The 133,349-nt window shown below is 47.9% G+C and overlaps 2 protein-coding genes across 2 annotated transcripts; both read left to right on the forward strand.

Annotated features, from left to right (window-relative positions):
* Positions 1-37,109: 37,109 nt before the first annotated feature.
* Positions 37,110-98,956, forward strand: RAB40C (RAB40C, member RAS oncogene family). The gene is made up of 7 exons (XM_065412315.1): positions 37,110-37,173; positions 39,020-39,392; positions 74,064-74,124; positions 78,703-78,763; positions 95,118-95,195; positions 96,390-96,612; positions 98,592-98,956. The coding sequence occupies exons 2-7, from the start codon at positions 39,239-39,241 to the stop codon at positions 98,870-98,872; spliced, it is 858 nt and encodes a 285-aa protein (XP_065268387.1). The 5' UTR covers positions 37,110-37,173; positions 39,020-39,238; the 3' UTR covers positions 98,873-98,956.
* Positions 98,957-121,968: 23,012 nt separating this feature from the next.
* Positions 121,969-128,141, forward strand: WFIKKN1 (WAP, follistatin/kazal, immunoglobulin, kunitz and netrin domain containing 1). Its single transcript, XM_065412331.1, has 2 exons — positions 121,969-122,214; positions 126,648-128,141. Exons 1-2 carry the CDS (start codon positions 121,969-121,971, stop codon positions 128,139-128,141), a joined length of 1,740 nt encoding a protein of 579 aa, XP_065268403.1.
* Positions 128,142-133,349: the final 5,208 nt, after the last annotated feature.

Genomic DNA, 133,349 nt, shown 5'->3' on the forward strand with positions numbered 1-133,349 from the left:
GCTGCATTACATTGGTGGTGAAGCTATTCCTATGGACTAAATCCTGCCTCTTCTCCTTTGCGGCCAAAAGTTCTGCCTTCAGAGGAACCAGCATGGGAAAGCAGGGTAGGATTTCTGGTGTCTACGCTGCAGAGCTCTTCTCTACATTCCTGTGTAGCTGCATACAGGGAGGAATGGGGTAGGGTTGGCGGAGCCACTACCATGGCTCCACTAGCTGTCGTCCTCTGCAGGAGTCCAGCAGGAAGGGAGACTATTGCAGCTTTAGGGCTGCAGTAGTTGTCACAGAACATATCTACTGGCACTCTATAGCCAGGGCAGTGGTGGGTGAGGGATCTTTTGTCCCATCCCTTAAACCAAGGGGTTTAACAATCTGGCCCTTAGCGATTAAATAACCCTTCAGATTTGCCTCCTTGCTCTGTGAGTTTAAGGGCCAGATTTTAATGCCCTTACCTTCAGAAATACCTTACACTTCTTGTATTTAATCCCATTGAAACACCTGTATCATGCCACTGGCAATCTGTAGGTTCCTACTTGGAGTTGAAGACAAACTGAATCAGGTAATTCCATAACTGCTTACTGCAGGGTTCCTTACACCTCCACCTAATCTGATATCCTATCTCTGACAATGGCCAGTAATAGCTGCTTCAAGGGAGGTGCAAGGAACCCTGCAGTAGGCAATTATAGGTTAACCTGCCCCCAGGGAAAGTTTTTTCCTACCCTTTTACCCACCTGGACAGCCTTAATGTCTTCACTGGTGGGAGGGCAGAATCTGAAGACAAGAGGATGGCCCAGCCACTGGAACTTTTCTGCTTGCAATTCTTTGATGCACAAATGCAAAAAGAATCCAGTGTGCTCTCCAAAAGCTCAGCTGGTCCTGCAGGGCTGACAACACTGCACAGATGAAACTGAATATGCACCGGAAGAAGATTTGAATTAAGGTGCCATTTTTTCAAACATAGTCACTTTTCACACTAGAACCACACTTTACACTGCATCTATCAGCAGCTCTGTCACTAGGGCTTTGCCTCTTCAGCACCTCCCACTTTTGCAAGCCTTCTTCCAAATCTTGGATCTAGCTGGTTAAGTCTGATTCTTGTCTGAGATCAGAAAAAAGTTTGGCCTTCTAAGGATCACTTGTCTACTGTAGTTAATAGATTATACCACCCCCCCTTTCAGAGCTTGTGACCCTTCTTTTTGGCAAGTGCCAAATTTGCTAGATGCTCCAGTGTTAAATTAGTTCTAAAAAGACTCTGACATTGATTTAAGAGTTGTTAATTATCAGTAGACCTGGCAAATACCCTCCTGATCAACCTAACGCACTGACCCTTCTGAGACACACAGGGTTACCCTGGTTTGAGCAAGACAACTTGGAAATGAAAACCACTTCTGGTCATGATCCCTGCCTGGGTTCTCCTCACTGGGATTCAGGTTGCTACTGACACCCCTAGTGCTCTCTGCCTTTGGTGGGACTTGAGCCTATGGAACCCCTATTTTCTCTGCCTGGTGTTCACCATGTACCTCCTTTCGGTTGCTAGTGTGGGAAAGCCATTTGTCAAACCTTTTTTGGTTATGAACAGAGACACATTACAACAAAGCAACATTTGTCCGGCTCAGGGCTTCTCAACCCCACTACAGCCACTCTGTTTATAAGCATTCTTCTGTGCTGGGATCAGCATCCTCTTCTACTCTAGCACGGGCTGTGTCCCAGCACTAATATTTCTTTGACTGAGAGAAAGAGCTGCTTGTACTGTTGGGCTGATTTAAACACCAAGAGCGTGCTGTTGTTGAAAGGAAATAGCCCTGTCAGTTCTCCTGCACAAAAGGCCTGGCTTGTGGTTTTTGGGGTTTTCCCCTAATGCAGTCCTGCAGTTGGACTCAAGCCTTGTTATGCAGGCCTAGCCACTGTATACAACTGAGATCCATATACTGAATGCTTTCATTGCATGCCACATCATCTCCAGTGATGGCAATACAGGTTCTAGATAACAGGAAACAGATCAGTGCTGATATGTTAACCCCTGTTCCACAGCCCCAGCGCACACACATCTCTTGCTAAAACCAATATGAATACAGCTCACAGGACAGCCCTTAAGGTAGCTACTGTAATTCTATACTAGATAGGAATGTACACTGTATTAAAGTGACTTTTCAAAGCCTTTAGAAATAACCTATAAGACTCACACCACCCTACTCACTGGGACTGAAGTGGGTGTCTCTATGAGAGAGTTGCCATTTTATTGATACATCTCAGCAGGGGGAAAACACCTGAGGAGCCAGGTTATTGGATATTTCCTGATGAGTGGTGGCTGAGGAGCTGCCTGCCAGCTCTGATGTGGATTAGAAAGACAGAGGGAACCATTGTCTGCCCTGATGACACCACACCCCATCCCATTAAAGCCAATGGGGTTGCATGGCATGTAAATTGGTGCAAGGGCTGTGATTCCTACTGGGATGTATGACCAAGGAGGAAGGAGTCTTGAAGCTTGTTGTATGGCGAGTTAGAGAAATCTCCAGTGGTGTAACTAAATCAGTGTAGTTATACGGTGTAGCTACTTAACATAGACACGCAGCACCAATGTAAAGTGGGGTGCAATGGGGTATACAGACCGCACTCAGGCTGGAAAGGGTTAATGAACTGCCAGGAGAACAATCAGCCCCGCCCGCTACACCTGTAGTGGGTGTCAGGCCTGTAGGAAGGGGATCGAAAGGGGAGAGCTCACTCAGTTGTGGCTGGCAGGAAAGAGAGACCAGCTGCTCTCATTTGGGGAGAGAAGCCTGGCTGGAGCCAGGACTCAGTAGGACTGTGCTGATTAGAGCCTCCCTGGCAGGCAGGCCTGATGCTGGACTATTTGGGTTTGTCAGGGATCTGCTGATAATTAAACCAGGCAGCAGAGGGTATCTCACCTGAGGGGAATGGTGAGATCTGTAAGCTGAGCCTGGGGGCAAGTTGGATGAATAACCTCAGATGGGCTGAGAACTAAGTCCACCTGGGATATAGGTGCCTTTATTTCATGTTTGTTTTGAGACTGTGACCTTGGGCTCTGCTACCTCAGAAGGGGAGGAGGCTGAACATTCATAGTGACTCAAGCCAGAGCACTGAGCCTTAAACCACCAGAGTGGGTTGGAAACCCTGTCAGGGAAACTGAGGCAGGGCGGCTGCAGAACCATGCTTGACCTCAAGGATGCGCATAGGGCTGGTGACCTAACAGCATGGGGCTCACACCAGTAATTTACCAGATTAAGTCTCAGTAATGTTGCTGCAATGTATCTAGGTTGGGGTTTGCACCAGCATAGTTACATCAATGTAGGTACTAGTGTCAATGTCTCTAAGGTAGAGTGGGCCTTAGGGACCAAAGGAGGAGCTAGCCCCTCTGTCTGCAGTGGTAGATCCAGGCTGCTCAAAGGAGTTGAGAGGTCAGAAGTTTTCCTTTAGTTTAATGAGCAACTTTAAAGCAGCTTCCTGCTGTGTCCTCATAGAGACAGTGAGCTGTTTTCTTCCACCCTACACTGCATAATTGTCCTATTGTGCTTCCACCTTCCCGCTTGACTATCTTTAAAACACTTTTAATTACTTAGTGATTTACTCTTTTCTATGGTTAGACCTAGTTTTTGGAACATCGTGTATGTTACATTGGATTAGAGATGGACCTGAACCAGAACCTCCAATCAGGAATCGTGTCTTTTTCTCCCCTTCCAAATCTGCCTCTCTGGTTTTGGGTCTGCATCAGACCCAAAGAAAGAGACCTGTTCTCTGGATCTGGTAACAATGTGATCCAAGATGACAGAAGCCTCACAAAAACAGCTGATCTCATGCAATTTTGATTTCTCATATGTATCTAGATGCTTATAATGCATCCACCAACATGGTATTTGATTGCATATTTCCACCATTTTGCATTGAAATCTCAGAAGAGGAGCTTGGAAGAGGTTAGCTTCCCTGAATCTCAGCCCTGGTTCAGTCTTGAACCTGATCTCCAAAGCTTCATCCATCCAGGTCCTAACTGAATGAAGAATCCATAGAATGCTCGTGTATGTGATTATAACTGCTGGAGGCTACAAAAGATGAACCTCTACAGTTATCAGCAGTTATGATGTAGGTCAGAAAGCGCGCTGCCCATGTGAGTCCTGACCGTATCTATTCTGTGAGGCAACAAACCCAGTCAATGGGTGTGCGTTTGTGTGTTTGGGGACCTATGTATCTCTGCTGTGGTTTTGTAATGTACTCAAAGAAACACATGATGTTATGAAACTGTGTGAAGATTTCCCAGTGACTGTTGTTGTGACGGTGTACCCCATAAGGCTTTATGGGGAGGGGGTGCTTATAAATGTATGTATGACATAACTGGAATATGTTTTGTGCTGCCTGTGCCAGGTAACATATCTCCGTAAAGGTTATGGTCTACTATATCTATTCATCCTATTTGTACATATATATATCATTTTCTACTTGAGGTTAAGAATATGGGCTGTATGCTTGCTTGGTTTCTAAGTAAGCTTTGGGAGGCATTTGGTCAGCTTCTTTAGGAAGGAATTCGCCAGGTTAAGTACCTGATCAGGAAACACTTGGGGAACAATGCATCTTGGAATGCTCCAATCCACATAAGAAGTCTTCCTGGAGACATGCAAGATACCATGTGGACAATGGCGTCGGCCTGTAAAGACTGAGTCATGCAGGGGCATGTGACTTGCCCAGGTGTCTCCAAAACTCCATCTTGGAGCTGGACTTTGCATAGGAGGGAGGAGGGGGGTCTCCTCCCACAAGAGAGAGCCTATTTATACCTGGGGGAGACCCCTCCATTTTGTCTTCAGCTGGCTAAAGAAGGAGCCTCTCCACCCCCCCAGGATACTTAAAAGAAACAAACAAAAGACAGACTACAGGGGTTGTGAGAGATTGCTGGACCCAGGCTAAAGGGAGAGTAGCCTGTAAAAGGGAGCATTCTGGAACTGGTGAGGAACTTATCTGTATTTAGTTTGATTAGGCATAGATTTGCGCATTTTATTTTATTTTGCTTGTGACTTACTTTGTTCTGTCTGTTACTACTTTGAACCACTTAGATCCTACTGTCTGTATTTAATAAAATCACTTTTTATTTAGTAATTTACTCAGAGTATGTATTAATACCTGGGGGAGCAAACAACTGTGCATATCTCTCTATCAGTGTTATAGAGGGCGAACAATTTATGAGTTTGCCCTGCATAAGCTTTATGCAGGGTAAAACGGATTTATCTGGGTTTAGACCCCATTGGGAGTTGGGCATCTAAGTGCTAAAGACAAGCACACTCCTGTGAGCTGGTTTTGGGTAAACTTGCAGCTTTAGGACAACTGATTCGGACCCTTGTTCTGTGTTGGAGCCAGACAGGAGTGTCTGACTCAGCGAGACGGGGTGCTGGAGTCCTGAGCTGGCAGGGAAAACAGAAGCAGGGGTAGTCTTTGCACATTGGGTGGCAGCTCCCAAGGGGGTTTCTGTGATCTAACCCGTCACAGTGGCGTAGTCGGCAGGATCTGTGCACAGCTGATTGCTTTGAGATACTGGTAGTGATTTTAAGTGAGTTTTAAGTGTGGTGGCTGAAGAAGAGACAAAGTAGTTACTGGTTTGTTATTTTCTGTTTGCTTATTTCGGGAAAGGGAAGTAGGGACAGAAAAGGAAGCAAAATAAGTAAGACGGAAGATCAGAAGAAACTAAAACTGCACAGGGTACAAATTGCCCAGAAAAGCTGAACGCTGGGCACTGTGAAAGTCTTGGTTAACTAAGAATCCCCTGAGCTAAGTGCATCTCAGTTTCAGTGAACTGCAGAGGGGTTGTGGCCCAGCCCAAGAAAGCAGGAAAATGAGTACTAGTGATCTCAGTTTCAGTGAACTGCAGAGGGATTGCAGCCCAGCACAAGCAAGCAGGACAATGAGTACTAGTGACGCTGCTAATAAACTAAAGCTGGCCAGGCTGGTAGCAAAAGAGAAAGAAAATGAACATAAGAGACAGTTGAAACTAAGACAATTAGAAATTAGTGCCAGGGAGGCAGAACATGCCAGGGAAGAGGCTGCCCACAAGAGAGCTATGGAGGCAGAGGCAGCCGCCCACAAGAGAGCTATGGAGCTGGCGGCAGCGAGGGCGGAGGCAGAGGCAGCTGCCCAGGAGAGGGCTATGGAGGCCCAGAGGGAGGCCCAGAAACATGAACTGACTGTTATGGAGTCGAGGAGACAAAACCCTCCCCCTGCTGGCTCCACTTCCCCAAAAATCCACAAATGGGAGCAACTATGTCCACAGTATGACGAGTCCAGCGATATCGCCGAATATTTCATCACCTTTGAGAGACTGTGCACCCTCCATGCCATCCCTGAAGATCAGAAGATGACCACATTGATAGCAAAATTGTCTGGCAGAGCTCTGGACATATTCAATAAGATGCCCATTGATGATGCTTCAAACTATGGTAAATTTAAGGAACTGGTTTTGAAACAGTTTCAGGTTACACCTGAAACCTACAGGGTTAAATTCAGGAGCCTTAAGAGGGGATCTGGATTAAGTAATGTGGCTTATGCCAATGAAATGAGAGATTTGGTAAATAAATGGGTGCGGGGGAGAGGCATTACCAGCTTTGAAGGGATGTGTGATCTGGTTACTCAGGAACACTTCCTGAATATGTGCAGTGATGAGGTAAAACAGTATTTGTGGGACAAAAAGGTAAATGCAGTGGGTGAATTAGCTGAGTATGCTGACTCTTATGAGCAAGCACAAGCTGCAATCAAACATAAACCACTGGCGGAGGGGTATAGGGTTGTGGGAAAGCAGAATCACCGTTTTACCCCTGGGTCTGGGGAAAAGGAGGCTGGGCGGTCACCTCCCCATTCCCCTGGTACTCGTCCCAAATTTCCTGTGCAAGGAGAGGAGCCCAAGAGGTGCTATCATTGTAAGTCCACTGAGCACCTGAGGAATAAATGTCCCTTGCTGAGTGGAAACAGGCAACAAGTAACACATGAAGCTGTGGCTTCTCAGAGCCAGTCTGTGGCCTCTTTCCACACAGGATTTGTAAAGCTTGCTTCCACACAACCAAGCAATGAACATATGCATGCTGTTAAATTAAATGGTCAAATGCTTCTTGGATTAAGGGACACGGGTGCTGAGATTTCTGTGGTCAGGAGGGACCTGATCCAGGAAAAGGATTTGTTGCCAGGTAAAATGGCAGAATTAGAGCTGGTAGGGGGTTACAAAGTCCTTGCACCTTTAGCTAAAGTACACATGCAAACTCAGGATTTGCAGGCTGAGCTGACTGTTGCAACGGTGGCACACAATTTCGCACCGTTTCTACTGGGGAATGATTTCTTTAGTGTGGCAGAATCTGTCCCAGGGTTGGTTAGCAGTGAGAAGGAATCTTGTGCTAAAAGCCCCAGAGGGGGGGGTGAAGTCACAGGAACTGCTGGGGGAATAGGAAAGTGTCTCTTAGATTCCTCTACAGCAGTAAAGGATGCAGCTTCGGGGGCAGGGCTGGTTGTAGCCAGTTCCTATAGCCCTGGGGCTCCCGGGAAGTTCAAGAGGGAGGAGCTGGATAAAGCTAGCTCCTGTCCCGTAATCATCTCCCCGGGGGAGGGGGATGTACCACCTTGTAGCAAGGAGGCCACCACAGCTGCTGACTGCCAGAAAGTCGCAGGTCAGCAGGGGGCCGGGCCTGCCCTGGGGTGCACAGAGGCGTGTGTCCCACAGGTGGAAGTTGGGGTCCTGGGGACCGCTGCGGTGGGAACAGGCCCCAAGGACTCTGTAGCTGGGTGCCAGCCCAACCCGAGTGAAAGGGGGGGGGATTTTGCTGGCCAGTAAGAGGTCGGTTGTGGCTGGTAGCTGCGAGTCCACAGCTGGGGCAGGATCACCTTCCCTTTTGGGGGACACAAGAGTGTCGGACCCAGAGGGGAGCCCAAAGAGGGAAGCCCAAATGGAAGGTCAGGGGGGGCCAGAGAGTCCACCCACCTTTTGTAGGGAGGGGCTTTCCCAGGAGGAGGGTGAAAAGTCCGCATTCAAAAGGCCAGTCCCCTCTCCTGTGGATCAGGTTTTAAGGGAAACCTGGGGGTCAGGTCTCCGGGATGAGGGGGTCCATCCAGCTGACCTCTTGGAAACAGAAAGTGGGGTGCCCAAAGGGGTCCAGAGCACCCCAGGGAAAGATGTTGTTCTTGCTACACTTGCAAGAGATAAAACTCTCCCTCCAAGACAGGGGGGGGGGAAATCTCTGCATGGGAGGAACTTCACAAGGGAGTGGGGCCCAGCCCAGAGAAACTCCAGAGGGAGGGGCCAAGGGCAAGCATGGTCGTAGTACACCCTTTCCGGGCCAAAGACCCAAGCACATGCCCGAACTAGAAGTCTTCCCCAAAGAGGCAGAAGAATCTGCATCAGAGTGTCTACCAGAGGGCACAGAGAACTGGGAAAATGCAATAGGGGCTAAACAAGTCAAATTGAGTGAACGGAGCCTGTCCACCGTAGATTTGCTGTTAACCTTGTGTCTTTTGCTAATTCACCTATGGGATAAAATAAAAGAATTCACACTAGTGGTAAACCCTTTAAAGATGTGGAACATACCTAATTTGTGGAAGAAGCTGTTATACATGCTGGGGATGGTAACAAAACAGCCCCACCAGCATGTTACTTTACAGCCCATACCTGTAAAAAGCAGCAAAAGCCTAACAGGCCCATGCTGCTGTGTAGAAGGGGAAACTGAGGCACACCGCCTCATGGTATTGGTGGCTAGATGCCAAGACACCTCCACTTTAACGAATATTGCTGCCTGCATTCTGTTAGCAATACTACATCCCTACCTGTTTGCAAGCATCTGGGGACCAGGAACCCCAAAACGGGCTAGAACCCCTAAAAGTGACATCATATGGTTTCAAGGTACTGAAAGGGAGTGTGACCAAAAACAAACAGAAATTTTCCAGGTACTGCCTCCGCCATGGACAGTGTCCAAGTCTCTGGCAGTAAGTTCAGGGGGAGGGTGTGACGGTGTACCCCATAAGGCTTTATGGGGAGGGGGTGCTTATAAATGTATGTATGACATAACTGGAATATGTTTTGTGCTGCCTGTGCCAGGTAACATATCTCCGTAAAGGTTATGGTCTACTATATCTATTCATCCTATTTGTACATATATATATCATTTTCTACTTGAGGTTAAGAATATGGGCTGTATGCTTGCTTGGTTTCTAAGTAAGCTTTGGGAGGCATTTGGTCAGCTTCTTTAGGAAGGAATTCGCCAGGTTAAGTACCTGATCAGGAAACACTTGGGGAACAATGCATCTTGGAATGCTCCAATCCACATAAGAAGTCTTCCTGGAGACATGCAAGATACCATGTGGACAATGGCGTCGGCCTGTAAAGACTGAGTCATGCAGGGGCATGTGACTTGCCCAGGTGTCTCCAAAACTCCATCTTGGAGCTGGACTTTGCATAGGAGGGAGGAGGGGGGTCTCCTCCCACAAGAGAGAGCCTATTTATACCTGGGGGAGACCCCTCCATTTTGTCTTCAGCTGGCTAAAGAAGGAGCCTCTCCACCCCCCCAGGATACTTAAAAGAAACTAAAACAAAAGACAGACTACAGGGGTTGTGAGAGATTGCTGGACCCAGGCTAAAGGGAGAGTAGCCTGTAAAAGGGAGCATTCTGGAACTGGTGAGGAACTTATCTGTATTTAGTTTGATTAGGTATAGATTTGCGCATTTTATTTTATTTTGCTTGTGACTTACTTTGTTCTGTCTGTTACTACTTTGAACCACTTAGATCCTACTGTCTGTATTTAATAAAATCACTTTTTATTTAGTAATTTACTCAGAGTATGTATTAATACCTGGGGGAGCAAACAACTGTGCATATCTCTCTATCGGTGTTATAGAGGGCGAACAATTTATGAGTTTGCCCTGCATAAGCTTTATGCAGGGTAAAACGGATTTATCTGGGTTTAGACCCCATTGGGAGTTGGGCATCTAAGTGCTAAAGACAAGCACACTCCTGTGAGCTGGTTTTGGGTAAACTTGCAGCTTTAGGACAACTGATTCGGACCCTTGTTCTGTGTTGGAGCCAGACAGGAGTGTCTGACTCAGCGAGATGGGGTGCTGGAGTCCTGAGCTGGCAGGGAAAACAGAAGCAGGGGTAGTCTTTGCACATTGGGTGGCAGCTCCCAAGGGGGTTTCTGTGATCTAACCCGTCACAGTTGTATTTAAACCTCCAGTGTTTAAATCTTTCTTAACAAGAAGATACCAAAAAGGGTTGCACAAACACTTGGAGCTTATTCTGAAATGCTGCCGTGTGTGTGTCTGAGAGAGAGAGAGGGAGCTATTTTAAAAGTGTCAGTCAGTTTTGCGTTTAATGGACATGTGCTGCCAAGCACAAACAAAATGTGCACATACAAACGAGACTGGTGTTTGTTTTAAAATGCCACTGTTATGCCACTTAAAGCCGAGACTTCCTTCCCATCGTGATCCTGTTTTAAAATGCAGCAGACTGGCTTAATAGTTCAATGAGCAAGTCCTGGCCTAATAAATGTAATTGACTAGTGCTCACTGGAATAAAGTTTGTCACAACAAGAATCCCTGGCATGGTGGTGAGGATCTTAGCTTGACTGACTGTACTGCCATGGTGGATTCACATACAGCTGGGGCTGAGAGAGGATGTATAATAGAACTGCTTTGTACCAATGTCCTTTGATTTTGAAAGCCTGATGTTTTGTGTTTGCATTATATGACCTAGTGGTAGGGATCTTTGTACTCCTGGCAATCATTTCTTAAATTAGCTATTTTAATCAGAACGTACAACTTATTTTGATTACATTAAAATAAAGATGTTTTTAGAAAAAGTATTTACTCGTTGGTCCTGACTGTGATGCTGTGGTGGGCGTGGGATGATTGGTAGCCCCTAAGTTCTGCATCTGTAACTGTTCAAGGTAAGGCAGATGAGAGGTGAGCCTTGCAGAGCCTGGCATCTGGACTCTGGTCATCTTTGTGATTGGACTGCCGTTCTTGGTCCTGAGCATCAGGAACCGACTTGCTCTGCGTCCACTGTCCATGATACAGATGGTGATCTGGCTGCTGAATTGCTTAAACCTTCAGGATTTGTGTGTCGCATAAAGGTGACTCACTCCCTAAACGCTGCACTTGCTGTCACCGAAATCAATGGCAAAATCCTCACCAACTTCCATGAGAGCAGGATCAGACTCTATAATGCTTTATTCCTTTCAATGGGTGCTCTTGAGCCTACTGGTAACTCAGTGCTTAGTGGAGAGGATTGTGTTGCCTTTGTCATGCTGCTTTTTCTCTCCATGGTGTTAGAGCTCCTAAAAAAATTGGAACTCTTGTTTCCCTGCTAATTTGAGACACTTGCAAAACACTGATTTGCTTCCTTGTGGCTATATGATGCCAAAGCCGTCCTGCCTTCTCTTGATTCCTTTCTGAGTGCACCATCCACACCAGTGATGGCAGCAGGAACCAGCACTGATTGGGTAATTGTTTGGGTGAAGGGAGAAGGATCATGACTGCTCCACTCACATAATGGTTTTATTGGGTGGGGCCCATTTAAATAATGTTGGCTTTGTTCTAACTGTCACGTCAACCCTCCTCAACCGGGTCTGTGTCCTGGGGACCATGATCTGAGGGTTACCTGGATGATTTCAGAAGGGTTTGCACACGATTCTGATTGGAGCTGAGTCTGTGGGAGTTCCAAGGCCTCAGCACCACTCTGGATCAGGCCCTGAATGTCTTGTGGCTGCGGAGTGGTGCTATGGGAATTCTGCTAATATCTAGCATTGTTTCAGGCCCACTGACTGTCAAGTGTAACCAGTTGACTGCATTGATGTGACACTTCTCACTCCACAGGTACAGTCTCTGCTGGGATTTCCCTGTGCTTTTATTGAACTCTGAGGCTGATGTCTCTTTCCCAACACACTGTAGTGAGCTTCTTAAATAACTAAATCTCTCTGGGGCACATCCCCAGCTGGTGAAAACTGATGCAGCTCCAAGTCAATGGAGCAACACTGATTTATGCTAGCTTAGGATCTGGCCATCTTATTCTTTCTCTTGCACCAACCCCCTAGGAAACAAGTGATTGCGTGAGTTCCCACAATTCATGGAATTGGGGTTGGTCCTTGAGGTAAAAATGTTTGGGTGTCCCTGTGACATTACCCAGGGTACAATCTGGACTGTTGAACAGCTGTGTCCCCTCAGTTCTCCAACCTGGGGTGCCTTTTACACTGCTTCACCATGAGAGCAACCACTCTTGGCCTGCTCTCACACAGCCTCCAGCATGTAAATTACTCCCAGCTGAGTTATAGGAGTGCTTTTAGCTAGCCACACCTGAATTATATTGCAGAGTGACACCAGCAAATTCCCAGTTCCAGACTTGTCCACAGAAATGTGCGTCTTGTACTGTTCAGCTCTTTCCTTCTGGACAATACAAGCTCATAGGAAGTCCATCATTTTATTAATAGAAGATGATATGCACAAATCTTGTTATACCAAATGAAGTTTCCCAAACACAAACACACACTGGTTTAGATAAAGCAATAAAACAAAATCTATCTTTCTGTCATTAATATACTTAAGTGATTACAAGTAATGAGGCATAAAAGTCAGAATTCGTTACAAAGAAATAAAAGGTAAGCCACAAACTAATACCTAACTTAAGAAGCTAAGTGAACTTAAAGCAAAAAGGTTTCTCTCACCACATGCTCACAGCAATCTGGCTGGATTCCTCTCAGCCAGAACCCCTCCTCTAGTTCAATGATGCTTCCTTTTCTTTCAAGGGTTGTTGATGCCATGAGTAGAGATGAGGGGAGAGAGGTGATTTGGGGCCTCTGTTCCTCATTTTTATGTTTTTCCTTTTGTTTGAGAATCATCTCCAGCAGGGGTTCAGGACACAAGGTCTGGGGCCGGGAACTTCCAGCTGTGTCTTTGCAAGATGTAAATTTATCACTCAGACCCTTTTTCCTGGCAAAGAATGGCCACTTAACCAGCTGATAGTCTATTTGATTTTTTGACACCTGGCTGAGGCATCAATTTGCCTTTTTTCTCTGAGGAACTGGTTTGCGTCTGCTTTTCTAAACTTGGAGCATGTCTCAGTAACTTTATATGATAGAATCTTAATATTGCCAAACGCATTTTACCAGGACAATAATATTCAACACATTATGAGTTTTAAAATGATACCTCACAAGGCATACTTTGTATACAGATCCATTATAGTTTTGTAAAAAGGGTGAACATAGTCCCCACTGTAGATAAAGGCAGGATTGCTGCATTGTAGTGTGTGGGAAGAAGACCTCTAGGAGAACTCTACACTGGTTTAAACAATCCCTTCCCATTCTCCAGCTCCTCCATTCAGATCCCAGCACTATTTTGGCTTCGGATCAGACAACGGCAGCTTAATTTGGTAAATGACCTTTCTTTTCTCCTCTGAAATTCCGACACATGCGCCTGCATGCGCTCTGATTTCACTTCAATCCCTCTCCCGCCTTCCCCACCCCTCATGTTTCAACGAGAGTTTTATATGCAGTCTTTAATCTACAATCCCACAGGTCCCCGGAGAAGGTTATTGGCAACAGTGGGAGGGGAAAAAATAGCAGCAGCAATGCCGGGTGAACTCAGCAGGACATCTGCTGTTTAATTTTTCTTTTGTACATGTTGTGATGAGCTGTTGACGTTCAGGAAGTATGGGTGGATGGTGGACATTTTTGGCTGCTGCTATTCAGATAGCAGAAGAAAAGAAACAGTATTAACTATGAGCCATGGAACCACCACCAAAACACTGCCTTTTGCAGAATGATTGGAGAAAGATGGGTAGCTGGCTAGATTTTTGACCATCTCCTTGTACATGAAATGCTGGATGAGGCCATCTGCCAAAGCTGGTCTCTTCTATTTGAATCTCTTCATAGAGCTGGGTTTCATTTTCATTGACATAAAATCTGCCTCCTGGGAAAAAATTATTTTATTTAAACAAAATTGGCCCAGGTCCTCAAAGGTATTTAGGCACCTAACCCTCATTGAAATCAAACTTTGAGGATCTGAGTAAAAACCCTTCCCAGACTAGGCCCAGCCATAAGAACTAGAATTTCCATGGAGCACATCAGCAGTTGAGCTGCACCGAGAATTTAAGTGCCCGCTTCATGAGGCATACATCAAAATCAAAGCAGCTTTTGATTCATTTGACAGGTCAGTACTTTGGCTTGCAGTGAATGGAGTTGGTTTTCCAAATGTTCTGCTAAATCTAGTGCACTGTCTTCACACCAGCACCAGTTCAAGAGTGTGCATTGGTTCATGGCTTTTGGTGCATTTCTGCATACCCTCAGGTGTGCATCAGGAATGAATTCTTGCCCCAGCGCTATTCCGTTGAGCTATCAATTGGATATTAGGACTTGCCGCTCCACATGTCAGAATCAAGGTGGGTCAAGAAGAGTTTACCAACCAAGACTATGCCAATGATGCTTTCCTGCTTGTGGAGAAATCAGGGAATTTCAGCCTGCCTTCCAAGGTCTCCAAGACACCATCTGCACTATGTGGTTGAACGTCTCATGGCAGAAGACCAAGGTCCAGAACCTTGGAGCTGGGCCACAAGAACCCTAGTGCAGGTGGGGTTGAGTACCGAGGAGAGAACGGATAAGTTCATCTACCTAGGCTGCAAGCAGAGTTCAAGCAGTTGCCACAGACTGGACATTCTTCAACAAATAGGTCTTGCTGCCTCCTGCATGAAGCCCATGTCTTGTTTGTGGACGCAAAAACATCTTTGCAGTGAGACAAAGTTTAGGGTCTATCAAACCTATGTGCTACCTGTATTGCTATATGGGTCAGAAATCTGGACCCTCTTACAGGCAGACTTGGAGCAGCTGGAGGCATTCCATATGCACTGTCAGTGACAAATCCTCAGCGTAAAGTGCTTTGACTGTGCGAAATGTCACAGTCTCGCAGAGATCTGGCCTTCCTTCAATCACTCATTATATTCAAAAGCGGCGGTGCAAGCTCCTCAGCGATGTCACCAAGATGGACAAAAACCACCCCAGCGCACCTTACCCCTAAACTTTCCATCAACGTGAGAAAGGGGGCATCCCTTGATCCTACCTGGCACCACCCATGCTCCCCCCTCCCCCCCCCCCCCCCCCCCGCCACCCGAGATTCGTGGATTCACAGGATAGAGCCAGATTTGTGAACGTCACTACGTGATGCCTGGACTTGACGCCCTCAACCATGGTCATTTTGGCTGGTGCAAGGGTACTCAGCAAACTGTGTGTGTTTGATGATGACAACAGTGTTTGGGATGTGGGGCTGGCTGGTTTGCACTGATAAGTGGGCAGGAGTCTGCTGCCTGCTCTCCCTTCCCCCTCCAGTGTTCTGCCATCTTATAGCGTGTGGCAAGTGTACGTGCCTTGAAGAGAGGTCAATTCTAGCATTGAGGAATCCACTTCTGATCTCACCAGAGGCCATTTCCAGTCTGCCTGATCTTCCTGCCTCCCTATTTCACTGCAACTGAGACCCTGCTCAACCTCAGCCTTACTGCACCCTGAACAAAGACAGGGAGTGCGCCACATATCTGCAGGCTAACTCCTGTTTAATCCTTTGCTGCACCCACCTCCCGCAAGTGGTAGCAATGGGAGAGGGGTAACTGCTGTCAAGCTACCATATGGCAATTGGAATGTGTGGGGTTTAAATGTCTGGTTGAAATACAGTCCCTCTTCATTAGAGGGAGAGACTTTAAATATTCCTCAACTGAGTGATGTGAAGCAGTGGGTCTCAGTTGAGGGATTACTTACTAGGAAGGGAGTGTGACCTAATGAGCTGGATACTGGACTAGGAGGCTGGAGCCCTGGACTCTGTTCCTGGCTTTGCCACTGTCATACTATGTCATTTTGCTTCCCCATGCCTCAGTTTCCCCACTTGTAAAATGGGGAGAATGATACTCCCCCCAGCTTGTCGGCTGCTTTGAAATCTGTAGAGAAAAAGCACTCTGTAAAGTGCCAAGTGTTATTCGAGTACCTACTTGTTCTAGATTAACATCTCTGCAGCACGCACCCCTGTGTCTCTAGACCTTCAGTGGACAGACCATGTCATCCCACTGCTTTCTCTTCCCGGGATTTATTTTAACTAAGTGCATTAGTCTGCATCTCCCCTGGAGGTACCAACAATAAAGTGGAAGCAGACAGTTCTCTGTTGTGCAAAACCCTCCTTTAACCCACTTTCTCTCCCGGGACAGAGAGCTGAATGAAACTGGCTGAGTCATTGGCTGTTGTTTCGCAGCTCTCTTCTCCTCTGTCCCTCTAGCTCCTGCTTTGCAAAAAAGCCAGGGGTGCGTGCACTCGCCTGACCAATCTGTGCTTCGTCATTAGCCTGACATCTTTGATGTGCCTTTTAAGTGTCAGGAAGGTGCTGTGCACAGGCGGTGGCTTTGCAAATGCTGTGTGCATTAGTGCATTGATCCCTGGTATTTTGATGTTCAGAGTTCCAGTCCCAGCAGGCTCTTGGTGTAGGATAGAAATAGCCTTGGCCCTAGCCAGGTGCTGCGTATTATGCTGAAATGTCCGCTCCTCCTTAAACATCCATTGATCTCTTTTGGGGAGCAGGGCAGTATCTGGGATACACTTCCTCTCGTTAATCATGCAGCTCAGGTGCTCTTGTCCAGCTTTTTCGCCATGGCTAGTGTTTATTCAAGCTGTTATGAATGGTTCTGGCTCTCTTCTCTTCCACATGGCACATTTTGCTCTTCCTGTTTAGGAGCTTCAGCTGCTCATCACAGTGGGAGCAATGACAGCATGAAGGGCCCCTCAGTAACAGCAGGGACAGAAAGGAAAACTCTAGGTTAGCCATCTGGCACTGGAAATACAACACCGTGGCACTGCGCTCTCCCAAGATGAGCTAGCTGGCCGCACCACCTCAGGGAGACAACAGGCTCACATTGAAGCAGACAGATGCTTTGCTCAGTCCTTATGCTGATATTCCCAGCACCAACTCCTGACGTGGTTTGAATCTCAGCCACTTCCTTTCAGACAGAGCCTACTGGGAAACAACAATGACTCTAGTGGCCTGAGTCATCTTGGACCTGAGAGACGGGGCAACAGACAGTCGGGACCTCCAGGCCTGCTTCTGCCATTGACTTGAAGGGTGATCTTGGGCAAGTCACTGCGGCTGAAATATTCAAAAGTGGCTCTGAGTTTGGGTCCTTCTATATCTGGTTGCCCAAATCTAGTCACCTAGGGCGTGATTCAGAGGCATAGCGAGCGCCCTCCGTACCCTCCAACCGGAGGGGGCCCCGCAAGGAAGGGGGCCCCCAAAAGTGGCAAAATAAATACCGCATTCCAGTTTCTGCATTGTAAGGGACATATGTTCGGAGGGGGCCACCGTTCGGAGGGGGCCACGTTCTTTGTTGCTACGGCCCTGGCGTGATTGTTAGGGGTGCTGTGTTGCTAAATTTGGGCACCCGAGAAGCCAGACACCACACAGGTGACCATTAAAATTACTTTGTGGTTCCAGTCCAGTTCCAGGTGCCAATGCCTCAAAAGACACCATTCTAGCTGGCGTTAACTGGCATGGTGGCACCCTGTCAGCAGTCTCCGCACAACAGGCCATGTACGCACCCACACACATCCCCATGGCACAAGGGTGCCTCTGGTTGCTTTCCACAGCCACTCCGAGACCAGCTGCAGGAACCTGGCAGACAATGTGCAGGGAGCAGGAGCTGCCCATGCTGTACCTGCTCTGTGGCTAAGCAGAGGACTTGAGGTGCTAGGGCTGGTTGCTCTGGCACCTTTCATCAGGACTGAATTCCCACACTCACTTAGGCAAGGCAAGCAGCTGCCAGGAGATGCTTTAGCCATGGACTAGCTTGCGGGGTTCAGTATTGATGGTTGTCGCATGGGCCTTGCAATGGGAGCTGCAGGCTCCTATTTAATTGGATGGGGCAGTTTGTCTGGTTCTGTTCGGGCTCTTACATCGCAGTATCAGTGTCACTGTCACATCTGGCTTCTCTGCAGGATGCTGTTTGGTAACTCCCTCCAGTGCAGAGCCAGGCAGTCTGCCCATCCCTGCACCATCCACGGAAACACAGGACTGGGGCCATGTTCCCCGTGTGGTGGTGGAATCGATCTCCTGGGATGCCGTGTGCTGCAGCAAACTCTCCCCTCCCTGTGCTCAGAGTGCTGACCTAGTGGCTTTTGGAAGCTAGCTTGAATTGGCTTTGCTGAAACATGCGCTACCCCGAATGCAGAGCTAGTCCTGGGGCTGGCGAAGGGCCTCTCCATTCGGCCTCCCAAGTCCTATGGTTTGGAATCTTTGGTGTTTTCCTGCCCAGCACAGAGAGCTCCCTGGAGGGGGAAGGTGAATCATCCATGCAGTAAAGGCTGCTTTGGGCAGCAATTAATATTTCATATAGGTAAAAAATCCTGCTGCTGCTGCTGCAGCAACTTCAGGCGTGCAGGCAGAGAGAAACGAGTACAATGAGAGAAGCTGGGTGGGAAGCGGAGCTGAGCGGCTGACTCACCACCCCAAGGGAAGCGGGGGTTGGATTGAGCTCTGCAGCCTGACAGTTTAGCGTTTCCAAGCTACTGGCCGAGGCAAGGATTACAGGCAGGAAGTTTTCCAGGCCATCATCCCACCTGCCAGCGATTATGGTCCGCCATTGGTCAGGCTTTTGAGGGCTGACCATGCCCCACAGAGGTGCTGAGCCCCCGTGGAAGGAGAGCTGAGGATCAGGCCCTTACTGGTACAGCGAGAGAACTCGCAGGAGGAGGCAGAGGGAACTGGGAAGAGACTGCCTGCTGCTACTTCAGACCACAGGGAAGATGGGCTTTGAGATCGGCAGCCAGGCCCCATGGTCATGAAGGGTAGAGGGGCCTCTGGGCATTCGAAGTTTGGAGACAGCATCCTCGGCATGTGGCACTTCGAGGGAGGACTGGAAACAGCCCCCTCCTCATGGGTGGCGTGTGGGATTCTGACAGCTGCGAGGGGCAGGATGGAGACTGCACTACTGGGGCGGGGTCGCAGCAACGCTGGGGGGCTCATGCACCGTGAGCTTGCTGAATGAGCGAGAGGCAATAAGGGTGGGATGCAGCAGGCTGGGGTAGCTGAGGTGCCCCCGTCCCACGCAACACATCCTCCCCCTCATACACAGCTGCAGAAAGCTCTCTCTGGTTTTTCAGTGCAGTGGGTTGTAAGTATTTAATGAATTGCCAGGTCACTTCCCAAGTAGGTTATGAATTATTCACTGTCACAACACTCTGTTAGACGCCCCTTGCCTTTGACTCCTAATCAGTGTCGAAATGATAAAATGCAGAGCCCCCCTGCCCCCATATCTAGCACTCCCTCTGCCCACTCCCTCCCTCTCCCCCCCCCCCCATTCCTGCCTGTTTCTTTGCTGATTTGGTTTTAAAATGTGGAACGGGGAGGGGGGGATAAATCGCTCCATGGCCAAGGATCCTGGTTGTGCAGAGAGTGCAGCTCTTCAGGCACCATCTTCTCACCCCTCCCAAACCTCTGTGCTGGGCCAGGGGCCTGCCTGGAGTCTCTCAGAAGGTTTTCTGCAGCGAGAGGAACTCTTGTAAGTGGCATATTCCTGTGTTTGCCACATACAGGCTGGGAGGAAATACAGGCCTTCCTGCCCAACCCCGAACAGCCACATGCACTTAGACATCCCTCACACACCAGGGTGACGAGCCCACAGAGCCAGAGGGGCAGCATGAGCCATTGGTAGGGCCTTACCAAAATCACCGTCCATTTTGGTCAATTTCACAGCCATGGGATTTTAAGAATCGTAAATTTCATTATTTCAGCTATTTAAATCTGAAATTTCACAGTGTTGTAATAGTAGGGGTCCTGACCCAAAAAGGAGTTGTGGGGGGCCACAAGGGTATTGTAGGGGATGTTGCGGTACTGCTTCCTTTACTTCTGTACTGCTGCTGGCGGCGGCGCTGCCTTCAGAGCTGGGCAGCTGGAGAGCAGCGGCTGCTGGCTGGGATCCCAGTTCTCAAGGCAGAGCCACCGCCAGCAGCAGTGCAGAAGTAAGGATGGCATGGTATGGTATTGCCACCCTTACTTCTGCGTTGCTGCTGGCAGGGTGCCGCCTTCAGAGCTGGGCGCCTGGCCAACAGCCGCTGCTCTCCAGCCACCCAGTTCTGAAGGCAGTGCAGAAGTAAGGGTGGCAATACCGCAACACCCCTAAAATAACCTTGTGACCCCCGTGCAACTCCCTTTTGGGTCAAGGACCCCAATTTGAGAAACACTGGTCTCCCCCATGAAATCTGTATAGTATAGGGTAAAAGCACACAAAAGACCACATTTCACAGGGGGAGACCAGAATTCACAGTCCGTGCCACGTTTTTCATGGCTGTGAATTTGGTAGGGCCCCAGCCAGTAGGTAGGGGGCTGGGCTGGACTTCAAGACCTGGATTCTAACGCTGACTCTGCCACTGATGTTGGGCAAGGTGCCTTGCTGCTCGGTGCCTCACTGCTGGATGCCTCAGTTTCCCTTCCCACCCTTTGCCTTTTTGGATTGTAACCTCTTCTGGGCAGACTGGCCCTTGCTGTGTGTCAGTACCATGCCTTGCACCATACAGCCCTGATCTGGATTGGGCCCCCTCGGTGCCACTCTAATGCAAATAATTTGCATAATGAATTTTGGCTGATCCATATTGTGGACTGCTCCCCTGGGGGCTTGGGGAACTCAGGGAGGGGCCCCTCAGGAAGTTTCCACTAGATCACTCCTCGGGGGGCGCTGGTTTGAAACCTCCCTGGCTGTGGAACAATTGGGGGGGAGGGCTGATACTGGCATGTGGCTATTAGGGGCGTGCACAAAGGCACAGGTCCATCTGCACTTCTCAGCTCTCTGCAGGTCCCAAGAAACATGACTCCTCAGCCAACCACTGCCCCTGGGCGCCCCTGAGCCACAGCAGGCGGCTCTGTGGGAGGCAGAGGAGGGTGAGTTAGTGCTGACCAGGCTCCCAGCAACTTCCCCACACAAATCCCATGGGCTGAAGTGGAAGATCATTGGAGCCTGCTTGTCGCAGATCCTAGCGGGTGCCCCTTCCTGGCCACCCACTAGGGCTGCTGTGAGGGGCTCCCAATTCTCTGTGCTCTGAATCCCCCGCCTGTTTCAAGCTCCTGGAGCCTGAACAAAGCCCAGCCACTGCACCTGTCTCAGGGTCCCTAGGCACTCTGAGGGCACAGACCTTCCAACCGGCACCCCTCATGTGGGTCGAGACCCACTAGACGCCATCTGGCCCCTCGGGCATAGCGCTGACCCTTCAGACTCCCCGGTGCATGAACCACATCCCAAGGGGTGAAGCTGCAGACTAGAGTTTAATGCAAGGACACCCACAGCAGTTGTGAAGCAGCCAACGCACGCGCGCTTTGACCTGCTCACCACTGTATGTTGCTCTTTACAGTTCATTGTGGAAAGCACAGGACAGGACAGATCACACGGAACTATCTGTGATGGGTTCTCCCCGGGGTGCTACCTGGAACCGGGGTACACTGAGCCCCCTGACCCACTAGCCTGGGCTCCCTCTCATACTGTATGGCTGTGACAAGCTGCAAAGCCTCCAGCCTGCCTTTTCACCAGCATTCATACAGATAGGGACCAGGAGCGCCGCCAGCTTTTTTGCCGCCCTAGGCGGCGGAAGGTCCCGCCCCCGAAATGCCGCCCCCGACAGAGGCGGCGGAAGGTCCCGCCCCCAAAATACTGCCGACGACCAGGGCGGCCGAAGATCTGGCCGCCGTGGTCGCCACCCCCCAAATGTTAGTGCCCTAGGCGACCGCCTAGGTCACCTAATGGGATGCGCCAGCCCTGATAGGGACACACCCAGCTGCTACTTCCAGCTCCATAGGCACACCCCCCCCTCTAGAGTATAAACCCAAAATTATACTGTCTTGTGCTGCACAGGGAACTGTACAGCATAAGATCATAAAATTCACCTCCTCCCTCAGTGTGGAGAGGAATATGCAACAGCCTTTGACCCTTGAGCTATGATTCCCACACACTTCACTCCGACTCACTTGTTTAGATAAAGCAAAAACAAGTTTATTAATTACAAGATAGATTTTAAGTGATTATAAGTGATAGCAAACAGATCAAAGCAGATTACCTAGCAAATAAATAAAAATGCAAACTAAGCTTAATATACTAGATAGATTGGGTATGAATTAGCAGATTCTCACCCTAAGAGATGATACAAGCAGGCTGCAGGTTCTTAAGGGGCAAGCTGCACTTCTTTACAGCTTGGAATCCACAGGTGTTTCATTCACAGGCTAGAAATCCATTTAGCCTGGGTCCAGCACTTCCCCCAGTTCAGTCTTTGCTCCTCGGATGTTTCCAGGAGTCTTCTTGGGTGGGAAGTGAAGAACAATGGATGATGTCACTTCCTGCCTTGTATAGCTTTTGCATATGGCAGGAACCCTTTGTTCCAAAGCTTGGTTTCCAGGCTGGTTTGTGGAAAAATACTGACATCCCAAGATGGAGTCCAGCATCATGTGGCCTGGTCACATGTCCTTGTAGAGTCATAGCAGCCATTATTTACAGGCTGTTTGGAGTGTTCACAGGAAGGTTCACCAGGTGGGAGATAAGCTTCTCCAAAGGCCTATTTTTCTCCCTAATGGCCCATTGCCCTGAGTAGGCCCTTCCCCACCCACTATCTAGACTAAAAGCATCTTGTCTAGAGGGCGTCACCCAGGTGTAACTACATTTGAAATACAGATACATAGTGAATATTCATAACTTCAGATACAAAAATGATACATGCACACAAATAGGATAATCATATTCAGTAAATCATAACTTTTCCAGACACCTCACTTGACTTACCTTGTACAAAAGCATCATAATTATGTCATAATCATATCATAATAACATCACTGAAGAATATGGGGTGCAGTGTCACACCACTAGCCTAAGCGCAACATCCCTCACTGCTCCCCCATCCCTTGGGGGATCAGCTGTGTTCCATCAGGCAGGCAGGGGCCTCTCACCATTTACCTGCCTTAGCCCTGCAGTAGCCTCCCACTCAAGCTGGTGCAAAATGACTCCCTTCCCAGTCCCCACCTCCATCCAAAGTGCTTTTATAGACCTAGTTGGGGTCACCTGCTGCTTTGTTCTACCTTCTGGTAACTTTCCAGTACTCCCAGCCCCCCTGCCTTCAGGCCACAGGAGGAAGTGTCTTCTCCTGGCTGGAGCACCATCGGCCCAAAGTGTTTGATTCTGCCTAGGCCATCCTGGCATGCTGATCGTTCTGGGTATGTCTACACTGCAGCCAAAAGCCCATGGTGCTAAGGCCCACAGCTCAGCTCAGTTGACTCAGGCATGGGCTGCGGGGCTAAAAATAGCAGGGTAGCTGGAGCCCAGCTTGTGAAACCTGGGGAGGGGGTGGTGCTCAGAGCCCAGGCTCTAGCCCGAACATCCATACTGCTATTTTTAGCCCTGCAACTGAGTCAGTTGCCCCAGGCTCTGAGACTTGGTGCCGTGGGTTTTTCTTTGCAGTGTAGCCACACCCTCCCCACCATTGGCTCTGGCCTGGCAGAGACATGACACAACCTGCCAACTCGAAGGGAATCCACATCCATATATGCTTTCCATGCCCCAGTAACTTCCTGACACAATTCCATAAACTCATGCACAATCCCGAATGGTCACAGTGCATTGGCCCCATGCCCACAGCTAGAGTGCCTGACTCACCTGGGGTCTGGAGAGCAATGGAGGGGCTTCCGCATGGTCACAAAAGGGGAAGTGACAACACAGAGGTACCTCCCTATCCTACTCCCTATTTTTCTGATCCCCATAGCCAATGCAAGCAGAGGGATGATTAGAGCCCAGTGTGTTGTGAAGGCTAGATGCTGGTCCCTGGATCAAACACTCAGCACAAGAGAAGATACACAAAACATGTATTAAGGCCCAGCTCTTCAAAGGAATGTAGGCTTCTAACTTCCACTGAAATCAGCCTAAATAGCTTAGAAGATCTGGGCCAAAAGACCAATCAACCGGCAACTCCCCCACCCCAATGTGGTCAGCCATGCACATGCTACCCTAGCCCTCCAATCTCACCTCATTTCAACACACCTTTCTGCGATGCACATTCAAATCCCATAGGAGTTCTTGAACATACAATGGCATAAGACAGACATAAAGAAGACTCGGTAAATTGCTAACCCACCCCCAAGGAAAATATGGCTCATCCCATGCAAACCTTGGCGAGCTTTGAGCTAGCATTCCTTAAGCCACAGAGCCTCTGCTCACCTCACGAAGCCATGACTTTTCCATCTTTTGGCTTTGATACAGACAAACATACCCATAGCCATCCAAAATAAGCCGGAGCTTTCACAGGATTCGGTACAGCCCCTCATGTTCCAGCATTAGAAAATGCTGCTCTGCTGGTTTTGAAATATGTCTTTCTCTGCAGATCCCCTTTGCCAGACAGCACCAGGCTCGCAGCCTAACTAGCATGTGTTTGGATTACAATAGTAGCCAATGAGCCCAGGCAAGAATGGGTCCCATTCCACTGGGCTCTGTGGCAGAAAACAGTCCCTTCCCAAATAGCTTACAGTCTAAAGAGGGACAAGATGCAAGGGTTGGGGGGGGAGTGGGCAGTAGGGGAGGACAGGGCTGTGCTAGGGACACAAAGCTGCATATTAGCTGAGGGTATGTCTCCAGTGCAAGTTTAGCCCAGGCTCCTACTCGGGTGTTGCTCCTAACCTAGCTCCCACACAGAGCCCTCTCAGCCAGATTAGTGATGCTTTCACCCCTTGGCCCAGCTGGGGGCTGGATTAGAACCTGGGTTCTGCTTTCCCTCAGGCTGGTAGCCCACCTGCTTTGCAGTGAGGACACAGGCTAAACCATTCCAGTGCGGCTAGTCCTCCAATGCCTTCCCACAATTCCCCCCATGTACCCAGAAGGACAGACAGGTTCCCCACAATTCACTAGGAAAGCCTCAAGAGCAGCTCAGCCCGCTGCAGCACAAAGCACCATGGGATGGGTCCCCAGAAGTCCTAGCGACACACAGAAAGCGCAGCACCAGTGAGGACCCAGTAACTTGGGCTGGGCTCTGCTGTGTGGCTGCTCGTACCTGGGCTAGGCTTCCCTGGGAGCTGATCACCCGGGCTGACTGCAGTGAAGACACACTCTGGGATCGCTGAAGTGATTGGGTTTGGGGATTTGAGTAAGGGCCCCATCCCTCTGACTCACTGGGGCCTGGGGCTGCAGCAGCACTAACACTGCCGAAAACATTCCCTACATGGAGAAAGAACAATAACGAACCAACACCAGGCCACTGGCTGCCAGGCAGAGGCAAGTTGCTATGGATGTCGTGGCAGAGGGAGATCATAAGAAGGGATTTGAAAGAGGACAACATGGCTGTGGCAATTGATATGGAGGGTGTCCAGTCCATGCACAAGGGGCAGTGAGATGTCGGCGAGGAGGGGCCCTGGCTGCTTTCTAACCACGGACAGTCAGTCCCGCAGTTGGGGCAGGGGACTGGAAACTGCTAGCCATGAGCCATCACTTATTTCTATCAATGGGCTGCCGTTGACTGGCTCCTAGCCATGGGCAATAGGGGCTGTTGTCTGAAGCCCCACACATTCCAGGATCACACCATTGCTGAGGTGTAGGGCAGGTACAGGTACAGGCCCATGGCCTATCCCAACACCTGCATGTGGCCCTGCTCCATCCCTCGAGCACAGAGGCAACCAGAAGTGCCAGCAAGCAGATGAATGCAGCCTTAATTTTCTGCTCACACCCCCCGATTCATTCCTGCGGTCCCATTATAAAGGAACTTGGCTTTGGCAGCCTGTTTGGCAGCATTTACCCTAGTAATTCCAGATGCAACGAGAAGGCTCCTATGCCTAGTAAAGGCCCCTTAGCCCGCAGCCAGCAGTTTTCCTTGGTAGCCTCTGCCCCTGGAGGATTAAATTATTTATTGAGACAGGGGAAAAAGGATACTGCATTAGAAGTCAACAGTTTGCTGCTCTGCAGCAGCTAAAGGTGCAGGATAAAAGTCAGATTGTGAGGAGTTGCTGCCTACACACATGCAGACACATGCACACACACGCACGCTCACACATGCACACGCACAGAGGAAGGTCATTTAGACGAATGTTGCAGAGGCAGAAATGGAAAATTCCCACACAGCGCCCAATCTAAGTGAGCCGCCATGAAATCGTTCTCAAAAGGAGGGCGTTACCCACCAGACACGATGCCAAGGTGGCAGGATCCTCTCACAAGGATGGAACTTGGGTTTGGGGGAAGAGGCAAGAGCTAAGGCTGCATTCCTTCGGTGGGGATGCTGAACTGTGACTCCAAGGTGCTGATCACTCATGGTCACTAAAGATCCCAGGGTACTTTGCACCAGCATCGGGGAGAGGGAGATTGATTCTGATCTTACGCCCGTTAAATCAGGAGTAATGATACTGACATCAGAGGGGCTGCACCGGTGTAAACCTAGTTGGAGAGGAGAGTCAGGCCCAGGGCATGAAACCTGATGTGCCTCCTGGTTGAATTCCAGTTGGGTTTGTTACATTGCTCCTCCCTAAATTCTCCTGGCAGTTTTAGTTTGAGGCAGCAAGCCAGCTCTTCAGCTGGTGCAAATCGGTTCAGCTCCACCAACTTCAATGGCATTCTGCTGCTTTGCACCAGCTGGGATTCTGGCCCAGGATCTGCTTCACTTCCTGTTCTAAAGTACTGCCATGAGCTAGCAATCAGCTGTCACATTCCACCCAAGACTGGGCTGCCCTCCAGCCCTTGGGGATGAAAGGCATTCTGGCCTCATTCAGGAAGGTACTGAAGCATGAACTTAACTTTAAGCATATGAGTAATCACATGGAAGTCTTTAAGTGCCCTTCTTTATGGTCCCCTATAACATCATTTTGCACTTGCAGCACATCGCTCCTTTCAGCTGAGGATGAGCATCTTTCATTTCCCTTCTCCTACAGCAGCGTTAGTTATATTTGTCTGTCGTGTTCAGTTCCCCCTGCCCAATCACCACGCTCCGAGACAGTGAGTGAATTGAGACAAGAGTGAAGCAAGTAACTGTATTTTAATGTACTAAGGAAGATTTTGAAACAATATATAAATAGGAATGAGATATAAATCTTTGCACAGCCTCACCTATCTATCTAGCTAGCTACCCTTCTCCATACATGCATACCTAGCCATCCAGGTAGACAAAGCTAGATAGATAGCCAGCTGTCTGTTCTGTGGTAGCTGTGCATTTATGCCATATTGATCATAGTTTTATCTAGGTGCCTAAGTCACTGGTTCTAATCCAGCCTGGTTTGGTAGTGACCGGTGATAATTATTATCCAACACCTGCGTGGTGTCCTGTGTAGAATGAGTTTGGGGAGGGGCTCAGTCCAGTTCTTGCGCACAGATCTCCTCATCCCAAAAAGCACCACAGTTGTCACCTATTAGCAACTTTGTTCGCAGAAAGGTCAAGGTCCAAACAGGCCATTGGTTCAGAACTCCCCTCTGCTCCCTCCAGGTGGGCTGTGCGGATCACGGCTGAGACACATTGGTGGTAGAAGTGGGAATGCCCACCATGCTGCTGGCCCAGCTGGGCCTGTCCTGAGAATGAATACAGGATCTCAGCCTGCAGGGCTCCTGGTCTGAGAAGTGCTTTGAAAATCCCTGCTGCTCTGCATTCACAGTTTTAATTTAAACTTTAAAGAGCAAACCCACACTCCCTGGTGAGCCAGTGAAATATCATGTGACCTGGAGCCCAGAGCCCTGAGCCCTGGAACATATGGATATTGATCGATGGAAACAATTACACCGATCACAAGTGGTAAACAAGAGGAAAGTGCTTGGTTTGGCAGCAGGTCCCGCTCCCTCCTTAGACCTTCCTGTTGTTTTTTTCCCATCCCTGAAGTAACATTTCCAGACCAGGCTGCACTGTCCTGGGCTGAGGGGAAGAATGGGACATATCCCCCACCAGGCCAGCCAAACCCAGCAATGTGAGAAAGCGAGGAGGTGAAACTCACACAGAAAGGTGCTGGTTCAAGCCGGTTCCAAGCAGGATGTAATAAACATGACTCAGAACAGGGGGCAGGACCTGCCCAGCCTGCCCAAAGGAGCCCCAGTGCCCCTCACCCAGCCAGGCGTAACTGGCTAGATCACTCACTGGGGACCATCCAACGCTTCATGGCAATGTTTCCTCCCCCAGAAAAACAGGATCTACCAGCAGCTGTTCGATGGTCTGTGAAATTAACTAGTGAGCGTGCTCCACTGCCAAGGGAAGCAGTGTCCACCTCCCAGGCTCCCATCATAGCTGGGGCCCCTCCCGGTCAGGGATGCGGCACGTTGGCACAGTGAAGGAAGGATGGCCTCATCATAGTAAGGAGCTGCTTGGGGACTCCCAAGGCCTGCGTTAGCTTCCTGACTTTGCCACAGGCTCCAGGTGTGACGTTGGGCAAGTCCCTTCATCTCGCTGGACCCCATTTTGCAGCCGTGACTCACACGAGCAGTCCCTTTGAACTTGGCAGGTCCTACCAGTGTAAGTGCATACCAAAGATGCAGAACATTGCATAGCTCAGCCCTGCAGTTCCCAGCTGTAAAACAGGGACCTCGCAGGGTGTGCGTGGGGATAACCGCACTGATGGTAGGGAAGGGCTCCGAGGGCAGGAGCCGGAGCAATACAGAGCTAGATAGGGTAGGGGCAGCTTGCCCTGCTTGACCTTTGTGACTGGGGGCGATATGCCCTGCCCTCACACATCCAGGATCCCTACAGCTCTCCTCTGAGCAGCAGACGTTGTCTGAGGTGCTCTCCCCTGCCGACCTCTGACTCAACCCTCTCCCTGCACTCCCAGTGTTGCCGATCCTTGTTGCTTTATCATAAGTCTCTTGACATTTGAGATTTGACTTAAAGCCCCTGCTGCTGGAGTCATGTTATTTTGTGATCATCTCCCTTTTTGTGAACAAAAACAGAACGTTCCTGGCCTTCCAGGTGGCAGAGAAAAGCTTGACCTGTAACAGCTCTAAAACCCAGGAAGCAGAGAAAAAAAACCCAAGTGTGTTAATTTTAACAACCTCATGATTTTGGGGGGCCCAACTCATGATTTGGGGTTGGCAATACAATTGTCCCCCCACAATCTCTTGACCCCAGTTTCCTATTAGTCCCTCCCTTTTGAGGGAGCGTGGTCAATTTCCCTTCACTGGGCAGGGCCTCCCAAGACACCTCCCTCCGCAACTGAGCTCCAACAGGCCAGCGCTCACCACAAGTGCTAACGCTGCTTTCAGCAGAAGAAGGAGGAGGAACCTCTTTCCCGGTGGGGGACTGAGCCCTTCAGATGCTGCAACATTGTGCCGCTGCCTGGAGCCTGCAGTGCATGTAGCCAGCCAATATTACAAGCCAACTGCAATCCCAATGTTATCGCAGCGAGTTTTCTAAACTCCTCCTCCTGCCACAGTAAATCTATAGGGCTGACCCCTAATGTTATTTTGAGTTAATGCAGCAGCTTTACGGGAAATCGCCAGCCACTTTCAGCCTCTGCAAATGCAATGAAACAGCCTGTTAAAGCTCTAAGCCAGGGCCTGAAATGACAAATAAAGTGACCCTGATGGGAATGCTGATGAAGCAACTATCACCGTCAGGGTTCGCAGCCCAGTTGTCTCCCAGCCAGGGGGAGTTTTCTAGACGGCAGTAATCGTTAAGCATGGCGGGGCAGCCTGGTGGTGGAGCGGAATTAGCCGGTTGCATGAGCTATAAAAGGATTAGCCCAAATCCATTGTTTGTTGTGAGATTTGTCACTGACACTCCCGGGGGATGAGGCCCTGAGTACACAGGTCCCCCGCTGCAAGACTTCTCTTTCGGGAAGGGGTTACTGCTACCCGGGGGCCCGATCCTGCTCCCCTGGCGACCAGGGGCAAAGCTCCTACCAGGGCCGGCTCCAGGCACCAGCCCACCAAGCATGTGCTTGGGGCGGCGCCTGGAGGGGGGCGGCGTGGCGGGCCCCGGCCGGGCTCGCCGCCCTCCCCCCGGCGCTCCGGCCGGTCGGCGGAGAGCGGGGCCCCGGCTGGTCTCGCCGCCCTCCCCCCGGTGCTCCGGCCGGTCGGGGAGAGCGGAGAGCCACGGCCGGGCTCGCCGCCCTCCCCCCGGTGCTCCGGCAGGTCGGGGAGAGCTTGAGAGCCCCGGCCGGGCTCTCCGCCCTCCCCCCGGCGCTCCGGCCGGTCGGGGATTGCGGGCCCGCGGCCGGGCTCGGCGCCCTCCCCTGCCGCGCTGGGTGGGGAGGCGGCGGGTGGCTTTTTTGCCTAGGGCGGCAAAAAAGCCAGAGCCGGCCCTGGCTCCTACTGAAGTTCTGTTCTGAGCAGTGGCAGGAGCTGGAGGGGTTGGCCTGTAGGGAAGGTCATTCAGGAGATAAGGCTGGGGACCAGCCTCCTGGCCCTGCCCTGTGATCTGGGCCAAACATGCCTACTGATTCCAGGTACCTTGATTTTTGGCTGCCCAACTTGAGACATCTTGGGCCTGATTTTCAGAAAGGGACGAGCACCCACAGCTCCCATTGGCTTTGAGTGGAGACGCTGCATCACCAGAAGAGGGCGCAAGCCTTACAAAGGGGCACGATGCCATTGCAGGGAATGCTCTCTGTCGCACGTGTAGCTGTCACCTGTGGTATCTCCACTGACACCTCTCAGGGGCATGAGTTGTCTCTTCTGTGAGGTGCTGGCTGGACACCCTGGGCACCCAGCTGTAATCAGAATAATCCCAGCAAAAATCAGATGGGGACAACAATACTCCCTAGACTAGCCCTATTCCTGTCTGCCCCTTCCCCATGGGCCACCCAGTCCATGGGAATTATGGCAGCCCTAGGGCTGGATATCACTCCCCCACAAGAGAGAAAACAAGCTAGCTCTCAGCCTCCCAGGACTCTGCTTGCAAAGCACACAGAATACAGCTCAGAAGCAATGGACAGGCCCTTTCTGTGTGTTCCCAGAGTCCAGACAACAGCCTTGCTGTGAAATAGCTGGGAGTCAGAAGAGCATTCTGGGCATTGAAATGCAAATTAGCTCACCAAGGGAAAGGGAAAGGCAGAGGCTATGGAATATAACTGGATTTTTAAACAGGGGAGGAAACATTCCATCTCAGCTGGAAGGGTGGAGAGGGTTCTTTTTGCTCAATATAATGCCTGTGCTTAAACCTGCAGTGTAACCCAGGCCCCAGGTAACCTGCAATTCTGAGGCCAGGGAATCCATCACAAACTCCAGCCTTGCTGCAGAATCTAGCTCCAGAATGGAAGCCTTTCCTTGTTTTGTAAAACTAAAGCTCCAGCCCTCATCAGTGCAAAGAAAACCTCTGAAATGTGAACTGAGTGCAGCAATGCAGCAACATCTGCCGGAGTCTGCAGACAGCCTGAAACAATAGTGTTATGAACTGCCCTATTTATCTCACTTGGTTGTTAACTCTGAAACATAAGGATGACATTTGGAATGTCTGCATTGTTAGCTATTTCACTGCAGATCATATTAGCAGAACCATGCAGTTAATGTACATACCACAAACTCCCAAAGTCCCATGACTCCTCAGATGTCATGAAGCCCCAAGCACCTCCTATCCAGCTGCCCCAATGTCCACCTTCCCCCTAACAACTTTAATAAGGCAACTCTGCACTCTCAGTTCAAATCTCTGCAGCACACTGCACATGGAAAATACAGGACTGCACCAAATAGATTCATTGCAATAGGAAACGAATTAACATCAAGCTATGCTAATCAAATGATTCATTTCCATATTGAATTTGATTTTTAAAAATCAGTGTTCAATTTCTCTGGAGCTGCATCCGAGTTTCCAGCATGGAGTGATGCAGGAGAGGGGGCCTTGCCGCAGAACTGAGGTGGTGCTTGCTACGGAGTAGCTCGGGACGTCAGTGGAATGATGATCAGAGCTAGTTTCCTCCCTCCATTTCCCTCAGTAATAATCCAAATCCCTCCTTGCCATAATAAACCACTTGGCCTTGGATTATTGCCTGGTAAAATGAATGCCAACGATTCCCCTCCAATTAGCCTTTATCTGATATTGTCTTACGGTAATAACAGTATTGCACTAATGTCCAGTGCATTAGCCTGCTGTATACAGTTGGTTTCATTCTCATACTTTGATGGATTCTCCATCGCTTGCAGCCTTTACATCACGGCTGGGTGTCTTTCTGTAGCTCAAACAGAAGTTATGGGCTTGATGTAGAAATTACTAGGTGAGGTTCTCTGGCCTGTGTCATGCAGCAGATCAGACTAGAGCAGTGAGACTCGGACTGAGGCTCGGGAGCCGCCAATGGCTCTTGAATGTGTCTCCTGCGGCTCTTTGCAGCATAGGATACTGAAACACTGTGTGATTTAATTATTAACCAGTCTGAGTTATTAACCAATCAGGATGCTTTTTCTATGTTATTAACTGACTGTAGAGAAAAAAATATAGAGATAGATAAGAATAGTAAATGAACCAATGAATTCTCACTCCTGTAGGCCTTTTGGGTAATGCTGATTGCTAATTTGGCTCCTGAACCACTGAGGTCTGAGGTTCACTGGCCTAGATGATCATAATGGTCCCTTCTGGCCTTCATATCTATGAATCTGTGTGTGTAGTGTATGCTGCAATCGGGAATTTAACATTGACATCCAGCTGAGGCAAGCATAGCATTCTCTGCAGAGCCAGACGAGGGCAGGCTTCTGTACAGCTCATCTAGTCCAGCCGCTGCTCACAAGCCATGGCCCTTAGAGCCTCTGGCAACATTCAGGGTACACTCTCCTGCCAGTTCATGCCATTGTAACTTCATTGGAGGCACTCCTGAGTCACACTGGTGAGAGGAGAATCAGGTCCAGCTAGGAGCTGCGCTAATTAGGCTGGTCTGTTCTTGTCCCCTTTGCAGATAAAGTGTTCCCTACCCCGCTTTCCCATACAGATGGCCTGAGTACTTGGCCTGTAAGCTCTTTGGGGCACGGACTATCTTTTTGTTCTGTGTCTGTGCCGTGCCTTGCACCGTGGGGTCTTATGCAGTGATTGGGGCATAGGACGGTGCTTCCACAATGCAAATAAATAATTATAATAGGAGTAGCAACAGCAAACTTCATTTCCTTCCTGCCGGCTCTCCCTGGCAGTTTACTGTTCCATAAAGTGAAGAATATTGTTAGTCACCTGCCTCCACCCCAAACTTCTTCCACCCACGCCCCTCAGGATGGTTATAATCACTTTGGTTTTCACATGGTGTCCAACCACCATTTCAGTTGTACATGGGGAAAGACCTCACATTCTCCTGCTCCAAGGGCCCCAGCCACTGGAGCTAGAGGAGAATCACCACTAACACTAGCAGTAGAGGACCAATGACACACTCTTGAATGTGTCTGATTTCCTTCCAGCAGAGGTCAGTGAGGGTCATATTAGCAATTATATTACACTGGATATGAGTCAGCAGTGTGCCCTTGTTGCCAAGAAGGCTAACGGCATTTTGGGCTGTATAAGTAGGAGCATTGCCAGCAGATCGAGGGATGTGATCATTCCCCTCTATTCAGCATTGGTGAGGCCTCATCTGGAGTACTGTGTCCAGTTTTGGGCCCAACACTACAATGTGGAAAAATTGGAAAGAGTCCAGCGGAGGGCAACAAAAATGATTAGGGGGCTGGAACACATGACTTATGAGGAGAGGCTGAGGGAACTAGGATTATTTAGTCTGCAGAAAAGAAGAATGAGGGGGGATTTGATAGCTGCTTTCAACTACCTGAAAGGGGGTGCCAAAGAGGATGGATCTAGACTGTTCTCAGTGGTAGCAGATGACAGAACAAGGGTAATGGTCTCAAGTTGCAGTGGGGGAGGTTTAGGTTGGGTATTAGGAAAAACTTTTTCACTAGGAGGGTGGTGAAGCACTGGAATGGGTTACCTAGGTACCTGACCTACCTTTGTATGAGTCCGTACTGACTATCCTGTATTAGTTCAGAGATACCTAGGTGTTCCCATGTCCTCTGCCTAATCCGCCATTCTCTGGGTCTTCCCCACTGCTGACTGGCATTTAGTTGCTTTGATCTCCCTTAGAATCCCATCTTATATTCAGGTGTGGCCTCTCTTCACAACACCAGTCCCTCTCTTGTTGCCAGAGAGTATAGGGATCTATATCTTTTGCCACCTAATTTGCTCAGGCATGGCATCATCCAGCCATGAGGTTTTACCAGTTTACCAGCCTTAATAACTAAGTGCTGTTCCATTCTTTAAAAGGACTGTGTAAAAATGTAAGAGATCTGCTCCCTCTGTGTATAGTGAGGGACAGATCCAGGTACATTAGTGGCATAAATATGTTTTTCACTGTGTTTCACTTCTGTCAGCCCCACAGAGCCGGCCTGGAGTCTATTCCAGCTTGTGCCTCACCAACAGCATTATTTACTACATTCCAGGTGCATGGCCAATGGCTTATGCTTGTGCAATGCGACTGAAGACATAGGGTTGCACAGGTGTCATTGAGAGCAGAGTAAGGCCTTGCAGATCTTACATCATTAGTGATGGTGCATTAGATGGAAAGCACATAGCTTGACTCTCAGTCAGAGCCCAGGCAGGAATGTGCAGAGCCAACAGTTAGAAGAAACAGCTGTTTACTTGTAAATTATGTAAATTTAACCTGGAGACATTGACACAATGAACAAGAAACTCCGCGATCAATGCCATTTTTACAGAATCACTTTTCACAACAGAGCTGAGTTTTAAGTGCCTGAATCAAAGACTGTTGTAATCAGTGGACAGACTTTTATGGCTTTGGATCAGACCCTAGACCACCTTCTCTGGTATAATCCTGTTGACCAGCAATATCCCTTGTTTTGCTATACAAAATACGTGTCTGTTTCACATCTTTCCTGCCCTCTTCTCCCTCCTCCCTCTTTTGTGCAAACTAGGGCCCTGAATCAGCAAAGCACATTCACCTGCACTTCACTTTAAACATCTCCTAAAGTCCTGAATCTGGCCCAACACACAGAATTCATTTGTTTTTTTTAACCCTATCTGTCTCTTCTGTCAATAATTTCCACCTCAGGTGTCAAAAGCCTGATTGTCAACTTCCTTGATTTCTTAGTCCTTGTGCACTGAACAGACTGGAATATGATTGATAGGCAGCTAGTACTTTTCTCATTGAAGGTATTGTGACACAAAATACTGCAGTTACATTAATGGGAGCTATGGCATTTGATCCATTACAATACTTGGTATTTATATAACTACATCTGTATTCTTCCATGCTTTCCTTATTTGCTTGATTGTGATTCCTTAATGTCATTCTGTAATTTCTCAGTTCTTCTTTGTCCTGGATACATGCCTTTTTTTTTTTTTACCCAATATTGCCAACCCAAAAATCATGAGTCAGGCCCCAAACAATCATGAAATTACCTTAAAAATCATGAGACTTTTAAAAAAAATGCTTGATCATTTTTATTTATCCCTTGAATTTAGGATGCATTCAGGTCACATTTTCTAGCTTTTCTCTGCACCCATCAGGGCTAGAAACTTATGTTTTTAACAAAAGCTTAAATTCTCATATAATCACTAGACTCCAGAAGCTGGGGCTTTAAGACAAACACCAAATATGTTGGCAACACTGTCAGGTTCAGCCACATTACCCATGTTTACACCCCATAGATATAATGCACTAGCTGCACTCCTTTGCTTCAATAATAATAATTAATCATCATTTAATAATACCTTATACAATGTGTAATTGCATTCATAAGCAGGAATAAGGTTACAGAATTTAATCTGGAACAATTTCCATTTCCTGTCTGTGTCCTTCCCCTGCCCACCACCACATCAGCAGGATTGTGGTGCTGTTAGGGTGACCAGATGTCCCGATTTTATAGGGACAGTCTCAATGTTGAGGTCTTTTTCTTATATAGGCTCCTATTACCCCCCACCCCTGTCCTGATTTTTCACACTTGCTGTATGGTCACCCTAGGTGCTGCGATAGAATGACTGCGGGGACCAATAGAATAACATATGGGCCCAGATCCTCAAAGGTATCTAGGTGCCTAACTCAACTCCTATTGAAATCAATGGGAGTTAGGAGCCGAAATACCTTTGAGGGTCTGGGCCATCCCTTTTCTGATTCCCATGCAGTAGGACACTGATGCAATTTTGAATTGCAAATATGTCCATATGTTTAAATAAAAATAACAATGAAACTCTTTTACTTGACATTTAAAAAAATTCTAACTAACATGTATGCACGGTTTGGGTCTAAAGGACCAGACAGTTCTCCTTTAACTGTACAGTACTCACTGAGACTTGGTTTCTGGTGGGCTCCTAAATGATCCCCAGATTTTAACTTCCCAGCTTCCAGAGGGAGACTCACTATTCCCCTCTTTTTGTGAGTGTACAAGGAGCTTTATGATGCTTTTCAAGCCAGGCGGACTGGGCTTAGAATTCAGACTTTAGCGATGGAAATTTGCCATCTCCTGAAATTTTCCACTGGGGACAAACACATCTGAGTCTCACTGCTGCACAGCACTGGTTCCCAGTCACGTGCAGATAGGGTGACCAGACAGCAAATGTGAAAAATTGGGCCGGGGGTGGGGGGTAATAGGAGCCTATATAAGAAAAAGACTCAAAAATCGGGACTGTCCCTATAAAATCGGGACATCTGGTCACCCTACCTACAGAGCCGCACTGCTCCCAGCCCTGCCTGTGGGCAGCTTTGCAGTCCCAGAGCCTCCCTTCTCCATCTGTAAAATGAGGATCATAAAACTTCCCTTGCCCGGCTTGAAGGCGCCCCAGCCCCGCTGCGGCGGTGGCTCGCCCTGTGTGTAGGCAGCCTTGCAGCCCAGCACAGCTACCACCCTGCCCGCAGGAGCCACGCTGCTACACACCTATTAACCCTGCCTGATGTCTACAGCTGAGACTACAAATCCCAGCATGCTGCGCACAGGCCTGACCCGGGGCAGGGCGGCGCGTTGCATGCCGGGGTCTGTAGTCCTGCCCTACGCCCTGGATGGGCTCAATTTTCCGCAAATGAGGTGGAGCCCTCTGGCTCCTGATAGGATGATGCCGGAAGAGGGCGGGGGAAGTTCGGAAAGGGGCGCGGATAGGGCGGGTGTGATGTTGATTGGCGGGGGCGTTGGCCTATGGGCTTGAGGCAGTGGGCGGGCGCTGCGAGGCGGTGGTGAGGAGGACCGCCGGGGCTTGTGTCGGAGTCAGCAGCAGCCGCCGCCTCCCCCGGCCCGTGTCAGCGCGGTGAGCCCGGCCGGACGGTGAGTCTCGGCGGGAAACCCCTAGCCCACGTCGGTTCGGGGTGGGAACCCCCCAGTACGGCTGAGTCCCAGACTCCGCCCCCACGGGCTGGCCCCCCCCGCCGCTCCCTGAACCCCTCCTCCCCCTCGGCGCCTTCCCGCCCGGACTCCCCGGGGTCTGCCCCGCGCCTCCCTGTACCCCCCCGTCCCTCGGGGCCTGCCCCCCCACCTCCCTGTACTCCCCCGTCCCTCGGGGCCTCCTGCCCCCCCACCTCCCTGTACTCCTCGGGGCCTCCTGCCCCCCCACCTCCCTGTACCCCCCCGTCCCTCGGGGCCTCCTGCCCCCCCACCTCCTTGTGCCCCTCGCCGTTGGTCCTGGCCCTCTGCCACCTTCTCGGACCTCTCCTCCATCTGGGTCATGCCCCTGGCAGCCGCTCCCCCAGCCTGGCCAATCCAGCCTGATCTTGGGCCTGGCATTGCCTCACTGACCACCCCCTTTCCAGCTAGCCCAGGAACCTGGCACCCAGCGGCCCCACAACAGCATCTGGCCATGCTCCCATCAACCTCCCCTCTTAGCCTCCCACTGCCCTGAGGCCTGGCCCCTGGGACCCTCCCATCCTGTCTAGATCAGTCTCAGGCCTGGCACCCCAATCCCCAGCCTGCCCAGACCCTCTCTTCCCTAGGACCTGTCACCACCAGGCCTGGCTCCCTGCCCCAGGGTAGAGACCCCTTCCCAAGCCCTGGGAGCACCCCTCGTGTTATACTTCCCTCTATTCCCCCATCCCCTGGGGCTGGTACTTCCCATCCCTCTATCCTTGAGGGCTCGCATGCCAAATACCCTTTACCCCTGTGTCTTGCTACCCCAGGGGCTGGGTGCTCCTGGTCTCCACCCATCTCTGTGGGGCCTGGCATTGCCCCAGCTGAGCTGTCCCTGGCACCCTCAGCCCTGCTGCGCTGGCTGGGCCTTGCACTCTCAGCTGGTGTCTGCGGTGGCTGACTCCCCTTGGGGCTTGTCTTTTGGTGTTCTCATTCCTGTCCCATGTATGGCTGTGCTTCCCCCCCCCCCCCCCCATTTCTACCTGAGGGGGAGGTGTGAAAACTCTGCCACTTCATTTCAGCTTCCTGAGTGCCTGGGCTCTGGTCTCCTGGCTCAGATTGATGTCTGTAGAGGGGACCCTCTGTTTTGGAGGGGGGGATTAGGCACCTTTAATTGGGGGAGGGAAGAGAACAATGAGGTGGGGATAGCACAGCTGCTGGGAGATGGGTCTGAATTTAAATTAGCCACTTTATTGATCTGGGCAGTTAAATCTTAACAGATCTGATTTCCCTCAGCATTTAAAAACAACCACCCCAGGTTTTCTAAAGGTGGGTGTGGGCTGGAGAAGGGGGTAGTATGGAGGGGGTGGGGGAAAGATGGGAAAAGCTTAAGAAGTTAGCCATCTGCCTGTCTATTTCTACCTATGCAAATTGCTGTTTTATTTTGCTGGCGAAGCTCAGCCCCAGTGGTCCAGGAATGGTAGGGAACGGCCACACTTGCTCCCCACAGGCCTGACTGTTTTGTTTGTATCAGAGGATTTCTGCCTTTTCAGAATAGGTAAACCTCTGACTCAGAGGCTTTGAGCAGTGTTAGCTTCTTGTGTGAGCATTGTACCAATAATTGCCCCTTCCCCCAAAGGGCTGTAGCAGTCTGAAGGGAAAACAACCTTTATGCTAGAACCTTGTATTCTAAATTAGCTGCCTTTAAAAAAAAACAAGTGTGGGTTCTTTGTTGGCAGCTTTGAGAATTTAACCATATTTTTTGTCTGAATATTGAAAAGGTGCTAAAAGCAAGCAAAGAAACGAGGACCCTCCTTTTCTTTTCTTTTAGGCTCCCAGCATATCTTGGTGCAGAAGACTGGACATAAGGTGGAAAGGATGAAAGGTTCATTCTGAGGTTGACTCATTGTTCCTTAGCCTTCCTGCCCCCCTTTGAAGGGGGAGACAAAAACCTGTGCTCATAAGAGCCTCCCTAAAAGCGAGGAAGCTGGCATTAGTGCTCCTTTCAGTCTGGCTGCATGTTTAGTATGCGGATTGTGCCTCTTCACTAATGAGAGGGAGAATGGGAACCCAGGGAAGCCCTGTGAAGAGCTATGATTATCTGCTCAAGTTCCTGTTGGTAGGAGACAGTGATGTTGGGAAAGGAGAAATCCTGGAGAGCCTTCAAGATGGAGCGTCGGAATCCCCTTATGCCTATAGCAATGGTAAGGATTTTGGAAGGGGTGGTGGGAGAATGCTCTACTCGGTAAAACTGCAGCCATAATTATAAAGAAGCTATTCATAAAACTTTTTTTCTAATTGTTATTGAGCTGCAGCTCTAGTTTTTCTTACAAATAGGTTGACTTTTATTGAGGAAGGGAATTGTACAGTACATGATGCTCAATGGATGTATCCCATGTTTTGCATTGTACTTTGCTACAGTTTGGCTTGGTGACTTATCAGTTCGGCTTAATGGGACTTTCATTAGTGCTAATGCAGGGGTGGGCAGACTTTTTGGCCTGCGGGCCACATCTGGGTATAGAAATTGTATGGCGGGCCATGAATGCTCACGGTTCCCAGCCAATGGAAGCTGTGGGGGAGACGCTTGGGGCAGGGGCAGCGTGCGGAGCCCCCTGGCTGCCCCTATGTGTAGGAGCCAGAGGGGGGACATGCTGCTGGTTCCAGGAGCCACACGGAGCCACGGCATATGCGGAGCAGGGAAAGCCCCAGACTCCACTCCCCGTCGGGAGCTCGAGGGCCAGATTAAAAAATCTGACGTGCTGGATGCGGCCCCTGGGCTGTAGTTTGCCCACCCCTGTGCTAATGCAAAGGTGTTGTCACTTTGTTCCTTAAAATCATAAGAATCTGCCTCCCAGTGTCATAGTAGAGAAATGATCAGAAACATGTACTCTGTTATCCGACACATTCGTTAGTTGTGCAAGAAGCATGGCGGCACTTATACATCGTTTTAAAATATATTATTTTGGAGCGTTGTTGGAGGGTTAGTACGGGCACTGAACTATACTCACAGTTAGTACTCAGGCACTTGTACCAAAAGAACTATGAGATTAGCTCATATCTAAAGCTTTTGGTGAGTTGCTACTTGGGTACTCAGGAGCCTAAACTTAATCTCTACCTCCTGCAAAATCAAGGTTTATAATGGAAGCCCTGACAGACCATTAACTATAGTGTCACAAGACTATAATTAAGAGCCAACGAGTGGCGCTGCTCTCTCTCCTGCATCCCCTCTCAGTAGTTAAAATGTAATGTTGCCTGGCAGGGTGCAGGTCCTGTGGTGACTTGCAATCTGTCATACTTCTCGCCATTTTCAGTGCAGAATGTGACTCTAAGGGCTTGACAGAAGCAATCTAATTCAGACCCTGGAACTCTGCATCTTCGCCAAGACCAGCCTGGGGGCTGTAGTAGCTGGCACTTGCAGTTTAATCTGCAGACAGGAGTCTGAGAGAATCAGGCGCTTGTTAACATTTGGGGTGAGACAGATTGAATTCAGAGTTTGGAGGAGCAGTACAGCTTGACTCCTGACAGTGCTGAGTTCTCTTTGGGCATAGGCTTTATAAGAGTTGCTGTACGAATACATGCAAAAACTGTTGAGAAGATGGCTTGGAGAGGGCAGGATAACTGTGAGATCTAGACTCCTAGTAGAAAATTACAGGGCTGTAGACAAGACTTGACATGAGCGCTAGCATTCATATATTAAGGATTGCTTCTGTGAGGTACTGGGTATCTGCAAAAAGGGCTCCACACCCAGCTTTAAGTGAGAGTGGTGTGTCATCGAGAACTGGTGTACTTTGCACCTAGTGTTGACTGACAATTCCTGCTGTATCCTTCATTTTTTTTCTTATTGTTGATACCATTTCAACAGGTGCTTCTAAGGTCTGAAAAATGTAATTAAAAACCTTTTATTCGATAAGGCAATTCAAATCAGTTGGAAGCCAGTAATGTAGGAAAAGAACTAGTGACTCAATAACTTGGACTGATTTTTACATTATAACCATAACAGTAAATATACGAAAGAAACCAATAGATTAGGAATTGATCAATACGGGCTGTGCCTCCTGCACTCTGAACTGTGTACCCCAGAAAATACCACAACTCTTTATTTTAAAGAAAACCCAAAATACCTCTAATAGCTTTAAAATTTCCCATGGCTGCTTTCTGTGTGCTCTTGAACCCATTTTTATGTCGCTAATTTTACGGTCATATTTTGAGTTTTACTCAGTGCTATTGCATTTTTGATATTTCCACTAATTAGTGACTCATCTTGCTAAATTGAATACCCTGTGGATAAAGGGATTGGATAGCCTTGCAATTTGAGTGAATTTAACACTCATGGAAAGTCTTGACAGTCCTGGCAATCAAATTCCTCTGGCTCCTGAGCAGCTAGGGTGCACTCACAAAATCCTGCCAACATGCCTCAACTGTCACCAGGCAGGGACCATCTCTAGCTGTAAAGGAAGTTAAGCTTCCATGTGTGTTCAGGGCTTCTCACCTGAAACTGGCGGCTAAGGTTAATTTTGTATGTTTGTGTTGATAGTGCTTGTCCACTGGGAACTGGGCTGAGATCACTAAATACTCTATACATGCTCCCTGAAGAGCAATCCAGTTTAGCCAGTACTGATCCAGATTCAAACCAGTGATCTGTAGGTGAAACACTGCATATTCCATTACCAGCCCCTCAAACCATCCGATTTTGTCTATCATAAACTTGGAACATATTTCTAATACTGTCCAAAACCCACCAAATTGAAACGTTATGCAGAGGCTCTTGTGTAAAACCTAGCAATTTCTATACACATCCTCTTTTTTTCTATAAACAGATGTTCATATTGTGCCATCCGTTTCTCATTTTAATTGCCCAGAAAACGGATCTTACCATTATCTGAGAAAAAGGAGTAAGCTTTGATGAGCTAGCCTTGTGGTTAGCGCAACAACTCATTTCTCAAGCTTGATTTCTCCAAGCCCTGGCTGGGTCCTGGGGTGAGTTCTGCAGTGCCCATGTGCTTAACCTCTGTTGGGGAGTGGCCTTCCTGGTAACTACTGTTCCTGAGCAAGGAGCAACAGGGAGTTCCACATCCTTTGCCAAGGATGGCTACTGTGATGCAGGACTCTGAGGTGGGATGGGAAAACCTGGCGGGGGAGGAAGGTGGGGAAGACACTCAAATATTGAGAGAGAAACTTATAGAACTTAAAAAAAAAAAATTTTTTTTAAAAAATCTGGAGCTGATCATTTCTTTTTGTGGCCTAGGACCAGGGTCTTCTATGCAGCTGAGCTTTGGCTTGCCCTTACCCTATCTGACTTCAGCAAAGGCCTGCACCAGGAGAGTTCTTGGCAGTCTATAGGAGTGACTTGAAATGGGGTCCAACTGAGCAGGGGGGTCTGCTTTCTTTGCAGTTGACTATGCAGTCCATAAGAGAGGCAAAGAGCCTCTGACGCTGCAATTCCTGCTTATGTGCAGCTGCTAAAGGGACTTTGATATGTAGAATGGACTGCATCCTTCCTGAAAGCATCGTCAGTATAAAGACTTTTTTTTAATCACAGGAAGCAGAGTCCAAAGGTCGCTCCTGAATATAGGTCTGTAGTTGGGAACCTCTTATCAAATGTGATAGTTTTATTCTGAATTACTTTTTATTTTTTTCCAATGCCTAGCAGATACAGCAATAGCTCTGTAATACCTCTGTTTCAATATTTCACACTCAAACTGACAATGTGTTCATGCAGTGACATAGTTGTTAAACTCTGGAGGCTGGCCTCCGTGAAATGAATTGGTGGGTTTGACTCTAGCTTTGGACAGGTGGCCCCATCACAGGTTACTGCTGTGAATTGGCACTGACTGACACTCTTGAGCAGCCTACGACTGAAGGAGCCAGGGCTACTGAACATCGTTGCAGTGCCTAGAAGGTGGCAGCTTGATATCGGGGCTGAGGCACGCTGATGCAGAAGCTTCCCCTGGGGTTCCCTATGCTGTTCATCCTCAGTTAATAATTAAGACGTCAGCCACGAGGAATGTGAGGCTGATGGTGTTTGCAGCACCCCCTGCTTCCTCTGGGGCAGTTGTATTCCTAGGGCCCTGGCCTGCTCACTGTGTATATGTACTGGCATCCCTCACCAGGGCTGATTTCATAAAGGAAATCCTTTAAGTGAGGATGAGTTCATAGAGCTCATCTTCTGCGGGCGTGCACTGCATTCTGACAGGCTGCTGGTCTGGTCCAAACCGAAAGGCTTTCCTTCCAGGATGTGCTGTTCGGATACAAAGGCTCTGAAGCAATCTCCTCCCTGGAATGTTTTTGGGCAAAGAAAGCCCAATGCAGACTATTTGGGGAGGGTGTACGTCTCAACAGTCCCAGGTTTCAAGGGACTGAACCACTTCGACACCCCCCCCCCCCATTATCCCAGTTGAAGCAGCTCCTGTCCCGTGGGGCTGGCTGGGCTCAACTCCCTGCTCTGGCTTTGTGACCTGGTCCCTGGCGCATGGGGTCACAGTGCCACTCAGGTTTCTCCTGGCCCCCCGGGGTGATGCCCAGAGTCGGGAAACTGAGCCCAGCCAGCCTCACAGGACAGGAGCTGCCAGCGCAGGGTGGGCTTACTCCGCAACTCTGTTCCACCCTGCCCTGGGTCTCCCACCCCCTGTGGGCAGTCCCACTTTAGTCACTTGAAATGCTGGGATGTATGGAGGGAGTGTGTGGTCTTTCCTCCTGTTCTCCCCGATTTACCCCCCAAAACGATTACAGGCTGCCTTCCTCCTACTGCAGAAGCAGGACTCCTTGGGAGCCTACCTGTCCTGTTTCCTTTCAGCTAGAGGGACCTGCTGAGAGGGGTACAAAGCCTACCCTTTCCCTCGAGGCTGAGCATGCTCCTTCCTCTATGCCTTCTGCTCCTGCTACCTTGGGCAGAGAAAGGCTAGCGTGGCACCTGCACTCTGAGCCCTGCTTAGCAGCCTGTGCTGCAGCTAGACTAGCTGAGACTAAATGCAAAGCTGCATGCCTTGTCCTGTGTGACTGATGTGTGCCCTGAACATCTGTCACTTCATAGAGTTTGAGGTCAGAAGGGGCCATGAGATCATCTAGTCTGACCTCCTGTATAGTACAGGACTCCAGTTCCCGCACATGAAACCCAACAGCCACAATGAGACCAAAGTATTACAGCCCACAGGAGACTAGACTGTTCTGTGCCACAGGAAGAGAACAGGAGGGACCGAGGTGCACCAATGCCTGAGGCCCCTGCAGTGGCAGGGAAACGATTAAGTGAGATATATCCAGATGATCCTGGCAAGTGACCCGCACCCACTGCAGAAGAAGGCCAAGGTCCCTGCCAATCTGACCTGGGGGCAAATTCCTTCCTGACACCACATATGGTGATCAGTTAGACCGAGAGAGAATATGCTCTGCACCACCTCAGAGTCCTGACCCTCCTTGTCCAATGTCCCATCTCCTGCCATGACCATCCCTGATGCTTCTGAGGAAGAAGATTAAACAAAAACCTAGAAGACATTGGTGGGGGAAGATCCCTTCCTGACCCCTGCAGGTGACTGGCTGAAACCCTGAGGCAGCGTATTTAGGACCGTGGAGCCCAAACTTTTCCTGTCGTATGCTTCTTACCAGTAATGGAATCTGTCCACGTCCCCCTCCATTACTGCACAGTTGGCTCAGCAGAGGAGCTTGGGCTGAACTGGAGATGGGGGAGGAGCTGGGGCTAAAGGCAGAGCTGGTCTGGGGGTGGAAAGGGAATCGGGCAAAGCTGGGCAAGGGCTGGAGCTGGGCTGTATGGCGTTCCCTTCCTGCTCCCCATGGGGGCTGGCCTGGGCCCTGCTGTACGCCCCCCTGAACGTTCCTCCGTACGTACCTTCCTAAGGTGGCATGCCCCACAGTTTGAGGACCACTGGTTTAGGAACATAAAACAAACTGGAAATGAGTCCCATGACGGTTGAGTCCTGCCCCTATCATCACAAGCAATTTTGTAATACAGTGCATTTATAAATTTGTCCAGCCCCCTCTTAAAACTAATTAAGTTGTTTGCATTACTCAAATCACACAGTTGTCTTGTCCTTGTCCTCCCCCTAAATGTTGCAGTAGCCAGGAGTACCAAAGCACAGCAGAAATGCCCTGATTGTATTTCTTGACTGTTCAGAGCTCTCAGGCGTCTGGGCAAGTGGATGCAGTGTGTGTATAGCCCTGAGCCAGGGTGTGAAAGGCAGATCTATTCAGCTGGGAAGATGCTTGTTCCTTGCAGGAATGCATGTCATTTAGACAATGCTGTGTCACAAATCAAATCTCTTCCTGAAATTCAAGCTGCTCATATGCTTGCACTTAAATAATCTTGTCCAGTCTCTTCCTTTGGCTGAGAAGTCTGCTCTGTTATGTGCTGTGTCACAACCAGATGAGACTTGTGAATTTCTCTCTCAGGAATACTTGACAGTGTGCACAAGTGACAGTGCTGCCATGTGAGCAGGTGATCAGCATTCACAGGAAACAGGGTTTGTCTTAACACTGGTTGAGGACCTGCCTGCAATATGCTTTGCTGGTCGGGACGTGCTTCAAAACATTTTGCACACACCCGTGGAAAAGGGTGCTTCTCCTCCCTGCTGCTAGCCCCCATAGGGAACCCGTTCTTCTCTGTCCCTGACTTATTCTTTCATACACAGATGGGCTTGGACTGGAATGGGATAAGAAGCTTTCTTTTCCTACTGGATCAGAGTGGTGACTATCAGTTTGAACAGGTTTCAGGAAAGAGGTGTCTGCTAGACATAGTAACCCTTAGTTGGGACGACACTACAGAGAGAAGCACCGTTTCTAAGTGCTCTAGAACCCCATACAGTATCTCGCATTTATTCAGAGGAGGGATGTAGTGAGCTTTCCAGCAGGGTCTTTGTTATAAAATGGGCAAAGGTGGAGGTGTGGGGAAAAAGCTAAAATAAACTGGAGTCAGATTCTGACCTTCCACAATATAGTTGTTCACGGGTTCCATTGCTCTGAGAAACTGTTCAGTCTTTTATGAGGTCTAATCATTTAAAAGAGAGAGATAATTGAGCTTAGGGGGTGTGCTATTTTTGATACCCCTCTTCTCTTTCCTTCTCTCTGCGGGCTTTCCAGTTTCAGTAACTTTCTAGTAAAACTCAGCTAAACGAGATAAGGGGATTTAAAATGAGATTTCCCTGTTTCCATCCCATGCTACTTTCACCACTCGTATTGAGGTATCCAGTGTAGGGTCTGGTCATAGTTCTAGACAACTGTGTACACTGCTGGCCAGGACTGGGGTAGGAAGAGAAGCAGGATATAGCAGTGGGCTTGCCATTTACAGAAATAATAAAACTCATCACAGGGTGGACACAGATGCCACTGGCTGAAACTTTGACTTCACTAGGTGCAAGAATCTAGGCCAGTGTTTCTCTAATGTGCTTTCTCTGGGTAAGAGGGCAGGCAAGTAGCAGTGCTATAGATCAGGGGTTCTCAACCTTTTTCTTTCTGAGGCCACCCCAACATGCTATAAAAACTCCACAGCCCAGCTGTTCCACAACTGTTTTTCTGCATATGAAAGCCAGGGCTGGCCTTACAGGGTAGCAAGCAAGGCAATTGCTCAGGCTTCGGCCCTGGGTGGTGGGGCTTGGGGCCCTGGGCTTCAGTCCCATGCAGTGAGGCATCGGCTTTCTGCCCTGGACCCCAACGAGTCGAACGCTCGCCCTGTTTGGCGGATCCCCTGAAACCTGCTCGTGGCCCTCCAGGGGGCCCTGGACCCCTGGTTGAGAACTCCTGCTATAGCAGTGGTTCTCAGACTTTTGTACTGGTGACCCCTTTCACATACTAAGCCTCTGAGTGCGACTCCTCCTTATAAGTGAAAAACTCGCTCGTGACCCCCCATGTAATCACATAACCCCCTGAGGGGTCCTGACCCCCAGTTTGAGAACCCCTGTGCTATAGAGAATAGATGGATGTGCTGGTGAATCCTCAGGAGGGGGTAGGGCACTTCACTGTGATACACCTCTACCCCGATATAACGCTGTCCTGGGGAGCCAAAAAAATCTTACCTCATTATAGGTGAAACCGCGTTATATCGAACTTGCTTTGATCTGCCGGAGTGCGCAGCCCTGCCCCCCCCGGAGCACTGCTTTACCGCATTATATCCGAATTCATGTTATATTGGGTTGCATTATAATGGGGTAGAGGTGTATATGGGATTTCCCCCAATACCTACAGATCCCACCACACTATCTTTAACCCCACACACACTTCCATTAAAGTTTCCTCTCATTTAATCAGCAATAATCCATTTAGGTTGTTCTCCAGAGCAGACCTTGTCTTCTGCCCAAGTCACATGCCAAAGTGCTCCCTTTGTCACATTCTCTGACCCGTCTCCATGTCGTTCCCTGCTCTTGGAACTACCCTCTTGACTAAGTCTTATGGGCTTTCACCCTCTGCTTCAAATCCTCCTTTGAAATGTTCTCTAAACAAACACAATCTAACCTGCAGCACCCCAGTATCCTTCCACCTTGTCATCACTCAGTGCATTAGCTGCATATTTCGATTGTCTATGTAGCAATCCTATAGGTCCCTAGCCAAAAGACGTATTCTTCTTGCAATCAGTGCATCCAGGAGTGGAGTGGAGGGAAAGATTGTCTCCTTATTTCCTCCTCAGTAAGGACAGAAGAACTTCATCCTCCCCTCCATGCTCCTATTCCTGCCGAGCTTCTGAGATCCACAGGACAGAGGCAGCAGCCTCCTCCTCCCATTGCACGCATTGCCCCTCCTTCCCCCCAAATCAGGTCTTCCTGGGGCAGAGTCCTGCAGTGACTGGGAGTGCTGCTCTGCCACTGTTTGACTTGAGAAATGTTAGCAGACAAGTGAAATTGTTTAAGATTGCTTCCTGGACTGCTAACTCTTTCAGAAGAAGGCCTTTGTCTCCTTTTTTTTCTTGTCAGCATGCAGTTAGTTTAACCTTCCCCTTTTGGGGTGCACAGGAAGTATCTGTCTGATTTACACCCAGTGTTTACTAAAATCTTGGAATGGGGCAATCAAGATATATCACCCTCTCCTCTGACCAGCACCAGTTCTCGAGGCATAGATGCTGTTGCATTGCTTGGGCAGACTTGTATGTACAAGGCCCAGATTTTTTAAAGGTATTTAGGTGCCTAATTCTGATTAATTTCAGTGGGATTTGGGCAACTAAGTACCTTTGCAAACCTGGACCCAAGCGAATTTTTCTTTACAATGTTGCAGTGATGCATCAAGGACCCATCAGCAGCACGTCCGGGAGGTGGGAGGGAACAGTTATCTTGACACCTGTTCTCTGTTGCTTCCCCATCTTTTTTTTTTTTTTTCCTGGCTGCATGGTGTGTTTCATGGTATCTTGACAGAACAGTATTTTCCATATCAATATAGACATCAGCTGTCAGTTTGGGCTGGCCCACTAACAGGCGCCACACGCCAATAGAAATGACTGTTCATTCTCTGGCATGATTTGTGTTCATGGCAACAATGTTTCATACTGAGGTTTCAGCATTCCGGTGAGAGATGGATAGGGGCAAAATCTTGTAAATGAAGCCATGCCATCAAGTTCCCTCAGAGGCTGCAGAATTAATAGGCAGGGAACTCTTCAGTGCGGCTGCATTGGCCTTGCTGCTAGGAATCTCCTTCTCTTGCAATCGCTTGAAATACAGTACAAGTGGAGAGCGATTGTTACAGTAATCCCTTCCATCTGCTAGCACTCACTCCAGTCCCCTTCCGGGAAACATTTATCTCCACTACAGTAGGGGGACAGAGCTCTAATCTAATCAGAGCGAGCATTGAATCCAACCACTTCCAGCACCTCTAGTTTTTCCTTGTCTCCTTTTTTAGTTCTTTTTGTGAGCAAATGTTCCTCAGATTCTGCACTCCTTGTGTTAGTAAGATCTCTTCTCTGCTTGATGTGAGTCAGGTGGGGCTAATTCTAAACTGGGGTTATAGGCAATCCTGTTCCCACTTAAGTTATTAGGAGTGTGATCATGCAAGGTGCTGAACATCTTCTAAGATTGTGAACATCTTCAACTCTCATTTAGGGTTTTTGAGGGTGTTCAGCACCTTATAGGACTGGGCTGAGGTTACCTCTTTGGAAGGGATTGGTTGGAAGTAGGCTTTAGAGTTACGGAACAGATTTATAATACAGGGGATGGGGGAAGTGCTTTTCAAAATGCTCCATGGGTGCTTGGAAATGCTAATACAATTGAATCACAGATTATAACACACCTCCTTTTATATGTCTGTGTATCTATGTGGTTAAGACTCCTGCATCTTATCACTATGGATTTATAGCTTATAAATCTGAAGTTAGAGGTGTATATTTAAGAACTAAAAGGAAAAGTGGTGTTCTTTTGTTTTGTTTTTGCTATCTTGCTCTTACAACAGCTTTATTAACTAAGCAGTGCTTGTTAGGTTTAGCTTTTTCATCATTGTCCTGACATAGCATTGCCCAGTTCTTTGTGGAAAGGCTGCAAGCTCAATACAAAAGTTACATGCACTCTGCTATGGAAAATCTTTGTCTTCCTTCCCAGTGAGCTTCTGTTACCAAGCACTTCCTGACACATTTTCCTCAAGTTCTACTCTTTGCAGAGGGAGGGGGAAGGCATCTTCCTGTTGAATCTGTAATGGTACTTGCAGTAGCCATGCAGAAAGCTTGAAATACATTTGTGGGTAGTAATAAGTCTGGCTCCCCGACTTCCCTTCAGCTCGCTTCTGCATTTCCTTCCCCTGATAAGTCTCTCTCTCTCTCTCTCTCTCTCTCTCTCTTTCTCTCCTACCTTCCACTGCCCTCCAAACTTATTTCTCCAGAAACTTTCTGTATGTTATCTGTTTCCTTAGCAGCAGCATTACGTCACCTGGGCTCCTAGCCTATTCCAGGCTTTGGGTGAGTAGGAAGAAGCTGTCTAACTTGGAAAGCATTGGAACTGGTGTCCCTTCCCTTCCTATAAATATTCTGGTGCATGCCAGGGGGCACCTGAAACCCCATACACTAAAAGGGATTTCCTTAGAGAATGGAGGTGGGCGTCTGAAGTCTGGTGATTGCATTTGGGGCGAAGTTCTGTTTTGTGGGAGGCTTTTCTTTTTTGCAGATCTCATTTCTCCCCATTAATTAAGGTATTAAAATATAATGCATTTTGTTTCTTATTTCTTTGTTTACACTTCTGGCCAGGCGTCTATTGCCATGTCTAATATTTTTGATCTATTTTGACATTAAACTTGTACCCTTTTTACAATGTTGGGAGCTGATGTTCGCATTAAGATGTATCATGAAGAGATTTGTTTGTCATCCCTACTATGTGATGTGGTGATCATCTCAACATAAGACATAGTATTTATTGCGATAGGATTTTGTTAAGATTGACACAATATATTTACTGTTAGGCCATTCTAGGGAGGGAGGCACACTAAAAGAAAAAGATACATTAAACAAGTGACAATATTTAAATGGAAGGCAGCAATGCAATTCTGGGTTCATGCTTAGTTACTCTGTCAAACCCTTCAGACTTCTGTGTATTCCTAAAGGGACTTCAACTGAATCTAGTTTAAGAGTTAAATAGTTCCAGGTTCTACACTAACCCTTGAATCACCTGCCAGCACTTGTGGTTTTACAATCCCACTTTACTATCTTAAAATGTTGATTTTTTTTTTTTTCTTTTCTCCCTTCTGCTGTTTGAGATCGACACACAGGAGAAGCTACAAAGTTTTTGATTTACAGAAGAGTCCAGAGACTCCAATTGGGATCAGGACCCCTTTAGTCAAGTGTCTAGAACAAACAGAGATATGCAGTCTGCACCCCAAGGAGCTTGGGGAAACTGACTAAATACAAAGTCTTATTTAACAGCAATGCACTTTGTTTCCTCTCTTTCCGGTTTGTTTCATCTTAGACTGTTTCCACTGCCAAAAAATGGTGGGTTGTTTTTTTTTGTTTTTTGTTTTTTTACAGAGAGAACTAATATGCATTAGTTACCTTGCTGGAAAGTCCAGTGGAAACAATGCACAGGTAGTTTTTACAATGATGTAGCTGGGCGAGGTCAACACTTCCCCACTCCCATACGCAGATGACCTTGCATAGCTTCATCATGGTAAAAATTAGAGCTTTGTTTCCACAAGGATTTTACAGTGAGATAGCTTACATGTTAATTATCTTACTGTAAAAACACACATTTTTGGCAGTGAAGCCTTAGCCTCTATCCTCATAGGTGTTGCTTTTAACATTAGGTTAAAAACTCATAGTACAATTTTAAAATATACAGTGTCCCTTTAAAACTTAAAACTCTGGCATCATCTAGACTTGCAGCCAAATGAATGTTTAGCCTCTCAAATGAGGAAAGTAATTAGGGAAGTAGTTCTGTGATTGCAAGTATGAGTGGCTCTTTTTCTCTCTGCCTGCCCCCATGCATCTTAATTCTCTGTTCTTTCTCTTCCTTGACACTACTGCATCCCTAAAGAGACCTTATACTTTCCATTTTTTTTTTTTTTTAACCAAAGAAAACTGGACTGAACTCTTTACAGGCCAGAGCTGTGCACTGACTGTAGATCAAAAGGAGGGCTCATTGGAGTTTTAATTAACTGTGTAGTCTCTGCTTGAGAGTAGCTTGCTTGGAAACGAAGTCTCTCCTATTCAGATCTGAAGCAATATTGCTGGAACACTGCAGAATTTATAAAGGAGCGTACCTTTAATTTTAGAGCAAGTTGGGAGGGTCAGAGACCTTGGGAAGTGCTGTATGTAGTGTTGTAGCTGTCAGCAATTGGAAATGCAAACTGATGTGTGAAACTTCAGCGCTTGAGGGTGCTATAAGGAGAACTGTAGCCAAGAGTAGGGGTCCCAACCTCCTCCTCTATTCATTATGAACACTGATCTCTCCATAATTATGATTGGACCATTGTAAACCTGATGTTTTTGACACTGTTAACTTTTCCAGACCTAACCAATTTACCTGAAATTCCCCAGGTGTGATTCAATGCCGCAGTTCTTTTTATTTATTTATTTTTCTTGGATAGTTTGGGGCAAATTGGGTCAAGGACTTTGGAGATAATATGGTCCAAAAATTGGGCTGTTTTCACTACTTGAATGCTTTCCTGGTGTGTTACTGGAATGTGATGATTCAAATGGTATGGCTTAGAAATACTGAATTTGTTTTAAACAGCTGGCTTTGGTGAAGAGTAGTGCCTGTGAAAATTCTTCATACGTGTTTTAAGTTATTAGAATCTATGTCCATGTGCATCTAGAACACCCCAGCATTCTAAAATCTGCAAGCTGCTATGTTTGCACTCTAGGAAACTTTTATCAGCTGTGTTGCCCAAACTAGGCATTGATGCCATACACAGGTTTTGAAGCATACATCTATGAATTCTGCATGGTGCCTGTGCTCCATACTTCCAAAGTACTACATGCTGTCCAGGGTTAAGGGTGGTTTTTTTGTTTGTTTGTTTTTTGTTTTTTAAGAAACAGAAACTTTATCTCTAAAATTCCAGGCTTTGGAACATAGCTTTTCCCCAAAACACAATATTTGTGTTCCCCTGAAATTATTTTGACTGTACTGAATATTTGTCTCAGAACAGATCTATAATTGCATCTGTATTGTAATCTAACAATGCAGATTGTTATGATGCCCTCTGATTTCCCTCATAGTCTTTGTTACCAAGTGCAGCTGTATAATTTTATGGCTAACTGAACTGTAAATCATGAAAAAACTTTTGTCTGTGTTGCTTCTATGCATAAAATCAGTCTTGATTTTCTTTTAAAGACCAAATCCACTTAACATTCCCAATTCTAGACTGAGTCTTGACTATTTCTCTGGCTTCCTGAGTGTTCATTGGAATTGTTTGGAACTTTAGGAACAGATTTGCTTCTGGCTCAGAACACAATTTTCAGATGCAGTTGCTATCCTTAAATGAGGCCTTGAACAAAGTTCTACTATGAATGGAAACTGTAGCTGCTTAAGTTCTCTCTGCTGGATTGCAGAGAGAGAAGCTGAAGAATGAAGTATTCTGACACACCTGTAAAGAGTCCAGATTTGTAGAACATGCATTCTGCTGCTGTCCATGTACAAAATCCAATTTGCAATACTTATTTGTATTGTACAGTACCTCGGAACCCCTGCCATGAAGCACAACCCCATTGTGCTAGGTGCTGTACACTCACCAAACAAAGACAGTCCATGTGCCAAAGTTTACATCGGGGTAGGCAACCTATGGCATGCATGCCAAAGGCGGCACGCAAGCTGATTTTCAGTGGCCCTCACACTGCCCGGGTCCTGGCCACTGGTCCGGGGGGCTCTGCATTTTAATTTTAAATGAAGCTTCTTAAACATTTTAAAAACCTTGTTTACTTTACATACAACAATAGTTTAGTTATATATTATAGACTTATAGAAAGAGACCTTCTAAAAACGTTAAAATGTATTACTGGCATGCAAAACCTTACATTAGAGTGAATAAATGAAGACTTGGCACACCACTTCTGAAAGGTTGCTGACCCCTGGTTTACATTTTAAGTGAAAGATGAAAAAAATTGTTGGATACAGACAGGGAGAGAGTTCAGAGCAAGTTTTGTTTAAAGTCTTTCATAACTATAGTAACTCCAAGTCAGCAGGTAAGTTGTTTTCCCTCATTTTCAGGCTCTTTTGATGCCCCGATGCTAAGCCTCTTGTCAGTTTGTTCTGGGTACCCCAGTTTCCCAGACCCAAGCCCACTTCCTGCAATGTAGTCCAAACCATTCACACTTTAGTTGGAGGCAACTAATATGGGGCTTCTGCAGATCCTTCCCAAACATGGGTATGCTGCCGCTTGACCACTTCTAGGGATAAATTCCTAGACTCAAAAGAGGAAGAGTCATAACTCCTAATGGCCACATGTAGTAACAAAGAATTTAAGAGTGAAGAATTAAGACTCGAAGCTCCTTGCAGCTGCAGCCCATCATGACCTGCAGCAAGAATAGATCTTGCATTTGATGTTCTGATGAGCAGGAAGTGCCACAGGCTTTAGACCAAATGGCTACTGGATAGACCAGGCAAGAGACAGAAACCAGCATGCTGCACTGTAAGAGAGCATAATTGTCATAGTCACTATGGTTCTTCCAGAGTGCTTGGTGTAGACTGAGACCTTCCCTTGCTGCTATCAAATTAAAGAGGCTTCATTAACTGTTTCCAGTGTAGTGACATTATCAGTAAATAGTTTCCACTCCTTCTGATCTGACTGCTACTTCAGTCCTAGCACTTCATGTACTATCGGGCATTATTCCGATATTATCCTACCTGGGAACTTTACTGTATCTTTTAAAAATGAAATATATTGACCATAGAAAGCACAGGCCTGAGTTGACTGGTTGTGGTTGTTTACCTCTCTCACCTTGCATCTTTTAAACAAGTTATATCCCTATTATTTGGCAGTGAAGATGAGCATTTTTATATCTACTAAATAAGATATTTAAAGAGTACACAAACTGGATGAATAAGAACATGATTCTGGCTGTAATAAAGCTTCTGTCACTCTCTACATCCGTTGGAAACCCCATCTTTCCATGGCTTATAATTCTGAGCTGAGAAATTCCTTACCACTGGTAAATCTAGGTTCAGATGTCTTCTGTGTTTATCCATTATTTTAACATAAAGCTTCACTTTTTTTTAGCTCAAGACAATGTTTATCTATTTGTAATGGATTTTTCTGGAAGACTTAGGGCCACTCACAGTTTATGATCTATAGATGGAAAGTAGCTCCTCAAGGTTAACTGCATTTTCTTTTGCTGTGCATTTATGCCATGGCAATATTTTCTAAATAATACCATTGTTACTACATTATCAGGGATCCTAAATACCTGCATCCTGTGTGCACGTGGGGTATTTCTATACCATTCCCATCAGCTGTTTTCATAGCTGATAGAAAGTTCTGAATGTATAACTAGCACTCATTGCATACCATAGTATAAAATACCCTTTAAACTGATAGCAGGTAAGCTACATTGTCAGTGTGCAAGAGTGAAGAGGGCCATATGGACTCATTTGACAGTTTTGTTAGAGAAATGGAATGAAAAACTGTTAATGTTTGTGTTAACTTATGCAAACAAGCAAGAAACCATTCAAAGCTTAGTCTCACAACCAAGACTGATAACGCCGTCCTTCACTCACCTTCTTGTGAAGACAGGAAGGGAGCAGTTAGGAGTGGAAGGTCAGTCAGAATTTTGAGCGTTAACTCTATCCTCCTGATCTTTTAGGGTTCGCCTTCTGTTTTGTAAGCTCTAATGCATCTGTTTTACTTGAGTGAATCTTACCATGGACCTTTCTGGCTACAGATCTGTAAACAAGCAAACAAAGCTCCGACGAAAATGTATAAACCTGTATAAAATAGGCCATATTGTGTGCCAGGTAATGCACATTGAAACTGTTCCTCTGAGTGAGAATATAAATGCAGAGGAAGGGCAGATGAGTGGCCATTTTTAGAATCTGACTTCATGCTTTATTTTATAGTCCCTGAGGGCTGTGGTACCACGGTGTGTCTGTCTGTAGTGGTGCAAAGGAAGACGACTGCTAAAACAGTGCCAGGGAATAATAATTACAAGGAACTTTGAAGCCTCCATGGACCTTTTGGCGGAGAAGGTAGTGAAGCTTTCCTGCTGCCAATGCAGAAGGTCCCCGTAACAGCAGACATCGCTTCCTGTTGTTCACTGCATGCCTGTCTGACTCCATGGGGAACAACCATCTTTTCAAAGCAGCCCTCTGTTATAGCTTCCACTTCCTTGTGGAATACAGTCATTATGCAGGAAAATGGGTCCCAGGTGGCTTCTGCCTGCTGTAGTGTTTCAAATTAAAGGATTTGTGGGGAACATGATCATTCCATATAGATGACATGGGAAATACTGATTCATTGCTCTCATTTGTGTTGCATGTATAATTTTGCACCCCTTCTTCCCCATCCCACTTCCTACATACTTATTGGAGCATCTTTAACGCTGGATATGATAGAGAAGCTGGGGCCAGGACTGCTGCTTGTGGATCAGCCAGTGTCCATGGCTTTTTGTAGGCCAGCTCTGCAATGAGCGTCTCAGTTCCTGGGTATTGGAATTACTGCTACCAGCTACTTTAATAATCTTTTCAGAGAAGTTTTGTTGAATACTGAAATCTAGAAGTGGAAATGTTTTGTTACAAGGTCTGTGGGACGGTGCTTTGTAACAGCACAGATTTGAAACTACTATTCCTGTCTCTTGGTTTCTGACTTTTAACATGCAGTGACCCATCATTCTCCACTCAGAGTATAACGAGTTAAGTTGTTGGTATTCTAGGGGCCATGATCCTCTTCCACGAATGGTCAGAGGGGGTGGGGCAGTGTAAGCCAATGTGCAGTCCAGGAAAAGTGACTGAGTTTGTCTGGGGCAGAGGAAGAAGACAATTGCAACTCTTGACTGTCAGGAAACTCCTGTTAGCCAGCCAACTGCAGGAGGGATCATTGGCCTAATCTGGAATCAAAAGGCTATTGTTGTAGGTCACTCACCCAAATTAAAGTTTTGGATGGACAGTCTCTGCATTTTGCTCTGCCATCCAGAATATGGGTCAACGTGTGGCATAAGGAGTCTGTCACTGTGTGCAAAGCATAATTAGCCTGTGGAATTTATAACCACAAGATAGTCCAAGATTTTAGCACAGTTCCACATAGACACTTTGTGGATAATAAGAACCTCTGCAGTTGCATGAGAATAAAAAATAAGGGATATAAACACTCATGCTTCAGAGCATAAGCTAGTCATTAAGTGGACAGATAACGCCTTTCACTGTGTGCGAATATTCCTTATCAGGTTTCTTGCTCTTCTCTCTGACGTGTCTGATATTGGCCACTTGTACGGTACTGGACTAGACAGCCCATTGGTCTGATCCACTATAGCATTTTCTATGTCCCTAAGCAGAGCCATTTTACAGCATTACATGTAAAACTTACTCAAATTCTATAGGCTGCAAAAATGCCTGTTTAAATTACCCTTTCATGTTAGAAAAAGCTTTCTGAACCCAGGTGTGTAAATGTCACCTATTATATCCACTCTGTCCTTCTGCCATCAGCTACTGAATTGGAGAGGTCTATGACCAGATTACTTTAGTGGCTGCTCAGGACTAATTCATATTAAGTGCTCCTATTGAGGATCAAGCATTTAAATTTTGCTTCTGGAACTTGTCACACAGTTGCAAGACCTATGAAGAAGACTGGCTTGGAGGGAAGATACCATCAGTTTGTTAATAAGGCAAAGTTATTGGCTTTATGGAAGCCCATCCAGAACATCACCTTTGCTACAAGCCTGACCTTCAAATAATCTTGCTGCTCTTACCCACACTAGTGAAACTCTGTGTTTAACATCTGAAAAGCAGTAGATTGTAAAGCACTTGGGAATATTTACCTGTCAGACTGCCGGCTTGCTTGACTGAACATTCCTAAGATTAAAATAACAGGAGTACTTGTGGCACCTTAGAGACTAACAAATTCCTAACATTGCAAGCTCTGAACAGAAGGCATCTCCTGCATTTGACACATTCTGTTAACAGCAATAGAGGGTCCTGTGGCACCTTTAAGACTAACAGAAGTATTGGGAGCATAAGCTTTTGTGGGTAAGAACCTCACTTCTTCAGATGCAAGTAATGGAAATCTCCAGAGGCAGGTATAAATCAGTATGGAGATAACGAGGTTAGTTCAATCAGGGAGGGTGAGGTGCTCTGCTAGCAGTTGAGGTGTGAACACCAAGGGAGGAGAAACTGCTTCTGTAGTTGGATAGCCATTCACAGTCTTTGTTTAATCCTGATCTGATGGTGTCAAATTTGCAAATGAACTGGAGCTCAGCAGTGTCTCTTTGGAGTCTGGTCCTGAAGTTTTTTTGCTGTAAGATGGCTACCTTTACATCTGCTATTGTGTGGCCAGGGAGGTTGAAGTGTTCTCCTACAGGTTTTTGTATATTGCCATTCCTGATATCTGACTTGTGTCCATTTATCCTCTTACGTAGTGACTGTCCAGTTTGGCCAATGTACATAGCAGAGGGGCATTGCTGGCACATGATGGCATATATAACATTGGTGGACGTGCAGGTGAATGAGCCGGTGATGATGTAGCTGATCTGGTTAGGTCCTGTGATGGTGTTGCTGGTGTAGATATGTGGGCAGAGTTGGCATCGAGGTTTGTTGCATGGGTTGGTTCCTGAGTTAGAGTTGTTATGGTGCGGTGCGTGGATGCTGGTGAGAATATGCTTAAGGTTGGCGGGTTGTCTGTGGGTGAGGACTGGCCTGCCTCCCAAGGTCTGTGAAAGTGAGGGATCATTGTCCAGGATGGGTTGTAGAGGTTTAAGCTGAGGACTGTAGGTGATGGCCAGTGGAGTTCTGTTGGTTTCTCTTTTGGGCCTGTCTTGTAGCAGGAGGCTTCTGGGTACACGTCTGGCTCTGTTGATTTGTTTCTTTATTTCCTTGTGTGGGTATCGTAGTTTTGAGAATGCTTGGTGAAGATCTTGTAGGTGTTGGTCTCTGTCTGAGGGGTAATTACCTTCATGTCTCCAGCTTCCACCCCGGACACACCACACGATCCATCGTCTACAGCCAAGCACTGAGGTACAATCGCATCTGCTCCCAACCCCTCAGACAGAGACCAACACCTACAAGATCTTCACCAAGCATTCTCAAAACTACGATACCCACACAAGGAAATAAAGAAAAAAATCAACAGAGTCAGACGTGTACCCAGTTCTTGTAATCTGAATAAAAGGCAGAGTTGAATTTGTGGAGAGTTGTCCCTGGTTGCTCTATAATTTGCATTGGACAGAAAATAGTTAAATATAGCCTACATTAAAGCAGAAATTTAAAACTGAGAACAAGTGACTGCTACAGTGCTGTAGCCTTTTAGATATGCAGGAGGAGCTAGTTCAGATGAAGTGTTTGTTTTTAATAAGTACTCTTGTGGGAAAGGAGGGGAGAGAATTTTCAGCTGCTTGAATGTAGTGCATACAGTAAACATACATTTCCCGAAGGATTCTGCCGAGGCATAGTACACCTCTCAAATGCGAGCATATATGCCTTTTGTTCCATCAATTGCTTGAGCTGTACACACTGTTTCCTTGCTCAAGTGATTTATTCCCAATTAGTGACAATATTATCAGAAATCTGAAGGAAAAGATCTAGTCTGTAAGTCTCTGAAAATATAAAATTGTTCCCTCCTGTACACTTACTAATATACTGTCCAGTCCATTGTTTAAATGTCTCAATAGACTGGTCTTCCACTCCTGACCTTAAGTACAGTCTAATCAATTTCACTGTTGAATAGCTGTAAAAACTTCCTAACCTAAATTCCTGTTTCTTTATTTCATCCAATTATTCCTAGTTAATTCCCACTGGATCATCTCAATTTCCTCTCTTCTCAATGTTTACATTATTCAAATAGTTGTAGTCCTATGTCAATCTCTTCTTCCTTACTCCTCCAACTCCCAAATTGACCAGGACCCGAAGTGTGTATCATTAGCTCTTTTAATCTAGTCTCATTCATCAACCCAGTCTCCTGACTTTTGTTCTTTTCTGAATTCCCTTAAATTTGTCAACCTTTCTGGTAATGTGGTACGTAGAACTGAATGCAGTATTCCAGATGCTCCTGCTCCAGAGCCATATGTGGTAGAAGCAGGATTTGTCAAACCCTTTCATGGACCATATATTGTCGTCTGGTCTTATGGCTGCTTCCGCTCCCATTTGCAATCAGATGGGCTGCCACTTTTCCTGTTCGCTGTCAAATCATATAACATTTGTGACAACTACAGAAACTACTTACAGGGAAAAGTTACATCAGGAAAGTATGTGTAGCTGCTTTAGTGCACTAAGTGTCCTTTCTATAATCTCCCATGTATACTTTATCTGTTCTAGAAACCAGGAGATCTTGTACCATGTGACCAGCCAGTTTCCCATGGATCACCAGTTGTCCACAGGCCACAGTTTAGGAAACTCTGTCTTAACTTCCTGCTTCATGACGTTCCAATGGAGCCCAAAATTGCATTGGCTTCTTGCTGTCACACACCTAACATGCTTGCTATTGTTTTTTGGGCTCTAGGGCTAGAAATTAGGCTTTTCTCTCCCATAGAATCTTTGAAGTTGCAAGCCACGCAACATGGAAAGTCTCTCTTCCAAAAATGTGACTCATCTACTTTCTGTTCATATTTCTGATTTCCCTAGCTGCTCTCTTGTATGTGTCCTCCCTGAGACTGACAGTATCTCCCAGTTAAGGATGTGAATTTTAGTAACATTTCAGATGTTCATGAAACCTTCAGTAGAGATCTAACTTGAATCCCTGTTTGTGCCCCACTTGGCACTTCCCCCAACTTGATATATCGCTACTTTTTTTACAGTTGTACTGCAAGTTTTGACTCTAAAGAAATTTTTGTAACACTATCAAATCTATATAATGTTCCTTTTAACCTCTAATTCTGTTGTTCAGGTCAGGGGGTAATAATGGGAGAACTGTTAAGGCTTACTGATTATAAACCTGTCCTTACTGATCACAATTCCATTAACTAGATGTTCAGAGACTTTCCCATTTGTTTCATTGTATGGTGCATGCCTCAAAGAGTTTACCCTTATACAGATGCATTCTGTGAATATATTCCTTGTAGTGATGAATTCAGGTAGCTTGTGGTCACTGGTAGCAATTTTCCATGTGACTCTGAATCAGTTCTTCCTTGTAAGAAAGAAATAGATCCAGGATCGCTTATCCTTTGTGATCCAGAAAGTATGGAATCCCAACGTTTTCTGTGTGATTTTAGCTCTTTGCATGTTTGATTGTATGTTAACATGGTTGGGTATCTGAGTAGGTTTAAAACAAAACAGAGGAAATAAAACATAACTATGTTTACTGGAGAGTTTGGTCCAGAAATCCTTTCTTCTTCCAGTGCTAATGGTCTGTACCAAGGACCCACTGTCACTTTTATTTTCATACCTTCCTGAGAATTTCCCCATACTCTTAACTGCAGAATGGTAGCTCATTGGCATTGTAAATATTAATAACATAACTATCCTGTCTAAGCAAAGTTCAGAGACACAAGGTGGGTGAGGTAATATCTTTTATTGGCCCAGCTTCTGTTGGTGAGAGCTTGTCTCAAAAGCCTGTCTCTCTCTCACCAACAGAAGCTGGGCCAATAAAAGATATTACCTCACCCACCTTGTCTCTAATATCCTAGGACTAACATGGCTACAGCAACACTGCATGAGCAAAGTTCAGTCATCTATATTCTTCTTACCCAGTGTCTCTTCCTCCTTTGCAGCAGAGCACTGCCACAGCATCTCTTGTTTCCTCTTGTGACTGAGACTACTAGATGGATTGTGAGGCAAGGATAATACATCCCAGTGCATCTGATTCCTTCTCCAGAGGCTCAGTGGGCTAGCCACATGTTGTTCATTAGTCTTTGCCAGCTGAGAGTCCAAATCCATTCCAGTAGCTGTCTCTAGAGTCCTGGAGTCGTGCACATTCTGCTCTAATTATGTCTGCTGTTTAGAACTAGCAGAGAGCCATACGAGCAAGACTAGGTTACAGAATTCTACTTAGCTTACCTTATTTCCCATCTGCTTACTGATGCTCTGAAAGGAGTCGTCCTTTGCTCTTCTATGGAGGGTAGAACAATGAAGCTTTAAAATGTTGACCCTATATAAGGTAAAATCAAATGGGCAAATTGACTTTTTCCCCTTCTTGATTTCTAACTGAGCTAAAACGAATAATAGCTTATTTATGAAGCTGAACTATTCTTATTTTGCAGATTGTGTCTTTGTATAACACTTTGAAATCTACTGGTGAAAAGTGATATGTAGGAGCTAGGCTTTTTATTTTTTAATGAATTTTAGCAGAGATGTTTCTTTTGGTTTTGGCTTTTTTTTGCTAGAGCAAAAATTTTATTAAATAAACTACTATGAAGACAAGATTCACCAGCCCCTGAGTGGTAAAAAGCATATATATGAACATATGTAATGAAGCATTTCAGATCAACGTACAATTCATGCAACAAATATACATACATACATCTCTAGCAACAAATGACTAAGAATTTCTGGGAAGAAAGCAAGCATATGTTAAAGCTATAAATAATCCAGTACAAGGAGGGTTTGTCGTTTTGTGTTTTTGGGGTGAGGTTTTGGGGATTATTTTCTTTGGTCCAGAACATCATGATAGCTAAGAGCCTCTCCAGGCCCAGGCTTATGGATAGATAAGCTATAAAGCCTTTTCCATTTTGCTCAAAGAAACTTCAGGCTATGGCAGCATTCAAACACTGTGCTGGAATTGTTTATTACAGTGTTTTGTAGACTGCTTATAGGCAGTGTGGTCCTGTAGATCAAGCATGGAGACCACCGTTCATTTACTCCGTTTTTTTTTTTTTTATTTATTTGGCATATGCATAGTTGTCTAGCCAAGCGATGGCATCTTCAGTGGCGTGATGCAGTTCTAGGCCACGGCTGAACCTAGTCAGCAGGAATTCATCGACAATGTGCGTCGTCATCTGTATTGCGCCGCAGCTGCACAAAGGGCTGTCACAAAAGCCCCAGCGATACTGGTTAGCTGCACAGAGATCTTGCCTGGTCCAAAACCTGTTCAACAGGGACCATTGGCGAGGGGGCAGGTCAAAATCAGGCAGGCAAATTGTGGGGTCGGCGATGAGGGACTGGTTGCTTACCCTGTGAGCTTGTCTAAGTCACTTCACCTCTATGCATGTTTCCCTGTCTGTAAAATTATATTTGCCCTCCTCTGTAAACATGCTGTGTAGATATAAGTGGGAAGTATTACCTAGGGCTATTAGCCTTCAGGGACTGGCTTAGCACAGCCCTTGAGGGAGGGAAGAACAATCTGTTCACATTGATCCAAAAAAAGCACTATCATGCTGCTAGTCACAGTCATGTTTAAACAGTGATATAGTGTCGTTCTGATTCCATTGTGAATAGGGCTTCCAGGATGATGTACAAAGGAGAAAAAGGGCATGCACTCTTTTCTACTGCTCTGGCCGTAGACTTGGACAAAAACCTTTTCAGTCCTAAAAGTTTAAAAAAAAAAAAAAAAAAAAATCAGATTAAAGGGAAGAGGACCATTGCCAGGTCCCTGTAATAAGAAGCAGTAAAGGCTTGGCAACCCCAATTCAACAACAAAATCGTTTGTAGTACACCTTTTAAAGCATCCTAAGTTTTAAAAACAAAAACAAGACCTTCTGAGCAACTACTGGGCTGAGAGCAGTGAGTATTTACAGGGACAGTCAACTTGAATATTTTTAACTGAGTAAAAAAAATCTGATTTGATAGTGCACTTATTTAGTATTCTGGCAGGAGTTGATTTTTCTTTTTTAAGGGGTGTGTGTGTGTGTGTGTGTACACTTCCCTACTGATCTATTTAAAGATCTTTTGAACAAGGGGAGAGGATGGGCTCGGGAGCAATACCACCAACCATACACCCTCCCTGTCTCCACCCCCACCATCCTGCTTTGTGCACATACATGCTTCTGCCTGTTTGGTTTCAGATTTGATTTGCTGCTGCTAGCAAGCACTCTTGCAGGGCCTGGTAAAAGTACGCAGATGAGCTCCTCCACAGCTGTGCATGTTAATAGACATGTAACTGGCCATCAAAAATAGATAAACTTATTAAGTGTTGCCAAATGCATGGCATTTTAAGTCTTGCCGTTAACACTGGCAGGTACACAATTTTATATTGGAAGGGATGACTCACCCGGCGGTGCTCTGGGTCTTTGCTCCGGGTCTTCCGCGGCACTGAAGGACCTGCCGCCGAAGACCCTGTAGGGAACCGCCCGGTAAGTACATCTCCTCTCCCCGCCCCCCCCCCCCCCCATGTCCTGCCCCCAACTGCCCCCCTCAGAAACTGCAACCCATCAACCCCCCCACTCCTTGTCCCCTGACCACTCCTTCCCAAGACCCCCCCAGGACCCCACCCCCTACCCAGCTCGCCCTGCTCCCTGTCCCCTGACTGCCCCGACCCCATCCTCCACCACCACCCCAACAGACCCCCGGAACTCCACCCCCCCTTCCCCATCCCCTGACCGCCCCCCCAGAACCTCTGCCCGATCCAACCCCCCCAGCTGCTCCCTGTCCCCGGACTCCCTGCCCCTGCCTTATCCAACCCACCCCCAGGCTCTTACCATGCCACTTGCCAGGACCGGGGCCCGGGCTGGAGCCGCGCTGTGGGGCCAGAGTTGAGGCCCAGGCTAGAGCCGCGCCGCGGGGCCGGAGCCACTGGGCCGGGCCGGAGCTGGACTGGGCCGCGCCACGCCTCCCTGGAGCCCTCCTCGCGCCCCCACCCCCACCTCAGCTTACCTGCTGCTGCTTGTTTCCAGGCTTCCCGTGCGAACATCTGATTCGCGGGAAGCAGGGGAGGGGGAGGAGAAGGGGGGCGGAGCATTCGGGGGGGAGGTGAGGTGAGCTTGGGCCGGGGGCGGGGCGGACAGCTGCCGGAGCTTGGGAACCGGCTCCAGCTCACCACTGGGCCCGGGGCCCTCTTAGGTGCGGAGCCCGAATCGGGGGAATTGGCCTAAAGCCGGGCCTGCTGCAATTTGACTGATCCCGCTATCCTGAAGGTGGCTGCATTTTCCCATGAAAAATGCTGGTTTTAACTTTCCTTATAGCTAATGGCTGTTCTTATTGCAGAGAATCAAAAGAAATCACATGGGTTTGGAATCATTTAGGAGCAGGGTCTGGAAGCTTCCATAATGCTAGTAATTCCTGGTCCACCTGAAAGTGCACCAGGGCTTCAAAATTTACTACTCAAAGGGGAGGAATTAGGGTTGCCAACTTTCTAATTGCACAAAACTAAACACCTTTGCCCCACCCTGCCCCTTCCCCAAGGCTCCATCCCCACTCCCTCTGTCACTTGCTCTCCCCACCCTCACTCACTTTCACTGGGCTGGGGCAGGGGTGAGGGCTCTGGCTGGGGGAGTAGGCTCTGGGGTGGGGCCAGAAATGAGGGGTTCAGGATGCAGGAAGGGGCTCTGGCCTGGAGCCAGGGGGTTCAGACTGCAGGAGCAAGCTCAGGGCTGGGACAGGAGGTTGGGGTACAGGAGGGGGCTCAGGGCTGGGGCAGGGCATTGGTGCAGGTGGGGGTTCAGGGTGCGGGCTCCAGTCGGGCAGCGCTTACCTTAGGCGGCTCCCGGTCAGCGGTGCAGCAGGGCTAAGGCAGGCTCCCTGCCTGCCCTGGCTCCACGCGGCTCCCAGAAGCAGCCAACGTGTCCAGCTCCTAGGCGCAGCCAGGCGGCTCTATGCAGAGTGTGGTATGAGTTGCCTATGCCCACAGGCACCACCCCTGCAGCTCCTATTGCCTGCAGTTCCCAGCCAGTGGGAGCTGTGGAGCCGGCACTCGGGGCGGGGGCAGCACGCAAAGCTTCCCTGATCACCCCTGCGCCTAGGGGCCGCAGGGACATGCCAGCTGCTTCTGGGACCTGCGCGGAGCCAGGGCAGGCAGGCAGCCTGATATGGTGATCTATTTCACCTTCAGTTACAGCATCTTATGCCAAATAGCTTTAGTTACTTACAAAATCTCAAGTTGGGCTAGTATCTAACAGGCTATAGTTGAGTTAGAAAGATTGCAGAAGAGCTAGCATGCACTCTGGCCTAGAGACAGCAGCTCACACAGGTTTTCCAGGCTTCATCCATTGCAGCATGTCCAAAATATTTTCAGCAAGATATTAAGTGATCTCATGCTCAACCAATAAAAAGACAAATAAGCCCTACATCAGAATATATTTTTCTTAGTGTTGTGCACCCTGAGGGTAGGACAAGGTTACCTAGCAGCCACAAGGTTACCCAGCCTATCGGACTCTTTCATAGATATTGCATATGCCACAATAGTAGCAAGTATGGGGCTCCTTAATAGATATAATAATAATAATTAATGGAGATATCCCATCTCCTAGAACTGGAAGGGACCTTGAAAGGTCATTGAGTCCAGCCCCCTGACTTCACTAGCAGGACCAAGTACTGATTTTGCCCCAGATCCCCAAGTGGCCCCCTCAAGGATTGAACTCACAACCCTGGGTTTAGCAGGCCAATGCTCAAACCACTGAGCTATCTACCCCCCCCCCCTTGTTCGGCATGGAATTGAAACTAATTCTGGCTAACCTATGAGACATCTATTTCAAAATGAGCTGTACTTTGCTACTGGTAGACTGTACATTCAAAGGGGGGAAAACTCTGTAGCCACAATTTTTTAACTCTCTCAGAAATCAATTTCAAACTTTCTTTAGAAGCTCACAAATTAAACTGCAAAAAGATCAGCCCTCCTCTAGACCAGAGAGAAGTATTGTCATGGCTGAGCAGTAGGTTGTCGGATTGCCAAAAGTTTCTGTGCGACAGTGGCATCTAGTGGCAGATGAACATGAAAATACTATGTCCTGACTCATCTCTCAGTTGCAAAATCAATGGGACAAAAAGAAAAGCATAACCCTGCACACTTGAACTGGGGATCTGTTGTAGCAAATGTGCAGCGAATCAAGCGTGACTCCACCTGGCTCACTTGTCTGTTCTAGCCTGGTGCTTTCAATGGGGAGCAAACTCCTGGTAGCTGTAGTTAGACACATACTGCCTAAGGGAATGTCTCTGCTCTAATAGGATTAAAACATGTATAATCTTTTAAAATTAAAATGGTAACTATTGAGTTATGAGTGAGCGTGATGTGTGTCTCGGCTTCAGAAGGGAATGCAGTAGTACGTACCGGTAAATGTATTCATGGAATCATAGACTTTAAGGTCAGAAGGGACCATTATGCTCATCTAGTCCGACTTCCTGCACAACGCAGGCCACAGACCCACTCCTGTAACAAACCCCTAACCTATGTCTGAGCTATTGAAGTCCTCAAATCATGGTTTAAAGACTTCAGCAAGTGACCCGTGCCCCATGCTGCAGAGGAAGGCGAAAACCCCCCAGGGCCTCTGCCAATCTGCCCTGGAGGAAAATTCCTTCCCGACCCCAAATATGGCGATCAGCTAAACCCTGAACATGTGGGCAAGACTCACCAGCCAGATACCCAGGAAAAAATTCTCTGTAGTAACTCAGATCCCACCCCATCTAACATCCCATCACAGGCCATTGGACATATTTGCCGCTAATAGTCAAAGATCAATTAATTGCCAAAATTAGGTTGTCCCATCGTACCATCCCCTCCATATACTTATCAAGCTTAGTCTTGAAGCTAGATATATCTTTTGCCTCCACTGCTCCCCTTGGAAGGCTATTCCAGAACTTCACTCCTCAGATGGTTAGAAACCTTCGTTTAATTTAAAATCTAAACTTCCTGATGGCCAGTTTATATCCATTTGTTCTTGTGTCCACATTGGTACTTAGCTTAAATAATTCCTCTCCCTCCCTGGTATTTATCCCTCTGATATATTTATAGAGAGCAATCATATCTCCCCTCAGCCTTCTTTTGGTTAGGGCAGGCTAAACAAGCCAAGCTCTTTGTGTCTCCTTTCATAAGACAGATATTCCATTCCATATTGAACAGGGCTGCAGATTCCAAAATCTTAAAGGAGCGTTCTGCTCTGTTGTGCAGTAGTGAGACTTTAGATTACTGCTGCAAGGCTGTGTCAGTACCAGTCTAGCAATTCCCCCTTCCCGCAATGGCTCATATGTGGACTCTGTCAGTTATTCAGCTGTATGCCCCGTCTGCTGCCTCTGGTTATGGTCTCTCTAAAAACAAATAATAAAGTACAGATGGGTGGGTCCTGCACCTAGCTGTGGCAGTGCCAACAGTGTTGCAAGATAAGACTTCAGGTGCCCCTGTCATGACTGTAACTCCCAGGAGCAGTAAAGGGTACCCATGGATTTGATGAGGCTGCCAGTGTTCCTGCACGGTTGTATGAGCATTACCCTCCCACCAGTCCAGCAGGAAGCTGCAGGCATATGCAACATACTGCTCAAACAGACTGACCTACCTACAACAAGGACATAAAATGCACAATCTCACAGGCTAACGCTCTTGAAAGAACCTTATTGAGTGCTATAGGCCAGACCTGTACAGCTCTGTGCATATGTACTTGTTTTTCCAAATGACACCTCTGAAATGTTGCCATTGCATATAACATATATTTCCCCACCCCCATTAACAATGATCAGGTACCTTTAGCGTGGTGTTGATACAGGATGAGGAAATTTCGTGACTGCCAGTCATGATTAGTGGTAAGGTCAGCAAGAGAACTTGAATCTATGCAAGCTGTAGTAGTGGTTCAGTTTACCAAGTCTCAAGTTACCAGTTAAAATGTATTTGATGTCTAAATACTGATAGAAAAGTCTAGCAGATATAGAAGTGTCTTGATTTTAACTTGGTCTAATACAAATTCCTGACTTCTCAAACTTGCGGGGTGCTGTGATAGTGGTCAATGGGTGTGGCTGGTATACAACCCTAAATGCAATTTCCCTTTCCAGCACTTAAATACCAAGGAATAAGCACCATAGAAAAATATATGGGCTGCCTTTAGGAGTTAACTAAACTGTTGTAAACAGAAATTATTGGGCAGCTGCCTGAAACTTTAAGTGCAGAGTTGGAGGCAGACTTGATACTTTCCTTGCTGTGCACCATTGCATAAGACATTTAAAATTAGACTGAGCAAAGCACTAGAAATACTCTAGGGACCCTTCCTCTGTTGGCAGGAATGGGACTCCATCACCTAAAAAGAGAGTAAACCATTCTAATGTCTGGTCTGATTCTATTTTAGTACAGTCTTAGGAGAGTGCTGTCACATTGTTCACCAGCTAGATCCCTGTTACACACTTGTTTTTTCTATTTTACTTGTTTTAATGAGTGAGACTGCCATTTGCCTAGAGTCAGGCTTAGTGGGAGCAGGTGCTCTGAGCTTCTGCTACACGGCTTTGCCAATGTACCTCTATCATGGTCCATTCTTTCAATTCTCTGCTTGAGTGAGGCCCGGACTGCCAGCTGTGTCTTAGCAGTGTCTGAAGAGACTTGCTGGGGGGGGAGGGAATGCGGACTAAAGTGAAACCCCCAAACTCACTCATTTGAACAAAGGCTTTGAGATGAAGGGCTACTGCTTTAACCCTCTGCCTCGATCTAAGCATCTAACACACCCATGTCTGAAGTAGGAGTGCAAGAGGCTGCTAGGTAACCTCCTGATAGAGATGTTTGCCCACTGCTTAATGCTTTTATTGTAGATGTGCCCATGCCCAAAGACCTTCTTAGTCTGTTTTGATTCTTTAAAGTACACAGACTGTTTTTACATAGAACTGCAGAAAGCACTGCTGCTATGACTAACCAGCATAAATTCACAACAGGGTAATTGCTGCCTGTTCAGAATGTACTAGGAATTTTTGTTCATGTACAGAGTAGGCGGCTAATGAAAGTGGAGACTACATATACCTTTTTTCTTCCTTTAATAGGCTTGTATTTTTGCGGTTTGTATTCAAGCCTGCATATTCCACCCTCCCTGAGCCAATCAAGCACTGCTAGCTTTTAAAAGAAACAATAGCCAAGTGATTAGTTTCACCCTGGCAAAGGTATTTTGGAAGCACATGGCCTTTGCACCCATAAGAATATGCTGCTATTCCCTGTAGTCAGCTTGGTTTAGCACTTTTACAAGTGTTCCATTAATTCAATTGAACGCTGGCACAGAGAGCTTTCCGTCTGAGTGCTTTCCTCATGCAGAGAGCTGTGGCGCATGAAAAACAGCAGGGCACCTCTGTATGAAGCAGAGCCTCTAGGGGCATTGCAGCTGAAACAAGGCAGCATTCTTAATTAGTTCTGTCCCCCAACAGAACCCCCTCAGAGTAATGCTGTGTCTGGGGTGGTCAGTGTTCCATTAAGGGATATTTGGTTGGATGTTTTCTTACAGTGTCTTTCCTTTGAGAGGGAGCAAGCTTTCACCAGCATTAATGCAGGGACTGGATTGACTGACCTCAAGTAGCTTGTGGATTGGGACTCTAGAGATCTTTATCTATGGAAGTAAATCCAGATCGGTGGCTTGTCTTCAGGTGAAGCTAAAATATTAACTGTATGTACTGTGTGATTAAGTACTGGAAATAGCTGGAATTCAAGATAATTATCTTTATGGCTTTTTATAGCCCCCCAATCAGAGCTCAACTCTAACTTTTCATCAGCAGAAATCGGATGGCTGGGCGGGATATTTGCTTTATTGACCAAACTTGTAGCTATTAATAGGTTATTGGGGAAGGACTTTTGTTGCAGGAGAGAGGAAATGTACTTGGTAACTTGACAGCTGGCTGTTTTTTCAATTCCAGACTTGAGAAATCTAGCTGGAGGGGAAGAAAGGTTGAGCCCTAACATGGTAGGTTGTATCTGTGAAGATGGCACTCTGCTTGGTTAAACAGTGTTGGACTGTAGCCTAAGCTCTCTTTACAGCACTGCCACTGGGAATGTAAACTTCACTACACTCCTGGCTCCCTAAATCCAGAGCACTGAAAAGCAGCAAATTGGCTCCCTTCGCACCTGAAGCTACCTGGCTTTGTGGGGTGCACTCTGTTCCCCACATACCTGTGGTTTGATGAACAGCATGTTAGCTAGTTTTAAAAGGGGGTGTGCTCACTAGGAATGTTGTAGCCTTTTCCATCCAACCACTTTGGAAGGAGATCCAGCTTCCTCTGAAACTGAGGCAGACGGCAAGCAGATTGGCTCCCTGATTTTTAACAGAAATCCTTGTTTATCCAGAAGTTTTCAAACACCTTCAAATAAATGGGACTTAACTGTTAACATGGCCTAAGTCAGGAACTTTTTTGGTATTTCTATGCTGTTAAGCCTACAGCTCAATAGAATTCTGGTTCAGATTTTTAGCAAAATTTATAAACTGTCCTACTTCAGACTGATCCTTTTCCAAGCGTCTCTAGAGGAAGAGTGCTCATTGCCCTACTTGACCCAAATAGCATACGAGTCACATGGTTCATCTTAGACCAGTGGTTCCCAAACTTGTTCCGCTGCTTGTGCAGGGAAAGCCCCTGGTGGGCCGGGCCGGTTTGTTTACCTGCCACGTCTGCAGGTTCGGCCAATCGCGGCTCCTATTGGCCTGGAGCAGCGAACTGCGGCCACTGGGAGCCGCGATTGGCCGAACCTGCAGACGTGGCAGGTAAACAAACTGGCCCGGCCCGCCAGGAGCTTTCCCTGCACAAGCAGCGGAACAAGTTTGGGAACCACTGTCTTAGACTAACAACTTTCACTTCCAAGTGACTAAACTTTGAAGAGTTTAAACAATGTTTGTGTTGTAGTCTAGGTATTGTGAACACCTCCTACTGGTGAGTTCTTAAAACTTAAACAAGGAGCAGGCAAGGTGAAATGGTATTGCCACCTGGGCAATGCATGAATAGCCTGGAAAAACACTCTTCCACAGAAATCTGGGAAAGCATAACTTTTAATTGAGCTCCCCATTGTAAGGTGTCTTTGAACAGAAGAGATTCCTTTTTAAATGGATATCATTTTAAGACTTCATCAGTTAAGCAAATGAAAAAGAAACACAATTCCTAGTTGCATCAGCCACCACCAGTCCCTGACATTTACCTCTGACATTTACCAGACATGATATGACTCTCCTACAACCATCCTGTCTGCAGAAACAAAGAAGCTGTGAGGTGCTGCAATACATTTCTGACTTCTCAGCAGATTTAGCAGGAGGAGTTTTTGGACTTGCCCCTTATGGTTTGGAGCATGGTTCTCAAACTGATTTGGATGTAATGCTGTGCAATCCTGTAGTGTGTGTTGCAGTCTCCTTATCCTGACATATATGTAGGTGATAAGGGAGGAGGTAACTGTTCTTCTAATACAGTGAAATTTGAGAGTGCCTTTGTCACTAAGTCTGACTTATTTTTTAGTGAGATAAGAACTCATTTTTCTTATAAGTACATTTGCTATAGTAGGTTCTCTAAGAATATTCAGTTCTGTTGCATGCTCCAGTCTCATCTTTTTGAACATGGAATCAGTCTCCATGATGAACCTCTCAGCATCAATTTTAGATCATAGTTCCACTTAGTGGAAGTTGCAGGAGGTGATGTTCTTTCACTGAAAGGAAGATTCTTGGTTCTCAGGCTAAATAAATTAAAAGCTCTTCTGATGTACAGTTGCCAACTCTCCAGTTAATCAGCGTAAAAGCTTGAACTTAATACTCAGCACTGCCATTCACGGTAGTGGTACAAGTCAATAAATTCTATGTAACCAGGATCTTCAGTTTTTTCTTGAAGACTGGAAGACCTGGTGTGATGTTGCAGTCTATATGATTTTATAAAAATATGCTAATGAGTGAATATAATGTAACTGGAATATGCTTCATGCAAAAGGTCTCTTGTAAGGTATCATTACAAAGCTTATAATCTACTGAGTGTGTTCATCCTGTTTGTATAAATGTATCACTCTTGTATCTGAAACTAGAAATATGAAATATAACTGAGGTCCTATTGTAATTATGCAAAGTGTGGGCAATTAATGGTGGTTTGGAATCTTGACGGCTCCCATCAACCAGGACAATTGACTGGATGGTTCTGTTTGCAGGCAAGCCTTCCTGTGAGTCAGGCTGGGAGGAATGAAGGCTTGGGGGTCTTACAGTGACATGTGATCATGTCACCTGAACTGGAATCCATCTTTAACCTGGTGCTTTTCCAGTGAGGAGGGGTGGGAACCCAGAGGGACAAAGGATTCCCACCTTATGCAAAAGATATATAAGTGGGTGGAACAGAACTCAGGCCTGGTCCACACTAACCCCCCACTTCGGACTAAGGTACGCAAATTCAGCTACGTTAATAACGTAGCTGAATTCGAAGTACCTTAGTCCGAACTTACCGCGGGTCCAGACGCGGCAGGCAGGCTCCCCTGTCGATGCCGCGTACTCCTCTCGCTGAGCTGGAGTACCGGCGTCGACGGCGAGCACTTCCGGGATCGATTTATCGCGTCTAGACAAGACGCGATAAATCGATCCCAGAAGATCAATTGCCTGCCGCCGAACCAGAAAGTAAGTGTAGACGTACCCAAAGGGGCAGCCATCATGAGAAATCCCCTAGCTACCATCTGAGCTGTACCAAGAGCTGTACCAGGGTAACGGATTGTGCCCAGACTAGGAAGGTGTCCAGTCTGAGAAAAGAAACTTATTGAAACATCTCTAAGGGTGAGATTTTAACCTGTATTCAGTTATATTACTGTATTAGATTTAGATTTGCGTGTTTTATTTTATTGGTAATTCACTTTGTTCTGTCTGTTACTACTTGGAACCACTTAAATCCTACTTTCTGTATTTAATAAAATCACTTTTTACTTATTAATTAACCCAGAGTATGTATTAATACCTGGGGAGGCAAACAGCTGTGCATCTCTCTCTATCAGTGTTATAGAAGGCGAACAATTTATGAGTTTACCTTGTATAAGCTTTATACAGGGTAAAACGGATTTATTTGGGTTTAGACCCCACTGAGAGTTGGGCATCTGAGTGTTAAAGACCAGAACACTTCTGTAAGCTGCTTTCAGTTAAGTCTGCAGCTTTGGGGTAAGAAATTCAGACCCTGGGTCTGGGTTTGCAGCAGGCTAGCGAGTCTGGCTCAAACCAGGCAGGGCACTGAAGTCCTAAGCTGACTGCAGGAAAGCAGGGGCAGTAGCAGTCTTGGCCCATCAGGTGGCAGCTTCCAAGGGGGATTCTGTGATTCAACCCGTCACACCTGGATACGATGAAAAGGGTTAAACATGGTTGGGGGAAGGGTAATTCTTGCATCAAAGAAAGTGCTTTCCAGTGGAGCTACTTTAGTGATCACTCTTCTACTTCCAAGCACTCCATATGTACTTGATAGTGTATTGGGATGAAGCAGCATCTTCTATGGTTCAAAGGTTTGCAGAACTGTCAGCAGCTGGGGAAAGTAGATTGCATGTTTGTGTCTCTAAAGACCCGCTCAGTGTTTGTTCAGCTTTTGTTGGTTTCTTTGCAGGAATTGACTACAAGACCACCACTATCTTGCTGGATGGCAGAAGGGTCAAGTTGGAACTCTGGTGAGTTTACATTTCTAAGCTATCTTGGCAGCAGGCCCAGTGTCTCCGAACATGGTGAAGTCTCTGCGTGACTGGAGAGAGAATATAGATAGCTTTTGAAAGCATGCTTCAATTCACTTGTAATGCTGTAAGAAATGCTAGCCTACTGCTCATTCCCCTTTTCATTAGAATGAGAGGGGTAGCCGTGTTAGTCTATATCCACAAAAACAACGAGGAGTCTGGTGGCACCTTAAAGACTAACAGATTTATTTGGGCATAAGCTTTTGTGGGTAAAAAAACCCACTTCTTCAGATGCATGGAGTGAAAATTACAGATGCAGGCATAAATATACTGACACATGAAGAGAAGGGAGTTACCTTACAAGTGGAGAACCAATGTTGACCAGGCCAATTCAGTCAGGGTGGATGTGGTCCACTCCCAATAACTGAGGAGGAGGTGTCAATACCAAGAGAGGGAAAATGGCTTTTGTAGTGAGCCAGCCACTCCCAGTTCCTAGTCAAGCCCAAATTAATGGTGTTAAATTTGCAAATGAATTGTAGCTCTGCAGTTTCTCTTTGAAGTCTGTTTTTGAAGGGTTTTTTTGTTGAAGGATGGCTACTTTTAAATCTGTTATTGAATGTCCAGGGAGATTGAAGTGTTCTCCTACTGGCTTTTGTACATTACCATTCCTGATGTCTGATTTGAGTCCATTTATTCTTTTACGTAGAGACTGTCTGTCTGGTTTGGCCAATGTACATGGCAGAGGGGCATTGCTGGCACATGATGGCATATATCACATTTAGTAGATGTGCAGGTGAATGAGCTGCACATGATGGTGTGTCTCATGTGGTTGGGTCCTCTGATGGTGTCGCTAGAGTAGATATGGGGACAGAGTAGGCAACAGGGTTTGTTACAGGGATTGGTTCCTGGGTTAGTGTTTCTGTGGTGTGGTGTGTAGTTGCTGGTGAGTATTTGCTTCAGGTTGGGGGGCTGTCTGTAAGCGAGGACTGGCCTGCCTCCCAAGGTCTGTGAGAGTGAGGGATTGTTTTCCAGGATAGGTTGTAGATCCTTGATGATGTGCTGGAGAGGTTTTAGCTGGGGGCTGTAAGTGATGGCCAGTAGGTGACTTCTGGGTACCCGTCTCGCTCTGTCAATCTGTTTCCTCACTTCCCCAGGTGAGTATTGTAGTTGTAAGAATGCTTAATAAAGATCTTGTAGGTGTTTGTCTCTGTCTGAGGGATTGGAGCAAATTCAGTTGTATCTTAGGGCTTGGCTGTAGACAATGGATCATGTGATGTGTCCTGGATGGAAGCTGGAGGCATGTAGGTAAGTATAGCAGTCAGTAGGTTTCCGGTATAGGGTGCTGTTTATGTGACTATCACTTATTTGCACTGTAGTGTCCAGGAAGTGGATCTCTTGTGTGGACTGGTCCAAGCTGAGGTTGATGGTGGGGTGGAAATTGTTGAAATCCACGTGGAATTCTTCAAGGGCCACCGGACTCCTCATTCGTTCATTTCATTAGAATAACCTGGTGATGACCAGACCGTTTCCTGTTTAGTAAGTAGCACACCCAAGGAGAGAGCTGAAATGTTGCCGATATAATGTAGTGCTTTGCTGTGGTCCTGTTGAGAGCTTTGCACCCTTAGTTCATGAGATTTCAGTGCACTATAAAGATGACATACCTAATCTCCAGGCACAGTTTACGTAAGCTGCTTTGGTGCAATTAATGTCCCTCTTCATCATAGTAACTCACATTGCAGCATTAATACAGGTCCTCTTTTCAGTGTGTGGCCCATTAAAATTTGGGATACATAACCAAAATTTTTTGTTAGCTGGATTCCCACACTGTAAAACTATAATCAGCCTACACCATCTGCACACCCAGTCCCAGCAACAAGACCACCATCCTCTATTCCCAGTGTGGTCCCATTTGCTCCTCCTCCAGCATGTCACTCAATTCCCACACAACCTTCCTGCACTAAAAAAAAAAAAAATCCTTTCAGATACAATGCCTGGCTTCCCAGATCACACACGGAAAGAACTACATGAGGGAAAGAAGGAAAGAAACCTGGTTGTGGGGCTCCACGTCTGTTTCCAGAGATCTGGCCCTGGATTTTGTTGGGCCCTGGCTTCCATCCTTTAGTTTAAGAGTTGGAGTGAGGGGGAGCCCTATGATGAACAGGGAACAGACCCCAAAACTAAAAGGGCATAGACTGCATTCAGTTTCTTGGGAACAAGGCTTACTGCAATAACATGACTCTGTAGCAGAGAACAATGAGAATGGAGTGCGATATTTGCATGAAGTGTCCTCAGTGGGAAGGTAGGAATTGCAAGACTGGATCAGACTTGAGGTCCATCTTGTCTAGTATCTTGCATCGGGGTCTGCACCAGGTGCTTCAGAGAAACATGTAAGACCTGAGGCAGGAAGGTGAGGGGAATCTGCCCCCCATATAGGTCTCACCCTGATCTAATAGAGATTGACTTAAGCCCTGAAGTATGAGGTTTTAATATCCCTTCCACAAACTGTGTACCATTATGAAAACACTGGATATTTGAATCCTGTTAAGTTCTTGGACTCCACGTCCTGTTGCACTGAGTTCTATAGTTCAATTACATGTGTGAAAAGATGTTTCCTTCTACTGGCTTTGAATTCCCCTTTTCGTTTGATTGACTGTCCCGTTGTTGTTATGTGACAGGGAGAACAGAAGTTCCCAATCTTCCTTTGCTGCTTTTATAGATAGCAATCCCTATCTATCGTGTCCCCTCTTACTCCTCTTTTTTCAAAGGTAGCAGTCCTAGTCATTTCAGTAATTCTTCAGAGGAGAATTTTCCTAGACCTTGTCTTTTTCGTTGTCCATCTGTGAACCCCTCTAATCCTGAAATATCTTTTTGTAGATGCAATGAGCAGTACTGTACGCACTATCCAGATGAGGCCACACCTTTTGATTTATATAATGGCATTATAATTGTCTCAGTATTAATCACCATCCTACTCCTTATGCAATCAAATATTTTGTTTGTTTGTTTTGACCATAGCTGCCCATTAAGCAGAGGTCTACATTGAGCTGTCACAGTGATGCCCAGGTTCCATAATGTGACATTTCAAAGCTTAATCTGAGTGCAGTGCGGTGTTGAAACTTAAAGCACATCTAACTCTATCATGCAGCTGATGAGAGTCTGAAATTGAGTCTCTGGGAAACTTGATCCAGGGTGATCAGAATTCGCATTGCTTGTTGACCTGCACCTCCTAGATCAGTATCGAATGGACACAACAGGCGCAGAAGACATCCCAGTGCGCTGTCTGGTTAGCCTGACCTCGGATTGCACTTCAGTAGACACTGCTTAGATCACTGTGCTGTGCTCCAGCATAATCTCCCAGATGTCCACAAATGCTCATTGAAATTCTGTGTTTATTTAAAACTTGACATTTAACTTAAAAGAATGACAAATAGAGTTGAGGTGTTTAGTGTCTGTAATGCACCCTGTCGTGCCTGTGTGCTGCAGAACATGCTGTACTGCTACGTGCTGTTCCCAAGGATGGTGTGCTGTGAAGTATCTGCACACATAGTGGCCAAGGAGGATTGGGTGTAAAGGTCTCTCCTACAGCCAGAAAGGGTCACTGATACACCTTCCCTTTAGTAAGGGCTTCTGAACTGATGAGCTCAAGAAGGACTCTCTCATTGCCCCCCCCCCTTTTTTTTTTTTTTTAAGTTTAAATAAAAATATTAAGAAGGTAGGCTAGGTCTGCACCATTGCCAGAGAAGGGATTCCTAGCCCAGTCTCACTCGGAGCCGAGCGAAATTAAAGAGAAGATGCTTTGCTCTTTTGAATAGTGACTCGGTTTGTCTCTTGGTTCGTCATGGAGAGGGCTGCAGGTTTGTTGTGGATACGCTGATTTTCCTGTTTTGTCCATGACTTGACTTTGTCTCTGTGACTCACCCTGCAGCGATTGCTCCTGTCCCACAGGGCTGGGCCTGGCTCTTCACTCTGTGTATGGTGACCTGGTGTGCAGGATCACAGCACCGCTCATGTTTGGCCCGTCATCATGACGAGGGGGCAGCCAGGCCAAACCTGAGTGGTGCTGTGACCCTGTGTGCCAAGTCACCATGCTCAGAGTGGGGAGCCGCCCCTGCAGGGTGAGTGCAGGATGGGCTTGCTCTTCAGCCCCCTTGCTGCGACCCCTCCTTATCAATCACAGCATTTTCTATTAAAAATCCCCAAATCCGTGATTTTTACTAAATTTACCATGACTGCTTTGTAATTTTTGATTAAAAAAATGCTGTGACAAATCAGCAACCCTAATCATGGAGTAGTGCTGAGAAGGTGCAAATAGAGAACTGCTCCACAGGAAGGATGATGACTGCAGCAGGGGGCTTCCTGGTATATCCTAAAGGTGGTCACCTACTGGGGAGGAAAAACTTTCCAAAATCATGTAAAAGTATCTTGCTGAGCAGCCAGGTACTATGCACGTACAAAGAGATCAGGTGTGATTCACTGATGGATTGGTTCGTACTTCAGTCTCCCGTCAGCAGTGTCAGTAGGGGGTTCTCCAGACTTGTCTGTCTAACTCTTCTCAATTTGTTGGATTTTCTGTTTCAGGGACACATCTGGCCAGGGGAGGTTCTGCACCATTTTCAGATCCTACTCCAGAGGTGCTCAGGTAAGCACTACCAGCATTGCTACGCTGGGCTGGGCCTGCTCACCATCAAAGTTCTCCAGACTAATGGGAAGCAAGTTAATGCCCAACAGCACCATCCAGCATCTCGTGTTTCCCTTCCAATGTCCTGGCCCTGCCCTTCTGATCAGCATATGCACAAATGGGGGTGTCACAGGGCGGGACTCACCAGTGCGGCGCCTCCTGCTGGTCGTCCAGGGAATTAAGATTTCCAGCCTCCGGAGTGCCCTCTGCAGGCCGGTGTCCTGCTTGCCACTGGGCCCGAGTCCCTCCTGGACCCCAGTGCCCCTTTCAGGCCAGGGTGCTGCCCCCTGGCAGTAGCCCCACAGATCTAGGTCTCCCCTCCCCGGGGAACCCCCACCCTCTGTCCCCACCTCGCCTCAGACTATGGCTACTGCCAGTCTCGATCTAGCCCCCGTTCACTGGGGCAGACTGCAATGTAAATGCCACTCATCACCGGCAAGGGGAGTTTGGACCTGCTGCCTCTGCCTACCCTTGGGCTGCCCCTCTGCAACTCCAGTACCCTTTCCGGCCTTTAACAAGGCCTGCAGCCTGGGGGGTTTCCAGGCTGGAGCTCTCCCAGCTCCTCTAGCCTTCCCCCAGCCCTGCTCCACTTTAGGTACTCTTTCTCAGCTCCCAGGCAGCCAGGCCCTCCTCTCTCAGCAAGCTAGAGAGAGACTGTCTGCTCCTGGCCCACTGCCCTCTTATAAGGGCCAGCTGGGCCCTGATTGGGGTGTGGCCACAGCTGAGGCTGCTTCCCCAATTAGCCTTTCCCCAGCCACAGCCCTCCCCAGGGCTGCTTTTAACCCCTCCGGGCAGGAGCGGGGTGACTTTCTCCAAGGGGCTGACTTATGCTATTGCAGTGGAATACAAAGAGTGCTCCACTGTACTAGGTAGCACACTGTAGGTGGGCTGAAGCGGCATGGTTACTAGTATATGGATCATGTGGGGCAGTCTTTGCACGGGATCTGGATTAGGGTTAGGTTGGAGTTCAGGATTTTGGCTGAAAGCTGACTTGGGAAGCCTCAAATGACAGCAAACTCATGAGATCAGCTTTCCCTAGTCTGTGCCAGTTCCAGAAAATGAGCCTCTTCAGTTTATGTACTTGACCCAGGCCTTAAACGAGAAGGGCTGGTTCAGATCTGACACCTCAGTCCTTAAAACACGGGGGATGAAGGCTTAGAATGTTCATGCTGGGGGAATTTTACGCATAGTATTTTAAAGTTCTGCATATTTTATTTGTCAAAATAACACAATATAATCATTCCAGTTTCAATTATTTTGGTAATTTATTTCAAAATACCTGTCAACAATACAGACAACAGCAAAAAAGATTTCCCTCAGGAGTAGAGAGTTAACTTAGGCTGCTCATTTCTCTGGCCTAGAGGGGCTTTGGAAAATATCCCTCTGACTTCTTTTCAAGAACCAGTTGCTCTCTAAAGGCTCACTGACTGGACCCAGTACATCCAGCAATTATCTAAGGCCTCCTCCTCTGAATTTCTGCCACTTCAACTTAATCTCTCACTGTTTTTGCTCTTGGATTTCACTACCCACAGCTGTAAGCTACTTTTCTAGCTGGGAAGGCCATCATGCCTTCTTTCCTTAGGACTTCCTACAAATGTACTTGAGATCTAGACATGCGAGCACTAGACTGCATACCATGTGCAGTCTCCTCCAAGTGTCACATTTAGTTCTTGTTAACTGCTAGTGTTGTGGATGGTTCTGTGGGTGCCTCTTTGGCTGCTGCTAACTCTATGGTTCTCTCAATGAGGAGCAGCAGCACTTAATGCTATGATTTGTGTATGGGGGGAATGGGGGCGGGGGGCACAGAGTTCCTGTACATGCACATCTAATACAATACAGGAACTTTAAGATTAGCTCCCCTTCCTGCCCCTCAGCAAGTTCTGCCCCAAAGTTGCATTCCAGAGAGATCTAGAAGAACTTCACTCCTGGTAAAAACATATGTAGTCAGGACAGGTCTTTGTCCCATCCAACTTCTGATGCCATGTGGTATTTTGATGATCAAATGAAATTTGACCAAAACTTTCAGTCCCAAATGGAGCATTTTCTTAGGCAGTAGCTTCCCTCCCTCCCCTATACAAGAGTGTTGGGTGTTTCCTTTGAATGGCAGAGTCTAGAACTGCTGGTGTTTGCACACATCCAACAATGCCTGCACCAGCACTCCACAGTGACCAATAAAAGCTTGAAAGTGTGTGTTTATATGGAAAGTATGCCTCACTTACCTTCCCTGCATACCTTGCCACCGGGGAGCAGTCTGTGAGGAATGTGATTTTTTAGCCCAGCCCTTACAGCTGATCTGGGTGGAGGGCATCGTTTTAGTGTAAACAAAGGACTGTGTGCAGGGATGTAGATAGAGTTGCCAGCCAGCAGGGGGCTTATGTAGCAAGGTACAACTTCTGTCTTCCTCAAAATCTCTGGATTCTGCACAGCTTGTAACTTCCCTTTCCACGGGTGCACCCCTTTTGCTTGTTAAGTGATCCTAAAGGTTGAGTGTAAATAGTGAGTGAGCTGACCTATTAAAAAGCAAAAGGATACTAAATGAAAACCTCTCTGCAGCATGTGAATGCAATTTCCACTGCAACCTCATAGCATTGTTCTCATGAGACAAGCGTTTGTGTGTGAAACTTGGGCACTTTTTGGAGGCTAAGGACAGAAAGCCCAGGGATCCTTCCACTATGTGGTTTGTAATAGAACCTTCACTCAATACTAGTAGCTGAAAGCCCATGCTGTAATTTGTAAAGTCATGTGTAAAAAAAAAAAAAAAAAAAAAAAGGTTGAGAACTTGAAAATTAGGCAGTTACAGACCACAAATCCCTGTAATGATTGCACCTGGTCATATTCTAAACAAAAATAGCTTTTAACCATGTTTGTAGCTGTTTCCATCACTTCACACTGATTCAACAGCCGCTCTAGGATTCAGAGTGACACATAGTGTGACGTTCTTGAAATCATATTGTATAGAGGAATAGGGCGATCACTAATTCTAAATTTTAGCAGCTGCCTTCAGTTTGGTGCCTACTGTCCTTTGTAGTGTAGAATGCACTGTGTAGCCTGAGCTTTCACTGAAATATTTGTGCAGATCTCAGGGTGCCTTTGTATCAAGACTAAAACATTGCAGAATGATGTCCCTTTAAATAAATTATGCCCACTGTTTCTCATGAAGCTGGCCTCATGTTTCAGGAAAAGGGCCGTTCTAGTTTAAACTGCTCTTTAAGAAGCCAAGCAAAGGGATGGGACTGGTTGCATCAGAAGGCTGAATTTGCTGCAAGGATGGGCTTTGGTGCATTAATTTCTTAGCACCACCTTCTGGCTCTTGAAAAGGCTCCTACAGACTTCGCACTAGACTGGCACCTCTGCCCTTTCCTCTGATTGAAAGCTACCATGCACCAAGAGCCGAGTCTCAGGCTCCTAGGTATAAATGCCAAGCAGCCGCTTGATCTGAGAAGCATCTCCTCTTCAGGGAGGTTTGGACTGTGGTGTGGAGAATGAATGGAGTGGGGAGAGCAAAACCTCTCTGGAAGTTTCCTTAAGAAATTTGGTCCTAATTTCCATGGACTGGGAAGCAATCTCAGAATGGGAAGAGAATCTGCCTTGACAATTCCCTTTCCCATACCATACATCTTCTCATTCAGCCTGAGCTCTGGATTGTGAGAGGAGATTAGTCTGCATTAACAAGAAGGCATCATGTGTTTTGAACACTTTGCTGTATCTCCAGATTGCGCACTGTCAGCATTTCTGAGTCATTGGACTTGGTAAACAACATTACACACTTTTATGGGCCACCTCAGTTGGGCACGTGCATTGTTCTTCTGGAAAAAGTCAGTAATTAGAAGTATCAGGATTCAAACCTCATTGTCCAAGATTAGCCAATTTCAGATATTGGACAATGAAGAATAGTCCCCTTTTCAGCCTAAGCAAACAAGCCCACCTGACTAAGTGGGGCTTGGCGCCATGGACAAATGATTGGAGTACAGTAGGGCAAGTGACAAAGCCATGCCATCTCCTTTGACAAGGAATAGGTGATTTAACTCACTTGGCTACCTACTGCTTTAAAAAGGTTAAAAGGTTTGTCTAGGCTTGAAGGAAAGCAGTACCAAGTTGCAGGTTTAAGAGCCTAGCCAAAAGGGCTTTAAAATGCTGTAACAGTGATGTAGGCCAGTAGAACATTAGGCTAAATTCTTTAGGCCAGGGGTTGGCAACCTGTGGCACGCATGCCAAAGACGGCAAGCGAGCTGATTTTTGATGGCACACTTCTGCCTGCCGGGGTCCTGGCCCCACTCAGCCCCCCCGCCCACCGATTTCTCCTGCGGGGGCGGGAGGCAGAAGCTTGGTCATGCTGGCAGCCAAGCTCCCCCCTCCCCCACTTCTTCCCCCAGCGTGGTGCTTTCCTCCCCTCCCTCTCCCTCTCGCCGATTAGCTGATCGCCCTTGCGAGGGGGAGGGGGAGCAGAGCCGAGCCGAGCCGCAGCATGCTTGCTGCTCCAGGGAGGAGGCAGAGAAGAGGTGGGGATGGGGCATATCCCCTCCAGCCCCCTGCCGTGAGCATCCCCACAAGCCAAGCACCCCAGCCCCCTGTCCTGACCCCTGAACCCCCCCACCCACACACCCAGCCTTCTGCCCTGACCCCTGCACCCCCTCACACACCTCCAGCCCCCGTTCTGACTCCTGCACCCCCCACAGATACCCAGCCCCGCCACACCCATGCCCTGACTCTTGCACACACACCCCCATATCCCCACCCCCAACCTGAGCACCAAATGGGAGCTCCTGCACACACACACACACACACACACACACCCACACACACCCATTCCCACCTGCACCCCCAGTCTGGGGTCCCTGCCCTGACCCCTGCACCCCCCCACACACACACATTCCCAGCCCTCTGCCCTGACCCCTGAACCACACTCCCAGCCCTCTGCCCTGACCCCTGAACCCCCCCACACACAGCCCTCTGCCCTGACCCCTGCACACCCTCACACATCTCCAGCCCCTGTTCTGACTCCTGCACCCCCCACACATACCCAGTCCCCCCACACCCCATGCCCTGACTCTTGCACCCCCCCCCACATCCCCACCCCCACCCTGAGCACCAAACGGGAGCTCCTGCACCCCCCTTCCCCCACACACACACATTCCCTCCTGCACCCCCGGTCTGGCGTCCCGGCTGCTGGCCCCTTGCCAGCCGGGGTTCCGCAGGCCCTGCTCAGCCCGCTGCTGAACTAGGTGAACGGAACTCCAGGCCGGCAGCGGGCTGAGTGGGCCGGCGGCGTAAGATCAGCATTTTAATTTAATTTTAAATTAAGCTTCTTAAACACTTTGAAAACCTTGTTTACTTTACATACAACAATAGTTTAGTTATATAATATAGACTTATAGAGAGAGACCTTCTAAAAAACATTTTAATGTATTACCGGCACGCGAAACCTTAAATTAGAGTGAATAAGTGAAGACTCGGCACACCACTTCTGAAAGGTTGCCGACCCCTGCTTTAGGCTGTGGTCTGAAATGCTGCCTTTGTCTCTTAGTGTTCATTAGTTAAGAATCGTGCGTTTCTTCCTAACTGGGTCTTCATCAGAATTAACAATAGGCTGTTGCAGGCAGTGTTGCCTAGTGGCTAGAACAGGTGACTCTTGGGACATTTGCATTCTAGTCCTAATTCTTCTCCTGAATATGAGACATCTACAAGGCACTCCAGCCTATCTGTGCCTCCATTTTCTCATCTGTGAAAGCCTCACTATGGGCTCCCCCCCAGTACTTTAACAGCCTCTTTTTAAGTAGCCCTATACCTGCCCCTGAGCCCCCTGCCAGTTTTTGTGGTGGTAGAATGTCATTTTTTCTCTTCGCTGTTGGATGAAAGGTGCATACAGACAGGGGAAACTGACTACAAGGAAACAGAAAAGCAGAGTAGTCACAAATGGCAACATTTTCAAGAGCATCTAAATCCCATTTTCAAAGTGATTTGAGCACTGTGAAACTCAGGGAGATTTAGGTACTCTTGTAAACTTTACCCAAAACTCTGTCAAATACACACTCAATAACCTAACTGGAAATACTTTTGTCTCTAATCTTTTCTGTTAATAGTGACCTTGGATGGTACAAATAATAGTTACAAACTGTTCAGATGGAATGTGTGATTAAGTTGGTGTCCTAACTTGAACAGCCCCCTATTGCCCCTCCCCATATTTGGGATGGGGAAGATCCAACACATGTAAATCACAGCCTGGGGCTGTGCATCTGTGTAGTAGGGGCTGCCATTCCTGTCGTAACTGTGCCAAATAGCTCACCACCTGCAATAATTGTCCACTGAGGGTACAGCGCTCTAATCTTTCTGACCTCTCTCCAGCTTGAATTTCTGCATCTACTGCAGAAAGGTCTTCATGGAAGCTATTCTGTAGTACCTCAATGTTCCTAGCCTCTGCTCTCACTACATGAATTTAAATTCTTGAGGCAGGGAAGAATGGGGAAGAATCACTGAAACCTGTGTGAGCAGCTTCCCAGCAGATGCTGTCAGTGCAGCTCAGGCTTCCGGAATTCAGGCAGAGAAAATAAATAGGAAAGAAGTGGTGTTGATGGCTAACTCAGTTGCTTTCATGTCAGAAGAGTGCTCCTAACCGACAGGCTAGGATGTCTGGAAAAGCAAACTGATCGCTGCCTTCTGGGGCTTGCTTGCTTTTTCCCCACCCTGCCCTTGCATGCTCTTTCTGATTGAAATGGGAGGGTGATGAGGGCTTTAGCTCTTCACGCTTGACAGCTAGCTGTTCCAGTTCCTATTTCTCCTTTTTTCTCATGCCTTTTTACAACTTCATCTGCCACTCATGTAACTAAGGGCTGATCTACACTAAGCTGTAAGTCGACCTAAGTTATGCTATGTAAGTTACATAACTGAAGTCGATGTTACTTAGATCAATTTACAGCTGTGTCTACACCATGCTGTGTCAACAGGAGATGCTCTTCCACCGACTTAGTGGGTCTTCACCAGACCCGCTAAATCAACACTGCTGCATCGATCGCAGCAGTGCCAATTTAGCTGTAAGTATAGACAGGCCCTCAGCTACTTAGACCCACCATACTGATTTAACATCTTGGGGCTAGTGAGTTTGGACTGTACATAGATGTTCAAAATCCTACAAGGTTGTATTCTAGTCAAAAGTGTGAGCAGCTAGCAAAAACCCTCAGTAGACCTGTAACTGTCACTATTAGGGCTCTTGCTAGTTGGCATTTGTACCTCAGGCTAAAATGCTCCTGATATTAAAGGGTTAAGTGTGTGAATTAGGCTCTCTCACTCTGCCAGGTTAATCTGACTTTTTGTTCGTAACCAAGGTATCAGTTCTGGAATTTCTGGCTTGTTCTTCAGTAGCACCTCTTATTCAAGGATCTCAAAGCATTTTTCTACATAAACATCAGTCAAGCCTCAAACAACCTTGTTTCTACCGCCAACAAGGTGGACGTTTATTTCCATCTTATAGACCGGTAAATTGAGGCAGGGGAACTGTGACTGGATCAAGGTGACCAGCAAAATATCGCAAAGTCAAGAACAGAATCTAGGGATCAGGATACCTTGTCCTCTACTCCATCTGCTAGAGTAGACCACATACTAAAGAAAATAGACTTTGCCCAGAAGAGAAATAGCCAGCAGTAGCATACCTTAAGGCATCTGACTGCCTCCGAACTGATCCATGTTAAGCCTGCCATGGTGCAGTTAGCAAGCACCGCCATGGTTTCACCATATTTGAATAATTGTAGGATATGGGGCAGTGTCCACATTGCAGTTGTAATTGTAGGAGATTGCATAGGGGCCAGCTGATTACTGTTTGATTTTTAAATTTGTTTGCAACCTAGTGCGTGTCATAGCATTTCTCGGGGCTTAAAGCAAACAACTTGAGCAAGGGCCTGCTGTCATTGTACGCTTTCACATCTCTGACAGTAGTGCAAATATAACCTAGTCTGCCAGATCAGAGTGACCTGGGAAGCATTTTGACAGCAGTAACTTTTGAGGCACATAACTGGGCACTAAGCACGAACAAACCAGGTTCATTAGCTGAATTTTCAGAATTCTGATCAGCTGGGATCTAATAACAATCAGTAGAGCGCCAGTCTTCCCCTCCCTTCTGTAACCAGGGAGTTGGCACTCTAAACTGCCTTCTTGTTCATGGCACATCTTGTGTGACGCTCTCACTTGGGACCCTCTGATGCCGGTGAAGATCATATTCCACTTACACTAATGAGCAGAAATTGCATCCTGTTAGGAAATCACCAGTCCTTTAGAAATGCAAATCTTGGTTTTGAAGTTGTTTTATTTGCATGTGTATATATTAAAAATAATGCCCGACATTCAGGGGGATGACTTAATACAAAGTAGTTGTTAATGTTGTTTAATTAACCGTTGCAGTGTCGCATACAGTACACATAGCATATTTAACTGTGTTTAAGATGGTGCAGAAATCTATATGCCATTTTGGCTTCTAGTCTTTTGCCTTTTTCTATTGTAAATCATTCTAGTCTGATGCTCACAACTAGTGTTCCTAAGCTTGTTATAAGAGTAGTAGGGAGTAAATAACATTGCAGCAATCATGTGGCTCTTTCAAGTATTGGATAGTTTCTAGTCTGGGGAGGAGCTATTCTTTTCAGCACCCTTGTGGATGCCAATAACTAAACTTGTTTCCACAGACACTGTGGAGACTCGACCAGCCATACTTCACATTGGCTGTAATACACAGAGGTTCAAAGAATGTGCTACAGAAATTGTTCCAGACAGCTGTCTGCAGTTCATTTTTAATATGCATTCTAAGATTATTCCATGGGCAGCCTGGATCGGAGTCTCCAAGCTGCAGCCATAACACAATAAAAATATTGCTGAGCTCTGCCTAGTAACAACATTTCTGATCAGTGGCCTGTTTATCCAGTTGATGGTTTAACAGTATTTGGTGGGATACTGGAATTTTTGGCACCTTTTGCTGTTTCTCAGATGCTGGCTGTGCTCTGCCTTACAGCTGGTTAGATCCCAGCAGATATATGGGTTGTGTCAATCACTCAGCTCAAACCAAGGTGAGAGGAGGGGGCAAAGGACAAAATGTAACTGCTCTGGTTGCAGTAAATGCCTTCAGTCCTCCAGTTCAGAGGATTTTTCTACCCAGGTTACATGCGGCTTCCCCTGAACCAGAGAGAAGGATAGGTGCTGTTCCCAGCCTTCCTTCCCAGCAGCCTTCTAGGGAGAGGGTTGCTAATGAATATCAAACTCTAGACAATTTACTATTAAATAGAATGCACCTGGGTTAAGCTGAGGCCTTTTGCAATCACATAATTTCCTAGTGCCTTGTTTTTCTCTTTGTTCTCTTGTATTTTTCTCTCTCGAAGAATCTCAAAAGCTTGTTTTCCAGGCCACAATTTGCTCACTCATTAAATACTCAAAACACCATAGCAGAAATAACATGCATTGCACTGGTAGCCAGAACAAACACCCTGTCAAGACTTCATAGATCCTCACTCTTCAGTAGGCCCAATCTAGTCATCTCTAGCTAATGCAGTAGCAGCAGCTCTCCCTGGGACTCTGATTCCCCTGCCATTACAGGACTTTCCTGCTGCCTCCTCTAGGTTATGCAGAAATACCTTTTGGTGGTCGAGTGAAAATCAGCTTTAACTTCAGCACAGTTAAAATGTTTTAAAAATAAATGTGTAAGCACACTGCTTTATTATACAATAACAAATGACCATTCCTTTTTCATTGCATGTGTGTGCACATATACATGACATGGACACTTCCACTTAATAGAGAGGGAGAGAGACAAGCACACATTCATTCTTTGTGTTGTACTGGTGATACATACGCATGCCAAAAAGCCGAGCAGAACTTCATTTTCTAAATGCATCAGAAAATGTGGAACGAGGCAGGCTTAGGAATGCATCAGCCTCCTTCCATCTGAAATGAAGGTGAGTGAATGGATTGTGCAGGACAGGTAGGAAGGATGACCCACTGGCTAATGTACTGCCTTGGCAGTGAGGAGATCAGGGTTCAGTTCCCACCACTTCCTGTGTGACCTTGGACAAGTCACTTAATCTCCCTGTGCCTCAATTTGCTCATCTGCAAAATGGGGTTAATAATCTTTTATCTCTGAGGAGCACTATTAGGTTATAGACCCTTTTTTTGGTGAGGTGTACGATGATAACCATATAAGTACCTAGAGTGACAGACTGTACTCCTTCTGATTAGCAAATAGTTGCACACTATGGCATTCTTCTGTTATTTAAAGTAACCTAAGAAATTCCATACAGAACACTTAGTGCGGTTATAAGTTGGAAAAGGGAGGCATTCAGTGAAGCAATGTCTAAGGGTACGTCTATACTTACTTCCTGGTCCGGATGTAAGCGATCGATCTTCTGGGATCGATTTATCGCGTCTTGTCTAGACGCAATAAATCGATCCCGGAAGTGCTTGCCGTCGACGCCGGTACTCCAGCTCAGCGAGAGGAGTACGCGGCATCGACGGGGGGAGCCTGCCTGCAGCGTCTGGACCCGCGGTAAGTTCGGACTAAGGTACTTCGAATTCAGCTACGTTATTAACGTAGCTGAATTTGCGTACCTTAGTCCGAAGTGGGGGGTTAGTGTGGACCAGGCCTAAGTTAGGATTGCCTGTGCAGCTCTATCCCAGGTCCCATTTGCATGTGTGTGCATAATATGACTGTCACTATTTTTTGTTCCAAATGAACAGTGAGTGAAACAGGGTTGTGTAATAAACTAAGCTAGTTTCCAAAGCACACCTGCCGAACTCATTGCATGGTCTGTAGGGTGTCAGGCATCGGGCAGAACAAAAGATAGGATTTAAAAAAAAAAAAAAAAAATGCCTCGTGCAGACAATAACATGCATCCTGTGCAGAAAAAAAGAGAGTGTGCTTATTCTATCCTAATGCACATACTGGGGGAATGGTGGCAGAGTGAAGGGTCACAGACAACTTTAACTTTGGTATTTCTTGATTTCTCTGTGTGTTTCACACTTGGCAATCTAAACTCCAGTCCACGTGTGCATGGAATTATAATATAAAGTACCTGTGTTGACAGTGGAGGAATACTTACTTCTTTCTTGAAGTCAAAGCAAATATATAGCCTTGATCTTTCACTCAGCTACTGATAGTTTGGCACAATCTTCCTGGTGATGTATTGCATTGATGCACAGTATTCCTCTTTGGAGCTGCCGTCCAAGATCTCCTTAGAGTGCTTAAATATGCTATCCTACAGCATATGTCTGGCAGAAAGACTCTCTCTTGACAAATTAGACCTCATGATGTTTCTACTGGCTAAGGGAATTTTGTCCACAAGTAAACAAGACAGCTGCATAATGTCTTCTATCTAATTGGTTTGCAGTTTAATCTTTTTTTAAAAAGAAATCCCACTTTCTGCTTCATAAAGGAAAAGTTGTTTTCTCTTTTGGCTGCTTTTATTTATGAAGAAATCATGGAAAACCCCAAACCCTGTATGTTTACTTTGGGAGCACCTTAATTTTTGTCTTCTCTGTTTTAGTGGATGACTCCATAGAAGGCCACAGAACTGGAGTGATTTTTTTTTTCTTACTTGATAGGAACTTTGCAAAATTGTTGAAGAAAATTTTCTTTTCTGCCCCCTCCTCCCTCTCCCCCTACATACATACACTTTCTCCATCTCACTGCCTGCTATTTATGACTGTAAAAATAATTATCAATCAGGTGCTTTAGGCAAAACCTTAAATTTTTAAAATGTTAACTTTTTCCCACTCAGGTGATTGTAAATAATGCAGATGGTCGTGATTTTTAACAACTTTCTCATGGCCTTATGCTTTGGCACACTGGGCCTTGGATAGATGTTCACCTTTCTGCAGGCAACAGAAATTCCTCATTAGTGGAGACTAATGAAGAGGAGTGGGCAGGCTTTGTAGAGAACAGAAGATGCTATGGATCAGGGCTATTGAACTGTATAGAAAGGGGAATTTAGAGTTGCTTTGAGAGGCATTGAAGAATATAGTAAAAGCTGGCGAGGCCTTAGCCCTTCCCCCACCCCACCCCCAAAACTCTCTTCATAAGCAAGGAAACCTATTTCACAATGGGCTTCCCTTTAAAACACATGTTCTGCTGCACTCAGCATATGTTTTCCTTGTGCTATCCACAACTACAGAAGGGAGGTAAATATTGCAACTGCTTTATAAAATGGCTGGCAAATTTTGATTAAACTAGACAATAACAGTGGTACATGGTACAAATACTGACATAGCTAGAATGCCCCAGCAGGCATTACTCCAGTGCAGTGGTTCCCAAACAGGGGTACATGAACCCCTGGGGGTTCGTGAAATGTTACAGGGGGTTCTCGGGGGGAAAAATTCCCTAATGGTGGACAGAGCTGTCCCTAGGGACCCCGGGCAGCACGGGGCCAGCAGCCCGGAGCCCCTGGACTTCCAAGAGCTAAGCAGATCAAAGCAAGCATCTCTATCACACTGAGGAGATTTCAGAGTAGCAGCCGTGTTAGTCTGTAAGTGCAAAAAGAACAGGAATACTTGTGGCACCTTAGGGCAGGTCTACACTTACTTCCTGGTCCGGCCGTAAGCAATCGATCTTCTGGGATCGATTTATCGCGTCTTGTCTAGACGCGATAAATCGATCCCGGAAGTGCTCGCCGTCGACACTGGTACTCCAGCTCGGCGAGAGGAGTACGCGGCATCGACGGGGGAGCCTGCCTGCTGCGTCTGGACCCGCGGTAAGTTCGAACTAAGGTACTTCGAATTCAGCTACGTTATTAACGTAGCTGAATTTGCGTACCTTAGTTCAAAGTGGGGGGTTAGTGTGGACCAGGCCTTAGAGACTAACAAATTTATTTGAGTATAAGCTTTCATGGTGCCACAAGTATTCCTGTTCTTTTTACTGAGAAGATTTAAACTTCAAGACTCCTTATAAGAAATGGAAAGGGAGGTGAATATTTTTTGCTGTTTTTAAAATTAAATAGGCAGCTAGTATTGTTTTTAAAATTATTATGAAGAACAAGTTTAAGCTTTGTTGTAACGTGCGTTGTTTGCCTGGACTGCTCAAGACCTGAATGCTTGTGTAGGAAGAACTCTTTGAGTTGGCTTCTTAAATACCTTCCTGCTGTTTCACATCTGATACTCCTTGATGAAACATAAGAGTCTTGTCTTATAACAGGCTTATTCAAAGTGATACAAGCTACGAAAGTGAGATCTTGAAAGAGTGTTGCCATTTTCATAATGTAATAAAAATACTGTAATGATAATAATTAATAATAGTGTGTAATAAAAATCTCATAAAAACAAAATTTATATTTCCAAGATCACTGCTTTTATAATTTATACTCAGGTAAAGGAGAAAATCCCTGGAAATACTCGTTTTTAGGAGGGGGTTTGTGAGACTTGACATTTTAGTGAAAGGGGTTCACAGGTTGTTAAAGTTTGGGAACCACTGCTCCAGTGTAATCCAAACCACATGCTCTGCTCCTGCCCTGGGAGAACAGGAAGGAAAATCCCACCCCCTCCCTATACAGCTTTGTACAATTGACCTGGTGCATTATGGGATTTTGTTTAAAGTATTGGACATAGAACAAGGATACTGGAAGACTAGGTGGAGTAGCGGTCTGATCTAGTACAGTAAATCCTGTGCTTCTAACTGAATGAAGCACTAATTTTGTGCAGTAGCACCAGTAACACCCCTGGTCTGTTGGAATATCCTGTAGGTCAGTTGACTTCTACCAGTTGGTACACTGAAATGTCAGTGCAATCTTCAAAACTTCACTGCACTGCTTACAGATCCAGGGTGGAGGGTGCGGTGAGACTCTTTTCTCACTAAAGGGCAAGTTGTTTTGATTTGGGGCACACCCTTAACTCCAACCCCAGACCTGACTGTCCTTTGGGGACATCAGCTGCATTTGCTTAGAAGCCTGGCTACACTATGCCTGCTGCAAGACCTGAATTTTGTAGCCTGGACCTGTTTGTTTTGCACTTACATTGGCCTCTGACCATTTGTATCAGTGCTGGTTTTTTTTTCCCTTATGATGTAGTTATTTCCAGCTGAGCCTCTGTGTCATAACAATGTTGGTTCATCTGTTCCTACTCTAGTTCCAATCACTATCTTCCATTGTGACTCTTCCTATGCAACCCAGTTACAATAACAGTAGCAGTGGAGCTGTAGGAGCAGATTACCTTGAACTTCCTGTTTTCATTCAAATACCCTTGGTGAGAAAGGGAAGAGAGAGAGAACAAATAAAGTATAAGCGTTTGAAAGCACTAGCATCAGGCATTAGTGCCCTTTAAGAAGAATTTCTGCATCATTTACATGTCTGCTCACTTTCTGGTAAATGCTTTGAAACCAGAGGTGGTAAAATGTGTGCTTGTAGGGTCAGACACATCGCTTGGTGCTGGGAGTACAGGAAAGCCTGGAACTGGACTGATTCAGTAAGAAACACTAATCTGGGTTTTCTCTAATATGTTCCACCGTATTGCTATGGCCTCATTGTGTAGTAGCTGCCATTAAAAAGGCAAGATTTGCCCAACAGATACCACACAGCAACCATTATTGCTTCCGGATGAAAGTATAGGGCAGGAAATGTGATATTTCAGCTACTAGGCGGTAACTGTTAGCAACTGGCAGCTTTTTGATGGTGATCGTTGTAACTTCAATGGACTACCTGGAGCTAAAAGCAGCATTGTGTAGCTACCTATCTAGCCAATCCATTGCAAGCAGCAGGCTGTTGCAGAACATGAGAACAGTAATTCTGCCCTTTCCTCTGATGAAATAGTTCACGCTTTTATTTTTATTTTTGAAAGAAGGGACAGATTTCTTTAGGATGTGTGTTCTCATCAGCTGTTGGTGACTGGGATGCTTTTAAATGCAACACTGCCTGCAGTTAACCTGAGATTCTTCCCTCTGGGCCATCTTTAGTTTTCCTCGTAAGTTTTATATTCTCTGTTTTGACTCTAATGCTTTTACCTTTTGATGATATATCTTCCACGGCTGGCTTCTTTTCACAATTGCTGTCTCCCACCACTAAGATGGCCTTATCGCAACCTAAACATAAACAGGATGTCTTGCAAAGTGTACTCCTTCGGCCCAGTTGTGTGGCCTGGTCCTTTGAATCTTCAAAAATAGCTAGAGGTTACTCAGTGTAAATATCCAAAGGGATTGTCAACAAAGTCACCTTCTCTCCCATCATGCGCAGTCACATTTATATCTACCACCTTATTTGCTTTCTTTTGTCGCAGCCTCAGGGACAAGGCATGAGCTTAAAAATTGTCTTCCTGTTGGAAAACCAAAGGTCCATTAAATGAAGGTTGCTCTGCTCTGACTGCAGGACTGATGAAGCTTATGGTGAACTATCAAAAATGAAACTGAGCTGTAAAACTTCTCTAGAGAAGGTAGTATACGCACCAGCCCCAGGCTCAAAGCTAAGACACCAGCACTGTATAAAGAGCATTCTCTGAACTTGTATTAACTTACGTAGTATGACTTATTTAATGCTCTCTAGTACAGCAAAGTCTTGCAAAGCCATGCCTGTCTGTCACAGGCATTTATAGTGCCCTCGTCGTCATTGTAGCTAGGTGCCATCAGCAACCAAAAGATCAAGACAGGGAGCCCATTCATAAAACCCGAAAGAGTAACCTAGGGAATATCCCGATGCCTGATTTGTCCCATGTGGATGCAGCCAGAATAGTGATCTGTCCTGCACACAATGCACAAGTGGAAGTTGTTTGGGAGCTTCCACAGTACCATGTCTTATTTAGTCTAATCCTTCACTTTCCTGATTGGTGAATTCACTCAAATGTAAAGTTTTCTCCACCGAAAGAAAGGCTGGACAAAGAGTGAAACCATTCTTGGCAAAATAAGTGCAGGCAGTGTGCTAGATGTGCTGTACTGGTTTAACTTTGTTAACTTTGTTGCCAACATATCTTCAAGTGAAGTTGTTCTGTGTAAAAATGACTCGGTTTCTGTTTCAGGTATTCCATTTAAACATGCTACTGGGCAACTCCTTCCCCCTATTCCCCAAACTGCTAGTCTTGTAAACATGCCTCCTGGGCTGGTGTGTCAGTCCACTGTGTTCATCCTTGCTCATATGTCCTCAGTCATAATAAAGACTGCTGTCGGAAGTCAAAATAGAATTGGCTGTCTTCCCCAGGGCAGTTTACAGTATCCCTATACTTTAAACTCAGAGGACCAAGGTAAACAGTCTTTAGCCTCTCGTGCTGAGTGTCAGTTTCTTTCAGTTGAAAAATTCAGGGGAGCGGGTCTTTCCAGCTGCATCTCCCTTTCAGTTTGCATAGCATGAAATTCACCAGGCTCACATTTGTTTCCATGCAGGGAATTCTCTTGGTGTATGACATCACTAACCGCTGGTCCTTCGATGGGATAGACCGCTGGATAAAGGAAATAGACGAGGTAAGTGTGACACTGCAGCTTGTTTAGGATGTGTTCATACAGCATCTATCACAACAGGGCCTGGTGTGACTACAGTAATATAAACGCTGCAGCTTCTGGTGCCAGCACAGAAATACCATCGTGCTGTGAAAGTGGCAGGTCTCCTTGGATGCTGAATAGCCTGTTGATGCTGACACCTCTGATTTTACTGAGCCCCACAGATGGCACTTGCTGGAAAGCAGAGATTACAAATATAATCAAAAGAGACAAGGTAGGTGAGGTAATAGGATCTTTTATTGCACCAACTTCTGTTGGTGGAAGGGACAAGCTTTCGAGCTTCACAAAGCTCTTCTTCAGGTCCAGGAAAGGCAACCAGAGTATCTGTGGGCTTGTCTACGCTGAAAACGCTGCAGCAGCACAGCTGAAGTGCTTCAGTAAAGATGGTACCTACGCTGATGGGAGGGATTCTGGCGTTGGCATAGATAATCCAGAGTTGGATTCCAAAAAGCGGTAGCTAGGTCAATGTCAGAATTCTCCCGTCAACCTAATGCTGTGGATTTTTCGCACCTCTGAGCACTGTAGTTATAGTGACCTAATTTCCTAGCATAGACCAGGCCTGGGCTAACTACAGGTTGGGGCAGACTGTTCAGCATAAGGGGTTCACATACACTGTAGGAGGCCTCTTAAAATGAAGTGAGCAATTGAGGGTTAGCAGGCAGTAGGGTGTGTTACAAACGGTTGTAATGAGCCACAAAACCAAGGTCTGATGCAGAGGAGTTGAAATCCCTGCTGTGTCCAGGAGACCTTTGAGGGGAAAGAAGGACTACCCTGTGGAAAGGAATTACTTGCAATTCCCTAGTCAGAGAAGAAAGAAAAGCCTTTATCTTGCTATCCACTTCTACCAGGCTAAAACTGTGCAGGCAATGGGGAGCAGGATATCCATTCAGCTGAGTTGTGGGCCTGTTAACCAAGGAATTCTGGGCAATGCCCTGTAAAATCATGAGAGGAAAGGTCTGAAATGGAATAATCTGTATGAGGAGTCCCTGCTTAGACACCAGCGTTTATATCACAGTGGCCAGTCCTAGCAGAGACAGTTTCGCTTCCTCATGTGCCCTTTGATACTGTAAGCTAAGCAGCCCACTAGGTATAGTCTGTGTTCACTGGTGTCAGTGAGTTTGATGCTCTTTTCTAAAGATGAACCATGTTCTTTTAAAGCATGCTCCAGGTGTCCCCCGGATTTTGGTTGGAAACAGGCTTCACCTAGCCTTCAAGCGACAGGTGCCCACGGAGCAGGCCCGTTCCTACGCTGAGAAGAACTGCATGACATTCTTCGAGGTCAGCCCACTGTGCAACTTCAATGTGACCGAATCCTTTACGGAGCTGTCTCGCATCGTGCTAATGAGGCATGGCATGGAGAAGATCTGGAGACCTAACAGAGGTGAGTGGAGACCTGCTCTTGCTGTGCTGATGAGGTGTTCTGTGGGCAGAAGAAACTGCCCACGTTGAAGGGGTGGGTGTTTGCCTTCCTGCTCGGAAGAGGCAGTATTTAATAATCATCTGGGGACCTCCAAGCACTTCACAAACACAAAGTGCCTCAGTCCCCACCCACCTCTGCGAGCTCAGTAAAAAGTATCCCTGCTTCACACAGAGAAACTGAGGCACAGAAGGTAAGTAGTGTGCCCCCAGTCACAGAATCAGTTGCTATCAGAGCTGGGAATAGAACCCAGGAGACTGGACTCAGTCCCCTGCTCTAACCACTGGGCCATGCTGCTGCTGTATTAGAGCACACCTGTGTGACCACTCCGAGCTGTGGTGATTCACTAGCTGAACTCACTTTGTCTGACGTGGCAGCCCACTAGTGCCAGTTCAAGCCAGAGAAGGCTTGAGTAATCCACTCCTGAATTTCCAATGCTACAGGCCCCTTTGCTCCATATATATAGTCAGTGTGGTGAGCTTAAAAGCAGAGGCATCTCAGTTGGCCTGTGGTGCAGGGTTGTGTGTGCATGAGCTCAGTCCTTTGATAGGCTGGGGGAGAAGTGGCACTTGGCTGCTGGCTCTACTCCAGGTGAGGCTTGTTCCACCCTCTTCCAGATGTGGGGGGGTAGCTGCAGTGGAGGTGGCAGGGATTGTTGGTATGCAGTGCCCTGGGGAGGAAGAAATAGGCTGTCTTCCCCTTTTATGGTGGCACATTTTCTCCTGCAGATGGGGGGTGGTGGTGAATGAACCTAGGTATCCAAGTGTGAGCCAGGTCCCATTATCTTAGACACTCTCCCCTCTGTCCTGGGCACTGACTAGCCATCACTGAAGCGCTGGTGCGTCAGCCAGAAGGGATGAGCGAGTCCTTCTCTGCCAGGGCAATGGTCAAGGTCCCTGTAGCTGGGCCTGCTGGCACACTGCTGTTTGATGCATATGGAGTGTCAGTGAGATACTAGAGGGGATTCAAACCCAAATCTTGCTGGAGGCAGAAGGCAATGCTGCTGCAGTTTCTGCAGGGAGATACCTTGCTCTGCGGTGAAAGCTTTCCCTGTATTGAGAGCCAGCATACACAGCTGGCTTGATTTAAAGATCGAGCCAGTCTAGTCGCTCTGTTGCCCTGCAAAACAACGGTGAGGATTTAAAGCTGAAGTCTTCTGTGCACTGCAAATCTATGCTGAACGCCTTCCATGGACAGGGTCTACAATCTTCGCAAGCTTCTTGTGCCCCATGCATAGCACTGCTTCATGGCTTTGCAGGCTCAGTCCTTGGGCAGACTGAAGATAGGAGTGTGCCCCCGTGTGGCCAGCTGTAAGGAAATCCCGCACGAGCTGGGGCATTCACAAAGCAGTGTCACATGCTTTTTACACTGAATTCATGGAAGTAAGGGCTTTCTCGGAGAGGCTGAGTCTTGCTCTAACTGTATGGGGCTGGCAGTTCTGCTGGATGATGGGGTCAGAGTTCAAAAGAGCCTGCCCCTGGGCTTGTACAGATTGAACAGGTCCCAAACAGGAATGTGCTCTGCCTCGCTCCAGCAAGGCTGTTGCCTTCCTCCAGACCACGTCTGCTCTTTGTATCTTGGAGTGGGAAGAAGGGGGCTGTGCAACTCAACTGCCAAACACTTTGCAAATACTGACTAAATGAGGCCTCGCAGCACTGTATGGGGGGGTGGGGGGGGAAGGATTGATTATTGTGCTGATGGTTAAACTGAGGTTTGGAGGCAGAGCTCAGAGAACTTGGGAGTCCTGTCTCCTAGTTCCTTGTTTTCACCATCAGATCCGCAGTCTCTAAGGCACCGTATTGCCACCACTAGTTTCTCCCTCCCTAAGAAATGGGTGATGTACAGTGCAGGCGAGATGTGCAGCAGGGAAAGCTCTCTCCCTGGAGGCACCACCTGGGTGTCACTTGCCCTCTGACCGTGCTTGATTCTTTCTCTCCCGACAGTGTTCAGCTTACAGGACCTCTGCTGCCGTGCAATAGTCTCCTGCACACCGGTCCACCTCATTGACAAGCTGCCACTGCCTGTCACCATCAAGAGCCACTTGAAATCCTTCTCCATGGCCAATGGAATGAACGCGGTGATGATGCACGGCCGGTCATACTCCTTGGCTAGCAGTGGGGGCGGGAGCAGCAGCAAAGGTAACAGCTTGAAGAGATCCAAATCAATCCGCCCGCCGCAGAGTCCCCCACAGAACTGCTCACGCAACAACTGCAAGATCTCTTAGCAAGACTGTAACGCTGTGAGCTCCAAACACACCCACCCACCGATGTACAGATGTTTGCACACGTAACCCTTTTCAATAGGATCCTTTTGAACGTTCCTGGGTCACTTTTTTGATGACATGCGTAGCTTTGGAAAACGAATTCAGCTTAACGTTCAGACCATCATATCGACTGGATCCCACATCGCTAGTAAAGGGGACGGTGCCAAGTGAACCTTCAGGAATGCTTTGGGATTTTCCTCAGTCTGGGTGGAAAACTCAGCAGCTGCTGGCATGGGGGAGGGACAAGCTCGTCCAGTCTTGGCAGAGGAGGGGATTTAGCGGAAGATCAAGAGGCTTAGGGGGTGGTCAAGGGAGAATCTGTGCTGCAACTGTAACTCTTGAACTCCCAGATGCATTGCTGGTGCGATAGTGAACAGTGGACTTCTAAGAATAAACGGGGCATAAAATGATGGCAAATTCTACCTGGACTTTAACCTGCCATTGACAAAAAAGAGGCAAGAGTTGGCCAATTGGGAATCTGAAGGAAGCAGTCCTGCTTGCCTTTCACTTATTTATATAAAAATTATATAGCGAGATCACACTTCTTTTTTTTTAACTTTTTTTTTTTTCTTTTAAAGAAGCAGTCAGGGAAAATGTTATGCAGCCATGTAAATAGAAGCATGGGACCTCTGTTTGCAGTGCACCAGCTAAGGGGGAGGAAGGGAGAGGGGGATTTTAAGGTGAGTATCTACAATCACCTTGGGGGATTGTACAAACAGGATTGCTCTGCGTTGGTTTGTTTTAAATACTATCTATGCGAAAGGAGAGAGCGATTTGTATGCTACATTCTGGATCCTTCCTTTTCTGAACATTCCTGGTAACAAGGGTGAGGGCCTAGGAGGGGGCTAGGATTTAAATGTAATGGTGGGGGGGGGGGGGGGGCGGCGGCGCAGAGGCTGATTGTACTCACTTAAACCAAAACCCAAATAGAGTTGCAGCTGTGAGGCTGCCATGGCCTGCAGGAGCCTGAAGACAAAGGTTCTGTCAGACCAAATATTAGAGACCCAAAAGTCAGCTGGTACCAGGTTTATTTTCCCATGACAGGCAGCATCTTCTCATGTGAGGGTTGTTGATCAGTGCTGGCCTTGAGGAGCTGCAGGCATACAAGTAAAACACTTCTGCTGGGCCTGCAGTGGAGAGAAACACAGAGCTTGATCACAAGCTACCCTTCTGGGGTCACTGTTCCTTCCCCCATCCTCCCCAGTACTGCTATTTATCCCTCCCACTCTTCTGGGCCATAAGGTCAACCCCCTAATAGGCACGGAGACTTTGAGCAGGCCCTGAATCCAGGGTCCTTTCTGCACCTGTAAATACCCACTTTACCTTTCCAAGGAACATCTAATCTTCTAGCACTGCCCATGGCTCCTCTTCTAGATGGGGGCAGGAGAAGGAGAACACACTTCACACTGGAGTGTGGCATATTAGAACTGATCAGGACTGGAGCACTACTAGCCATTCTAAGTGGTATTAAAATGCCGCCTTGCTAGTCTGGAGTTTGCCTGCATTGGATGACCAAGCAAAGCTATCTTGCTGTGCCCTCAGACAGCCATGATTGCTGTTCAGTGGCAGGAAAACGTGAAGGCAAATGCATTGGCTTGTTTTTATGGTCACTTAGGTTTTCACAGCTTCTAGAGCAAGCAATCTCTCTAGTTGGCAATGTGCTTGGGATAGGCATGTGATGTTAGAGAAATCCCATCTAGGACAATAGCAACAGCTTCCCTTACTTAGTCCCATAGTAGTAGGACTTTTAACTTTCCACTAGGGCTTCCAGCAGAAGTAGTGCCCAGTCCTTGTTAAGCTAGAGAGGCTGATTACAGTTCGATGCGAGTTCAGTCATAGGTGAGCGAGACCGAGACCTGGTGGCAGGTTCTTGTAGGCCACCAGGACATGTAGTTTTTCAATGGCTTTCAGGATCGTCTAACTGTATGAACTGCTTTTGGTTGCTCTGTTCTGCCTCCATTATACCTCCCTCTTTATTGGGAAACTAAAACTGGCACATGTCTGCTCTAAGATGCTGGTGCTCTACTGTTACCGCCGGTCTCCCATTAGCAGCAGTTCCCCAAGACCAGGCTTAGTCTGTCACCCTAAAGCAGCTTGTTACGTGGGCAGGATGAAGCTGTTGCGTTTCCTGCACGGCTGACCACCCACTCTGTTCAAGCAGCAACTAAAAGACGGGTGGCAGAGAAATGGCACAGCCCCTTCCTACATCAGCACTCCCTGCTGTGCTTTTCCCTTCCTTCCCTGACAGGGTCTGGAGACGAAGGAGTTTCTGCACTCTCTCAAACCCCAGAGGACAGATTTCACAGATAGCCCAGCTGCAGGGCAATAAACCAGGCCACCAACGAAGCTCAAATGAGGGAGAAGGAGAAAATAAACCGAGGGCTGGGGGTGTCTTTTGTGGCCGTGATTCAGACTAAGAACTAAAGCTGTAGTCAAGTTCAGTGCCGTCGCGGGGAAGCCAGGGGATTTCTAGAACCCGTCAGCAGTACTACACCCACTGCTCCATGTCACTCAACAGGGAGCAGAAGCAGCCAGGCAGCCTAGGGATATATGGCTAACAGGTGATGGGAGGCAGAACACACCCCATCCATCAGTGTAAAACCCTCTTTGAATTTGGTTTCCGTTAGACAGTTAGTTGTGGCAGCCCCTCAGCAGCCTGTAACTCACCTATGTTGCCTCTTCCATATCTAATATCTGGTACACGCAGCTGGCGTGGGGAGGAGATGGAAGATTCCGTTCTGCATGTCTAGAAACTCTTCCAACTACCTGTGGATGGTTTATCCCCTACAAATAAACCCTCTCCCATCTCTTCTCCCACTGTACATTTCCCCCTGTACAATCTCAGCAAATCCTGTCCAAAGGAAAGATTCATTGATCTGGAATGTCTGCTGATCAAAACTGAACTCCTCTTGTTTTCTTCATTTGAAAAGAAAGTGGTTCTCGCATCTGATATCAACACTAGTCTTTAGCTGCTGTCTGACACTCGGACCATTCCAATGTTATTTTGGACTCTTTCTTTTATTCCTTTGTACAGTCAATGTTGTTCAACTGATATACATGTTTTGTTTTATATAAATTAAAGTCTTTTGTTGTTTTAAACTACCAGGCGGGATCTGGACAATTATGTCAGTTTCAAGTAGGGCTGCGGTTTTAGCAGGTCTTTAAGCGGGTTTTTCTGGGGTTGCTCAAGGATGGGGGTGGGATGTGGCAGGACTCATGGTGATTGGGAACTTGCCGAAGGGGGGCCTTTGTACCAGTGTTCCCAGGATTGCCCTTCCCAGCCATTCAAAAATCATGAGATTTGGCTTACAGACGATGAGATTTCAATTCACATTTGGTTCTAGTCTTTGTCTTTTGGTGTTTTGAACCTTTAGGAGTCATTTTTCAAAAGTGTCTAGTCTCCAAAACTTGTTGTTTTTAATGGAAGCAGAGATTCTCCCATAATCACATGACTTCAGGGGCTGGTGCTTAAAGAAAAACATTGATTCTCCTGAGACTTGTGAGAAAATCACAACAGTTCGCAACGCAGGTGTGTAAACCCCACGTCAAGCCCACATAAGCTCTGACTTATGTTGGTTACAAGTGGTGTAAAACTCACCCTGTGCAGCTACGTCAGTTGCTGGCCACCAGAGCTTCAATACCAGGTAGGGACCTACTTCTGCTTTGTTACATCTGGGGTAACTCCTCTGATAGCTGTAATGGAGAGCAGAGTTTGGCATATACTATCCAAATTGGAGTAAGCTGCTAATGAAATTGGTATAAGATGGATTCAAAGTGAATTTCGAAAGCAAGCTATAGACAAAGGGGAGGTGCTGTCTTGTGACTTCATAGTTTGCCTCACTTTCTGTTTTTGTGTGACGGCAAACACTGCAGTCACTACACTCCAGAGTGAACAGGGGCAATCACAGAGATGGGGTCACAGAGCATGCCGAGGCCCCCAGCTAGAAGAATGGCCTGTATGGTCCTCACTGGGGATGAGGCTCCTAGATCCCAGAGAAGCAGTCACTTTTGGGAAGAGGGACAGCTTCTCATGGCCTAATTCTCTTCTCATTCACCCCCTAAGGAAGCGGGGGATACTGGCCCTCCTTTTGACCTGCCTCTTCTTCCTCCTCTCTCTCCCCCCCCCTCCCCCCCCACTTCTGTAGGATTATATCTCCACTCTGAACCTGGCTGGCCAGGCTTGTTTTAACAGCTTAGTGCTTGCTGGGGGAGGGAAATCAGATAGCGGCTGGAGCATGGAAAAACCCCATAATGGGGTAAAAGCCTGGTCAGGGAAGAGTGAGCAAACATGCCTCTTGTTTTTCAGGCGGGTTCTCGAAGTGCCCTGTGCTGTCTCACCCCAGGAGCCTAAACAAAGGACTTGTGTGATTTCAGGTGGGGAAGGATCAGCAGGAGTCGGTGACTCTCCAGCAGCAGGTTCTGTTTTCATGCAGATGTCCTTGTTCGGAAAGAACAAGGCAAGAAAACCACTCAGGACGAATTGATTAACACTGTGCCCTGCTAGCCTCTTTCTGCCTGAGCTCGAATGACTCTCACAAACAGCTCCTTGAGCCTCACCCCCCTCGGAGAAGTAGGCAGGAGGAGCATGTTGCACTGGGATCACTTTACTAGTTTCCCAACTCTTGTGAGAGCTGGTGGTTTTCTGAAAGCCCCAGCTCCTGGAGTCATGTCACTAGGTAAGAAACGGTTTTCATTTAAACAAACAAACAAACTTACTCTTCTGGTTGCAGAGAGAAGTTTGCCGATGACACCTGAGTAGAGCCGAAAAGCTCAGAACCAGAAGATTAAAAAAAAAAATCCAAAATATATTACTTTGGCTAAAAAAAAAAGTTTGTTTTCTTTTTTAACTCATAATCTGGGGGAGCCTGGCTCCTCATGGGTTTTGAATGCTGTGGGTTGGCACTACTGCTTTCATCACCACTGAGATGCAGCCAGCTCTAGGGTAGAACTGCAGAATAGCTTCCCATGACCTGTGAAAGTCAGATGACTAATAAGCAGCGCTTTAAAGGTGCTGAGCACCCATGGCGCCCCCCTCCCCCCCCACCAAAAAACAAAAACAAAATCCTGCTGATTAAGCCAATCATCTTATGAAAATGAGGTCATAAGAGCACAAAGTCAGCTGTGATTTCTAAGCAGGTACAACAAGAACAGTTTTTGGTTACACATGCCAGAGGTGCACAGATATGTTACAGAGAGCCAGAGGCTTTGACACTCCTGGGAGTCTTACAATTCATAGTGCAGTGGTGAAGAGAAGGCTCTGTACTGGTGACTTGGAAAAGTGCATTTTAAAAAAACAAAAACAGTGTTTGCGCTTTATGATGTACAAACGCCTGAAAATTATTTTTGAAGTTCTATTGGGTTGGGTGGGTGGCCCCGTTTTAAGGATTATTTTAAAGCAGAAATGTCAAAAAAGCCGACTTGATACTTGGTTTTGGTTTGGTGTTTTGGGGGGGAGGGGGAGTTTCTGGAGGTCTCCTCGGAGAACTAGAGAGTTGAAGTGGGTGTTTCCTCCTCCCTCTGTGGAGGAAAATGGATGGTGAATGTTTCTCTCTCTCCCATGTATTGTAGGAGCGTGAGTTTAAGTGTTAAACTTTTCAGGCCTCCTCTCTACTATAAAAATGAAAAAAGAACCCACAATTTTTTGCTTGGCGGGTCCCTTAGGAATCCTGTCTCTGTAGCTGAGGGTTTCCTATCATGCTCAGCACTGGAGTAGCTAGGTGCTAGCTTCTACCTGCATTCCAAAGCACTGGAGCATGGAAGCTTCAATAAACCTGACATGGGAATCAAATTATCTCGCTAGTGACTCCAATACAAAGCTGAGATATGTTAGTTAAGCGATTACCCTTCTTTAAAGAGGCTGGGAATGAGATCTGGGCTCATTTCCCGGTTCTGCCACCGACTGAAGGGACTTGCCAAAGTCACACAGCCCCTCTGTGTCTCGCTTTAGTCTGCCCATCTTTCAAATGGGGATAATGATACTGGCGTGCCTGAGTCAAGAGCTGTGGGATACATCAGTTGTCCCACAGGGCTCTGTAACCTCTATATATGCAGCACTAAAGAAATGCAGCCACCTCTGGAGTGGGGAAGTAGCAAGTGCACAAGACCCTGTATAACAATTGGGAGGGGATTTGGCCAAGGACATCAGCAAATTCCTGGTCTTGTATGCAGTGCCGGGGGATTTTATTGCCCATGCGGGACAGGCAGGACCTTGGTTTTCAAGGACAGCTTACAGACCTAACTCCAAGCCTCTTCTCTATTGGTCCTTGCCTTGGTTAAGTGCTTTGATTTGTGGTTCTCATGCCTGTGGCCAATATCAGGTGTAACCTATAGTGAAGGTGTAAGAGCCCTGCTCTCACCAGTGTGGCTTTTAAACCCATTTCACTGTATTAAGCGTTCGCAAGGGAGCGTTTGGGTGTTGACCTCTGGCTGGAAGCGACTGGCACTGAAGCCCGGCTGCTTCCCAATGGGGGGTGGTTTGTCAGCCGCTGCGAGTAAGTGGTTTAACATTGCCAACAGCAAGAGTGAGTGATCTAGTGACGCAGTGCCAGAGGCGGGCACGGCATGCTACAGAAATCAATGTGCTAGGCTCTGTAGAGCCACACATTCTGCCGTTTAGTATGTGCTTCACTGTGCTGCTGAATCAAGGCCTTAAAGTCCCATTGATGTCATAAGCATCTGCTTTGCTGAATCCAGACATGAGCCCCTGAGCTGCAGGCTTGGTCGGAGCTGCTGCTTCTGCTGCAAGCCCAGAGGAAGTGTTCCCCTGGCCTGGAGTGTTAGTCTCTGCTACTCTTCCCAGTGGCTGGGGGTTAGTTTGTTGCTCTGTCTCTGAGGTCAGGCATCTCTGCTCCTGTCTCCTGGGCCAAAAGGTCATGGCAGAAGTCACTGGAGCTCTCAGATCAAACAAGAGAGGAAATAGCTCCTGGGTCTGGGGGCCTCTCCTGGGCTTGCCTGATGCATGTGGAAACAAAGGTTCTTGTCAGCCCTTTATTCTCCCTGTTTGCTTTTGATCTTTGTGACCTGCGTGTGAGACATCTCAGGAGTGCGTGTGAAACAGGGCTGCCTCGGGAGGCTCTCCTGGCCAGGGCGCTGGGGCTACACTATTTAGCCAGTTGGGCTGTCGAGAGCCAGTGCTGCGCTCCCGTGCCTGGACCTGCCTGAAACAGTCTCTGCAGCAAACTCCCAGCTTCCTTTCCTTTAGCAAGCAGATGATGGGGGAGCTGAACTCAGGTGGCGATGCCTTTTTCCCCATTCAGAAATACCCCAGGTGGCTATGCTGCTCTCTAGCTGGGATTGTGTGCTGCAGCTTGAGCTGGGAGCCACTGTCCCGCCACCTGCTCCCTCTCGTGCTTGGTTAGGGTGACCAGACAGCAAGTGTGAAAAATCGGGACGGGGGTGGGAGGTAATAGGAGTCTATACAAGAAAAAGACCCCAAAATCGGGACTGTCCCTATAAAATCGGGACATCTGGTCACCCTATGCTTGGTGGCTCTTTGTAAGAGCAGTGGCCTCAGTGAGGATTAACCCTTTGCACTTAGTGCTTCTGTTTGCAAAGCGCTCTGCAGATGCTAATTGCAGGTCCCCCTTCTCCAGCTGGGGAAGATGGGGCCCAGAGAGAAGTGGCTTACAGACCTGGGCTGTCGGCCCCGTGCTCTGACTGTGGGATTTGTTGGTTGCCCTTACTATGGACGTGTGGATGGAGGTGCCAAGGCCACGTCTCCCTCACACACTGGACCATTGTTAGTCCAGCACCGGGCCATGGCGCTCACAGGCTAGAAGTGGTGCAGACATGCAGAGAAGAGTCCCTGATGAACTCCCAGCCTAGGCTGGAGGCAGCCTGTGATTGTGAGCCCTCGGGGACAGAACTGTCTCCTGCTGTGTGTTCGGTGCAGGGCCCAGCACAGTGGGACAACAACCAGGGTCAGATGGTGCTGAGATAGAAATTAGGTAAAGAAGATGCAGTGGGTGGATGCAACAGACCCGAAGTGTGGGGCAGGGCTAAGGTATCAGTAAAGCGAGCAAGTCTATGGACTACGGGCAGAGTTCTCAGCTACCCAGCCCTGCCTAGCAGGACCTGTGAGCTTTCCAAGGTTAAATGAGCTGGATTATATGGCTGCTGGCAGCATTCCCATGTACTGTGCTTAACTTCCCAGCAACAGCGTTTCTGCTGGTTCCTGCTGGGGTTCCCCTTCAGGCCTCTATTAACACATGGTGAGGTCTCTCTCTCTCTCTCTCTCTCTTTGACTGCAGCTGCTCTGTCAGTGATCTGGGGGTGTCATGGGCTGCCTGCAGAGGGAGACCCTGGGCAGTTGGGGACAGGTCAGTTGCTGCAGTGTCCATGTTGCACCCCTGGGCACAGCAGTGCATCAAGGATAGTGTGTAGCTGAGATGCTGTGGGACAGGAGAGGAGAGAGGGGAAGCCAGGAGCTTGGCAGGACTGGGGCAGGTGTAGCTCACGGCAAGAAGCTGCTGCTGATTTATTGAATCAAAACCAGCTCAGCCCCGTGCAGCCGGCATTTCCCTGCATCTCCCGGCTTCCTGATCAGACAGATGAGGGAGACCCCAGCGTGTGGCACAGCCCCAAGTCCCCCTTGGGTCGCTATTGCAGGTTTAAGGGAAGGGGATAGATCCTAAGGCAAAGGGCATACGGGGAGAAGGTTGCCAGGCTCAGCTCTGGGACATGTTCGATGTGACAGGCTGGGAGCCAGTCTGTCTGCCCTCTCCTCTGGCTTATTGGGTCACTGCCCCTAGAGAAAGGCTTGCCCCTTGCAAGCCTTCCCCTATAGAGGTCCCGTGAGGTGCCACTGCCATGCACATGCCACCCAAAACAGACATGGGTATTTCCCCAAGTCCCCTAGGTATTTCCTACCCCCCAAACTTGAGCATTTTCCCCTCTGTGATACTCGTGTTCACCCCATGCAGCCCCCTCTCTGTGAGCATTCAGGATCAACCTCCCCTGCTAATGTTCTCCTCCCACTAGCCTGGCCTTAACTGCTGCATGGCTGTTGAGCAGCTGCCATGTTCTACCCCAGAAGCGGCTGCATTTCAGCGGTGGGCAAGAGAGTCCCTCCAACGTGTAACTTGCTGTTGTGTGGCACCCCCAGCTGCCTGCGGAGGGCACTAGGTGACCCAGCGTATTCGACTGATCAATGTCTTTACCACATCAGAGCCGTCAGGACTGGGGACCGGATGATCCTGGCTCTCCTGCCCAGTGAGCCTGGGCCAAGAGGAAAGCTCAGGAGTGGGTGACGGAGACTGGGTGTGGCAGGAGGAACTGGAAATGAATAGCTCACTGGCCTCTGCATCCAGAACTATAGGAAAGACCGGTCGGCCCCATCCCCCGTCCCGCTTTTGTTTCGTTGGCCCTGCTGCTGGAGGTGGGCTGAATCAAACTGCTGAAAGCTCATCCCCCTTGCTCTCTGGAGGAAGAGGCAGCAACTCCTGGAGGGGGAAAGTACAGAGACCTGATTGGATGGGGACCGATGACACCATGCAGCCCCTTTTCCGAGGTGCCCACAACCTGGCGAACTAAGTCTCTGGCCCACCGGACTGGAAGGGTTATCCGGGCCTTGCCCTGTCTGTCCTGGGATGGGAACTGTTACACAAACCAAGTTTAAATGGACTAAGGCCTCTCTGCTTAAACCCGGGAAGCAGCATTGTCCTGTGGCCAGAGCAGGAGACTGAGCGTCAGGACTCCTGGGTTCTAGTTCCCAGCTCTGCCGCTGACTTGCTGTGACCTGGAGCACATCGTGTCCTGTCTCTGTGTCTCTGCTTCCCCCATCTGGGAACAGAAGCAACGAGACTTACCAGCCTTCTGTCAAATGCTCTGGAATCCTAGTGTAGGTGCTAAGAATTATTCCAGATTAAACCCAGATTGGCTGGCCAGTGGAGTTAGGCCACATTCAATCAGATATTGGAGACCAGCAGCTGTCTGGCTCTGTCCAAACTGTTATTTCCTGTGTTAACACAGCTTTGGGTACCATGGTTTCTGGCCTGTCCTATATAAACCTTCATGCTTCAGGGCACAAGCTGACTTCTTAACTGGAGGGTCAGGAGGAATCCACTTGCAAGGCTATATAGAGATTCTGGGATAACCTGCCCACTACAGGCTTTCCTGCACCTTCCTCTGGATTAATGTACTGGTCACTGTGGGTGTCTGGATACTGGACTAGCAAATTCTATAGACCTACACTGTGCTCTGCTGATTGAAATGGGACATCTTGTATCTCCATTCATGGGCCTATGACGACTATCACTAAAATGGTGCATTTGCCCTCAGCTGTTGCTGTTTGTTCCTAAACATCCTTCTCCCGGGGTCCTGTGGCATTCTGATGAGGAGCAGCTCACCTTGAAGCTGGCCAACCATGGTGGTGAAATCCTGCACCACTGCTGTGCTGGTGGCTGATAAATACAGCTTTAGCAGATCTATAAGTTCTGGCCCATGGAGCAGCTCCGCAGGGCTGATAATCTGGGAACATAGGCTCTGGCTGCTCAGATTGACAGCGGAGTGTCTGTGGCTGGGTGTGTCTGCTTCCATGGCAGCCAATGTCGCCTTGGGTTGAGTCTCTCTCGCTGCATTCCTAGGCACGCCAGGAGAAGCTGAGCCTGCAGTCTGTGCATGGGGCCTGAGAGGCAGAGCAGTACATAGCCCGCTGCTAGGAGACATGAACGCCAGCCTGTGGGAGTGCAGAGCATCAGCTCCTCTCAGCCCATTGACCCTCATAAGAACATAATAGCATAAGACCAGCCATATTGGGTCAGATCAAAGGTCCGTCAAGCCCAGTATCCTGTCTTCCAACAGTGGCCAATGCCAGATGCCCCAGAGGGAATGAACAGAACAGGTAATCATCAAGTGATCCATTCCCTGTTGCCCATTCCCAGCTTCTGGCAAACAGAGGCTAGGGACACCATCCTTGCCCATCCTGGCTAATAGCCATTGATGGACCTATCCTCCATAAATGTATCTAGTTCTTTTTTAAACCCTGTTATAGTCTTGGCCTTCAGAACATCCTCTGGCAAGGAGTTACACAGGTTGACTGTGTTGTTTGAAAAAAATACTTCCTTTTGTTTGTTTTAAACCTGCTGCCTATTAATTTCATTTGGTTGCCCCTAGTTCTTGTGTTATGAGAAGGAGTATATACTTCCTTATTTACTTTCTCTACACCAGTCATGATTTTATAGACCTCTAACATATCCCCTTTTTGTCGTCTCTTTTCCAAGCTGAAAAGTCCCAGTCTTATTAATCTCTCCTCATACAGCAGCCATTCCATACCCCTAATAATTTTTGTTGTCCTTTTCTGAACCTTTTCCAATTCCAATATATCTTTTTTGAGATGGGACGACCACATCTGCATGCAGTATTCAAGATGTGGGTGAACCATGGATTTATGTAGAGGCAATAGGATATTTTCTGTCTTATTATCTATCTCTTCCCTAATGATTCCCAACATTCTGTTCGCTTTTTTGACTGCTGCTGCACATTGAGTGGATGTTTTCAGAGAACTATCCACAATGACTCCAAGATCTTTCTTGAGTGGTAACAGCTAATTTAGACCCCATCATTTTATATGTATAGTTGGGATTATGTTTTCCAATGTGCATTGCTTTGCATTTATCAACATTGACTTTAATCTGCCATTTTGTTGCCCAGTCACCCAGTTTTGAGAGATCCTGCTGTAGCTCTTCGCAGTCTGCCTGGGACTTAACTAGCTTGAGTAGTTTTGTATCATCTGCAAATTTTGCCACCTCACTGTTTACCCCTTTTTCCAGATTATTTATGAATATATTAAATAGGACTGGGCCCAGTACTGACCCCTGGGGGACACCACTATTTACCTCTCTCCATTCTGAAAACTAACCATTTATTCCTACCCTATGTTTCTTCTCTTTTAACCAGTTACCAATCCATGAGAGAACCTTCCCTCTTATCCCATGACTGCTTACTTTGCTTAAGAGCCTTTGGTGAGGGACCTTGTCAAAGGGTTTCTGAAAATCTAAATACACTATATCCACTGGATCCCCCTTGTTCACATGCTTGTTGACCCCCTCAAAGAATTCTAGTAGATTGGTGAGGCATGATTTCCCTTTACAAAAACCATGTTGACTCTTCCCCCCAACAAATTATGTACATCTATATGTCTGACAATTTTTTCTTTACTATAGTTTCAACCAGTTTGCCAGGTACTGAAGTCAGGCTTACCGGCCTGTAATTGCCTGGGTCACCACTGGAGCCCTTTTTAAAAATTGGCATCACATTAGCTATCCTCCAGTCATTGGTACAGAAGCTGATTTAAATGATAGGTTACAGACTACAGTTATAGACCTGCAATTTCAAATTTGAGTTCCTTTAGAACTCTTGGGTGACTACCATCTGGTCCTGGTGACTTCTTATTGTTTAGTTTATCAATTTGTTCCAAAACCTCCTTTAATGACACCTCAATCTGGGACAGTTCCTCAGATTTGTCACCTGAAAAGAATGGCTCAGGTTTGGGAATCTCCTTCACATCCTCAACCGTGAAGACCAATGCAAAGAATTCATTTAGTTTCTCTGCAATGGCCTTATCGTCCTTGAGTGCTGGTTGTTTAGCAGGCTTCCTGCTTCTGATGTACTTAAAATTTTTGCTATTACTTTTTGAGTCTTTGGCTAGCTGTTCTTCAAATTCTTTTTTGGCCTTCCTTCCTAATTATATTTTTACACTTCATTTGCCAGAGTTTATGCTCCTTTCTATTTTCCTCACTAGGATTTAACTTCCAGTTTTTAAAGGATGCCTTTTTGCTTCTCACTGCTTCTTTTACTTTGTTGTTTATCCACGGTGACTCTTTTTTGGTTCTCTTACTATGTTTTTTAATTTGGGGTATACATTTAAGTTGAGCCTCTATTATGGTGTCTTTAAAAAGTTTCCATGCAGTTTACAGGGATTTTACTTTTGGTACTGTACCTTTTAATGTTTGTTTAACTAACCTCCTCATTTTTGTGTAGTTCCCCTTTCTGAAATTAAATGCTAGAGTGTTGGGCCGCTGTGGTGTTTTCCCTGCCACAGGAATATTAAATTTAGTTATAGAATCATAGAATATCAGGGTTGGAAGGGACCTCAGGAGGTCATCTAGTCCAACCCCCTGCTCAAAGCAGGACCAATTCCCACTAAATCATCCCAGCCAGGGCTTTGTCAAGCCTGACCTTAAAAACCTCCAAGGAAGGAGATTCCACCACCTCCCTAGGTAACCCGTTCCAGTGCTTCACCACTCTCCTAGTGAAAAAGTTTTTCCTAATATCCAACCTAGACCTCCCCCACTGCCACTTTAGACCATTACTCCTTGTTCTGTCATCTGCTACCACTGAGAACAGTCTAGATCCATCCTCTTTGGCACCCCCTTTCAGGTAGTTGAAAGCAGCTATCAAATCCCCCCTCATTCTTCTCTTCTGCACACTAAACAATCCCAGTTCCCTCAGCCTCTCCTCATAAGTCATGTGCTCCAGCCCCCTAATCATTTTTGTTGCCCTCCGCTGGACTCTTTCCAATTTTTCCACATCCTTCTTGTAATGTGGGGCCCAAAACTGGACACAGTACTCCAGATGAGGCCTCACCAATGTCGAATAGAGGGGAACGATCACGTCCCTCAATCTGCTGGCAATGCCCCTACTTATACAGCCCAAAATGCTGTTCACCTTCTTGGCAACAAGGGCACACTGTTGACTCATATCCAGCTTCTTGTCCACTGTAACCACTAGGTCCTTTTCTGCAGAACTGCTGCCTAGCCATTTGGTCCCTAGTCTGTAGCAGTGCGTGGGATTCTGGTCACTGTTACCAAGGGGTCCAGCTCTATTTACCTCTTGAACCTGATCCTGTGCTCCACTTAATCCTTGAGGAGGCCACCTAGGGATCGGGCAAAAATCAGTACTTGGTCCTGCTAGTGAAGGCAGGGGGCTGGACTCGATGACCTTTCAGGGTCCCTTCCAGTTCTATGAGTTAGGTATATCTCCATATATTATTATTTAATATTAGGACTAAATCAAAAATTGCCTCTTCTCTTGTGAGGTCCAGGACTAGCTGCTCCAAGAAGCAGTCATTTAAGGTGTCACTGTGGAGGGGGAGATGAGTTGGGAGGCCTTGGCTGTCTTTCACGGCCTGTGCACGTGCTAGAGCCTGCACTGGCTTGGTTGGCTGTTCCCAGGAACTGAGCGCAGCAGGGGGCTGGGCCGATCCTGGGAGCCCCACCGGCTGCCTATGGTTCCGTCTGCCAGGAAGTGGTGTTCGCCTGCCGGCAGCCCCTGGCAGGAGCAGACGTTTAATTTAAGAGGCCCCAGACTCAGGCTGCTCACCTGCCCTGGCGCTTTCATGGAGTGCACAAGGCTTGGCCTGGTCACCCCCCTCCTCTTGTGTGCCAGGCTGTGGTGGGGTGGAGGGGAAGAACTGAGGCCGTGGGGATGGCACCCAGCTCTCAGTCTCCAGGACAGCGCAGCGCTCTGCTTTCCCCAGTGTCTGGCTGGGGGCAGGGATAAGAGCCGGGGTCCAAAGTTCAGCTCAGACAGGGGTGAAGTGATGCTGGAAGGAGGACATAGTGGACGGGATGGGATGCTGCCCAGCCAGGCAAAAATCCCAGCCCGTTTACCCACCGGGTGAGCAAGGACAGTGGGGAATCAGTCCAGGGAAGGGAGTGCCCCATAAGGGGTCGGTGAGTCTGCTATGGCCTGTACCTGTAGCGGGTCTGTGACCCAGCCCAACTGCCCTAGCACTGATCCAAAGGTAGGTATTTCCCAGCTATGGATACACTACCCGTGTGCACCGTGCAGCGTTAGGAGCTGGGCTGCTTAATGCAGGATCCCTGTGTTTTGAGTGTCTCTCACTCCCCAGGTAAGAGAGTGAGCCAATCACATAAGGGCGCTATGCAAGCACGGTTGTAGAACTGTGTCAACTAGTGGCAGTAGCTCGCCTTAGTATATTCTTCCTCCCAGTATCACTGCTGCTCTTGTGTAAACACAAGAAGCCCCGTCACCCCTGCACCCAAAGGGGCCCCGGTGTCCACCATACCGCTGTCCTGTCAATGGCCCTGAAGGACAGGCAGTTGGGAGGGGAGACAACTCGCTGAACTAGCCTTTCTGGGGCTGTGAATCTGAGCTGCCACAAGTGAAACGAGTCTGAGTGTCTCAGCTCAGCCCTTAGCCTGCATTTGTCAGTGTCGCAGGAAGCACCTGTGCCTTTGCCGCTGTCCACGATTGTCTCATATTGGACTGGTTCTCTCTGGGTAACGTGCCCCGGAAGTGAACACACCCTTTAATCTAGTGCTGGCAGAGAATGGTTAGTGACACTCTTGTCACGGCCAAACTCAGCCAGCAGAGGAAATGCGAGAGAAACAAGAAATACAGCAGAAACGGCTGGGGATCTGACGGCCGTGCTCTTGGGAAGCTTTGAAATCCTATAGACTGTGCCAGGCAGGAGCTCAGACCAGAATGATCAGCGTGGTCTCTTCTGGTCTTAAGAGCTTTGCCAGTAAGCAGGCAGCTGCATCCTGCCCTGGCTTGGGTTTCCAAGCCCCTTCAAGTGCAGCAGGCCCATGGCAAGTGTGGTGCAGTAATATAACCAAAGGTGTCAAGGCCAGGCTTGGTACTGTGCCTGGCAAAACTGACTGTAATGACCTGTCAGAACAGAACTCCTGCTGGAGTGGAAAGCTTGGGATGATTTCTAGTCACCGGACAGAGCCGATACTCCATGTGCGGTGCTGTCACAGCTCATAAACCTTCCTTTCTTATCATAGAACAAGTTGCATGAACTATGTTAAGGCAACCACTTGCCAGAGCACCAGGTTTCCCAGTTACCTCCCTGCTGAACAAGGGCCACTCAGGCCTAGCTCCAGCCGTTGTGGAAGTGTTGCTGAAACCATCACAACCACTTTAGTGCGCATTAACCATGAAAACACCTGTAAGTTCCCTTGGGGCAGTAGAACCCACCTTTCCCTGCCCTGTCCTGGGCTAGACTAGGATTTACAAGGTGCTAGCTAATGTGTGTTAAGCCCAGCATAGCAAAGGCACTTAACAAGTGTTACCTCGATCCATTTAACATGTGTCAGAGGCTCACTGCCCTATCTCCACTAGGCATCTCCCACAGACTCTACGGCAGTGGTCTCCAAAGTGGAGGTGCGTAAGAGGATCCTTGGGGGGTGCACGGCAGGAGGAGTGCTTTTTTTTTTTTTTTTTCTTCGTCCGAGCGGCGCTTTTTTTTTGCTTCGGCAAAAATGGTAGGGCCGGCGCGGCAGGGGGTGCGTGCTCAAAAACTTTTTACTGATAGGGGTGCGCGATCAAAAAAGTTTGGAGACCACTGCTCTAGGGCATTCCAAGCTCATGGGCAGAAATAACATGGAAATTGAAGGTGGGGCTTGATAGCTGCAGGGATCAGTGAGGGGACATGGAGTTTTGCTCCTTTACTGGACCAGGCTGAGCCTAGCCGAGCCTTGGTTCCAGCCAATGGCTGCTTGGTAGCCTAGCTAAAATGAGCTGTCAGTTCCCCATAGGATCCCTGCCACTTCCGTTAAAAGAGACTCTCTCTCTGCCTATGACACAACTGAGCCATTCCAATTCCATGCAGCAGCCTTGTCATGTTGGCATTGCCAGCAGAAAAGCCAAAGACTGGCAAGGTTATGGAGATGCTCCGAGGCCCCCCTAGAAGGGGCTGATCCAGGTCAAGGTTGAGGCACGTTGGCAGTGTGGAGTGGGGGGAGCCTGCACTGCCTCCATACCTGTTCTGTGGGTGCAGAGCTCCAGCCTCCAGGGCTAGCGAGCCAACCCCAGCTCTAGTTGCAGGGAGCTCCTCTCCAGTCCCTCCTTTGCCACTTCTAGGTTGTGCTGGTAATGGCTACACGTAGTATAATACAGACGCACGTGGCCAGGGCAGGTTACCTGAGGCCATGTGAGCAATTTCTCTGGCAAAGCCGGCTGTTTGGGGAGAGTGAGATGCACGTCAAATATCAAAACAGAGTCAAGGTCACCGTGTTTGTGTCACACACTCCAGCAGCAGCTGCCCCAGAGCGCACATCTGTTCTCTCCACCCACGCTGTGGGTTGCTAGCTTGGGGTCAGTATGCCGGGGCACATTTGGCTCCTGGCCTGCGTTAACATGCCTGTCTAGAACTCTCAATTGCTTTCCCCTGCTCATAACCCATTTACCGTACGTACCCTGTGTTCAGCCATTCTGTAAATATTGCAGTGAGCAGGGTAGTCTCTTGGTGCTACCACTGCCCTCTACTGGATGGAATCAGAACTGCTCAACAATGTGTCATAGACCTTATACTGCTGGTAGCCAACATAGATTCTCCTTTAGCTTCAGTGCAGCAAGAGGATTTGAATGTTCTCCCTGCTGCTGCCATAATGTTCCAGGCTCCTACTGTCTGCAGTATAGTGACCATGTAAACTACTCGGGGAAGGGCCCAATTTCTATTCTATTTGTAGCTTGCCAAGCAGGTTGGAGCCCAGTCTTGGATGGGACTCCAGGTGCTACAAGAACACAGGTGACGTTCCAGACAAGCATGGTTAATTACACTCTCTCTTAGCAAGATTCAAAGAGGGATTGGAGAGTCATAAGGATAACCAGAAGATCCAGGGGCGGAATAGTTAATGCCACCAAAACAATGTGGGATGGGCTATAAAACCAATCTCTAACTATTTGGGATTAAGATAAAACCCAGGTGTGTGTGTTGAGGGGTGTGTGTCTTTTCTCAACTCTGACAGGGGCCTGCTGAGTGACCTTGGGTTAGTCACGTCACTGCCCTATGCCTCAGTTTCCCCATCTGTAAAATGGGGATGATGATACTGATCTCATCTGTAAAGCATCTGGAGCTCTATGGATGCAAAGTGCTATGTAAGAGCTAGATGAGATTAGTACTGCAGGGTTCTCGCACCTTTCTCTGAAGCAGCTGGTACTGGCCACTGTCTGATCCAGCCTGGCAATTCCTATGTGCCATGTATCATTTCTGGTTAATTATTTACCTACAGTCTCTCAAAGGCGGAAAGTGCTTTTGTCACAGGCAGCATGGAAGTTACTATCTAAACTCAGGTTAATTTGGATTCTCCCCAGCTTCCGGTCAATCGCTGCGGGAGCGATGGGCACAGATCCCGCCTCTCCCAGTGAATGGAAGCTGAATGTGGCGAGGCAGCTTGGTCACAGTTTGTTTCACTTGAGAGAGGGCATTCTGGTGGGTAACGCACAGGACAGGGGTCAGCAAGCTCAGACTGTATCCCTGCCTCTGTTGGGGGCATGACCTTGACCAAACCCCTTTGCCTCTGTATGCCACAGTTCCCCCATCTCTAAGAAGACATTGATCTGTCCCATAGGCCGGCTGTGAGGCCTAGCCTCTGGTCCTGTGCTTAGCACACTGGCCTTGAGAGACCTGCTTTTAACTCCCTGATCTGTCACAGGCTTCCTGTGTGACCTTGGGCGAGTCTTATCTACCTGGGGAAATTGAATGGCAAAGCTACAGCAGAATAGCTCACTCTGCAGTGGCTCTTCTGGTCAATCTCCTTGTGTAGGCCGGGCCTGAATCTCTGTGCCTCTGTTCCCACATCTGTACAATGGGAATAATAGGGCAGGGTATCTTAAAAGGAGTTTGTGAGCAAAATACACTAAAGATTGTGAGGTTATTACCGTAACGGGGTCCGTATTAGTCCCTCAGACAGATTCAGGGAATCCTCTTTATTCAAGGGGTCCCAAATCCGTGCCCTGCTGAACTATCCTTTCCAAAGTGCTTGGCTGCAACAGCACCAAGTGATTTGTAATATTGTTTGACAGGGTGTAATTGCAATGCATGATGCCATGATAGTCCCATTTGCATGGGTCTGGGCGGATCTCTAGAAATAGTTATTTTTATTACTACATTATTTGAAGTTCCCATTTAAAATAGTGTATCTCACCTTGTCTGACAGCTGCCACATCTCACCTCAGAAGGGGCTGCATTTCAGTGCTGGGTGAAGGGATTCCTATATGGGAACAGTGAATCCTGATTTACGGGACCCTCCAAAAAAAAAACAAGTTGCTTAACGGGATGAATTTGAAGCAGAACTGGAGTCACTAGGGCCCTGATCCTGCAGTTGGATCCAGATGGGCAGATCCCTGCACCTTTGCAGAGACCCACTGCTTTCATTTCTACTCCGCATGGGCCCCAGGGGCCCATCTGTGCTGATCCAATTGCAGGAGCGGGACATGTGCAGCAAGACTTCGGCGCAGTCTCTTAGATAATAGTGGCATCTTCCTTGGATTTCAGTGTACACTCTGTTGCAAGTTATTAGAAAGGAGCTAATCTCTGTCAATTCCGAAGACCTTATTCTCTATGTTGTTAATTTCATCCTTAATTCTCAGCACCTGCAGTTGTGAAATCACTTCTTCTGGAGCCAAAGGGATGGGTGAAGTGGTTTCCTCCTGCTGGTTTCATCCTGGGACCCATACAGGATGTTTACTAGGAAGGGGCCTGAGTCAGCTAACAAGTCACTCATTCTGGCAGTGACACACAACCTGTGTGACCTGGAGAAGTTGGCTTTAAAGCACTGTTGTTACTGTTGGTTTGCTTATCACTTGATCTCTGTCGGAGCAGGACATTTCTGAGCTGCGGGGAAATGATTGTGTATTTCTGGGCAGAGGAGGTGACTGGTATTTGGAAACTTGAGCTGCAATCAGGTGGGAGGCCTCCCCAAGAGGAAGGACGGAGCAGTGGTTAGTGCACTAGCCTAAGATTTGGGAGACTGGTAGACCAGGGAGTTGAATCCTAGACTTCCCAGGTGGCCTTGGGCCTTATCTGCAAGGGGAAATTGACCAGAATAAGCTCTTCTGGAATAATGACGATTGTAAAGGGACGGCTCAATGCAACAAAAACAAACTCTCTCCTCCCAGGACTGCAGGCAGGGAACTCACTGCTTCATTCAGCTGCATTACAAAACAGGCAGTAAGGGAGTGGGGAGGGGAGCACGGCTCCAGCCCACAATACTCTGGGAACCCAGTTAACCCCATTATGACCACTTGGCTACAATTCCAGAATACAAGTGACTTTAATTCCACAATAGCTGCAGCTCAATTTCCCAAGGTAGATGAGGCCTGGGCATCTCTCTGTCCCTTAGTTCCCCAGCTGTACAATGGATACAAGAGCCCTGCCCCACCTCCCAGCAGTGGGGTGAGGATAAACACACCACAGATTGTGCTCAGATACTATGGTCAGAAGGGCTGTATTAGTACCAACGATGGACAGGGTCATAGCTAAATGCTGGATCTAACGCCCTTGCACTCTGTTGTACCGTAGTAAACTGGTTAGTGAGTATGTGTTACCACTGCCCTCTACGGATGGGGTCAGCACAGCTCCACTGTGTGTCATGACCCCTATGCTGGCTATTGTCCTTTAGCTCAAGTGGTAGGTGCCTGCGCTTTTGGGGATGGAGGAGCTGAGTCCTAGCCCTGCTGCTGCTGTGTAGTGCTGTGAGTGACCAGAGTGTGCCCCATAGCAACAACTGTGAGGCATCCCAGGGGCCATGAATTTATTACAGTATTGTAAAGGCTTCTGCCTTAAACCCACAGGCATGCTTTCCAAATCCATCCCTCCTGCATGGGCTGCAGCTGTCGTCAGGGCCAGGCTGTTCGTCTAGAGTAATAACAATGGCACTTAGCCCTTTATAACCAGAAGGGGCTGTGTGTGCAAACACAAATGAGTCTTCATAGCAGTCCGGGGGGGGAGATCAGGATCATTAACTTTGTTTTATGGATGGGGAAACTGAGGCCCAGAGATGGGCAGTGCCTGCTCAGGATCACCCTGGGAGTCCAGAATAGAGCTGGAGAAAATAAATCAGGAATCCCTGGCTCCCAAAACTATGCTCAGTCCACTACCAGGTCGCCGCCTCCTCCTTCTCCTTCTTCATTGGCATTGTTGGCATCCAGCCAGGTGCTGACCATACTGGTCTCATTAAAGAGGTTCGTCTCTCACTCCAAGGGGCTGATCCTTTGAGCCAAGCCATCTCTTGGGCAGTGAGCTGGTCCTCATCTCATCGTGCCTCCGGAAGCCTGCTCATCAGCTGCTCCTTACAACCATTAGATCCAGCAGAGGCTTGACCAGAGGCGGTCACATGTTGTTCCCGTGTCTCAAGGATGCAGCCCCTGGTAGCAGGTGTGCATGTGCTGGGAGGAAGATGGGTGCATTGGACACAGCACACACCATTTTGACTGGGTTTCTCCATTAGAGTTACGCAGTCCCTCCTCTCCAGATCTGGGTGCAGCCCTCACACTCCAGCTCTTTGGCTTGCCAGCTAGGACGACGGGGACCAGGCGAACAAAGCTCCAGGTATCGCAGCTCCCCCTTTGGCTAGGAAGGCTTGAAATTCAGCCTCAGTGTGTACTATACGAGGCCTTGGTCAGCTGCCCCTAGTATCGCTTGACCTCCCTGAGGGTCCTGTTTCCCACTGGGGATAACAGTGCTGGCCCCTCTGTGTGCTAGGCTGACAGATCTGTGGGTGGAAAACAATGTAAGCTAGGCCCCCAGCAAGTCAACGACCAAACTCCAATAGACATCAGTTCAGGATTTCCCCCTATGTATGGTTGTCATTTCCTAGTGTGCTGCGTGGGGCGGTGGACAGTACACGTAACATGTGGGTGACTATCTATTTCCTGGCTCCAGTCACCCAACAGGGGCCGAGGTAGCAAACGGGCCTGCCTCTGTCACAGAGCTGGGTCAGTCTTGCTGGGTCCAAAGGCTGAAGCTCCCGTGCTTTCAATGCAGCCCCCTGAGTTGGCTGTGAACGGCCTCAGGATTAGCAGCATAACAATGCACTGCAGCCCCTTGGCGAGCAGGCATTGTCCGCTGTCTTGCTCCCCCAGCCATGGCTAAGCACAGAGCCTGTCCCTGAGCAACTCCCCCTGCCTTTCAGAGCAACTCAGCTGGGTCATCGCCCGTGGATTGCCCGGGCAGCAGCAGTAACTAGAATGTCTGTAGGGCCACCCTCATTGGCACAAGCTGGGCCCCATCAAAACACTGTGTGTTTAGTTGCTGGAGCCCACCCCCTGAGTTTGGGCTCTCCTATGGTGCCCATCACCGTGGTATCTGACAGCCCTTCCAAACTGAGCCCAGAGAGCGCCACTCCAGCCCTAAATAGTTCCCTGGGCCCCTGGAAACCGCTTTCCAGTGAAAAGGAAGCAGGGGAAACAGCTCAGCAAACTGGCCAGGCACCTGGCAAAAGGTCTGGGCTTGTCTCTTGCTACTGGGCCTGGCATGGTCAATCACACTCCAAATGGGCAACGTGCTGGGGCGATTTTCTCATCCCGTAAGAATTCACTCTCTGGCTGGAGGTTCCCCCCCTTTCCCTCTCGCTCTTTGGAGGCTCCACAGGCCCTTTGATGTTCTCCCACTGTTTGCCCAGTCGATCAGCTCAGACAGGGTTAGAGTCTGAGGTCAGCGGCTTTTCCATTCCAAACACCCAGACACATCCGTGAGAGAGGAGTGGACTCAGGTTACATGCCTGCCTTCCTCTCCTCCCCTCCCCTCCCCTCCCATCCCATCCCCACGCCACAGACACACACAGGCACACCCCAGACCAGGCTCACAGCCACTCGGTGGGATACTCCACTGCTCCACACACCCAAGAGGGCTAAAGCCACGCATCAAGCCTTGGCTGTGAACCAAACACCCATTTGAGGCTGGGGTTTAACGAACTCCTTGGGAAACCAGCTGGATGAAGTCTGGGGGGATCTGGGAACCGCATGGATGGATCCCTTCTCCCCTTTCTTTGCATGAATCTCCTCTTCTAACGGTCCCCCTCCCCCAGAGGCACACGCCCTGGGATCTCTCAGAAACCCTTTGCTGGGAGATGACCTTTAAAGGGCCTCGGGGGGCTCTGCAGCCAGCAAGCAGCCCCTGAAGCGGACCGTGCGTCAGGCGTCATCTCCAGAGAGCCCATGCGGAGCTTGTCCTGGGCACAGTAGAGCCAGAGGTCCGGGTTCTGCACGTGCCGGGTTGCTTTTTGGATGTGATTCTTTTTGTGTGTCAGGAGCTGCGCAAGGCGAAGAGCCCTCCTGGCTCGGGAGAGGGAACCTGGCGTGAATCGATGCCTTCCTGGTGCTTCGGAAGAAGGGGATTAAAGAGGAAAAAAGGGGAGCTCCAGCTCCGGGAGGCAGGTCAGCCCGACCCCATGCTGGCCACACTGCTCCTGTCTCTACTGCCTGTCCTGGCCGAGAGCGCCAGCCTACAGCCAATCCGAATGAGTCATCTGGGAGTGTGCCCCAACCAACTGAACCCCAACCTGTGGGTGGATGCCCAGAGCACCTGCGAACGGGAGTGCCACACTGACCAGGTGAGCTCTGCCTCCCCACTCCAGGCTCAAACCGTGACCCTGGCACTCGAGGGTCCAGGCCTGGCCAGCGAGGTCACTGATCCTCTGGTGTAAGATGCTGCACAAGCACCCAGGGTTACTAGTCCTGAGGGATTATTCACTGCGGCCTCTCCCCCCCACCCCGCATTAGCACATGGGGGAGGGGGGTCAGGTTTGTGCACACCTGCAGTCTTGCAGTGATGTCCTGCCTGAGACCTAGGAGCCAAGGGCCTGTTCTGCAGCCTTACCCATCCCCAGGCTCCTGGGGTGTGAGATTTCAGCCTGTCCAGGCAGATGCCTCTTGCTCAGATCCAGGCAGGTTTTTATTTGCTATTTGCAGTTCTCAGGGGTGGGGGGAGGAATTGTGGCTGCTGGTCAGTTTTCATCCCACTGACTGTTTTGGGATACCGGGCAGGCTGAGCGAGACAGGACGTGTCTCCTTGAAAGGCACAGCCAAAGCCTCCCCCGTGGGGGAGATGCCTTAACAAGGGCCTGACAATGAATCCGGGTCTGGGCCAGAGAAAATAAATAGCCAGGAGCCACCTGCAGATCAGCCGGGGATTTGGGGGCAATATTCTCAAGGGCCAAAAGGTGTGGATGTGATTGTGTAGGCAATGCAGCTTGGACCAGCCCAGTGGGGCTTGTCCCCACGCTGTAGACATAGGGGAGGGCCCACAGATGGCCTAGTGGTGTGACTCTCACTCACAGTGCTAGAGCCCCCAGATAAAATCCCCAGGTCAATCTAGATGATCCAGTGGTCTCCTCTGGCCTGGGAGGCTCTAAACTGTATTTGGGCCGGCGTTCATTTTGTGTCATGTGGGTGCCAGTTGCAGACCCTGGAGCACCGTATGCTGTAGGTGATCAATGAGGCTTGCAGTAGAGAGGCAGTGTGTCCTAGTGGTTAGGGCACTGAACTAAGAGCGCTGGCTTCTATTCCCAGCTCCGCCACTGACCTATAGGGTGACCGTGGGTGAGTCACGTCCCCTTTTTGTGCCTCTGCTTCTTTGCCCACCCTTTGTCTCTCTGGTTGTCTGGTTCAGACCCCCCAGCAGGGCAGGCTACCCCCAGATCCTGGCTCCCACATGGGGCAGCAGGGAGAGGGGCTCAGACCCCCAGGAGAGGCAGGGCCCCCCAGATCCTGGTGCACATAAGGGGGCCCTGTCTCACCTGCATCAGAGGGAAGGGGGAGCAAGCTGGCATTCTGGCCATGGACCCTGTGCGACAGGCATTGTACCCTCACTGCCAGCTCCAGGGGAACGGTGCAGCGAGCAACTGGCCACGTGCCCCAGCGCCCCGCAGGGGTGACTAGTGCTGGGAGGTGGCGCTGGCTCACGCTGGTTTGCAGAGTAGGGAGGAAACAGCCTCACTAGGCTCTTCCCAGCGGCTCCCTGCAAGACAGTAACTTCCAGGTGCCCAGTCCACCCTCCTGAAGGTGTAAAGAGGAGGTGTTTCAGGGGGCTGCAGCTAGGCCAGGGCTGTATTTTTTTTAGGCCCTCACTCCCCAGTCTGTCCCTCCCCAGGGCTGCCCATAGGGTTGCCAGTTGTCTGATCGAAAAGGGACCCTGGCGGCTCCAGTCAGCACCGCCAACTGGGCCGTTAAAAGTCTGGTCGGCGGTTCTGCAGGGCTAAGGCAGGCTAGTGCCTACCTGTCCTGGCACCGCGCTGTGCCCTGGAAGCGGCCAGCAGATCTGGCTCCTAGGTGGGGGGCCCACAGGGCTCTGCACGCTGCCCCTGCCCCAAGTACCAGCTCCACACTCGCATTGGCTGGTTCCCAGGGCTGGTTCCCAGCCAATGGGAGTTTGGGGTGGGGGGGGTGCCTGCAACCCTAGGTGCCCCAGGCCTGTGAGGTTCAACAGACTTGTTCCCATTGCTCTCTCCCGCTAGCCCTAGTTATAGCGCCACACAGTGGGCGGGGATAGAATCCTGACTCCTGGGGCGCCCCACAGAGCTCGGCTGTTAGTGCCTTGGAGCAGGGAATGTGTGTGTGAAGCCACAGAGCCGAAAACCACTATGGAACACGACTCATAAATATGATGAAGCCTGTAGGACTGAGAGCCAGGACTCTAGTCCCAGCTCGGCCATTGGCTCACCATGCCCCCTGGGCAAAGCACCCCCTCACATGTGCCTACATTTCCCCCATCTGTAAAATGGGGAGAATGGTCCCATGGAACCATGAGGCTGAGGTCATGAATGTTTGCAATGTGTGCTGAGCTGCATGGAGGGGAGGTGCTAGGAGAGCGCAAAGGAGACAGTTATTATATGGTTAATAATAACTGCCAGACTGGGTTAGACCAATGGTGCATCTAGCCCAGATTCATACCTTCCGACAGTGGCCAGTGCCAGATGCTTCAGAGGGAATGAACAGAACAGGGCAATTATTCAGTGATCCATCCTGTCCTCCACTCCCAGTTTCTGGCAGTCAGAGGCGAGAGACACTCAGAGCATGGGGTTGCATCCTTGACCACCTTGGCTAATAGCCATTGCTGGACCTGTCCTTCAGGAACTTATCTAGTTCTTTTTTGAACTCAGTTATAGTTTTGGTCTTCGCAACATCCCCTGGCAAAGAGTTCCACAGGTTGACTTGCATTGTGTGAAGTACTTCCTTAGGTTTGTTTTAAACCTGCTGCCTATTGATTTCATCGTGTGACCCCTAGGTTTTGCATTATGTGAAGGGGTAAATAACACTTCCCTATTCGCGTTCTCCACACCATTCATGTTTTTATAGACCTCTATCATATCCCCCCTTAGTTGTCTCTTTTCTAAGCTGAATAGTCCCAGTCTTTTTAATCTCTCCTCATATGGAAGCTGCTTCATACCATTATTCATTTTTGTTGTCCTTCTCTGCACCTTGTCCAATTCTAATATATCTTTTTTGAGATGGGGCGACAGGTCTACACACAGTATTCAAGGTGTGGGTGTATTATGGATTTATATAGCAGCATTATATTTTTGTCTCATTATCTATCCCTTTCCTAATGATTCCTCACAGTCTATCTATTTTGACTGCCGCTGCACACTGAGTGGGTGTTTTCAGAGAACTGTCCACAATGACTCCAAGACCTTTCTTGAGTAGTAACAGCTAATTTAGACCCCATCATTTTGTATGTATAGTTGGGATTATTTTTTTCCAAAATGCATTACTCTGCACTTATCAACATTGAATTTCATCTGCCATTTTGTCACCCAGCCACCCAGTTTTGTGAGATCCCTTTGTAACTCTTTGCAGTCAGCTTTGGACTTAACTGCAAACTTTGCCATCTCACTGTTAACCCCCTTTTCCAGATTATATATGAATATGTTGAACAACACTGGTCCCAGTTCAGATCCTGGGAGGACCCCACTACTTACCTCTCTCCATCGTGAAAACTGATCATTTCTGACTACTCTTTGTTTCCTATCGGTTAATCAGGTACTGATCCATGAGACTGATCCCTCTTATCCCACGATTGATTAATTTGCTTACAAGCCTTTGGTGAAGGAGCTTGTCAAAGGCTTTCTGAAAGTCCACATACTCTATATTGACTGGATCACCCTTGTCCACATGCTTGTTGACTCCCTCAAAGAATTCTAATAGATTGGTGAGGCATGATTTCCCTTTACAAAAGCCGTGTTGACTCTTCCCCAGTATGCTGTATTCATCTATGTGTCTGAGAATTCTGTTCTTTACTATAACATCACCCAATTTGCTTGGTGCTGAAGTTAGGCTTACCGGCCTGAAATTGCCAGAATCGCCTCTGAAGCCTTTTTTAAAACCAGGTGTTGCATTAGTTACCCTCTAGTCATCTGGTACAGAGGCTGATTTAAGTGATAGGTTACATACCATAGTTAGTAGTTCTGCAATTTCATATTTGAGTTTTTAGAACTCTTGGGTGAACGCCATTTGGTCCTGCTGACTTACTAGTGTTTAATTTATCCATTCACTTCAAAATCTCCTCTACTAATATCTCAATCTGGGACAGTTCCTCAGATTTGTCACCTAAAAAGAATGGCTCGCCTGTGGGGATCTCCCCCATATCTTCTGCGGTGAAAACCCATGCAAAAAATTCATTTAGTTTCTCTGCAATGGCCTTGTCTTCCTTGAGTGCGCCTTCAGTGCCTTGATCTTCCACTGGCCCTATGAAATGCAAGGCTGAGGGCCTGCGATGTTCCTCTGGGCCTTTCCTTAAGAAGCAGGGATGTTTCCTGCTGAAATTCCATTCCTAAATCCCCCTGCAGTTTCCAATGGATGCAGAATCTTTGTAGCATAGTATTGCTGTGTGCTGTTAAATAGCTGCCAGTGTGCCTCCCCAGAGGTGGCTGCATTCCAGTTGTGGGTGGAAGTGGTTGATAGACAGCTAATGTAAGGGTATAAAAGTGGGGTATTAATGGCAGTGAGGATGCTGGTTTTAAGCCTGCTGCTGATTGCTCTCCTGCAGGACTGTGAAGGCTTTGAGAAGTGCTGCACCAATGTCTGTGGCCTGCGGAGCTGCGTGGCTGCCCGCTATGCCGACGGCAGTGTCTCGTCCCTGGAGCTGGCGCAGGAGGCCTCGTGCGAGAGCTTTGTGTGCACCCAGCAGGGCTCAGACTGCGACATCTGGGACGGGCAGCCCATCTGCAAGTGCAAGGACAGGTGTGAGAAGGAGCCCAACTTCACATGCGCCTCAGATGGGCTCACGTACTACAACAAGTGCTACATGGATGCGGAGGCCTGTATCCGGGGCATCAGCCTCAGCGTGGTGCCGTGCAAGTACATCTTCACCTGGCCGAACACCAGCCCGGTGCCGCTGGAGACCACGGCTCACCCCACGCCCGGGGCCGCTGCTGAGGTGCCCATCCCCCCAGCCCTCTACAACAATCCCTTCCACCAGTCGGTCTACGTGGGTGGCACCGTCAGCTTCCATTGCGACGTGAGCGGGCGGCCCCGGCCGGACATCACCTGGGAGAAGCAGAGCGACCACCAAGAGAACTTCATCATGCGGCCTGACCAGATGTATGGCAATGTGGTGGTCACAAATATCGGCCAGCTGGTCATCTACAATGCCCAGCTGGAAGACACCGGCATCTACACCTGCACAGCCAGGAACTCCGCCGGCCTCCTCCGGGCTGACTTCCCCCTCTCCATCATCAAGAGAGAGCCCTCCGGGGTGGAGCCCAGGGCACCCAGCACCCAGCAGGTCCCAGCCACCGAGTGTCTGAAGGAGCCCGACAAGAGGGAATGCGAGGCTCAGCAGGTGCGCTGGCATTTTGACACCAAGAAGGGGTCATGCGCTACCTTCCGCTACGGCGGCTGCGGTGCCAACCAGAATCACTTTGAGACCTACGAGGCGTGCCGCTCGGCCTGTGTCAGCAGCGCCATCAACATGTGCACCCTGCCCATGGTGCAGGGGCCCTGCAAGAACTGGGAGGCCCGCTGGGCCTACAACCACCTGATGAAGCAGTGCCACTCCTTCGTCTACGGCGGCTGCGAGGGCAATGACAACAATTTCGAGAGCAAGGAGACCTGTGAGGATGCCTGCCCCTTCCCCAAGACCCTGCAGTGCAAGGCCTGCCGGCTCAAGAGCAAGATGGTGCTGAGCCTGTGCCGCAGCGATTTTGCCATTGTGGGCCGGCTCATGGAGATCATCGAGGACCAGGACTCGGGCATCGCCCGCTTCGCCCTCGAGGACATACTCAAGGACGAGAAGATGGGCCTCAAGTTCTTCAACATCAAGTACCTGGAGGTCACCTTGAGCGACATGGACTGGAGTTGCCCCTGCCCCAACATGACCACAGAGGATGGGCCCCTCATTATTATGGGGGAGGTGCATGACGGCATGGCCGTGCTGGACCCCAACAGCTACGTCCGAGCTGCCAACGACAAGCGCGTGAAGAAGATCTATGAGCTGATTGAGAAGAAAACCTGCGAGCTCCTCAACAGGTTCCAGGACTAGAGGTGCAGCCCAAAGAAGGGGAGAGTCAGGCTAAATCAGGGGATCTCAAACGGGGGGTTGGGACCCCTCAGGGGGTCATGAGGTTAGTATATGGGGGGTCACAAGCTGTCAGCCTGCACCCCGAACCCTGCTTTGCATTCAGCATTTATAATGGTGTTAAATATATAAAAAAGTGTTTTTAATTTATAAGGGGGGGCGCACTCAGAGGTTTGCTCTGTGAAAGGGGTCACCAGTACAAAAGTGTGAGAGCCACGGGGCTAAATAGACAATCCCTGCCATCCTCTCTTGAGCCAGTCACAGCTATGAGCCACCCAGGGGGCAATCCCTGGGGGAACTGCCTGCTCCCCAAACCCTCCCCCCTTGGGGTCAGAGTCGAGATGCTCCCCCAGAACCCCATGGCTACCTCCACTGCCTGGTATTTCTGCATGTAACGGGTTGGTTTAATTCCTAGGCAGTGGTGGTGACGAGCCTGATTCTATCCAGACCTACCTATGTCTGTCTGTCTATCTGTAATTTATCTGTCCACATATCTCGCCCCATGTACCCTTTTGAGGCCAGACTATACCAATAAAAGCGTGACCCGGCGGGGAGCTGTTTCCTGACTCTCCCATGCTCAGAACAATCACGAGGCACAGTCGTCAGAGTCCGGGACGGGTGCTGCCGTTGGACTAGGCTAAATCATCCAATCTCCCCTTGGCTTCTGTGGGGGAAGGCTCAGGGCCAGGGTGGGTGCTAAACTTAGCCCTGGGTGAACTGCCAGGGGGCAGGAGTGGGTCTTGCCCTGCTCTCTGCCCTCCTGCTGGGCAGCGGCATGCTACAGAGCAACCAGAGGGAGGCCATGCAGGCTCTGGCTTGTTCCTAGGCAGGGGAGCCCTCTAGTGCTACAGAAAGCCCCAGGGCTGCAAGTGCAGAAAGCCCTTTGCTGAGGCGCTCCCGCTGCCTGCCCCTCCCCTTGCAGCCCTGCCCCTGGAGCTTACCTGGCCTAGGCCGGTGCCTGAAGCTGGAAGCCACCGGCCCCCTGAGCTGGGAGTGCTCACTACAGGCCAGACAGCTGCATCTAGCTCACCCATTGCAAAGGTGTCAGGAGGGGGCACTCAAGCCTATCTACCTAGGTCTGGGGTTGTGCATGCCCAACACCCCTTGTGTGCATGGTGCCCGGCAGTGTGAGGACACTGAGTCCTGGCTTGGACAGGGAGCGCTTGCTTGCTGCAGTGAGGGAAGGCTGGAAAGTGTGTCCCCCCCGGGCCCACTCTACCAGAAACCAGGCCCTGGGAGAAAGACTCAGGGCTCCCCTGAGCACCAGAGAGAAAGGGATTAAAAATCAGCACCACCCCCACCAAACGGTGAGTGTTGGTTGTGCCCAGAGCCTGCCACCTGTGGAGCTCTCCAGGAGAGTGGGGAAAGGTGGGGGTAATAGAAAGGAGCCAGCCCCCTCCCCGCCAAGGGTGCTGAGATTTTTACAGCATGGGCCAGACCAGACCAGTCCCTGGATGCTATGGCGTGAGTTCCACGAGGCAGCTACTCCAGACCCATGGCACTGCTCCGAAGTGTAATTCACTGGGGCCTGGCCTTATTGCTGGGAGAGAGGCAGATCACCCCCTTTTCCTGCCTCTTCAAGGGGTGGTGTCCTTACAGAGATCAGGCCCGGGGGGGAGCATTGCTTTGGGCAGAGCTCCAGGCCTACCCCCTTTGGCATAGAGACAGTGACGCCATGGGGTGAACATCAGCCGGCCTGGCCGTGGAGAACTGGCAGAACGAGATGGTGGTGTGACGGGTTGGATCACAGAAACCCCCTTGGGAGCTGCCACCCAATGTGCCAAGACTACCCCTGCTTCTGTTTTCCCTGCCAGCTCAGGATTCCAGCACCCTGTCTTGCTGAGCCAGACACTCCAGTCTGCTCTAACAAAGACTCAGGGTCTGAATCACTAGTCCCAAAGCTGCAAGTTTACCCGAAACCAGCTCACAGGAGTGTGCTTGTCTTTAGCACTCAGATGCCCAACTCCCAATGGGGTCTAAACCCAGATAAATCCGTTTTACCCTGCATAAAGCTTATGCAGGGCAAACTCATAAATTGTTCGCCCTCTATAACACTGATAGAGAGATATGCACAGTTGTTTGCTCCCCCAGGTATTAATACATACTCTGAGTAAATTACTAAATAAAAAGTGATTTTATTAAATACAGACAGTAGGATTTAAGTGGTTCCAAGTAGTAACAGACAGAACAAAGTAAGTCACAAGCAAAATAAAATAAAATGCGCAAATCTATGCCTAATCAAACTAAATACAGATAATCTCACCCTCAGAAATGCTTCAGTAAGTTTTTCTCAGACTGGACACCTTCCAGGCCTGGGCACAATTCTTTCCCCTGGTACAGCTTTTGTTCCAGCTTAGGTGTTATCTAGGGGATTCTCCATGATGGCTCCTCCACCTCTCTGTTCTCTTCCACCCCTTTATATATTTTTTGCATAAGGCGGGAACCCTTTGTCTCTCTCAGTTTCCACCCCCCCTCACTGGAAAAGCACCAGGTTAAAGATGGATTCCAGTTCAGGTGACATGATCACATGTCACTGCAAGACTTCATTACTCACTTGCCAGCACACACATATACAGGGAGACTCACAGGTAAACAGCCATCTGCAGACAATGGGAGTCATCAAGATTCCAAACCATCATTAATGGCCCACACTTTACATAATTACAATAGGCCCTCAGAGTTACATTTTATATTTCTAGTTTTAGATACAAGAGTGGTACATTTATACAAATCGGATGATCACACTCAGTAGATTATAAGCTTTGTAATGATACCTTACAAGAGACCTTTTGCATGAAGCATATCCCAGTTACATTATACTCACTTATATTTTTATAAAACCATATAGACTGCACAACGTCACACCCTCCTCCTGAACTTACTGCCAGAGACTTGGACACTGACCATGGCGGAGGCAGTATACCTAAAATTCGTTTTTGGGCTCCCCTATGGGGCAGACACTCCTGTGTCCCCCAAAAGGGAAAGAGACCCTGATCCAGCTGTAGGCTCACAGCTACCAGCTATGAGAGACCTTTCGCTGGCCAGCAAAATCCCCCCCCTTTCACTCAGGTTGGGTTTGCTTCCAGCTAGAGTCCTTGGGGTTTGTTCCCACCGCAGCAGTCACCAGGACCCCAACTTCCAGCTCCAGGATACATGTCTCTGTGCACCTCTTCCACTCCATTACAGCCAGGTCATGCTTCTGGGTCTTAATTGCTTTGTTTCTTAAGTCCAGGCTGGTGGGCAGCCTTTTCTTTTTCCAGGGCAGCCTTTTCCCAGGCAAATTGTACATCAATTTTCATTTGTCTTCCCTTGAGACCATCACTTGATGAGCTGGGATACCACAGAGAACACCCTCCTGCCAGAACAGGCACCCCTCCCCTCCTGTCTTGCTAGGTTAGACACTCCAGTCAGCTTCAGCACAGACAGAGGTTGGGCCACACCCATCTGCAGTTCACTGAAACTGAGATGTACTCAGCTCAGGGGCTTCTTAGTTAACAGAGACATTTCCAGCGCCCATTGTTCAGTCTTTCTGGGCAATTTGCAACTTGTGTAGTTTTAGCTTCTTTTGATCTTCATTCTTACTTATTTTGCTTCCTTTTCTGTCCCTAATTTCCTTTCCCGAAATAAGCAAACAGAAAATAACAAACCAGTAACCACTTTGTCTGTTCTTCAGCCACCACACTTAAAATTCACTTAAAATCACTACCAGTATCTCAAAGCAATCAGCTGTGCACAGATCCTGCTCGACTACGCCACTGTGACGGGTTGGATCACAGAAACCCCCTTGGGAGCTGCCACCCAATGTGCCAAGACTACCCCTGCTTCTGTTTTCCCTGCCAGCTCAGGATTCCAGCACCCTGTCTTGCTGAGCCAGACACTCCAGTCTGCTCTAACAAAGACTCAGGGTCTGAATCACTAGTCCCAAAGCTGCAAGTTTACCCGAAACCAGCTCACAGGAGTGTGCTTGTCTTTAGCACTCAGATGCCCAACTCCCAATGGGGTCTAAACCCAGATAAATCCGTTTTACCCTGCATAAAGCTTATGCAGGGCAAACTCATAAATTGTTCGCCCTCTATAACACTGATAGAGAGATATGCACAGTTGTTTGCTCCCCCAGGTATTAATACATACTCTGAGTAAATTACTAAATAAAAAGTGATTTTATTAAATACAGACAGTAGGATTTAAGTGGTTCCAAGTAGTAACAGACAGAACAAAGTAAGTCACAAGCAAAATAAAATAAAATGCGCAAATCTATGCCTAATCAAACTAAATACAGATAATCTCACCCTCAGAAATGCTTCAGTAAGTTTTTCTCAGACTGGACACCTTCCAGGCCTGGGCACAATTCTTTCCCCTGGTACAGCTTTTGTTCCAGCTTAGGTGTTATCTAGGGGATTCTCCATGATGGCTCCTCCACCTCTCTGTTCTCTTCCACCCCTTTATATATTTTTTGCATAAGGCGGGAACCCTTTGTCTCTCTCAGTTTCCACCCCCCCTCACTGGAAAAGCACCAGGTTAAAGATGGATTCCAGTTCAGGTGACATGATCACATGTCACTGCAAGACTTCATTACTCACTTGCCAGCACACACATATACAGGGAGACTCACAGGTAAACAGCCATCTGCAGACAATGGGAGTCATCAAGATTCCAAACCATCATTAATGGCCCACACTTTACATAATTACAATAGGCCCTCAGAGTTACATTTTATATTTCTAGTTTTAGATACAAGAGTGGTACATTTATACAAATCGGATGATCACACTCAGTAGATTATAAGCTTTGTAATGATACCTTACAAGAGACCTTTTGCATGAAGCATATCCCAGTTACATTATACTCACTTATATTTTTATAAAACCATATAGACTGCACAACGTCACAGGTGGCACAGGCCCTTTGGTGCAGAGCCATACGCTGGGCACAAGAGGCTTCTGCTGCAAGGTGGGCCAGGTCCAATAACACAACCTCGCGCCTCTGTAGATCATTCCAGGCGTCGATCTCAGCACTTTTCCAAGGTCTGTATCATGATCCCCCTTTTACGGGTGAAGAAACTGAGGCACGGGGCAGTGACATGAGTTGCCCAATTGTCCCTGAGTCCCAGACCAGTGCTCTATGTGCTAGGCTGCACTGCCTCCATTAACCCCCACATGTGGCAGGTTCTCT

This window comes from Emys orbicularis, chromosome 10 (assembly GCF_028017835.1).
Source record: "Emys orbicularis isolate rEmyOrb1 chromosome 10, rEmyOrb1.hap1, whole genome shotgun sequence".
Classification (NCBI taxonomy): domain Eukaryota; kingdom Metazoa; phylum Chordata; order Testudines; family Emydidae; genus Emys; species Emys orbicularis.

Coding starts and splice junctions, on each gene's coding strand:
- WFIKKN1 (XM_065412331.1), top strand. CDS start 121,969: ATGCCTTCCTGGTGCTTCGGAAGAAGGGGATTAAAGAGGAAAAAAGGG. Junction 122,215..126,647: donor GGGAGTGCCACACTGACCAG/GTGAGCTCTGCC, acceptor GCTCTCCTGCAG/GACTGTGAAGGCTTTGAGAA.
- RAB40C (XM_065412315.1), top strand. CDS start 39,239: ATGAGAGGGAGAATGGGAACCCAGGGAAGCCCTGTGAAGAGCTATGAT. Junction 39,393..74,063: donor CCCTTATGCCTATAGCAATG/GTAAGGATTTTG, acceptor GTTTCTTTGCAG/GAATTGACTACAAGACCACC. Junction 74,125..78,702: donor AGGGTCAAGTTGGAACTCTG/GTGAGTTTACAT, acceptor TTTCTGTTTCAG/GGACACATCTGGCCAGGGGA.